A 119,057-nucleotide genomic window follows, 5' to 3' on the forward strand; every position below is an offset into this window, starting at 1 on the left:
TTAGTAAATCCTTTCCACAGATTGCTGTGTCTTCACAGAATCACAGACTGGTTTGGGTTAGGAGGAACCTTAAAGACAATCATTTGAGCTAACAGAGATGTGGGTTTTGGATGTGCTGAGCACCCACAGCTCCTGCTGATGTCAAGTGAAATGTCACAAATGTTGCAAAAGCTCCATTAAAAATTAATTCACTGTCATCTCCAGTTTCCTGGCACTGGTGCGTTCCCAAATGGGCTTTATTTCAAGTCCTTTGTGCAGGCTGGGCTGGCTGATCAATGAGGCACAGGCAAGGGAAGCAGCTTGTCACTGTGTGCCACCCATTTCCCCTCCCCTGCTGCACTCACGGGCAGGTGACAGGAGAGCTGCTCCAGTGCAGAGGTGACCTCCTGTGTCTGCCCCTCCTGCACACCCTCCTGTGCTGCTCTGTGGAATCCTGAAGTGCAAAGGGGTATAAACCCCCAAAATCTCACCCTCAGCTAATTTCAAAGCCTATTTACACAACTGGATACACAAGGATTAAGAAGTGCATTGCAGGGCAGGTTTGCTTAGTTTGGTCCTTACACAGTTCAGTGCAACCGTCAGAATAAATGACTTCTTCAGAGGAGAGAGGGAAAAAACACATTTGGTTAATCAGCTCAGTATTAATCAGCAGTTCCCAGAGATTAAATATGCACTGCACAAACCAGCAACCCAGGAGAGGCCTTTTTATGTTAACAATTCACTTGCAAAGAATAAGATTTGAGTAAAATTCCTGCTTGTGTTCTTCAGCACAGAAACCTGAGTTCCCACGGCACCTGTAGCTCACCTGTGCCTCTTACTGTTGAATTGCTGTTATTATTCATAGAATCACAGAACGAGTAGACTGCCTGTGCTGCAGCATCTTGGGGCCTGTTCTGCCCAAACTGCCACCCAAACTGCCACCCAAACTGCCCCAAACTGCCCCAAACTGCCCCAAGCTGCCCCAAACTGCCCCAAACTGCCACCCTGGGTCTTGCCTTCTGTGACCCTCACCCCAGACTCACCTCAGCTGCTGCCACCTGGCTGAGTGGCTGCAATCACCTTGTTCCTGAACATAATTGCCAATTTTATCACGAGTGGCAGGGACGCTGGGAACAGAAGTGCTGAGATTTCACTGATCTGAGCTTTCTTGCCTCGTGTTTAATGTTGCTGCCTGTCACCTAAAACAACAGCACAGCCATGCTGCTTTTGTTGGAATCTCTAGTTCTTTTCCATAGAAGGTAAAAAATTCCGTTCCTGGGGAGATTTCTGCTCCCCTTTTGTTTAGAAACCATGGGTTTAGGAGCTGGGGGAAGAAAGGGCTGCCAGCAGTGTCATTCCTGAGGGAGGAGGAGGTTTTTCAAAGGGAATGGCATTTGCCTGGTGACAGGATACAAAAAGGCAGGGAGAGAATCCATGGTCTGTTCCCTCTTCTGCCAAATGACTTTCACCGGACCATGGACAAGTATTTGCTTGGGACACATTTTTAAGGAAATCAAGTGTCTGAAGAGTTACAGACGTGCACAAGAGCATTTAGACACCTGTCTCCTGCTAGTTTTTATTTGGATTCCTGTATGTTTTTTGGAAACCCATCAGGGTTTCAGTCTCCTGTATGATGCCGGCATGTTTCAAGTCTAAATAGGTTTTGAGAGCTCTGAATTTTTCAAAGGTTGCAAATGTCTCCCATTCAAAACCAGATTTTCAGTGATGAGGGAAGGTGTTGAAAGCAAAATGCTTTGAATGCTGAGGCTCAGGAGTGTGGAGTGCTTTTAAACCCAGTCTCAGGAGTCTGATTTTCAGAGGAGCTAAGTGTCTACACTTTTGATTTCTAGTAAGACTGTGAATGCTCTGCACTTTTGAAATCCAGCCCTCTCAATGCCTCCTGCCCCGGCGCCTTGCTCTGTGCGAAGGGAAGCAGCTCTGAGCCCTGGGCTGCGCGGTTTTGCTTACAAAGCTCTGTTGTACCGATGCTTGCAGCGAGAAGGTTTTCAACCCGTTCATCAGGAATGAACGGCCAGGAGAAGCAGCCGGAGCTGTGCAGGGCTCAGACAGGAGCCGGGGCCGCAGCTGTGGCCATGGGGGTCCCGTCCCCTCTGCGGGGACAGCGCGGGTCAGCAGAGCTGACTGGCCAGGCATTGTCTGCGCTGCTCTGCCTGCTTGGGGGGAGGAGGAGGAGGAGAGAGGGGTGCTGGAGAGGCCGGAGCTGGAGTAAATCAGCATTTGGGGCTTGCTGAGGGTTTTTAAAGCCGTGGCTCCCCTTGGCTCTGGCTGCAGGTACGACACAGACACGCTGATGGCAGCGCTCCTGCTCCCCCTGCTCCTGGCGTCCCTCGCCCACGGCCACCAGGTGCCCTGGACATACCAAGGTAAACACGGCGCTGCTGCTGCTGCTGCAGAGGCTCCCCTCCCTGCCGTGCTGCTAGAGAGAGAGCTGAGCAGCTGATTTATTCCACTTTATTGATGCCTCCGTGTCTGGAAAGTGATTCTCCTCAATGTCACTTCCTTTTACTCCTTTGTGTGGTTAGGACACATTGTCAGGGTTGGCAGCACAACGAGGTTCAGACAATGGGGGAAATCTTTAGAGTGTGTTAGAAGAAAAGCTGCCCTTTGGATGATCCTGCAAGGAAAAGCTTTAAATACTGCCCGCTTCTTATTTTATTGTCATATCCCAGGCAGTACGGAGCACTAAGAAGTACTTACTTAGGTATTTATAAATGTTTTTTGTGAATTTTTTTCCAAATTTCATTTGTATCAGCGGGTTGCAAGAGCTCACTGAAGTAAATGTTAATCCTTTTACGATCTTCAGTGAGCTAAGTTAAAACAAAGGATATTGTTGAAGAGATGCGATATTGCAATCGCTCTCTCCCTAGTTAAAAATAGCTAATTGCTGTCAGTTCCTGATCCCAAGCTGAGCCTTCCTGCCTACTGCCTTGATCCTATTCACTGCACCGGTTAAGAAGCCAATTCACACCTCTGGCAGTTGGGCCCCGGTTAAATCCCGTTTAAATCCCCATTTCCGTGTAAACATCGCTCCTCTTTCCCGGGGGTTCAGCCTCCAGCACTCACTGAGCCCTGCGGCCATGCAGGTTTCTTACTTTGCAGCACAGTTGTCCTGCAGACACAATAATGTGTATTTTCACTCTGGGGAACGAAAAGCGACCTTTTATGGCTGCAGCTCCTGGCGTCTCGGCAATTAGACTGGCATTTCCTGCTGGCAGATGAGAGTGCTGTGATCCCGACTGGCAGCTCATCCCTGCCACCTGCCTTGCCTCCCCTCCAGGAGAAGGAGAGCTGGACGAGGAGCACTGGGCACAGCACTTCCCAGGCTGCGCTGGCAAGCAGCAATCCCCGATTGACATCCAGAGGAGGAAGGTGAGGTACAACCCCCTGCTGCAGCTGGAGCTCAGCGGGTACGACGGGCCCTTGCAGGGCCAGCTCAGGATGACCAACAACGGCCACTCGGGTAAGGCTCAGGGCTGGAACACAGCTTTGGGTTCAGCTCTGCAAATGCATTCACAGACAATGCCCTTTATTGATCTCAACTTTGCCATCTTGCTTCGTTCTGCTCTCTCAGGTTTCCTCAATCACCCAGGAAAGCTCTCCAGAAATACAAAAATAAACCAGGCAAATAAAAAAGGCGGAGAGGTTTCTGCAAGGTATTTTCTCTGTTGGACATGAAAAGGGGATAAAATGCAGCTGGAGAATTCCAGATTGACCCTTTCTTTTAATGTGCTGCAAGACAACAGGACTGCAGCAGTCAGAGGCATTTGGGGCTCACTGACGCCTCTGCATTCAGAAAAATGCATCTTTGGGCCTGTGCATTAATCAGAAGTGACAGGAATGGAAACCTTTGCATCCCAGGTTTGGTTGGATGTAGGTCACCCAGTACAACACAGGGGGATCCCTCCCTCACAGCCAGAGGCTTGGTATTTTGGGGCTCAGGAAAAGAAACTGAAGCACAGCACACGTTAAAGGCCCAGCCTTTGGCTGCACAGTTTCAGGACAATGCTTATAATTCTTATAATTTAGGAGATCCCAGATTCCCCAGCTGCAATCTGTAATTCATTGCCTAAATAATTCATCAGCTGCTACTGTTGGGATAAAGCCTTTGGACTACAGATGAGCAATGAGAGAATTTTCTGATGGCTGCAGAGGAGAGAGGCTGAGTGGTTTTGGGAAGGTGTTGGGAACAAAAAGCTGTCAGCTCTGCAGTCCTGCACAGCTGCTCTTTCTTCCTGCCCGCAACAAAGAGAGGAATACGGCGTGAGGGCAGGGCAGTGGAGTGATGAGACAAAGTGCCAGCAGAGGAAGACCCTTGTGATTGTGTTCCTGAAAACTCTGACTCCTTTTGTGCGGCCCACACAAACTCAGCGCCCAGCCCGGAGCTCTCTGTCAGCACTGCTGCCCTGCCTGCCTGGACATTAATTCTTGCAGGTTTAGCTTTTCTGACTGCGTGTGTGTATTTGTCCATTCTTTTGTTAACTTCCCAACAATGATTTTCTGATGTGGGGCAGTTTCCTAAAGCACAGACAAACGACTGTCCCTATTCACAGCTCCTGTGAGTCAGGCTGGGTTTTTCTACTGGCTTCAGTGGGATGGGACAGGACAGCAGAATCTCTCAGGGAAAGCACTCAGCAGATCCGAAAGGGACAGGAGAGGGATTTATCAGCAGGACTCTCCTTACAGGCTCTCAGAGCCAAACCTCAAATGTCTCACCCAGGAAACCAGGTTCATTTTTTCTGTAGGTGTGTTAGCACCAGGCTAAATCCCACCTGAAAGTGTCTGCTTGCTGTGGTGTGAGCCCCTCACACCGAGAGCCTTGGGTTAACAAAGCCTTTTGTATTTGCACCTTTCTTTTGTTTTAAAGAGGGTTGGCCCTCCAGCTGGCAGCGAGGACGACCACAGCTCTGAAAAATTAAAATGTCATCCAAGAGTGCAGCTTCCTCCAGGAGCAGATTTATCCAGGACCCCAAGTGTGCCCCTCATTAACTGATCTCAGGGCAGAGCTGGGCTGCTGTGGTGCTGTCCCTGCAGGGCAGGGATGGACAGAGGCCGCTCTGCAGAGCAGCAGTGCTGGGGAGGGCTCAGCTGCACTCACCCTGCACAGCCCCAGCCCATTCTCCACCTGGCAGAGCCGGGGCAAACAGGGGCGAGGCGCTGCCAGCTCAGAGCAGCCACATTCGCCACTCACACTGCACGTGGGGGAGAAGTAGGAGCAAACCAGGCTACTCCCTTCCTTGTGCTCGCAGCAAATATTTGCCTGGAATATCTTAGAGGGGCCTTAGGCTCGTGACAAACTCACAGCACAATTCCCTGGCTGTGCTTTGTAGAAAGTAGAAGCCCTGGTGAGGCACTTGAAGTAAATAACCCTCATTATGGAAGGCAGTCAGCAGGGAACTTATGAAAAAGGTAGATTATTTTATCCCTCCCACTCTAGAGCCTTTGGGATAGTAAAAGGAAACATGCTTTCATCTTGTCTGTCTATAAACAGTTCGCAAACAAAAGAAACTCCTCAGAAACCCAAACTATGACTAATTAATAATATGTTGTGCTGCATTTTGCAAGGATAGCTGCTAGCTTTTATAACATGCTGGGGGCTTTCATTTAGATGAGGCAATTCTCCACTTTCACTCCTAGATTTGTTAACATAATCTAGGATTTCTGGCAGAGAATTAGCAGGAAGACAAAGGCAAGGAGAAGAAAAGAGGTTTGTGTCCACGAATCCTTCAGCAATGAGGCAGCCTTTCCAAACCTGCAGGCCGTTCCCAGGATGGCTGAGCCTCGCTGGGGGTTGTGGTAACGCGTGTGGCCAGTCACCGTGTTGGTTCCTGTGCCCCTTTTGTGCCTTGGAGAGGAAGAGGTTAACAGACCTGTGCCAGGTGTGCTGTGCTGGGTCAGAGCTGAGCGCTAAAGCTGTCATTAGTGCCCCAAGCCAAACAGAGCTGCTGGGGGCAGGCAGGGCTGGGCACTGCCCCGTGCTGCTTGTGCCTGCTGTGCTGTGCCAGCCCGAGCCCAGCAAAGGTTTGAGTTTTAAACGTCGCTGTTTTCCCTCCCTCGCCGGGCCCTGGCTGTGCCCGCTCCTTGCGGGAGGTGCCACCGGCACCGCAGGAACCGCTCCGGGGATGGGCACGGCCGCTGGGGCTGCTGCCTCCAATCCTGTCCTTTCCCAGTTCAGATCGATTTGCCACCCACCATGAAGATCTCCGGAGGGCTGCCGGGGCCCTACACAGCCGTCCAGATGCACCTGCACTGGGGCGGGCTGGACCTGGAGAGCAGCGGCTCGGAGCACACCATCGACGGCATGCGCTACTTCGCCGAGGTCGGTGGGCGCGGGGCTGCGGGCTCTGGGCACACCCTGGGCTGCATCCCACAGAGCCTGCAGGGAGCAATGCAGGGCCTAGGGGGGAGCCAGGGCCCCCACAGGCTGGTGCAGTGGCTGAGCCCGACGGACCTGGTGCAGAAGGCTCCGAGAAAAGCCGTGGCAGGAGCACTCGTGCCCTTCAGAGGTGGAGCTGCTCCCCCACGGTCACCACAAATCTGTCAAACCAAAGGTCCTTTGGCCCGGTGTGAGGCACAAACAGCACGAATTGGGGTGGTGGCTGTCCCTTCAGTCTGTCCCTCTAAACGCCCAACAGCCATTCGTCACTTCTTGCTAAATGACCCCATCTCTCTTGGCAGCTGCACATTGTCCACTACAACTCTGCAAACTACTCGAGCTTTGAAGAAGCCAAAGACAAGCCCCAGGGGCTGGCTGTGCTGGCCTTCCTGTACGTGGTAGGTGTGACCCAGGCTGGGGGCAGGGGGCTGAGCTAAAACCTCCCTCGGGCACCGGGCACCGGGCCAGGTTTGTACAGCTGTGCCAAGAAATGGGGTCTGGCACCGCTGTAGGAGGCTGTGCTGCTTCCCCTGGGCTTCACACACCACCAGCCAATGCCACTTGGGAGCCCCAGAAAACTGCCCCATAAGTAGAAATCTATCTATCCATCTATCTATCTATCTATCTATCTATCTATCCATCTATCTATCTATCTATCCCATATATAAGAATATCAGGTGTGGCACCTGGGGTTTCCCTGCTGTGCCTCCAAGCCTTGCTCTGCTTCGCCAGTGGGAACATTTGATTCAGTGTGGATTTAAAAGCAGTAAAAAAGAATCCTGTTCACCATTCTACCCAAGCTGTACAAACCTGACCATGCCTTGCATCGTCCAGCCCATCAGGAGATCTGTGGTGGTCTTTGTTCTCTTTGTCTCCCAGTTGATGAATTAGCCCCCCAGAACTGATTAGCAGTGAGGAGGACAGGCAGGTGACACCTTTTGATCGAGTGTTTGTGCTGTGTTTAGGATGGGCACTTTGAGAACACCTACTACAGCGAGTTCATCTTCAAACTGGCGAGGATCAGGTTTGCAGGTGAGGCCTGGGGATGCCATTCCCTGACATCCTCACAGCCTGTGGGGACACACTGGCTCTGGGAATAGATATTTTCCTGCTGCTGTGCGGGGAGAGCATCCTCAGCCCTGCACAGCTCCAGCCAGCCCAGCCCAGGGCTGTGGGAGGTGCTCAGGGCAGCAATAAATGCACTACTGGGCAGCAATAAATGCACTCCTGGAGGTCTGTGCAGCACCAAATATCTGCTCCCTGCAGCCTGCACACCCCCTGATGCCTCCTGGGAGCACCCCCAGGGAGTGGCAGAGCGCTGAGAGGAGCTGCCCAGCACCCCCAGCACCCAGACATCTCTGACTGAGCCACCACAGACCCACAAAGGCCCTTCATGCCTCTCCATCTCCTCCCAGTCCCACCAAAGCTCTGATCAGCTCTGGGCACAGGGATTGCCACCCCCAGCTCCAAGAGCACTTTCACCTGTCTCTTCCCTCCCCATTAACTCCTGATATTATCTCTGCTTCCTTGGAGGTCAATCAACCACGCTCAGCTCTCTGGACGTCCAAGCCATGCTGCCAGAAAACCTCTCCCACTTCTACAGGTACCAGGGCTCCCTGACCACGCCGCCGTGCTCCGAGAGCGTCATCTGGACCATCTTCCACTCCCCCATTGTCCTGTCACACACACAGGTCAGTGCTGCCTCTCACCAGCTGCTCTTCCCTTGGAACATTTCCCTTCCTCTCCCCCAGGGGAGGGAACAGGGGAAGAACTCATAGGGCTTCTCTCACACAGAGCTTTTGGGATGGATTCCTGAGCGACTGGAGTTACAGGTGGCTGTGAGTGCATCACAGCAGGGTCAGGCTGTGTGGCAGGTGACCCCAGGTCTGGTGACTGATAACGAAACTCTCTGCTCAGTGGAGCTCTGCCACCCTGAAGCATTATAGAAAGGAAGAGACCAGTGAGAATTAACAAGGCAAAAACTACTGCTAGAGAGTCCCCCTTGAAAAAAACCCCAGACAAAAAAAGGGCCATTCATAACATTAAAATAATTACAGAATAATTGGCAGATTTTAGAGGATATTTCAGGGTTTTTCCTTGTCTAGACTTACGCTGAGAGTTATGCTTTCACGTTAATAAATAATGAAGAAGCATCAGAAACATTTTCTTCTAGGAGAAGAACAAGATTAAACTGAAACCACAGTAGTGAGGGTTCTTTGAAAAAGAAATACTCTTTGGCAGGGGCAGGCTGGGAGGCGCTTGTGAGAAAGGTACAGAACAGCAGCAGAATCTCCATCCGTGCACAACCCCCAGGCAAAATGCCTTTGTGGTGCCTTAGCTGCTCAGAGCCCTCGGTTCTGTCCCTTCCCCTCGCTGCTGCTCAGCAAGAGACCCCAGGATTCCTGTCTGACCAGTTACTCAGTCCAACCCCGAGCTGCAGGATGTGAACTGCAGCTCGGGGCAGAGCTGCTGTCCCTGTGCCCTCTGCCATGTCCCTGTGCCCTCTGCCATGTCCCTGTCCCATTCTGCACTGCAGTTCTGGGCAGAGCTGCTGTCCCTGTGCCCTCTGTGCTGTCCCCGTCCCTGTGTGCTGTCCCTGTGTGCTGTCCCTGTCCCTGTGTGCTGTCCCTGTGTGCTGTCCCTGTGTGCTGTCCCTGTCCCTGTGTGCTGTCCCCATGCCTGTGTGCTGTCCCTGTGTGCTGTCCCTGTGTGCTGTCCCTGTCCCTGTGTGCTGTCCCCATGCCTGTGTGCTGTCCCTGTGTGCTGTCCCTGTGTGCTGTCCCTGTCCCTGTGTGCTGTCCCCATGCCTGTGTGCTGTCCCTGTGTGCTGTCCCCATCCCTGTGATTTGTCCCTGTCCCAGATCCAGCTCCTGGAGAACACTCTGCTGGACTGGCACAACCGCACTCTGCGCAACGACTACCGGCACGTGCAGCCGCTGCAGGGCCGCGTGGTGGAGGCCTCCTTCCCAGCCCACCGTGCCCAGGGTGAGGCCGGGGACCCCGCACACCTGGGGCACAAACACCCTGGGGAAGGTGTGAAACTGTGAATCCTTTTGGGTGGGCTGGAATCCCCTGTCCGGGAGCAGCAGTGTCCCTGCTCAGGTGGAGGTGTCCCCTGTCCTTGTTTGGGAAGTGTGCCAGCCCTGCCTTTGGAGGGTCACACAGCTCCAGGGTGGCTGGTGCTGCCTGCATCACCTCAGGACCCGCGGCTCAGGTGTGTCTGGTGCCTGGACCGTGTGGGAACAGCCCTGGCTGGGCAGCCAGGCACCACACAGAGGGGAGGAGCTGCACCTTAAAGCACAGCTTTTGCTCAGACTAGAAAATGTAGCTTGTGTAGGTTGCAGCCTTCTGTAAATTCGGCTGTCTGATTGCTCCAGCACAGTGTCATCCAGAGGAATTCACCCTCAGGCTGGATCAGATCCAGGTGCAGCTGCAGGACATGAAGACAGAGCTGCTGAATGGACTGAGCCACACAGGTGAGAAACAGAGGTTGAGTCCAGCTCCCCTGGTGAGCACGGACAGCCCATGCCCTGCTGACCTTGGTGGCCCAAACCATTGACAGGTTTGGTACTGACACACTCCGAATTTGGTCCCATACCTGGGCCTGCTGATGGGAATCCCTCACCATCATCAAGGCCAGCCCTACGCCAGCCACTCCACAGCAGCTGCAGCTCTCTCCTGCCACATGGCAGCACACTTTTACAGACAGTGAGAAATTTCAGCACAGTTCCCCCAGGATAAATAAACATCACCTCTATTTTATACAACATGAGAAAGGAGGAGGAAGGAGGGAAAAACATGATTTTCCCAAACATTTGAGTGGGGGAGCTCAGCTCAGCTTTTCATCATTTAAACCCCTTTCCCTGCTGGCACGACACACAGCAGTAGCTGGCAGCTCAGACTACACAGCCCTGCCAGTTCTGTGGGTGTTATTCTCCAGAATCTGGGCTTATTTACAGGAAATGTAACTGCTGGCTTTTATGGTTATTTCAGGTACGAAATCCAGCACCTTTCCAGCTTTCTACTTCCCCGCGGAAAACATTGAGAGCTTTGTGGAGGTTCATCCCCTGCGTGCTGTGTCTCTCCAAGCCTTCACCCTGTGCTTCTGGAGCAGAGCCGAGGCCGCGGGCAGCCAGACCATCCTGTCCTACTCCACTGGGGAGAGCGACCACGAGCTGGGGGTGACCGTGGGCTCAGAGCTGGGGCTGTGGATCGGGGGGCGCTTCCTCAGTTTCCCCCTGCAGCACGAGGCACGGGGCTGGCTGCACCACTGCGTCACCTGGGCCTCCCACGAGGGAACCGCCAGCCTCTGGCTCAACGGAGCCGCTGGCAAAGCGGAGAGCGTCCAGAAGGGGTACGAGAGCCGGGCCGGGGGCACGCTGGTGCTGGGCAAGGACAGGGACGCCCTGCTTGGGACGTTCTCCAACGGCTTTGTGGGCTGGATGGCCCAGCTGAACCTGTGGAGCAGAGTGCTCAGCGCCGCCGAGGTTCGGGCGCTGGCGCTGTGCAGAGCGGGGCAGCTCCAGGGGGACGTCGTAGCCTGGGGACAAACCCCCATGGCCCTGCTGGGGGGCGTGATCCTGCAGCCTGACACCAGCTGCCACTGAGCACGGCCTCTGTTCCTCCTCGAGGCGTCCAGGGAATCCGAACTGTTTGTTGGGAAATCTGAGAAGAACTGAGATTGCTTGCTTGCTTCTCCTCCTGCTTTGTGCAGGGTCACTCCTGGTGCTCCAGGGTGTTTTCCCAAGAGACCAAAACCTCCATCAGTGAGATAAAAGCAATGAACTGCAGAATCTGGCACAGTCCAGCACCCCGGGTTGTTACATCCCTCTCAGGGGGTTGATTTAGATCCCCATACACAGTTTTTCTTTTTCATGCCAAAGAGCTGCTCTCTGGTCAAAGCAGCTGCTTTCTCAAATAAAATTTCTCCCCCACCCCTCACCCAGTCTCAGTTTGTCACCTGCTTGTCCCTCCCTCTGTTTGTCACCACCAGCTCACCATCTCTTCCCTCGCAGCTGTATCCCGTGGGATGAGAGGCTGGGACAGGTCCTGGGACAGGTCCTGTGCAATCCCTGGGCCTTGGCCACTGGCACAACTTTGCCTTTTCTGTGCTGGATGTGGAGGCAGAGCATAGACACAGCTCCTTTTTCAACACTTACACATCACAACCTTGAGCGCAGGAATATTGTATATATAAACTAATTCTCTAAGGTTAAAGTAAATCACGTGAAGGATTCTCCGTCTACTACACAAAATCCATGTCAAGCTGTTCAACAATTCTGCTTTTTTTCAAAACAGAAGGCAGCACAGTGATATACCAAATTGAATTTAATTTCCCCTTGCTGGGCCCTCAAACACACGAGGGACAGTTCCTCAGAGGAGCTTTGTGTGCTCCTTGCCCGGACTGCCCCACACCCAGCCCCAGGGCTGGCTTGTGACCCCGGGATGTGTCACCAGGACTCCAGGGACACACATCACCTCGTGCCATCGGCTCCTTGTCACAGAGCTGAGCTGGCTGAGGACATTTCCCTTTCCTTGGAACAAGAGGAGGACTTGGCAGCATGAGGTTTGCAGTTGGATTTGATCTTAAATGTCTTTTCCAGCCTTAACAGCTCCGTGGTTGTCAGACCAGCAGCGAAGGAGGAATCCCTGTATTTGTTTTCCTGCTGAACAGTCTGTCAGGCCAAACACAGCTGGGTCACATCTCACTGCTGGACAGCGCTTTCTTCTCTTCCTGCTTGCCCAGGGGATAGGAATTCTGTAGCTCTTTGCTTTCCTGAATCTCCACTTTGTTCCTCTTGGCCATGATCCTGTTGATTTCCATGAAGGTTTTATTCTTGGTCTCAGGAACAACAAAGAAGATGTAAAGCATGGTGGTGACGCAGATGCCACAGAAGATGAGGAAGCAGTAGGGCCCCAGCCCAGCCTAGGACAGCGACAGGAGAGAGCAGGGGTCAGGTTCCAGGTGGGAGTTCCCTGCTCTGGACGTGCTGCGCACTGCACCAACTCAAAGTTGGGGTGGTTTTAGATTCTGTCTTCTCAAATCACCACCACAGGTTAATTGGACACTTACTGGGAAGGGAGGGTGAGGGTCTGCTCCAAAACTCAAACTGAACTCTGCAGCTGCCTTAGCACAGGTTAAAGTCAGGGACTGCAGCACTTTGTGGGTCACTGCTGCTGGGGGCACATTGACCCAGGCACCCAGATTTCAGAAGTTAAATTGTCCCCCTGAGGCACATCCTGCAGTGGAAGGTGGGGAATTTCCCATCTTTTCCAAGCTCCTGAGCTCAGGATGAGACCTGGCAATCAAACTGCTCTCTTTCAAAGCCTGTGCAACAGCCAGGTGTGATGAGAAAATGCTGAGGGACATCAGTCTCCTGCCCTTATCACAATCCCACACACGGGTTTGGAGAACCAACAAGTGCATTTGGAGCTCCTCAAAGCCTCCATGTAAGAGCACAGGGGTGAAGAGGCCGATGTCCAGCCCAGGTTTTGCCCTGTGGTGAGGTTCTTACCTCCATGTAGAGGAACACCAGCCCCACGGTGAAGTTGCTCAGCCAGTGCACAGAGCCCCCCACCATGAACGCCGCGGGTCGGGACGACTGCAGGAACATCTCCGTGATCATCACGGCGGGAATGGGACCTGCAAGGCAGCCACAGCTGAGGAAATCCCAAAGGCTGAGGAAATCCCTCGCTCTGGATTCCTAACCAGACCGCTCATTTCAGTGGCAGACTGGTTCCTAACCACCAGCGCTTAGAAGCACCAGTAAATCAAGCGAGGGTTGAATTTAAATAAAAAACGGGGCAGTTAAATGACTTGCACAGGGCGTGGCCACACAGAGCTGAAATTCAGCCTCCCTGGCTGAGCTCCACAAAGGTTTTGGTTGGAAATTGAACACAACCCCTGGCTTTACCCAGCCTGTGGGGGAGGCTGTGGGCACTTACTGGGTCCGATGGCGTGTCCAATGATGTAGGCAATGACGCTGACTATGCTCAGGTAGGACATCCAGGAGACAGTGTTCTGCAAGGATTGGATCACAGGTCAGATGTGCTTCCTGTCTGACATCACCAGCACACTCAAGGCACCGCTCACATGTAAAGGCAGTGTCACCCTTCAGAGCCAGACACGTCCATAATTAGGCACAGAAACCACAGCTGGGTATGATCCTGCTGCCAAAGGGATGCAGCAGGGACTGTGAACACCACGTCCTGCAAGGAGCATTCCGGATCACAGCTTTTCCTGCTTTTCTTTAAGGTAAATGTGCAAGTACAGAGACCTTTCATGCTGTCCCCTCCTCCCCAGGGTGTAGAAGCATCCTCAAGATATTCCGAAGGCCTGTTCTCTGTAAAGTGCAGAAATCACGGGTGGGACCACCTGAGCCATTCATACGCACCTGGAGATTGAGGGCCAGCGTTAAGATTGCACAGGAGGCAGAGCAGAGCACAAAGCCAGCCAGGAGAAGGATCCTCCTCCCCAGGGATTCCACAATGAAAACCTGGAGGAGACAGGAGAGGGGGAGACACTCAGCAATTGTTCTTGTCCAAGGGACACCACAGGGCATCTGTCACGGAAAGCATCTCCCAGCGTGTGCAAATAACGCCCGAGTGGGAGGGGTTTGGGGTGAGATGATCTTTAAGGCCCCTTCCAACCCAAACCATTCTGTGACCGTAGGATTCCATGAGCACAACCTAATTTAAGCAGGGGGAGGGGAGACTGGGCAAGTCGGAACTCAGAGAGCCCCAGCACAAACTCACAGCAAGCAAAGTCATGACGACATTGATGGCACCTATGGACACGGTGACGTACTGGATGCTGCTGCTGGCCACCCCTGCTGACTCGAAGATTCTGTCTGCGTAGTAGAAGACCTGCAGCAGAAGCACAGCTGTGTTAGTACGAGGCAGAGCGTGGGAATCCCCTTTTGGCTGCTTTAAATCCTGGCGCTGGTGCGCAGAAGCCTGAGGATGGAATTTGTCCGCTTCTGGAGACGCCGGTGCTCGGGTCTGGGCGCAAGCACTTTACTCTAGAAACATTCCAGTTATCATTAACAGGGCAGCCGATCCTGTACCTTGTCCATGGATTTGGTTCTGGCCAGGGCTGAGCCACCCCCGTGTGACACTGGGCGTGTCCTGGGTGAAGGGCACTGCCACCTTTCCCTCCTGCGTCAGCATCGCCCCCTCTCAAGTTCCACCCCGTGTTTGTGTCCCCAGCCTTCCCCACTCACCCCATTGACCCCCGAGAGCTGCTGGCCTGCCATCATGACGATGATGGAGATGAGCTGCCACCTCAGGCCCTTGAAGGTGAACAGGCTGAGCACGGAGAACTGCCCCTCCTCCTTCTCTGACTGGTCCTCCTGGTACATCTCCTGGATCTCATCATCCACGTCCTCCCGGCCCCGCAGCCTCTGCAGAGCTGGAGGGGAGAGCACGGGGAGTTGTGAGCCCCAGGTTCACAGAGCTGTCCTGGTCTGGAGCAGGACAGAGCAATGTGTGACCCCGGTGCTGCCGCGGTGGGCGCCTGGGGACGCACACACGCAGGGAAAGGAGCAGTGCTCCGAGAATTCCACCCAGCAGCAGCACAGCCAGGGAGAATTTCACACTCCTGTGCTGCCAGCCGTGTCCCACAGCCAGACCCAGCCCAGCCCACCTCCCCTCCCACCACAGGGTGGGACTGTACCTCTCCGTGCCTGCTCTTCGTTGCCCTTTTGGATGAGCAGGTATCTGGGGCTCTCGGGGAAAAAGGGCAGTGTCAGGAGCTGAAGCAGGGAGGGGATCCCGGTGAGCCCCAGCAGCACAGGCCACCCTGCAGCAAGGACACAAGGCAGCAGCTGAGAGAAATCCTCCCCCTGTGGAGATCTGCCCCCGTGGAGAGGGGCTGAGCCAGAGCTTTACCTTCAGCATTCCCGAGGATGCTGTTGAGACCAAGGATCTGAGCTGCAAGGATGCCAATGGTGATGAAGAGCTGTGGGACCACCCCAATGGCTCCTCTCAGGTTTTTGGGGGACATTTCTCCAAGGAACATGGGAACCACGTTGGAAGCCAGACCTGGAAGTTAAGAGGAGGGTGTTAGACATGCAGCACAACCTCCAGAGAGCTGCTGATTCCCATGGGGAACAAAGGAGACTCCTGCTGAACCTCAGGATGCACGGAAACGTCACTCTCAAACCCTTCTGCTTTGAGTGTCTGGATTATCAGCTGCTGGGCAGAAAAGCGTTTTTGGAGTCTGACAGGAGTAGCAGGAGCCTGCCTTGCCTACAGAGCCAGCAGATGATCTGGGGGTGTCTTGGTTTGAGTGTTCAGTGTTCACCCTCCTAAAAGCAGCTTTCTCCCAGCAGGCTCTGCCAGGAGCAGAACAAGACATGAAGAAAAACGGTGCTGCTTCAGGCTTGGAAACAAACTCCAAGTGTAAGAGAGGAACTTTTGCTTCCTCTAAAACAAGAAGGGAAATCAGTACCCAAACACGCTGATGTGAAAGTGGAAGGAAATGATTTTGTGTTGGCTTTTAAAGATTCCCTGCTCAGTAACGCTGTGCTGAGAGCTTTGCTGCTCTGGGATGTCTTGCAGGTGCCTTGCTGGAATTGGTGTTTATGCTCTAATAAGGACACCAGGGACACGGGTTATTTTTAGGAACATTCCAGGGCTGCCCACAGTGACCCCAGCGAGCTGCCAGCTCCTGTGCTTACGCTGTAAATCCTGGCAGCTCCCAAACTCCTGGAATCAAATGACCACAGGGACTCTTATCTGACATTTCTGGAGTCCCTGGGCTTCGGGAGCCAGTGTTACAAAGGTGATCAGGCTGATACTGAAAGCTAAAAGTCCTAAAAAGCTCAGAAATTAGTGCCCCCAGTGCCAGAGGGTGACACTGGGATCCTCCCAGATCTGCCCAGGCACAACACCCACAGTTCAGGCCACATCAGCCTGAGAAGGACAAGCCAGGGCAGCCAGGCTGGATTTGGGTTCTGGTTATAAATAACTGCCAAGAGGGATCACATTTAACAAGACCCTTAGCATTTATTCCAAGCTCCAGTGCTGAGAGCAGCTGCCAGGTTTAAGGGAGTCGAAAGCCAAAATAGAATCATTGCACTAAAAAAGTAAAATAAAATAAAATAAAAATGGAGACCAAGAAACTGGCTTGGGAGAGCAACTTGACTGTACATGCAGCAATTACAATTGGTGAGCTAAGGCAGGAAATTTGTCTTTACAACCTCTCCCAGCTCATTAACAAACCTTGGAGTGTGCCAGTCTCACCAGCCCAAAGCCAATTAATTGAGCCTAAATGCTCTTAGGACCCTTACAGACCTGGCTGTGCTCGGGGTACCCAGCATGGTTCTGTTTGTCCCCTGTTCCTGCAGCTCCAATGAAGCCACTTACACCAGGAACACACAGATACCCTTGGCTTCCCTCTCTCTCTGCAGGAAATCCTGTGGCTCTGAGCCCTTTGCTCTCGCTTTCAACATTTCTTTTCTCCTGCAGGAAGAACAGTCAGTTCCAGGACTGGATTATTGGGTCTGGCAATGCTTTTGATGGATTATTCTGGTTATGTTAGAAAGGAAAGAAGTAGCCTGTCTGCTTGAAGTTGTCTGGGAAAACAGATTATCCTCAGCAGGTTCTCTGGAGGTGGGAGCTGCAGCACCCAGCAGATGTTTATTGCTGCATTTACAGATACACATCTCCTCCCTACAGCTTAAATTCCAGTCCCAGGGCCATTATCTCCCGAAGATCTTTAGTGCTTCTGCACCAGGCCAAAGCACAGCCTTGTCATGCAGATCCTAGAGCGTCGCTACCCATGGAAGCATGTGCTGGGAGAATAAAACCCCTTTACACAGCCAAAGAAGTATTTATTGCTCTGCCTTTACCATCCACTTACCAGCAAATATTCCCATGACAACACGGGAAAGGATGATTACTTCAAAGGTTTTTGCCAGCTCGGAGGTTCCCATAAGGATTGCAGCAGCGATGGAGAAGAGGTTATTTATCAGCAAAGTGCCTTTTCTGCAAAGTAACAGGAAAAGAGGGAGATTCAGCTGGGCAATTTGAAGTTGCAGAGAGATCCCCTCTGTGTCATGCTGGCCAAAACTGAAATGAACCATCATGCCAAACACCGATCAAGGAGAAAATGGCAATTGCCACATTTTTCCTGCAGGCAGTGAAGGCTTCCAGAAAGAAGCGAAGATTCTCGGGAAACCTGAGCAGCAGAGGCTGATGTGAGATTCCAGGACTTTGCTCACTGCTCTGCCTGGCTCAGCGCCCAGCCCACAGCCCGTGCCAGAAGCACAGAAATTCCTCCACGCTGGGCACACGGGGCACTGCCTGAGCCCAGCAGCTCTCCCTCACCCACCTGCCTGAGCCTCAAGGTGTGGGGGCAATTTCGGGCTGCTGGAGGGCTGGGCAAGGTGGAGTCACCATGAGATAAACCTGATCTGCTCCCGAGGCCAGGGCAGGACCTCAGATACGGCTCTCACTCACCGGCCACAGTTGTTGACCATTGGCCACACCATGAGTGAGCCAAAGAAGCCACCCAGAGGGAACATGGACACAGTGAGGGACCAGAGCAGCGTCTGGAAGCCTCCATCCATGGGCGCTCCTGTCCTGTCCAGGTAGGTTCTGTTGTAAAAGTCTTGCATGTACTGGAAAGAGGCACAAAGCAGATTCAGCACAGCGAGTGCAATTTTCATGCTGTAAAGGTTAGATAACAACGAAGGCCATAAAGCTCTGCCATAAAATAAGTGTCCCGATAAAAAACCCCAGCGGGGGAGCTGGGAAATGAATGCCAGAGAGGGATGGAGCAGCCTGGGGTGGGGAACTGTTCCTGCAGCTTGTCCCGCCCGTTAGGATGTGCCTGGTTCCCCGAAGGGAGGCACCCCAGAGCTCATCTGTCCCGGGCACAAAGACAGGACAAGCCCGTGCCCACAGACACCCACAAAAATTTAATTTCATTTAATTTACATCGTGTTACATTTGCCTTGCTCTGCTCTAACCCCGCTCCCAGGCTCGGGCCGCTCACCGGGGCAGGAGAGTTGATCACGGACACGTTGTAGCCGTACTGGAAGGAAGATCCAAAGGCAGAAATCAGAGCTACCAGGGCCAGGGGAAGTGTCATTTTCTGCAGAGGGAGAGAGAAAAAAACACAAACACCACCTTGGAAGTGGGTCTGACTTTTAGGCATTAATAATATCCAGTAAAAACAAAGCAATACCCAAAGTCTTGCTTTCTGTGTTTTCCCCTTCATTTTGCTGCATATAAAAGCCCAATGGGTTGTTTCCATTACAACTCATTTTGTTCTGCTTGATATGCCCACAGTCATTAGAGTAATTCGCTCTGCTTTGCTGGTATTGATGAATCATTTGGATGATTAACTTTTTTTTTTTTTCCAAGTAATCATTCTTAAAACACCACCCTGCAGGGTAAAAGTTGTATGTAATTATTCTTCTCCAATGTGCAAATTGGGCAGTGGAATAACACAGGATATTGGCACAGGAGAGCTTTAAAAAGAAAAAGTGATTTTTGCATCACCTGACAAAATCTCTTTCCTGTTCCTTTTGTCCTCCTCTGCATTTTGGGCTAGAGCTATTTATGTATATAACTGATTGCCATGAAGCCAGTTAGAACTTTTCCAAGCAGCCCATGGAGGGTTTGGTTGAGGGCTACAGGAGCTGCACTTTGCACTGGAACAGAGGAGGGGAATTGCCATCTGGAGAGGGACCAACACCCTGTTGTGGGCACACATTCCCCAGCCCCAGGAACAACCAGAACAAGTGGCTTTTCAGGCTGTGTTGACAGAGCTGGGTTGTTGGGGTTTTGTTTGGCTGGGTTTTACAGCTCGCTAATGCATCTCACTGCTGCTACATCAATAAAGTAATTTTTCATTTTCATCTTGTTTGCTGCCACCGTCACCAGCCTTAATGGCTGTAATGTCTGCGAGGTTTTCCGTCCCAGCACTCAGCTCAGGTCCCACATGAGGGCTCTGTCGTTTCCCTCACTGAACATTTGTCCAAATAGCTGCTGGTGCTTCTTTCCATGCCTCGCAATCTCTGGCAGCTCAGCTCCAGGGGTCTGTGGAGTTTAAGGTGTTACAGGAGATCGAAATTCAAGTGGATCTCAGCCTAAGGATCAGGAGGAAGCTGAGGCTTCCAGGTCTGTTTTCTAGGAGGAGACTGCTGACATTCCCTCATTGGCGATGGAAAGCAGCTGCCTTGCTCTCATTAACCAAATCCCTGGAGCTCAAAAGAGGCACTGGTGTTAATTATTGACATCCAGCACTTTCAGAAAACCTCTGGCACTCCCCGGCAGTGCGTTGTGCAAGATTCCCCAAACACTGCTGTGGAAGGCAGCCCAGTTCAGAACATAAATCAGCCTAAAACTGGTTAGAAAGTGGGAAAGAAAACTCACAGAAGGGAAAAGTCACACAGGAAGGGGAAAGTCACGCAGAAGTTACAGGGTGGGAAAGCTGCAGACAATCACGAGACTCAGAGCAACACTGGGCTGCAGACAGACACAAACTGGGCTCGAGAACAGAAAACTCGCAGGTCTTTTCCTCTTTTTGCAGGCACCCACAGATCCCCAGGGCTTATTCTGTGTCCCTGTGGGAGACTCAAGCTGGAAGCAGGCAGCCAATAAACTCACCCCCTTGGCACCTTCGCTGCCCTCGGAGCTCTCCCGCTTCTCTCCTTTCAGCTTCATGTTGGGGTGGGAATCACAGACGCCGAGCACAATTCCAGTCAAGGCAGCCTGGGGGATGGAGGTGCCCTGCGCAGAGAGACCCCTTCTGTGACCCTCCAAGCACATGCAGTCGATGGCAGGCTCTGCCAGCCGGGGGAGGCACCGTGCCTCATCACCGCCTTCCTCTGCCTGCCTCTCCCATGGCTGCAGTTTAATTTTCTCCCAGCTCTGTTGCCAGTGCTGGGTGTTCTTTCAGCAGATGCTGCCTCAGGCAGAGGCGCTGCCCAGTGACAGGGTCACAGGCTCATCTCTCCACCCAGAAGGGGCAGACCTTTCAAGCACCAAAGCTGGCACAATGAGCCAGCTTCCCCCTGACTTGTGTGCAGGGGCAAGGAGAGAGCACGGAGCTGCGGGCCCTGGGCAGCTGCGGGTGCTACAGCTGGAGATGTTGCCCAGCAGCAGCAGGGAACAGGGGAGCAGCCCTGGCAAAGAACAGAGGGGGCTTGCCCTGTGCCCCAGCAGTGGGCTGAACCCCTGCAGCCTGCGGGGCTCTGCCCCGGGCCCAAAGGCTGCTCGGGCTCCTACCTGGCAGGGAGCAGCTGGCTCAGGCTCTCCTCAGTGCCCAGGGCTCATCCTCCCCGTGCGCTGCCACAGCGTCACTCCAAAGCACTTGAGTTGCTGTCCCTCTCCATGCAGGAGCTGCTCCACGTGCTGCTGGCTCTCTATTAACCTCCTCCGTTACGGGGCCGCTTTAAGAGCCCAGGACCTGGTTAATCATCCACCGCAAGCGCAGAGTTTATCGGACAAACGCAAAGTTCACAGGCATCCCCGGCAGCCAGAGGAACAAGAACCAAACCTCCTGTTTATTGGTCTGTCTATTTTTATCAGCCAGCTCAGAAAAAAAGGCATCTCTTGGGCAACGCCTCTTTTCCATGTGTCCTGCACGCGTTCCCTGGCTGGTTGCAGCATCGCCTCCTCCACGTGGAAGCAGCGTGCCTCCGAGCAGGAGGAAGAACAGAGCCCTGCTGCTCTCAGTGTGGTGGAATTTAGTCCCCAGATTCCTTGGCATTTCTCTTTTATTGCCTTTGTTTTCAGTGAGCAGCCTGAAGGACGCTGGTCCCGGGATCTCGGTGGGGATCAGCTCCCGTGCCCCAGTTTGTGTAGCTGTGAGTGAGCCCAGCACTCCTGTTCTCCTCACCTTTACAGATCTCAAACCAAGAGGGAAAATTCTGCCCCAGAGCTGGGGAAACTGTAAAGAGGACAAATTTCCATCGTGGAATTCCAGTCCTTTAAAAGCACCCTCTGGGAGCTCTTGGCAGGATGACAGCTGCTCAGACACTGTAAATACAGGGAAGGAGAATTCTCTGTCATGGTCTTTAAACCCTGCTCCTGAGCTTGAAGAAATAATCTTGAAACATACAGGAGTCAAACAGAGCACGTATGTTTGTCATCAAACCCCTCATCAGAGTAAACATTTGCTTACGGCAGCAGAACAGTTTGAATATTTTCCAAACACAGCAAAAATTTGGTAACAACATTTCCAAGGCCGTAATTGGCTCGGGGATGATCTTGGAAGAGAGGCTGGTGAAGGGAGACAGGACAGGAAATCAACTTGGATTTTCAAAGCCGTTGCAAGGGTGTGACATCTTCAGCAGCTGGGATGCTGTTGGACTTGGGCAAAGGACAGAGCCAGGAACGAGCAGAGCTGATTTTACAGGCATTTTACAAGCACATTTTCCATTTCAGCTGCAGCACATTCCAAGGTTTTACATCTGCTCTTCACCCCAGAGACTTTAACTCTGCTCTGTGTCTCCTCTGCCCTCACCCAGCTCATGGTAAGAGCTCCTCTGCACGTGAGCAGGGATTTATTTACCCTCAACCGAGTGATCTATGCTCAAGGTTGGGCCCTGTGAAACCCTGATATCTTTGGGGGGGGGCAGAATATTAAGAGGGCAAACTTAGTTTCCAGGACTCTAAATCTGCTGGAGAACGTCAGTGGTAAGCTCTTGAAGGGGATGTTTGAGCAGGAGCTGGCACCCATATATATATATATATATATATAATATTTTTATATATAAATACTATATTTTATATATTTATAGTAAGATAGATATTCTGTGGGATGTCTGAGATGTCCCACAGAACATATCCACGAGTGAAACCTTCTCACCTGCATTTTGGGAAGGAATTGTGTTCAGGCAAGGCAAATGTAATATTCTGGGCCCCTGAACTACAACTGGACTTTAGGTGAAATGAGGATTTAAGAAATAAATGATCTGCCTGAAAATAAGTCTTAGAAGGACCCTTATCAGCTGTACACATGGTTTCTGCTGAAACAAGGACAGGGAGCTCTGGCCCTCTGATCCCCACGAGAGGAGAGGGCTGGATCCATGGATCCACAGGGGCTCTGCAGGAGCAGCAGCAGAGCTGGGGCTCTGGCGCCAAGAGCCAGGCGAGATCCTGGGTTTGCTGCACAAATGCAACGCTGGGCAGCGTCCTGGTAAAGAAAAGGAACTTTATTTCCTAAAAGTTGGAGAAAATACTTAAAAAACAAGCAAGTGAGGAGCTGTGAATACGGGAAAACATCATCTCCAAATGGCACCGAGCCCCATCCCCTCTGCAGTGTGATCCGACAGACAAGGCACAGGGGCTGGGAGCCAGGCACTGCTCCCTGCGGGAACCCGGGCACAGGGCACACCCCGATATCCCTGCGGGAACCCGGGCACAGGGCACACCCCGATATCCCTGCGGGAACCCGGGCACATCCCGATATCCCTGCGGGAACCTGGGCACATCCCGATATCCCTGCGGGAACCCGGGCACATCCCGATATCCCTGAGGGAACCCGGGCACAGGGCACATCCCGATATCCCTGAGGGAACCCGGGCACAGGGCACACCCCGATATCCCTGCGGGAACCCGGGCACACCCCGATATCCCTGAGGGAACCTGGGCACATCCCGATATCCCTGCGGGAACCTGGGCACATCCCGATATCCCTGCGGGAACCCGGGCACATCCCGATATCCCTGCGGGAACCCGGGCACATCCCGATATCCCTGAGGGAACCCGGGCACATCCCGATATCCCTGAGGGAACCCGGGCACAGGGCACACCCCGATATCCCTGCGGGAACCCGGGCACATCCCGATATCCCTGCGGGAACCCGGGCACATCCCGATATCCCTGCGGGAACCCGGGCACATCCCGATACCTCTGAGGGAACCCGGGCACAGGGCACACCCCGATATCCCTGAGGGAACCCGGGCACACCCCAATATCCCTGCGGGAACCCGGGCACATCCCGATATCCCTGAGGGAACCCGGGCACATCCCGATATCCCTGCAGGAACCCGGGCACATCCCGATATCCCTGAGGGAACCCGGGCACAGGGCACACCCCGATATCCCTGCAGGAACCCGGGCACATCCCGATATCCCTGCGGGAACCCGGGCACATCCCGATATCCCTGCGGGAGCCCCCAGGGCTCTGATTCCCCCGGGAGAACCCCCACCACAAACCCCGGAGGGAGGAACCGTCCATCAGCAGCACAAAATGAACATCGCTGTCCCTGCTCCAGGACAGGAGCCCGCTGCAGTCATCCAGAGCCGGAGCGTCCTTCCAGCAGCTCCTGGAGCTTTCCTGTCCCCGCAGCTCGGGCACCTCCGCACGCCTTGGCCGCGCCAGGCAGAGAGGAAAGAGCCCGGACGAGTTCTCGGGTTTGCAGGGGAGGGTGAGGGGAAGGAGGGGAGATAAAAACCGGAGTACAGCTGAAGGGATTGTTCCAGAGGATCCTGACACAGCCGAGCACCAGAGGAGTGTGAGTGAGCGGCGGGACCTCTCCAGGGCTCAGCATCTCCAGCGCTGCTTCCCCGGGCTGCAGCTCCCTCTGTGGGACTGTGCCACCACCCCTGACCTGCGGGGACAGGTGACAGTCACTGCAGGGCTGTGCCACCATCCTGTAACTGCAGGGACAGGTGACACTCACACTGCAGGGCTGTGCCACCACCCCTGACCTGCAGGGACGGGTGACAGTCACACTGCAGGGCTGTGCCACCACCCCTGACCTGCAGGAACACAATCCCACTCCTGGAGCTGGAGATGTAACCCTGGCACGTTCCCCCAAAAACATTTCTCAGATCTCTCTAATGGAAAAAGTCAAACTGAGACCATGGAATCTGTTTTGATTCTTTTTGGTGTTGTTTTCTCTGCTGTTTCATTTTCCCTTAAGCCAAGTTGGTGACAATTTTATTTTCTCTCTTCAGGGCTGGCTCCAAAACAATTGAACACGGCATGATACTAAGTCTCATAAAATTTAAAATTTTCTATCCTACCTTTCTGTAAGAAGTTTAACACAGCTCCTCTTTCCAAGCCTCGTGGGACTCACAAGAGGTTGAGTTATCAAGGTTGCTATTTAGCTTTCAGAAGTTTTAAAAAGCCTTTTGAAAGGAGGAAAAAACCTCTTGAAGTCGTCTATGGCACAGATAAGATGCTTCCATCCGCCTTTCAAAGTCTCCAGGGAAGCTGAAGAGCAGAGATTCAGCAGCCCCATGGACTCCCCGTGTTTACACAGCACATTAGGGGTTAAATACACCAATATAATTATAGAGTGGATGCAAGGCTTCAGCAAAGAACAGGGCTGACCTCTGCCCACAGCCCCCTCGGGCTCTGTGCCACGGAACTGTGCTGCCTGCTCCGAGAGGGCTGAATGAGCCAAAAGAGCAGCTCTGCAACAGCTGGGGCCCTGGAGCAGCTGCCCTCCCTTCCTCCCCAGACAGCTCACGAGGCTCCTGTTCCCTTTTGCAAAAACCTCTTCTACAAATTAAAAACGGCAACTGATGGCAAATAAAAGCTCCAGGTTTTGTTTTTATGGGCTGTGTGGTCTGGGCGAGGGAGAAGCAGGTGTCAGGAGAGAGGTGTGCCCAGAGCCCTGCCAACCCAACAGCCTGCCTGCTTTCCCGGACTCGGAACATTTATCTGAGCAGCCAGGACAGCTCTCTGGCTTTCACCTCCTTCAGCTGCACCCTGGCACAAAGAGCTACACCAACGTCTGCCTCACAGACAGAAACCCAGGCAGCCCCAGGTGCTCTGCCGTGGATTGACACCCCCATAAATCCTGCAGCTCGTGGGGTCGAGCTCCAGGGAGCGAGGGGCTCACACAGCCACACCAATGCAAGGACATCAGTGCCCAGCCTCGCACCTGGAATTTAGAGCTTCTGTCCAAGTTTTGCTCCCAGATGCTTTCTAGGCAAGCTTTGGTGAATCAGCTCCCCTCTGCTCCCTTCTGTTTTCCCTTGTGGGGAAAACCTGGGGCACCAAGCGTCTGATCCGTGCAGTACTGACAAAATGTGTGTGCACATGCATTTGACATTAAAAACAGCCAATTCCTCTCCAGTTCTGGCTGGCATCCTGCTCCTGTGGGCCAGACAGCCCTGCAGGTCAGATCCTGCTTTCACAGGAGGAGCAGCTCAGGGGGAAGGGAGCAGAGCAGTTCTGCAAATGGTTTGGGAGCGTGATGGGGCTGTGGGGTCAGACAGGGCAGCAGCACAACCCCCCTGTCCCTGCTGTGTCCCTGCTCCCTGTCCCTGCTCCCTGTCCCAGCTCCTTGTCCCTGCTCCGTGTCCCTGTCCCTGTCCCAGCCTCCCCTCCCCTCCCGGCACGGGCAGGGCAGCAGGAAAGGCTCACTCCAGGATTTTACCATGAGAGAAGGAATCAGCAGCAGCCAGGGGCAGCTCAGGTGCTGGAGAGCAGCGGCTTTGTCTGCTCGCGGCCGGGCACATCCTTGTCCTTGTCCTTGTCCTTGTCCTTGTCCTTGTCCTTGTCCTTGTCCTTGTCCTTGTGGGGCTGTGGGTGCTGCCAGGAGCTGTGGGATCCGTGCCTGGGCCAGCCCAGCTGGCCGCAGTGGCCGCAGCAGAGGAGGGAGAGCAGCCTCTCCCGGACCAGCCGTGTGCACAGCACGAACATGATGCAGTTGGCCCCTCCTTGGAACGTGTTCCCGATTCCCTGCAAAGGCACGGGGGGAATCACCCACGGGAATCACCCCAGAGAAGAGCAAACACCGCGTCGGACCAGCTGCAGCACTGAGTCACCGACTTTGGGAACCAGAAATTCAGAAAAATGGGTTTTTTTTCCCCAAAGAGCAGCCGGAAGCAGAGCGGGCGTCGGGCCGGAGGCAGCCCCGGCACTCCCGGCGGAGCCCTTCTCCCTTCAGCCGCTGCCCCGGCCCGTCCCTGCCGCCTTCCTCCGCGGCCGCTAGATGCTGCTGGAGCGGCTCTGCTGCATTGCTGCCGCGGCATCCCGGGCAGCGCTCAGCCGAGGGCAGCAGGCGTTCGTGCAGCGCTGCAGCCCGCCCAGGAACGCGACACCGGGAGCGCCAAACCTCACCCCCCGGCTGCATTTCCTGCAAGCACTCACGTGCAGGACAACCAGGACGGGGTTCTGCACGGCGGGGGAGTTGCAGAGGGTCAGCACGAAGCGCACCGTGCTCCAGACACGCAGGAAGATGAAGATGACGGGGATGAGGATCAGCTTCTTGTCCGCCACGCTGGAGCGGGGCCGCAGGGCCGGGGCTGCCGGGAGGATGGGCCGGTACTCGGAGAGAGCAGCGTGCTGGGGAGAGGGACAGACACACGGACATCAGCACAGACACACGGACATCAGCACTGCCCAAAGGAGAGAGGGGCAGACACACGGACATCAGCACAGACACACGGACATCAGCACAGACACACGGACATCAGCACTGCCCAAAGGAGGGACAGACACACGGACATCAGCACAGACACACGGACATCAGCACTGCCCAAAGGAGAGAGGGACAGACACACGGACATCAGCACAGACACACGGACATCAGCACAGACACACGGACATCAGCACTGCCCAAAGGAGAGAGGGACAGACACACGGACATCAGCACAGACATACGGACATCAGCACTGCCCAAAGGAGAGAGGGACACACGGACATCAGCACTGCCCAAAGGAGAGAGGGACAGACACACGGACATCAGCACAGACACACGGACATCAGCACTGCCCAAAGGAGAGAGGGACAGACGGACATCAGCACAGACACACGGACATCAGCACAGACACACGGACATCAGCACTGCCCAAAGGAGAGAGGGACAGACACACGGACATCAGCACAGACACACGGACATCAGCACTGCCCAAAGGAGAGAGGGACAGACACACGGACATCAGCACAGACACACGGACATCAGCACTGCCCAAAGGAGAGAGGGACAGACACACGGACATCAGCACAGACACACGGACATCAGCACTGCCCAAAGGAGAGAGGGACACACGGACATCAGCACAGACACACGGACATCAGCACTGCCCGGACCCGGGACAGCCCCGGGCTCTCTCTGGAGCGAAGGGAGCCCCGTGTCCTGCAGGAGCAGCCCCGGGCACCCTCGGCATTCCTGCCGGGACACTGCAGGGGCTCCGTGCGCTGCCCTGAGCCTGAACCCCGAGCGGAGCACAGGAACAGCTGCCCTCAGCTCCCAGGAGTGGGGAGGGACAGCAGCGAGCCCAGGAATCCTGGCAGAGGCAGAGGCAGGCCGGGAGAGGCTTCCAGGAGTCACGCTGCTATCTCTGACCAGGCTGGGACAGCGTGTCCTGCCTGCTGCACGCAGGTGATGCTGACAGGCACCAGCAAACCTTCCCTGCCCCTTCCCTGCCCCTTCCCTTCCCTGCCCCTTCCCTTCCCTTCCCTTCCCTTCCCTTCCCTTCCCTTCCCTTCCCTTCCCTTCCCTTCCCTTCCCGTCCCTTCCCTTCCCGTCCCTTCCATTCCCTGCCCTTCTCTCTCTGGGCTGCTGAAAATTGCCTCATTCTTCCAATCACCTGCAGGATCCTGCCCTGACCGAGTTCTGTTCATCCCCACCACCGCCACAGCTACACCACAAGCAGAGAAATTTCCAGAAGGACAAATTTCCATCTACCCACACGTGGGGCTTTTTCCCCTAACACAACTCAGAGAGGAAAGAAACCTCTGGATGCAGCTCCTTCTGCCACCCTCATCTGGATTTGTCTGTTGTTCAAATGCTGTGCTGGATGCCTGGGTCCTGTGTTCACAAGGAACAGCAACAGCTGAGGCTCTGAATTCCAGCCCCTGCTGGGACAGGGAGTCTCCTGTGAGGAGGCTTCAGTGCCTGGACTCCCAAATGGAGCTTTGAGCTGCCAGCACAAAATAACATTCCCAAACACAAACTGTCGTTGGAGACGCTCAAAGGACTGAGGTTTGAGAACTCCAATCTCGGCACAAGGGGAACTGCAGAAAACTGATTAAAGCTGAATTTGTCCTTCACATTCCGTTTCAGTTCTCACTGTAGCGTTTCCCTCGTGAGCCTCCCACAACCCCTGCTCGTTTTCCAAGGGCTTTTACATTCTGCCTGTGCTGTCACCATGTGCTGGTGCTGCTGGATCAGGGCTCTGCTCCTCCCCGGGGTGGGGACATTTCAGTGCCCCCACATTTCTCCTGGCTGTGCAGCTGCTGAGCAGGGAGAGAAAGGCAGAGCAGGGATGGAATCGCCCAGCAAGGTACTCACCGCTCTGTTGATGTGCTTCCTGATGAGGACGTAGAGCACTGGCAGGGTCACGTAGGCCAGGATCTCCCAGACCTTGCCCGTCAGCAGCATCCACAGCAGCCGATCCTCAGCGTCCAGGTTCACCCAGCACCAGCCCACAGAAACGTTGGAGGCGTCGTAGCCGATCTTCTTCAGGGCCACAGCGGCCACCGTGATGGCCAGGGGGACACCCCAGCTGAGGGCAGAGAGCCAGGGTGAGCCAAGAGTCCTCAGCCGAGCCCCCCACACCCCAGACAGGCTCCCAGGGCTTATCCAGAGCAGCAGCACCAGCGAGGGGAGGTGGCCAGCAGGTCCTGAAGGAACCAGGGCTGCAAATCCCCTCCTGGGTCCCCAGCAGCGCTGCACCCTGAGCTGACCTGCACAGGGCAGCAGGACACATCCCTGCCCTCCTCCTGTTCCCCCATGGCCACAGCGAGGCTGAGGATTTGCCAGGGCTTTGTGAAATGTGACTTTCCTGCAGGACCCAGCCGGCTGATCCCGAGCTTTGGGAGCGCAAGCAGCCGAGTCCCACCTGATTCCAAAGTGAAACACAAAGAAATCCACAGCTCCATTCTGTCAGTGGTTTGTTTGCTAGCTTTGCTTTTGAGTGGAGGTGTAGTCAGTATTTTGGGAGCCAAAATATAATTTCTGAAGAACAAAGAGCCAGGGAAAAGCACTGGTAGTAACAGCAAAAAGCCAAGAAAGCAAAGAGGAGCCACATTCACTGAACTGGGGCCCGTGACTTTGGCTTCTCCCTTGACAGCAGAAGCAAACACAGGGAAGCATTTAGGAGAAAAATAACTGTGGTGACACACTCGAATGAAGTCACTCAGCAGCTTGGGCTGCCCACAAGAAACCATGAGGAAGAACAGAAAAATCCCACCAGCCCAAAGAGAAATGACACCAGAACGTGTCACCTGCCCCGGCCGCCGCGGGGAGAGGGACGGGCTCAGGCTGAGCCTCCAGCACCACCCTCCTGTCACCCAGGTGCAGGGAAAACAAATCCCTGACTGTCCTGCTCTCCCAAGTCCTGCACTGACAGCCTGGAGCCGCTGCAGGGAGCAGGGAAAGGATCTTGCCCCCAAAACTCAGGGACGCCAGACTAGGCAGGCAAACAGCAGCCGCCTTGACCGGATTGTCTGAAATTCCATAGTTCAACCGTAGAATCAGAGATAATTCCATGATACCAGATTTCAAAAATACCCCATTTCCTACTCCTAGGAAAAAAAGAAACAAATAAAAACATCTACTCAAAAAAGAAACAAATGAAAATTTAAGGCTATAAGAAAATTAGAGTCAACTCTTCATCCCGTTGGGAACATTTTGTTTCAGGGCTCAGCTCGGAACAGGCAGTGCTAATCCAAGCCAGGGCTGTTATTTAAGGACAGTTGTGCTGCAGGAAGCCCTCCCCAGTCTGTTATCAGAGCAGACTTCTAAAAACATCCCAAACGTCACCAGCACCATGAAAGGTTCCCCACAACTCAGGAGTCGTTTCGGTAAAACCGGGGATTTTCTCAGAAAACAACTGCAAACGCAAAGACTTTCCATTCTCAGCACTCGTGAAGAACCGAGCACTGAGGTAAAGAATTCAAGAGAAATGGCACTTCCTTAGAGGGACCTTTTAAAGGCACACGGGCACCAAGGAAAAGGAGGTGAATTTAGAAACTAATTTGCCTAAATAATGATCTCATCATCGAGCTGAAACCAAAAGAGAAGGAAGATAAAACCAGGTCAAATTACGGTGTGTGGATGCAAGACAGGACAGCTGAGTACAGACACAGAGAGGCCAGGGGAGGAAAGGACTCACCACTAAGAAAGGGACTCAAAAACCTTCAGGAGATAACTGGTGAAAGGAGGAATAGAACTGCTGTGTAACAGGCAGCTAATTTTCACTGGAATAGCATGCTGGGATCAGATGGATATTCACCACGAACACCAGGCAAAAGGATTACCAACAAAGTGAGACTAGGAAGGGCCGAGGAAGGAATCAGACATTTCTGTGAACTCCAGCTCCATTTCAGCAGGCTGGGAAGGAGAACTGAGACTGGTGATTCAGTTCTTGAGAGCTCCAAAGTGACAGATTGAGGAGAGCTGCCAAATGTCAGAGCTTTTACTGAACTGGGAGAATGGAGGAACTGAAGAGTCAGGACTCCTCAGCCCAGGTGTGTGTAAGGACTGGAATGAAAAGGATCCAAGATAACAGAGAAGCAGAAATACTCCTCTGAGCCCCAGGGAGCAATTCTGTAGGCTGGGCCTCTCCAAAGCACTCTTGGATGCAAACAGTGTGGGAGAGAAGGGAAGATGGCTCCTCCTTCCTGTGAAAAGGCTGGAAATCCAACCTGTAAGACAGACACAACAGGACTTATTCCTCCAGTACAGCTCCTGGTAAGCGATGAATAAAAAATCATCCAACCCAGCAGAAGTTTGCAGAGTCACACAGAACAAGGCGAGGTGAGGAGCCTCCAGCTCCAGCAGCGTTCAGCTCAGCTTCCCTGGTTCTCTGGGGTCACATTTCTCAATAAGCAGTTTGATTTCTGCTGCACTGCTGCTTTTCCCCCCGGAGGCTCTCGCAAGGCGATGTGCTGTCACCTGCCTGCACAGGTCAGACCAGGAGCCATCCTGCCAGCAGCCCTGCAGGCACCTCCTTCTGGGGACAGGGTTTTACTGTGTAAGGAGGGGAAATCCTGGATATCCCAGGCAGCCCCAGGAAGGAGCTCTGAGCACACCTTGGAACCAGAACTCCAAATCTGCCCAGTCCAGCCCTGCAGGAAGCAGCCCATGAAGGAGCGGGGTGAACAGAGCAGCAGTGCACGAAAGGACTGTGCGCACTCCATGGACATGAAATACCTGCATGGCTACAAATGTGTGCATATATGTACACATAAACATATATTCTGATATATAGGCACGTGTGTGCTGTGGATTTTTTTAAAGTAAGGATATTTATGGTTATAATGATCTGCACAGCCTGATCAGGAAATGAAAAGCCTTTCAAATGCTGTCAGCAATTGGTACCAAAAGCCAAGCAGGAAACAATCCCAAGGTGGGCTCTGTCTGTCTCGTCCATTCCTCACCCCAAGTTTGGATCAACTTCTCTCACAACAAAGGTGATGTTTTCCAAGCAGATGACACCTGACACTTGGAAATTCAGGAGCAGTGAGGCAGCCTGGTCATTCACACGCTGCATGCCAGAACTCACATTTTACAGCTACGTAAGTGTTTCCAAAGCTGACTGCAGGCTTGTTTTCAAAGCTTCTCTGAGCTCAACAGGTTTAAAACCAAAGCAGAGGCTGCAACTCTCCAGCCTGGAATTGGTGGATGTGTTACCACAGGAATCCCTGTGGCACAAACCTGTCTGGCGGGTTTGAGCCACTGGGACATCCTGATTTCCCACAGGAAAATTCCAGGTTCTGACTCCCAACCTGTGTTTAGTCAGCTCCATCTCCAAGCATTGTGTCCAGAGTTTCATTTCTCAGGTGACTACAAAAGTCAGGGAAGTAAAACAGGATGATGTGTCACGAGGGGATGGGCACAGAGCACGCCCTCACTTATTTTCTCTGGCTTTTCAGACAGATCATAAAGCAGAAGCAGCTTTAAACACTGGCTCTGCACAGAACAGGAGGCATTTACAGAGCAGAACCCGATCACGGGGGCTCAGCAGCCTTTAAAAAGAGCAAATGGTGCTGATCACTACCAAGGACTGAAGATGGCATTTCACTTTTACTGTAAAGAACCGAAAAAAATTGAACAAATCCACTCAGAAGCAGCTCAGTTTGAGCATCTCTCCCTCTGTGTTGTGGGGCTAGAGCAATCTCCCAGGATTTTTACAGTTTTTAGAGTGCACACACTGCAGCCAGAGCAGTTTCAGCGGCTCTGCTCTCTCCACACTTGGTAGCTGACAAGGCTGAGGAGCATTAAACCAGCTGGAGAAACTGAAGCACAGACAAAAGCCTCACAAGCAATTAGCAGACGGGAAAAATACAAATGGACCAGATTTGCCTGAGCTCTTTGATGTGCCTGATGGAGCCAGAATGCCCACGAAGGAGTCAGACTTGTTTTTCATATCCATTAAGCAACATGTGGCTCTTTACCAGCATCCTGTCCTCACCACAGCTCTCAGAGTGCAACTCTCTATTTACTCCAGATGAAATAACATAAATGCTCCTCCAGAGCATGTCCTCTCAGCTTCAGCAGCACCATGGGGTGCCCAGGGCCGTGGGCAGTGCCCTCAGCCCCTCACACAGCCCCTGTGGAAGCAGCAATTCCAGCAGGCAGGGCGGGAGCTGGAGTTCCTCCCTGGTTCTCTCTCAGTCCCAAAGCCTCTCTCCGGCCCATCCTCACCTGGGCGCAGCTCTGCTGCAATCCTCTGCCAAACGATGCTGTCTGAAACTAAAAGCTGACAAATATTTGACTAAGAAACCAAAGAAAATCCTCTACTTGTCCTGAGGGCTTTTTTCCCTCCTTTTAAACCAGATCACTCCTCTCATAATTTATTGCAAAAGCTTGGCAACACGGGGCACTGAAGGATCACTGTTTTGCTCAGCGTGGACGTAGCACATGATTCCACAAGCTCCAATTACATAATGAAAGCTTTTACTAAACATGATGTGGAAAACCAGTGCCCTAAATAGCAGAAACTGAGACATAAAGCTACACTGTGCTCTGGTTTGTCTTGCTTTCAATCAAACACGCCAAAACAACCTTCAGAGTGCTTCTCTAGCAGTTTGCTGACCCGTGGACAGCGTTCTCCTACGAGTATGGAATTACAGCAACCTGCCTGGGCAGGGGGAAGCTGGGGACCCGTGGAAACACATCCCAGACACGGCAGCTTGGGCAGCAGCAGGCAGCACACACACCGGGTTTGTTGCATTGCTTCTGGAGCATCAGAGCAGAGCGGAGGGAAAGCAGAAGCCAGGACTCTCAGTCGTTAGAACTCACCAGAGATTTTTCTAAGTGACCTTGAACAAAAAAGCTTTGACTTCTCCACGTCTCCAACCCTTCACTTGGGAAGGGAAAGGGGGAGCAAGCAGGTTAGTTAAAAGACAGCAAAATCCCTGTTTGAAAGGAATTAGAGGGGAAGAAGAGAAGAGCACAGAGACTCAAGTGGCACCCGAGGCTCCATCAGGAGCGGAGTGCAGTGCAGGGCCGGGGGTCCCGGGGGTCCCGGGGGTCCCGGGGGTCCCGGCAGCTCACAGCACCCACCTCACGGCGTGGAAGCTCCAGAGCAAGCCCGAGCCCGCGGGCGAGCCCCTGACGATGGTCAGGTACAGGTAGAGGGCGATGGCCATGGTCCAGAAGAAGGAGCTGGTGTTGGCGAAGGTGGACAGGGCGCCCTGCAGGACGCAGTCCCACGAGGTGCGCTGGAAGTCCCGCAGCACCCCGTAGAAGTAGGACAGGGCCGAGAGCAGGTCTGCCAGGGACAGGTGGAGCAGCAGCTGCCGCGGCCGCGTCCGCAGCTCCGGCCAGCGCGCGTGGGAGCCCAGCAGCAGCGCGGAGCCCAGGCAGGACAGCGCGCACGACACCAGCACCGCGCCGCGCTCCGCACCCCACAGCCGCGTGGGGGGCAGCGGGGGGGCTGCGGCCATGGCCCGGGACAGCGGGGGACAGAGGGGGACAGAGGGGGACAGAGAGGGGACAGAGTGGGGACAGAGTGGGGACAGAGTGGGGACAGAGAGGGGAGAGAGAGGGACAGAGAGGGACAGAGAGGGGACAGCGGGGACAGAGTGGGGACAGAGAGGGGACAGCGGGGACAGAGTGGGACAGAGTGGGAAGAGAGAGGGGACAGAGAGGGGAGAGAGAGGGCAGAGAGAGGGGACAGAGAGGGGACAGCGAGGGGACAGAGAGGGGACAGAGAGGGGACAGCAGGGACAGAGAGGGGACAGCGGGGAGAGAGTGGGGACAGTGAGGAGAGAGGGGGACAGCGATATAGAGCGAGGGGAGAGCGCGGGGACAGCGAGGGACAGAGGAGAGGAGCGAGGGGACAGCGCGATGCAGCGCCGCGGGACGGGCGCGCTGTCCGCAGTGACCGCACCGCCGTGTCCGGAGTGTCCGCACGGCAGTGACCGGCCCGCTGTGTCCCTGTGTCCGTCCCGCCGTGTGCGGAGCCCGGGCTCGGCCGCGGAGGCTCCGCAGCAGCCGCAGGAGCAGCCCCGGGAGCGGCGGGGCCCGGCCCGCCCCCGCTGTCATGTGAGAGCGGCCCGGCCCCGACAGCAGCGAGCCGCGGGACGGGATCGGGACAGGGACCGGGACGGGGACGGGGACCGGGACAGGGACGGGACGGGACGGGATAGGAATCGGGATCGGAACCGGGATCGGGACTGGGACAGGGATCGGGAGCCGCTTCCGCCGGGGCGCACGGAGCGAACCCAACCGCGGCCCCGCAGCACAGAAAATTCTTGTCTTTTTTCTCCTTTCAATCAAAAATCCCGCCCCGGCCGCCGAGAGCAGCGTGACAGCAGGGAGCGAGACAGGAATACACGCCCGGGTCGGTGTCGGCTCCTTTCCTTCGCTCTCCACACCTCCTTCCCCAAGGACAGCGCACGGCTCAGCTCCCCTGCCGAGCCAGAGCCACCGGGATTATACACACGTTTGTACACACACAGGTTTGTACACACACACGTTTGTACACACACACGTTTATACACACATTTATACACGCACATTTATACAGCAGTCGCTTCCTTTGAAACAAGATCTTCTTTCAACGTACCGTAATTACCCCTCAGTTAACTTCGGTCAAGCAGCTTTACGTTTCTAGGAATTTATTTTGGAGCGCGATGCCTTCTGCGTGTTCTTTATAGAAAAAGGAAGCTGCAGCAACTTGCATTTCCCCCCCGCACACAACCTGACACCAAGAGCTTTTTTAACTTTTTCATTGCTGCAGGCTTTCTTTAGCTACCGTCTGACCCCTCAAAAAACCCAAGAGACAAAGCTTTGTCAAGGCTGCGCTCCCACTTGCTGCTCTCACACATTCCTGGCTTCCTCCCTGTGCCCTGGCTCCCCTTTTCCCCACTTTTATAGCACCAGCCCCACCTCTCTCAGACATCCAAACACCCTGCCTGGCAAGTACTGCTTTTATTTTGGGTGAGGATGTGGCTCCATAACACAGCTTAATTAAATCTTGCCAGATAGAGAACCGAGATAAATCCAGAACTTGCATTTCCACTAACTTGGGGCTGTGATTCAGATATCCCATTCTCAATTCAGAAAAAAAAAAAAACCCCAAAAAACCGGCTTGTCAGGTCATCATAAATTGTTGAAATAAAAACCAGAGGCACGGATTTTTGCCTTAACAATCACAAATAAGGCAGGCAGAGGATTTTCTGCCGGCTCTCTCCCTGTTTTCTAAAACAGGAGCGAGCGAAGTTTGCACACAGAAGGCACCACTAAACAGCAGGGGCATCCTCAGAGTTTGTGCTTCAAAACTGAGCGACAAAAGGCTCATAAATAATTCTTACTACAGTTTCCCATCACCTCCCATTTTCTCGGCGCCTCCACGTGTGAGACATTCAGCATCTCTGTGGCGTTCCTGTCACCTGGCGTTGTCACCTCCTCACTGCAGGGCAGGAGCAGCTGTCTCTGCCTCAACACACGTTCCTCCTCCAGCCCCAAGGAATCTGCAGTTGCCCAGAGAACAGAAATACTTGGAAGCTGCCCAAAGACACATCTCACTTCAAAGGCAGCATTGTCTGTAGCTCAGGAATGAAAATCTAAGGAAGTGGCTTGTCATGTAGCAACGCACACAATGAAAATTCTCCTTTCAGAATTTCACCTTCAGACGCTTTTTACAGCATAGGGAGATAAAGCAACGTGGTATTTGGTGAAAAGACACAGAAAATCTTTTTTAATGACTGGAATTCACCCCACCAACTGCTAAAAGAACTTTCTGACACACAGGCTGCACTCTGCATCTTACAAAGCACTGGGTGAGCTGTAACTACATAAATTTACCTCCACTGTGAGACAGAATGTACTGATATAACCTTTTAATTTTAATTTTTTTTAATGGCTTCAACAAGGGGGTTTTACTTTGCCTTTGCAGCTGGGTAGGAGGCTGGGCTGAGGCACAGTTCTCCGTTAACTGGGAACCTGGTCATATGCCTTGGGGCTTTTTAGTGATGATCGGGAGCTGAGACCCCAGAGCACCTCTGCACGGCACAGACAGCGCCCTCACAGCGCCTGCTGCTCCCCTGGGTTCGGTGCCACATCGCTGGGGCACTTTGATCAGAGATGAACACGCTCCGTGGGGCAGCACACGAGCAGAAGTTCTGCTCTGGCTCTGTTCACTCCCCTGAAACGCTCCAAGCCCAGCTCTGGGCTGGCTGGGGAGGAGAGCCTGGGCTGCTCTGGAGCATTCAGCCAGTGTCACAGCCCAGCTCGGGCACAGACGTGTGAGGAAGGAAAACCTCTGCACCTTTAGAGGGGTTTTCCATCAAACTGAATGGTTTCTCATATCCCAGCTGCCTTCAGCACTCTCGCTTTAAGGCCACAGGTGGAATGACAACTCTGACTCGCAGTGTCCCCGGCACAGCCACTGTCCCCAGCACAGCCACTGTCCCCAGACACTGTCCCCAGCACAGCCAGCGTCCCCAGCACAGCCACTGTCCCCAGACACTGTCCCCAGCACAGACACTGTCCCCAGCACAGCCACTGTCCCCAGCATAGCCAGTGTCCCCAGTCAGTGTCCCCAGTCAGTGTCCCCAGCACAGCCAGTGTCCCCAGCACAGTCAGTGTTCCCAGTGTCCCCGGCACAGACACTGTCCCCAGCACAGCCACTGTCCCCAGCACAGCCACTGTCCCCAGACACTGTCCGCGGCACAGCTGGTGTCCCCAGCACAGTCAGTGTCCCCAGTCAGTGTCCCCAGTGTCCCCAGTCAGTGTCCCCAGTCAGTGTCCCCAGTGTCCCAGCACAGCCTCACACCCACAAGAGGTCACTGCCGGCCCAGGCTCCAGGGTGGCTCTCCCTGTCCCCGTCCCCGTCCCCGCTGTCCTGCTCTAACCAGCTCCTCTGCAGGAGGAGCCTCTGACAGCACCAAAGGGACCTTGGTCACCTTTTTCTGTGCCTGCCACGCCCACAGCTCAGACTTTCAGGCAGGAGCCTGAAGAAGTTGAGTCCAGTTCCATAGAACCCGTTAAAAAAAGAGTTAAAAAGCAGCTGAGTACTGCAGTAACCAGAGCCCTTTAATGTTCGAGATCTCAAACCACCGTGCAGCTAATTCCACGCCAGGAAGCCAGAACAATTGCTTCTTACACTCATCAGCTTCTCAGGGCTGAGGACAATTAAAACACACAATTAAAACCCACATCCTGGAGGAACGCAGGATGAAATTCATCCTGCACAGCCACGCACGGGGCACAGCGATGGTGCGAGACCCCAGGCAGGAGAGAACGGCCCCGAGACACAGACCTGACCCTGGAACTGCAGCACAGCTTGGAGGAAAAGCCGGCCAGGAGCTTCAGCAGCACCTGAGCTCTTCGTTTCCAGGAGATTGGGAGCGTTTTTCTGTCATCACCTGATCCTGGGCTCAGGGCCTGGGCTGGAAGCAAAGCCAGGGCAGCGTGGCTGGGGAAGGCTCCGGGGAGCTGGGGACCCTCCTGCTTGTCCTTTGTGGCTTTTTCGAGCATGTGACAAAAACAAAAATCTACATTTCTTGTACTCCTGGCACAGATGAAGGACCTAATCCCTGGCTTCGTTAACCCCTTCTCTTCCACTTTGGAGAGGCGCTAATAGCGAGAGACACCCAGGGCTGCTCAGAAAGTTCCAGAACGATCACTCAGAGCCTCCAGAACCATCCCTCAGCAGCTGTCCCCCCCAGACACCTTTCTCCAAGGAGATTCAGGAGAGTCAAGTGAAAAGCCCCCAAGGAAATGCATTCCCTACATCCACCACGGAAAAGGAGCAGCAGGGGAGGTTAGAGGGGCAGACATCCCATCCACCCCGAATTCCAGCAGCTCCGCTCCGCTCCAGGAGCCACGAGTGGCACACAGCAAGAGCCAGCCTGGGGCAGGGCCACCCTCATGTCACCGCAGCAACTGAAAATGAGGGAATTAAAGCTGGTTTTGGTTAATTCCACGTCCTCTGGACACACTAACTGAAAATAAATGGGATGAAAGCCGATTTTAATTTATTCCCAGTCCTCTGGAAACCTCCTTGAAGCAGACCAAGGCAAGAGGCAGCTCCTGGAGTAACAAACCCTCAGCTGTTGGCATGCTCGGGGTGGGGATGGAGGAAAGCCTGGAAATGCTGCTGGGTGGGGACTGAGCCCCTCCTGCCCCTTCCCCAGGGAGCCCAGAGCAGGGTTTGCACCCACACCGCCTCAGCAAGCCCAGGGGGTTTTCTTCCAGCAGACAGAGCTGCTCAGTCATTTTAAACAGTTCCATTAGATAAGAAAGTGTCGTCAGGCTGCAGAGATGGCACAAGGATTCCAGCCAGCAGCTCTCCAAATAAAATAAAAAATGCCAGCAATGAGAGGGGTTTTTTGCAGGCAGAATGTAATTAGTGACACTGCTGGAATCAAGCCAGCGGCAATCAATGGATTGAAAGATGCTCCAAGTGTTGTGACAGTTATTAATTTCAAATTTAAATTAGGGGATTAATATGGGATATTCCCTCATGCTGCGGCCGCGTGGGGAAAAATAAAGACATTAATATTGTACATTCCATAATGAGACCGAGCATGCCACCAACTAATATCAGAAATTACACTTAAGGCCTGATCACAGGATCTGCCAGGTCAGGCTCCAGCACGGAGGGAGGGGTGGCAGGTTGGGAGGGGCTCTGGAAAGGGCAATTACACAGAAAGCAGCGAGGCTGCCTCTGCCCTGACCTCCGGGAATCGCTCAGTGATGCTCTTCTAATATTCTCATTACCTGTAACAGCAAGGTGTGGGCTGCACCTCTTACATTTAGTAGGTGGAAAAAAGGCCAAATTGCAGGGGTTTGGGGTGTTGTTTTACTGCAGACCGTGCAGGGGAAGGGCTGCCACGGGCTGTGCTTCACGGCGTGTGATCAGGAGAGCCTCGAGCTGCAAAAAAGCCACGGCGCACGTCAGCTTCCCCAGAGCCCGCTCCAGCGGCTCCACGGCAGCGACTCGGGACAGAAAAGCGCAAAGCAGCGAGAGAACAACTCTGCCCCAGGGAAAGGGCAGGGCAGAGCCCCGCAGAGGCACTCGGGGAGGACACAGGAAGAACAGAACTTGCAGCAGCGCGTTCCTCTTCTCCTCTCGGACATCGGGCACCCCGGGGCGCTCCGGCTCCGGCTCCTGTGAGACCCCCGGCAGCGCCCCAGCCCGGGCAGGGCGTCGGGCAGGCCCAACAATGTGCAGCACTTCTAGGGCAGTATACTTGCTGATTGCTTCCTTGACTACTGCTCACAACAACCAGCTAAGACACTGCCAAAGAAACACTCACAGCTGGCATCGCAGCGGGGACGCGGCGCTGAAATCCTCCTCTCTCCTCATCCACACACACTCGGGGGACAAACACGGACCCTGAGGCAGCTGCAGCAGTCCTGAAGAAAAAGCTTTCAAGGGAGAAGAGGCTCAAACTCATAAATCCACAGTTATCCCGTCCCTTACCCCAAATCTTGCTTAGGGCCTGTAAAAATGACCAACATTAACCAGATGAACACAGCTGACTCGTCTGTAATCCGTATTTATCCCAAGCATCCCACGCCACCGCTCAGGCAAGACAGTGGAGCAGTAAAGTGTTTCCAAATGCTGAACAGCTCAAGATACAAAGCTGTTCCAACTGTTGTTGTGTTCACTGCACTGCACAGGGGGCACAGAGGCTGGGCAGAACGAGAATTCCCTGGGAACGCAAGGGAGAAAGGCACCGACACTCACCTGTGCCGAAACTTCGCTGTTACGCACTGCGACAGCCCGGGGTGCACAAGGTCTGGGTTTATCCAGCGTTCCTGCAGCCCTGGACACACAAGGACACGTGGGAAGACAGCCCTCAGGACAAAGGAACTTGTTCCCCACAGCCTGAGGAGCAGGTGATGGATCGCCCGAGGGCCTCTTGTGCAACACCTGAGTGCAAAGGTGGAGCCCAGGAGGGGCCCCGGCTTCCATCAGCCTCTGGCTCCTCTCAGGGATCCACTGAGCACCACACCTGGGGATTCTCAGACATCTGAGCCCCCAGCCCCCTCCCAATACACCGAGCTTCAAATTCCAAAAGCTCCAGAACCTGGTTTGTGTTTAGATAGCAAGATGGAGCGAGCTGAGACTCTCAGTTCTTCGTTGCTCTCACCCTGCTTCGCTCACAGTGAAATTGTATTTCCTCTCCCAAGCTCCCAGAGCCCTGCCATCCTGCAGGGAAAGGGGTGAGCACTTCAGGCTGGAATATCAAACCCCAAACCCCCGGCTCTCCCCAAGTGCCCAGCATGGTCAGTGGCTGGGAGCAGGTGTTTTTACAGAAGACACACAGCGATTAAAGACGAAACTGTTGGGTCTCTTCCAGAATCACAGCAAGTTCAGTGGCTCCTCTCGCACAGGGTGGCCGTGAAGGAGGTGGGGACATCACAGGGGGCACACAAGGGTGGCACAGCGTGCTGTGAGTGCCCATCCCACCAGCCAGGGCACAACAAGGGCTCCATCCCCTGCAGACTGCACCCATTCATTAAAAAAACACTTCTGGACTGTGACCTGTTCACCCCGAGGAAAAAAAGCAAACAATTCTAAAAGACCAGAACCGAGAGCTGAGAGCAGCAGCCACCTGCCTGTGCTGCAGACTGTCCCACTCTGCAAGGAGCTGATTTGCCACATTTATTCATCATCCCTCCAACATTCCCACCAGGATCAGGACAAAGCAGACTGTCTCAAAGGCAATTAACAGGTCAGGGACGAGCACAGCCATGGGAGAGCAAAACAATCTGGCACAGAAGAGGAAGATCCTGCTTCATCTCTCATCCTCCTCGGGGGACAGACCAGGCTGCACAACTGCTGGTTTGGGAACTGTAGAACTTTCCTTTGAGCCTCTGGAAACAAAGCATGACAGGGCGAGGGAGAGATGTTTTGGGGAACTTCTTTGCAGCAAGATAACGACCCTGCTTTTAATTTTTCCAATCATTTTAGCTCCCCTCTGCTGCTTGCTACCTCTAAGAATCCCAAGTGCTTTAGGAAAGGGGAAAACAAATAAATCCACAAGCACAACCTAAAGAGGTGCCACTCAAAGTTTCCATGGGCACATCCAGTTGAATTTTCCATTTAAGGGCTCCAATTGCCCCCAAATGGTGATTTTCTCCTTGGACAAAAGGTAACACATGACCTGTTTCACTTCTCATTGAGTGCTGGGGTGCGGAACCTGGAGAGGGGAGCCCCAGCAACTCACCCCTGTCTGCTGGGGTGGCTGCATGCCAGCTCCTGCTAATTCTCACTGTAGGGGTGACAGAGCAGCAGGAAAAAGCTGTTTGGTGGATCACGTAACAGTGAATTAGCCAGTGAACACACCATCACCATAAAACAACAAGCTGAGGGGTGTGGAGGGTGGAAAAACTCTCCTGTTACAGAAATTCTACATTCCAAGAAAGGTAAAAGGTCCTGTCAGGTAAGATCTGCAGCAATCACTTTGTCAGCACAGAAAAATGTGATAGCACAAGCCTCATTTAACCAAGCACATTTGTTTCAGTTCGTTCCCCGCATTGTGTCTTCCTCCTGCTGTCAGCATTGGAGTTTTACACTCTGACCAGCCCAGCCACAGCCCCTGAGCTGGGAGCTGAAGCATTGCACAGTTTCACTCAAGATATGAGCAATTCCCACTGAAAACCAGATGTAAACAGATCCTCTGCCTCTGGAAGCTTCAAATATTTCCTGTTGTAAGGCAAAACGAAGGTGAATTTTCATCTGTGAAATGTCTGGGTGAAACCCAGCAACAGGAGAAAGTTTGAGTGGAAAAGACCAAGCCACAGTTTTCACACCTCAGAAAGACAGGTTGAAATCAACTCCTTCCACTGCCTGTCTAAACCAGGCTGACTTCAAAACCGCCCCAGGATGCTCGGTGTCTTTCATTCAGGCTGTTCCAATCAAGCCTTTCTAGTTCTGAGCCGTGGAATTAGGGGATGTCTGAAGTGAGTCCCTTACTCTCCCCAGGGTGAACTGCCATCCCAGAGAAAAATCAGCCTGAACCTAAACGATTCCAAGATTCCAGTCCAAACCACTTTGGTGGTGGCAGAATGAGAACAAATCCCTTCCTTCTCCCCAGGGACATCAACGTTTCCCCTTCAGGCAGGGGGAGAAGGGCCTTGCTTCTCCAAGTACACCCAGCTCCCCTGACCTTCAACCCTACAGACAGCCGTCCCTTTTAAAGCTAAAATTTGATAAATACACACTTGATAAACTCTGCCTTTGGCCTGACACAACTCCTGCAACATGAGGATCCTGAGTTTGGGGTTAGTGTCCCCAGAGGTGCCCAGGTTAGTGCTGTGTTATCCCACAAATCATCCAGGAAATGGTTCTGGGCTTGGACTCCTGGCAATGCTCATCAAGCCCTGTTATTGTTGTATTCTTCTCCTCCAAGCTCCCCATAGCATCCTAATTCCCCAAACACAGCTTAACAACTCCTGCTTGCCTTTCTTTAATTAATCACATGGCAGAAATGTCCCTTAAGAGATGAACTGATGCTCCCTAGAGAGGAGAGAGATTTACCAGGGCCCTCCAGGGCTGTGGCAGGAGCGGATCCAGCTGGCAGCAGCCCCTGAGATCCATCTGGAGGCACAGGTGAGCCCATGGTCCTGTTCCCAGGTGATCTCCTGGTCCCAGGTGATCCCACACTCCTGTTCCCAGGTGATCTCCTGCTGTTCCCAGGGCTGATCCGAGGCAGGGAGGAGGAGCAGAGGCTCCTGGAGCTCAGAGCTCTTGGGCCAGTTCCACCCTCTGATGGGCTGGGACTCCTCCCAGCACTGCCACCCCTCCCTGGCCGGGCTGGGGAAATGGGACAACACCTTTGCCCCGAGCAGCAGGTGGCTGAGAACAAAGCAGAACTGAGAGGAGCACGGGCAGAACGAGCTGCTTTCTGTAAAACAGCAAAATGGGCAAAATTCACCCCAAAACCACAGGGCAAGGGTCCTGTGAGAGAGGCCAGCGGTCCTGCCGGTGGCACAGCTGCATGCCAAGCCCAGCTGGTGGTCAGTGGTCATTCAGCTCGGGGGGACGCTGGGCTCCCTGCTCTCAGTGAGAACATTGCAGGGCAGCACTGCAATATTCCAGACGAGGAGAGTCCTGCACCTCAGCTGCTCCCCTGTGGCGGTACAACACCTATCACATCACCAAGGGGAAGATCCCAGCTCCATTTTCAGTGGCATGCAATTCTTTTAACTCCAATTCCTCTTACCAAAGCCTCCTCTGGTGCACTGGGTGAAGGATTCTTTATCCAGGGCTGCTCCAGGCAGGCTGAGTGTAGGTTGAACGCCTGGTCACTTCTCCTACAATGTGTTCAAAGGAAAACAAAAAGAAATATATAAAACTGAAGGCTTGAATTCGTTCCCCTCTCTCCTATAAGCCCCTTCAGCTGAGTCTGTGTTTGGAAACAAAACAATGGCTCATGTGTTATTAACTTCTCTCCATTTGCATCAAGAAATGATCTGTACCAGTTACTGGGAGATTACTGGTGGTTTACCTTCGAAACACAAGGAAACACAGGCTCGCCTATCGAGCTGCCTGCTTTTGGAAACTCCAAAACAGCCCGGACGCACACAGCTAATGAAACATCCCACTGAACAGATGAGAGGCAGGCTGCTTACAACGAATGCATCTGATATCAGAGATACAGAGCCAGGGTGGGCCTGTCTTCAGAATAAAGGCAAAGCAGAGCTTTCCTCCCCGTGTGAGCCCTTGGGCAGCGTTACTGACCCTTTCCATCCCGGACGGAACACTGGGCCGGGTAAGAGCCCTGCAAACAGGAGGGAGAGGAGTTTGTGCCAGGAGAGGGGAGCAGCTGCCAGCTCCTCACTAAGAATTGAGCACTCAGCTTCATGTTCCCCGTGTAAAGGCCTGACATGACAATGCATCACCGAGAGCCCAACTCCATCAATCCAGGTGCCTCCTCTCACACAGCTCCTCGGGGTCCCCCAGAGCTCCCAGGCTGAGCTCAGGAGCTCCAGAGTGTTCAGTGCGAGCACACAGCTGCTCTTTGGGGGCTATCCCTTTCTGGGGCCCCCAAATCCTGACCAGCATCCCCAAATCCTGACCAGCATCCCCAAATCCGGACCTGCATCCCCAAATCCTGACCAGCATCCCCAAATCCGGACCTGCATCCCCAAATCCAGACCAGCATCCCCAAATCCTGACCAGCATCCCCAAATCTGGACCCGCATCCCCAAATCCGGACCAGCATCCCCAAATCCTGACCAGCATCCCCAAATCCGGACCCGCATCCCCAAATCCAGCGTGCACTTTCCTATGAGGGCTCGAAGGAAAGGGGGAAGAGGAAAGAATGGAGAAGGAAACCTCCTTTACCCCGACATGACAGACCGGCAGGGGCAGCTCCCGTCACGTTCTACGGCAAAGCACGGCCAGGCTCTGCCAGCAGCTGCAGGGAGCGCAGGGCACGCAGAAACATCGGTGCGCGGGCGGGCAGAGAGCGAGCAGCGCTCACCTGGGCACAGGGAGGGCAGGGAGCGGGCAGGGAGCGAGCAGGGCTCACCTGGGCACAGGGAGGGCAGGGAGCGGGCAGGGAGCGAGCAGAGCTCACCTGGGCACAGGGAGGGCAGGGAGCGGGCAGGGAGCGAGCAGGGCTCACCTGGGCACAGGGAGGGCAGGGAGCGGGCAGGGAGCGAGCAGGGCTCACCTGGGACAGAGCTCACCTGGGGCAGAGCTCACCTGGGACAGAGCTCACCTGGGACAGAGCTCACCTGGGGCAGAGCTCACCTGGGACAGAGCTCACCTGGGCACGGAGCGGGCAGGGAGCGGGCAGGGAGCGGGCAGGGAGCGAGCAGCGCTCACCTGGGCACCGGGCAGGCTCCGCGCTCGGCTCCTCTGCGGGGCTCTGCCGGGGTCCGGGGCGGCCGCAGAGCCCGGAGCCGGAGCCCCTGCCCGGACAGAGGCGGGCCCAGGCCAGAACAAGCCCAGACAAGCCCCGGAAGGCTCTTCCTGAGCCGGAGACAGCGCCAGCCCCGGGGTGTCACCGCGCGGGGAGGGGGACAGGAGACGGGGGACAGCGGGACAGGGGGACAGCGGGGACAGCGGGACGGGGGACAGGGGGACGGGGGACAGCGGGGACAGGGGGACAGCGGGGACAGCGGGACGGGGGACAGGGGGACGGGGGACAGCGGGGACAGGGGGACGGGGGACAGGGGGACGGGGGACAGCGGGACGGGGGACAGCGGGGACAGGGAGACAGCGGGACAGGGGGACGGGGGACAGCGGGGACAGGGGGACAGGGGACGGGGGGACAGCGGGACAGGGGGACAGGGTACAGGGGGACAGCGGGACAGCCCCGCACGCACCGGACACGGGCAGGGACACGGACACGGACACGGACACGGAAAGGGCTCCGGCCACAGCACGGGATTGCTGCCACAGCTCCGGGGCCAGGGGAGCTCGGACGCCCTGGAGTGCCCCACACCGTGCCAGGGCTGAATCCAACCTGTTTCACTGAGAAGGGGCACATGAGGAGGGGGAATGCGAGACTCCGGCAAAGGGATGGATGTCACCCACAGCTCTGCAGCCCCCTCGGAGGCTCCCGGACGCATCTCCTGGCCTCCTCCCAGCCGCTGCAGAGACATCCCCAGCTGGCAGGCACCAGGGTGACGGGGCACGGCTGGGACATATGGGGAGGCTCTGCCTGGGAGTGGAGGCAAAGGGCTTTGGTCGATCAGTTTAAGGGAACTCGGCTTTTTGCTGCTTTTTTCCCTCCGCCAAGCCCAGCAGACTGCAGGTATTTTTATTTGGTTCCATGCTCACATCTGCAGAACCAACAGAGCTTCCACGGAGAAAAGGGGTCAGGTTCAGTGCCTCACACGCAGAGGGCAGGGAGGGAGGTGTGAGCAGCAGCGCTGCACCCGGGGATGGTGCAAGGCCAGCAGAAAACTGCCACTGCTCACCTGCCCACACCTCCTCCCCTGCCAGTGCTGCTCCTTGATTCTCCTTGAAACCACAGCCATGGAAAGAAACGCTTCTCCTAATCCACCCTTCTCCAAACTCCCTGCCCGTTCCTGCCTGGGGAAAAGCAGCTGGAGGCCACTGAGGTGGCACTGCACACAGGCAGCGTCAGGAGCAGAACTGTGAGGCTCTGCTGCATCCAGGGGCTCCTGCAAACTCTGCTCCTCCAATGCCAAAGCATCACTCACTGGCACCACAAGAAGCTGCACCCCAGGTAACATCAGCAAGCATCCCCTTCTCCTCCTCAGTGCTTTTTCTGTAGTTAAGGAGTTGTGATAACAGGTTCACTTTGAAACACCGAGTTTAAAAGCCCTACCACCCTCCCTTGCAACTCTCCCAGAGCGAGGTGCCAAACTCTGCTCCGTTGTGCTCTGGCCAAGGGGTCCAGCCTGGATGCCCACCCTTGTGAGCACCCCTGTGCCCCTGGCAGCCCATGGCCAGCGGCACTGCACCTGCCCAGATGTGGCACCAGAGACCAGGGGATCTTCTTCCACCCCTGGGTGTCACTTTGGGTGTGATTCCCCCAAGAGGGGCAGAACAGATCAGCTGCCAGGGTGGCCTGCAGGCTGCAGCCTTCATCTGCAGCAACAGGGAATTAATTGGTTAATTGGGGCCAGAAAGGGCCAGTGCCCAGGGAAGAGCTTTAACCCCCAGTAGATAAAATGCACAAACAGCCCCTCACCTCACTCCTGCCCTGCAGGACAGGCAGGGCACCCTGCACATGCTGCCACAGCGAGCCAAGGATCACCTGCACTGAGCTTCTCCTGCATCCTGGCTGCCAGCACTGCTGCTCCACAATGCGCTGCCTCTGTCCCTCTGTCCCTCTGTCCCTCTGTCCCTCTGCCCCCACAGCGCTGGGGAGCCTGGCTGAGGTGGCTGCAGGGCTGCTGCAGTGGTGGCTTCTCACCCAAGTTCACTTCCCCTCCTGGAGCTGCTCCCTCGCCCTGGCAGGTCCCTGAGCCCCTGGGGACACACAACACGCATCCTGTCCTCCCTGCATGAGGGACACCCAGGGAAAGGACATCCAGGGAGAGGAAGGACATCCAGGGAGAGGAAGGACATCCACCACGGACATGAGCCGACAGGCTTGGCCAACTCAATCACTAAATGGTTGCAGGGGAAGCAGCACAGGCCAGGCTTGGCTGTCACAGCACTTGCAGCAGCATCTTTGCGTCCTGGGCGTCCATGGTCCCCCCTCCCCTTCCCCTGCAATGTTCTTTTTGCTGAGGAGTTCTCCGACAGGGTTTTGCTGCAGTGCATCACCGAGCGGGTGACTTGCCAGCAAAGCCGAGCGTTCCCCGCTCTCCCCCGGTGCTCGGTGACCGGACACCGAGTGCCCAGCGCCGGGCAGTGCCAGGCCCCGGGGAGGAGCAGCTCGGCTTTGCCCCAGGCTGCTGCTCCGTGCCCCCCTCCTGTGCCACAGCCCCTCTGCCCCGAGCGGCCTCCAGGACATCTCCTGGTGTCCAGCCCCGGCTCTGGCTCCCCAGCACTGCTCCAACCCACAGCCCAGGCTGCTCCCAAGCCTTCCGTGTGGGTATCTCCTGCCCTTCGCCTCCAGCACCTTCACCTGAGGCCCTGTTTGCCCACAGCAGCTCAGGAAATGCTCTCGGAGGCACAGCAGCGCTGCCAAAGCCCTGCACAAACCCTGCGAGGGACACGGGCGACGTGACACCTTCTGCCATGGCAGTGCCCCTGCACTGGCACAGGAGAAGAGAAGAGAAGAGAAGAGAAGAGAAGAGAAGAGAAGAGAAGAGAAGAGAAGAGAAGAGAAGAGAAGAGAAGAGAAGAGAAGAGAAGAGAAGAGAAGAGAAGAGAAGAGAAGAGAAGAGAAGAGAAGAGAAGAGAAGAGAAGAGGAGAAGAGAGAAGTTTTTCACTGTGTAAAGGCACACTCCGCTGTCCCCTGGGAGAAGGGGGTTTGGGCAAACACTCCAGAGCCTGGGAGCACCTGAGGGGTGTCCTCAGCCCCCAGGCTCCTCCCTGCTCTGCCCAGTCTGACCTTCAGCGTGGAAAGGGGCTCTCCACAGCAGTCCCCTCTGTCTGATCAGATGGTGCCCAACCCGCCCAGCCGTTCTGAGCTACAGGGCTGGCAAAGGGCTTGTGAGTGATGCTCAGTGACAATCCACCAGTATTTCAAAACCAAGAATGTCACCAGCAACTCAAGGTCAACAGACAGTTCAAGGCCATTTCACTCCTTTCTTGAACAAGCTCTTGTCTGTGAGCTTTCTAGGGCAGGGACCTTATTTTTTTTCCACAGGATTCAACACAACTTCTGCTGCTGAACCAGTGAAAGGCATCTTCGATAAGCACATCCCTCAGTGAATTTTCCTATTTCAGACAGGAGCAGAGTACTTCCAATTCATCCCAGGAAAGCCCCTAAAATGTGCTAAGTTTGCCCTCTGTTTACAAATGTGCAAAGTTATTTGCAGCAGAATATTGACGCATATGAAAGCTCATTTAGATTTGCCAGATTTTCGTTCTCCCTCACTCGGCAGCAGGGGCTGTCCCTTCTCAAAAGCTCAGTTGTCTGGGAAGCAGGGGAAAGGCACAAGGGCAGCCGGATGGCAGCCCCACTGCAGCTCAGCTCTCCTGGCATAATTAGAAATTCTGGAGGCTGAGCTGGAAAAATTACATCTTAAGGACATTTATACCCAGGCACAGAGGTAGGAGAAGGAAACATTAAGATTCCCAGCACACGGGAATTCGTGTGTTCACGTGTCAGACAGGGATCGGCAAAAAGCAATTTACAGCAGCTGTGAGGGTTTTTTATTCATTGGTGCATCACAGCAGAGGTCTGAGCCAGGAAACCCCCCAGCCCCTGCACTCCTGATCGCTCCCATTCTGCAGGGAAAAGCCAACTGGAAGAACCTGCAGAGGTTTTGCAAGAAGCAGCCTCTGTCCTTGCCCCAAGCTGAGAGCTCCAGCCCTGCAGGGAAGTGGGCAAAGCTGCTGCACATCAATCAGGAAGGAAAAGAGCAACTTCCCAACCCCTGGCATTGCCAGTGACCCTCCTCTGGGCTCCAGGAGCAATTCCTAAATCCTGCTTCCTACCAAAGACCCTTCCCCACAGCACCTCTGTGTTTCTTCACTCATGATAACACCAGAGCTCTTGGAAGAAAGAAACTTGGAGCACGTGGCTTTGCTGCAGTGCTGCTCAATACCCACAGAGCCTGCCGTAAATCGAGGGAGGGAATGAGGAGCACAAATTAGCCTGGAAAGGAGCTCCCTCCCTGCAGCCAGCACAGCCTGCTGCTGCACGGCTCTGCCTCTGCCTGAGCAGCACCAAGGAGTTAAACAAAAACACCCAGATATTTCATGGCTCTCTGCCCTTTGCAGTGGGGCATCGGGCACAGGACCTGTGACCTTCTCCAAAAATACGCGCTGTCACTTGACTCAGTGCTTGAGAAACATTTCTACAGCAGCCCCTGGAAACAGAACTGAAAAGTCAAGTAGCAACAAGCAAACCACAAGTTAAGTCCCACTCCTTAAACGTGTTGAAGCAGAGTGAGGCTCTGGTAGCAGTGCATTTCCGATGCATCTCTCTGTGCAAGCTCATCAGCACTGGGAATAAACCTCTGTACATTTCATAAAGATACTCCTTTCTCAAGACACTTCACTCTTATTAAAATAAAAGACTCCAGCAGGAGCGAATACCCCAGGCAGCCCAAAATGCTAAAAGTCACTCTAAAATTCACTGTGGCAGCCAGGAGAACATCACTGTTTTCCAGATCAGAGACTGGCATTAAAGGACGAGATCAGCTGAAATACGGCCTCTCGTCAGGCACAGCACGGTCGTGGCACTGAATTCTGCACTCAGGCTGTGCAGGACCTGCCTGAGGTTGTGTTCACTGAGCCTGGGGACCTGTCATGGGCACAGCACAGGAGTTTGAGGTGGCACTGGAGGAGCTGTGGGTTCCTGTTTAGGTTCAATGTGTGCTGAGGGCACTTTTCCTGGTGTGCAAAGCGCTGCTGGGGCTGTAAGAGGAGGAATAGCATGAAGGGCATCCCCCTGCCCTTTGCACTGTGCTGTTGTTTTGTCTTTGGGGACTCTCCCTGCCGCTGCCCAGCACTGAGGGGAGCAGCCTTTGCCATGAGTGTCCCTGCAGCAGCAGGGCACTGGCACACATCACCTCATCGATTCCCGGGCCACAGACACTTCAGTGCAGGCCTTCTGTCTGAAACCCACTTTGGTTTGTCTTTGCTTTGTCTCCTCCTCCCCTACGATTCCTATTTTCCCTCTGCTGGCCAGTCGTCACTCCAGCTCTGTGGGGACACACGAGGGGAGCCCTCCCGAGAGGCTCCCTGCCCACTCCTGGGGAGCAGAGCTCCAGGAATGCGGCAGCGTCCCCACTTGTTCCTCCTCTGGGGAGTCTGTTCTGTTCACTTTTACTGCAGCTCTGTGCCTTTCCCTTAAGGCAGAGGCTGATATTTGTTTATATCAGAACCCCTCCACAACACCCAGGTGTAGGAGCACCCCGGTGCATTCGCTGTCCCTCGGTGATTTACACCAAGGCCACTCTTAACTCAGTTGCTTTTACTTTGTTCCTGTTGTACCACAGAGAGTTCTCCACGAATGCCACAAACTAATGCACGAGTACTGGACAAATGAATTTGAGTCTCCTCGCTCATTAAGATGATGATGTAAGGAACAGAAGTAGCAGGGTGTGAATTTGCTGCATAAAATCTGCATTAAATCACAGAAAATTCAAGGTTTTGGCCTTTCATCTGACTCCCCTTGTGCCTCCGTGACTTGGGGCCGGAGAGATTTCTGAAGGAAGATGTGAAAGTTTCAGTGAATGTGGAGGAGGCGCTGGAATTTCAGTGAATGTGAGGGTGCCAAGGGCTTGTCTCTGCCATCAGCTGGCACTGTGTGACCTTGAGAGATCACGCTGGAGTCCCGGCTCCTCCTGCCGAGGATAACGCTCACCTTTCCTACAGAGTGACTTTTCTTAGTCCTTGTGCGAGCTCAGGAGAAAAGCCCACCCCAATTACAGATCTAATCAGTGTAAACATGCGCTGCTACTCTCAAACAGAGCGGCAGACACTGGTAATTGCCTCAGCCTCAGCGGGGACCAGAACACCCTTCCTGGTGTCAGGAGACATCACCAAAGCAGCGAAGTCAAATATTTAGTCATTTCAGATGCTGCTAATGTCATCCAGCATCGGCTGCAGAGGCTCTGGGATGTGCTGTGAGCACTGACTGCTGAGCAGCCTCCCCCAGACACGGAATATCAAACCCAGATCTGCAGGGATTTCAGCACAGCTGACTTCACTGCTATTGCAACAGAATTGATAATTGCTCAAACTGCATTTTTCCCCTTGCCCCATAGAGTTCCCAAGGCTCTGGAACTGCTAAGGAGCCACATTTCAATTAATAGATGTTTTTACACTAGGAAAATGCAAGTTGCTAGCAGATCTTTATGACAAAGTGATTTTTTTTTTTTTTTTTTTTAACTTTACAGTTAAAATAAACCAACCGGTCCTTGCGCCATTAATAAATCAGACTGCACACGCCTCCAGAAAACGCAAGTTAAACTTCTGCAGCAAGAGGCCGTGCTGACACATTGCCGTGCAATTTTAACTTTTGATGCCCGTGGAAAGGCAGCAACGCCCGGAGGCGGTGTGCCCGCTTTCCTGGGGCTCACCCAGCGAATCGCGGGCTCGGCGGGCACAAGGACACGCTCCTCCGGCAGGAGCCTGCGAGCTCCGAGCGCGGACACTTCAAGGCACGGTTATTTTTAACCCCTGGCTTGGAAAGGCGAACGCTTTGTGTCGGCGCAGCCCCGGGCGCAGGAGCCTCGGGATGGGAACCCCGGCCGAGCTGCTGCTCTGCGGATCCCGGGCAGCTCCGCATCTTAAAGCGGCAGCGCCGCATCCCCCCGCGCCCCCCGCCCGGGAGGGACCGGGAGGGACCCGGGGACAGCGGGGACACGGGCGGGGCAGCGCCGGCACCGCGGGGCGGCTGCGGGGACTCCCCGGCCCCCAGCGCTGCAGCGGCGGCTCCCGCAAAGCTCCGCAGCCGGCACGGGGCTCGGACTGCAGCACAACTGCACCAGCAGGAAAATCCCAGCACCTGCCTGCGAGCCGCCAGCACAGCAAAAACACGGCTCCTCGCCGCTCCTTCTGCTGCGTGTCCTTCTGACCCTTGGCAGGGGTTTTTCCCCGTTATTATATATATATTTAATTTGGTTTTGTCGGCTTGGTTTTTTTTTTTAAAAAAAAAAGGCAGAATGGGGGGGGAAAAAAAAAAAAAAAAAAAAAAAGCCTCCACTGATTCAGCTTCCCTCATGCCGGTCCCAAGGAGAATTTAAAAGGCAGAAAGAAAACGAACTGAATGAAGTTTAATTAGCAAGCACACAGCAGAAGTTGCACTTTTTAAGCTTTTATCGTCATAAAAGACAGCCCTGCAGGAGGAAGGACTGCAGCCTCTTTAAAATCCCTCCCCTCCTAAAAGAGCATGCAAAGGAAAGAGCTTCCATTAAACCGGCTCGGGAAACCTTCTCTCTCTCCCGGGCTGTCTCCTCTTACCCCAAATCCACTGAGAGGAGCTCTGCTTTCCCGGGGATGCAGCGTTGTGTGGAGCAGCAAAAGTTGCAGCCGCGTCTCCGGGAGGGAGGCAGGAGCTGGCAGCAGCGGTGTCACACGGGTCCTCGCTCTGAAGTGATGCCGGGAGAGCCCGGAGCTGCTCAGACGGGCGAGGGAAAGAAACGGGGGAGGGGGAGTTAAAAAGTCTTAAATCCCTGACACTGCAAGAACCCTGCTCCTACAGGGTGGGGTGTGAAACGCCGGCTCCCCGTGCCGCCGGGATTCCCGGCAAGGTGGGGACGCGGGCGTTGGATTCTGCCGGGTTTGCTCACCTGGCGATGTTGCTCTTCCAAGAGCAAAAACGAAAAGCAAACCCGGCATCTGCAGAAGCCTCTCAAAGGCACTCTGCTCCCACCTGGGCTGGTCTCAGTTTGGGGAGCAGTCTGGAACTGATTCAGGAGTCAGCAGCATCTTTCTTCTCCGGTGTGGGATGCAGGGAATGCGCTCTTTAATTGTGCCAGTGAGGACAGGGGGTGGCAGAAGGAACGGGGGAAAGTCTCATCCCCCACGGCGCTGCCAAGAGGTCTTAGCCACATCAAGAATTCAGACAGAAGCTGCAAGTATAAATAATAAATTTGAAAAAAAAATAATAAAACAAGCACCCCAAACACAAAGCTCACACATCCCCCATGCACGTGACATTGTTCCCTGATACACAAAACAGTGCAACACCTCACCCAAAGACCTGTCACTAACTTCAGCTAAACCACATGGTTTTAAACCAGCTCAGGCCTAGAAACGCTTTCTGCCCTGTGTAATTGAATTCCTGCCCCTCACTGGTGTGACAAAATGCACAGTTCACCCCCAGCCATTCCGCTGATTGAGGCCCTGGGAGGCTGCAGGCAGTGATGCTGTGCAGACCCTGCATTCCGTGGGGGTCCAGCCCATTTCCACGGCAGTGCACAGAGACCACAGCAAGAGAAGTGTCCAGAGAAGACACTTGACTCTAATCCCGGAATTACTGAGCACAGGGATTCCTGGTTCTCTTGTTCTGGTCTTCAGTGAGACTGAGGCACAGGACACCACTTTAAGCTCAAGGTTATTGAAGGACATTTCCAGGTGCACAGAGCATTTAAAATATCTGGGCAAGAGCTCTGCAATGTGCTGGCTCTGGAACCAACAGTTGCAAAGGGGTAATTTTGAAACACGTTAATTTTTCATCTACACACTCCGATGCATCACAGCAAAACACCGAGTGTACCTCAGGGTCAATCTCAATTTATTACTGCCCTTCACAGCCCCCCGAAAGCTTTCAGACAAGCTTTTCATATCTGCTGATTATCTGCATCTGAGACAGTCCTGGTGCTACCTGGAGCCTTTGTCTTCCCTTTCACCATCATTGCTTTTCCATTTGGAGATCAGTTTTTTGACTGGACCCCTTACAGCCATCAGCTGCACAACCCAAAGCACAGGATGCCCGGAGAGATGGAGATTCAGGTCTGCACCCAGCACTGCACTCATCCCCCTCTGCAGAGCTCTGCATCAGTTTTCACTTCCTTAGACCTGTTGCTTTAGGTGACTAATAATCCTGGTTTTACATCCCCCAGAAAAGCACAGAGACACAAACTCAGCATTGTGTTTAGAGTTCCTTGTGCCCCGCAACCAGCACTGCACTGCTGCAGCTCCTGCATGGCAGAGTGAGCATTCACTGCAGGGCGTTCCCAGCCCACCCCACCAAACCAGCAGCCAGGAGAGGCTCCCCTGAATGGCAAAAACATGCCACTGAAATTTTACCTATCTTTGCCAAGGCTTAGGAAACACTGACTTAATGAAGAGTTTCACAGCAGTTCAAGGCCACGGAGTCCACAAACCAGAACTGCAGAGTGCATCTGCAGCAGGCAGCATGAGGAGCAGCACCAGTGCAGAGCTGATCTGCAGCAGGCAGCATGAGGAGCAGCACCAGTGCAGAGGGTTAACCTGCAGCAAGCAGCATGAGGAGCAGCACCAGTGCAGAGCCTGGCAGCCCCAGTGCCCGGGCTGTGTGCAGGGTGCCAGGAATGCACCGCACACCACGCACCATCCCAAACTCTGCACCAATTCCCTGCTGCACCACAGTCCATTTATAGTAACATGCTCATGCATTTTGGTGCATTTCACTTTGCTACAGGGGAATGAGGATGCTGCAAGGAAGGATTTTGGTTTTAAGCTTTATCAGTGAGTCTGATCTTAACAGGACACAGAGATAAGAGCAGAGGGACATCCTCTCAACTTTGCCTTCCCATTCAGCTGTCAGATGCCCAGAGAAAACCTCTGACTTCTCACAGCTGCATTTGTGCTCTGAGTGCAGCAGCCTGGCTGATCAGCTCTGACATGCAGTGCAGCCCTGCCCTGCTGCAGTGTTGGTCAGGAAAGTGATAACCAGCACAACAATGCCCAGTTCAAATTATGAAGTTCAAAGGCTCAGTGTGTCATCCTTCATCAATCAATATTTATCTAAGACACAGCAACTATTAAATTCCAACCAGGTACATTTGGGGAAACCCCAGGTAACGATGACAGCAGTTCCTACGGGCCTGTCTTGTGTCTTCTCCTATGTTACAAGCCAAGAAAAGTGATTTCTGTCAAAAGCTGTCCGTGCCAGCCAGGCAGCAACGCCAGGTACCCACCTTGGGCTCATTTCTGGAGGAAATGAACAGACCGTGGTACAGACCCAAAGCTGCTGAAGCTCAGTCTGGACCACACCGAGAGCAGTATGTGCCAGAGAACCAACCAGGATGGGTTTTCTTCACCCCACAGGCAGAGGAGGCAGCCCCTTCACCCGTGAGCTACCTGTGCTCCCTGAGCAGAGATTTCAGCCCATCTCTGTGTATTTATGTCTCAGCAATGGGAATCGGTCATTGCTCTATGGTTGTTTTTTCTCAGCCAGGACAGGTACAAGTCATCCCTTCGGCTGATGCACCAGGAGCCCTCAGGAGGCACGGGAATGTCTCTGGCTCAGCAGAGCTGCCTGACGAGCTCTGCCCCCATGCACAAGAGGAGCCCCATGTCTTCCCCATTTTACAATGAACAAACAGCATGCTTAGCCCATAACCTGCATTTTCATCCTCATTTAGTCCAAGAGTGAGGGAGAGACAGAAGGCAGCTTGTCCCAGTGCAGGAATACCTGGGGAAGACGCCAGCACTCAATCTTTAATCTGCTGACCGATGAGAGCATCACTTCCTCAGAACAAAAGGCAGAATGCAGGCACAGCTTGATTGATCAGTCCTGTTTGATTGGAGCGGAGCTGGTGGTGAAGATGAGCTCTCCTCCTCCCCACCCCCCTTTCCCCCTGCCCCTGCTGCTCCGGAGTTTCCAGCTGGGCGCTGCAGGGTGCATGAGTGCAGCCCCAGTGCAGCAGGGCTCCCCTGCTCCCGGGGACGGGGCTTTGCCGTGGGCACCAAGCCGTGCTTTAGTCCCCCGAGAGGCTGGGGAAGCAGCAGACAGGGGCTGGAAGCAGCCAGCAGTGCCATCCTCACAGCACGGCACAGGTGCTCACTCCTCACTCCAGCTGCACGCCGGTGGCGTCCCCTGGACAAGGTTTTTGTCATTTAAGACACAGTCTAGTGAGGAAAGCCAACAAACAATAGAAAGAGAAGCTGTTAAGAGGCAGCATTACTCTAATACTCTCTCACCTTGGAGTGTCTCAGCTGTAGTTTGATGCTAAGCTCTTTAGGAGCTGAGCTGGCCAGGCAGAACACCGCAGCAGGGGCCTGGGGGATGCTGCTCCTGTGTGGATCAACTTTCCAGCCTCTAAACGTGGTTTGGATGCACAGAGGTGGCATTGGTTAATCCCAAGCAGCCAGAGTATTTAAATCTAACTTCTTAAACTGGACTGGAGATTTCTCTCTGCCGCTGACCAGCTGCACGCTCCAGAACTCATTCAGCAGGTAAGTCCTTCACCTGCCCCAGCAGCCAGAACAAAGCTCCTCTCTCTTATTCTGCCCCACTCCAGTTCAGGAACTGCTGTTATCATTTCTGCAGTCTGGTTTTCGAGAAGCCACAAGACAGTAATTTTATTTTCTAAGGACCCCAGCTGCTGTACAGCTGTTCTTTATTGCTTCACAGCAGAAGTTTAACAGCCTTACTCAAAGCCATGTGAACTTGATAGCCCAGAACTCAAGAGCTTTCCTGGAAGCTCATGCACCAGCATCACCCCTGACCCAGCCCCAGCAGCTCTGCAGCAGCAGCAGCAGCACACAGGGCTCCCAGCTCATGGAACAACACAGGAGAAGCAAGGAGTTGAGGCACCCCAGAAATGACTCTGGCATTTCCAGCCACAGCTACAGCTTATTGGCAGTGAACACCTTTGCAGAGGCTGATCAATTTGGCAGGTACCAGGCAAGGTTCCTCTAAGGTTACCTCCCCAAATCATGCTCTTCTGAAGCTCACTTTGCCTCTTCAGGGCAGTGCAAACCCCACCCCAGCTCAGTGTCACCTCTCCACACCCTGAGTCTGGTCTGTAGCTGCAACACCAACGGGCAACAAAGCCCCACTGCAGCAAACTCACTGTTCTACATGGATTTCCCCACTCCTAAACAAAGAGCCCCTTGCTGTGGTGCAGATTTCCACTGCAATGCCAAAACTCAGCCTCTGCCCGGGTTTACAGAGGCTCTGAACCGATCAGCTGCTCTCTCCAGCTTAATGCTCCCTCCTCTGAAACACCACCTTTAAACACCACCCAGAACAGCTCTTTTTCCTGTAGAGCTTTTTATTTGCTTGTAGAACATCTGTCTCCTCAATGTCCCTTTCCTTTTATTCCTCTATTGCCATCACATGTCTCATCTGTCACACTGGACCTTTTCCCCTTAAAGGCACACGCAGCTGAGGAAGTCTGAAAAGGCTTTGACAAAAGCACATTCTGATCCAAACCACCATCCTCACAAAATCTTACTTGCCCCAAATTATGAGACGTTAGAGCTCCTTAATGAAACAGCTCAGATATTTTTAACGTGGTCAAAAAACCTATTTTATCTTCTGACCTTCAGCTCAGAAATAGCTGCACTATTTTTTTTCCAGTTTTCCAAAAAAATGACTGCATAAAGCAAACCACCCCTACAATTGCAGCCTCAATATTTAAAGTTTGGCATCACAGAACTAGCTGAAAACACGGTCTCTCAAGAGAAGATGTTAAACAACTGCTACTACTCCCAGCTTCCAGCTCTGTCTATAATAATAACAAGCTTAAGTGACCAGGGCCTCAGCTGTTCATCTCATTCCGTGTGCCAGGAATACGCTGCAGGGAGATCTGCTCTTCAATGGTTTCTGCTAAAGTGGGTGGCAAAGCCCCTTTTTCCTCCAGAGCAGAGCACAGATTACAGCAGGGCACCGCCAGGCGCCTCCTCTCCCAGCCTGCTGCACCCAAACGGGCCCAGGGCAGCTTCTGAGAGCTGAGCTTTGCCACCAGGGCACTCAGGGGTTAAACACGGAGCAGTGGGACAAACCCTGCTGCCCCAGCTGCTGCCAAAGGGTGCGGTGTCCTGGGTGTCCTGGGGGCACAAAGGGTGGGGAAGGGAGGTCTCCAGATCTGGAGTGGTGAAGGGAGGTCTCCAGATCTGGAGTGGTGAAGGGAGGTTCCCAGATCTGGAGTGGTGAAAGAAGGTCTCCAGATCTGGAGTGGTGAAGGGAGGTCTCCAGATCTGGAGTGGTGAAGGGAGGTCTCCAGATCTGGAGTGGTGAAGGGAGGTTCCCAGATCCGGAGTGGCAAAGGGAGGTCTCCAGATCTGGAGTGGCAAAGGGAGGTCTCCAGATCTGGAGTGGCAAAGGGAGGTCTCCAGATCTGGAGTGGTGAAGGGAGGTCTCCAGATCTGGAGTGGTGAAGGGAGGTCTCTAGATCTGGAGTGGCAAAGGGAGGTCTCCAGATCTGAAGTGGCAAAGGGAGGTCTCCAGATCTGGAGTGGTGAAGGGAGGTCTCCAGATCTGGAGTGGTGAAGGGAGGTTCCCAGATCTGGGCTGTCTGCCCAGCTGGCCCCTCCAGATGAGTTTTTTTCCCCCTGACCCAGTTTGGTTTGTCCAGTTCCACCCTTCGGGCTGTGCCTGTGAGGAATCCTGGGTATCACCCTCGCAGCCCAAAGCTGCATCAGCAGCACGGGTGGGATCACAGCAGCGTGCAGCGGGGCTGGCTGCAGATCAGGATCCAGATCCAGATCCAGATCCAGATCCAGATCCCTGCTCCTGCAGCCCAGCCCTGGGGCTCACAGGGGTCACTGCACCCGTGCTGCAGAATCGAGGAATCGCCCTGTAGATAAAATTCAAAGTTACGTCGTAGAAGCACAGAATGGTCTGGGTTGGGAATGACCTTAAAGATCAGCGGGCTCCCACCCCTGCCGTGGGCAGCCCAGATTGCTCTCTCTGTGTCTGTATCTCAAATCAAGGCTTGCCTTGGGTGTCATTTCCTATCTCAGGGACCGGCCTGAGCACAAAGCTGCCCCAGCTCTGTGCCTGGTTCTGCCAAGCTGCCTCAGTTTCCCCACCTGCAAAGCACTGGTGGTCAAGGGTATCTACTTGGATGAAATAATTGAGACCCTGGAGTGAAGAAGACAGCGGGAACGGCGAGTATCACCACTCTGGGATGCAAGTACAACACTGCAGATCTGCGTTACAGCTCCTTGCTGCTGCCACACACATCTGCAGACACCCTGCTCCTCTCCTGCCTGCCTCTCATCACTCCTGCCTTCACGAAAATTGATGTGCCTCGAAGCACTGTCAGGCTGGTCTGAGACGCCCCCCAGGAGGTTCACAAGGCAATTCCTTTGTTTAGGGAACACAGGACTGGAGCTGCGGATGCACACGTGTGGTTAGCAGGGGGATGCCAGAGTCATTTCAGGACACAGAGTAATGCAAGGGCTGCAGACAAATATACCCACACATACAGGTGTAAATTTAGAGCAGCCAGTCAGCCGGGGAGAGCAGATACTTTTTCTTTTGGCGTGAATCACAGACTCAAGGCATGGTTGGGGTTGGAGGGATGATGAAAGCTCATCTTGTTCCAGCCCCCTGCCCTCGGCCGGGTCGATCGTGCCACATCACACCGGGCCTTGGAGGCTACCAAAGCCGTGCTTTCGGTGAAGGTTTTGCTGCCATGGTGCATCCCGAACATTTCCAGCCCGAAGAGGCGAGAGGAGAACGCCGCACAGCCCCACGCCCGCGGACACGGCGGATGCAGCGCCCGGGCGCGCAGAGGGGGCGAGCGCGGGCTCCCGGCGCATTCCCAGCGCGGCGCTGGCCGGGGTCCGGGCGGGATCCGCGTCCCCCCGGGGGGATTCTGTGTCCCCGCGTCCCCCCGGGGGGATTCTGTGTCCCCGCGTCCCCCCGGGGGGATTCTGTGTCCCCGCGTCCCCCCGGGGGGATTCTGTGTCCCCGCGTCCCCCCGGGGGGGATTCTGTGTCCCCGCGTCCCCCCGGGGGGATTCTGTGTCCCCGCGTCCCCCCGGGGGGATTCTGTGTCCCCGCGTCCCCCCGGGGGGATTCTGTGTCCCCGCGTCCCCAGCGTCCCCTCGGCCCTGCGGATTTTTTTCCTCCCTCCCGAGCGCCGGCGCCAGGCGCGAGCCGCCGCCAACCACAGAGTCCGGGCGAGGCGGGGCGGGCGCGCGGCGGGCGGGGCGCTGTGTCGGGCCCGCCGCCGCCGGCGCGGTGCGGTGGGCGGGAGGTGAGCGGGGGGCGGCGGGGCCGGGAGGGGTCAGTGCGGATCGGGAGGGGTCAGTCCGTATCGGGAGGGTCAGCCGGGGCCGGGAGGGGTCAGTGCGGATCGGGAGGGGTCAGCCGGGGCCGGGAGGGGTCAGTCCGTATCGGGAGGGGTCAGCCGGGGCCGGGAGGGGTCAGTCCGTATCGGGAGGGTCAGCCGGGGCCGGGAGGGGTCAGTCCGGCCCGGGGCTCAGCCCGGCACCGCGCTCCGGCCTCCCCGCTCCCGCACGGCGTGTGCGGCCGGGGCTCCGCGGGAGGGATGCGGCACGGAGGGGCGATGCTCCCGGCCCGGCCCCGCTGCCCCCTCAGCCCGCCGTGTCCGCGGCCGCCGCAGCCCGGCCCGGCCTTCCCGGGGCCGGGGGAGCTCCAGCGCCGGGGCCGGGTCCCTCTCGGTGCTCGGGGGCTGCGACAGCCGCTGTCCCACGGGGCTCGTCCCCGTCACAGTGAGCTCGTCCCCGTCGCCGTGAGCTCATCCCCCGGATTCCGTGCGCCGCCCCCGCACTGGGGTGGTTTCCTCACGGTCCCCCTGTCCTGCTTTCCCAGGGTTTGGGGGACGGCTGCTGTCACGATGCTGGGGCCAGAACACACGGAGTGAGGCTGAGTCAGAGCCAGAAGGGCCAAACACGAACTGATGCACCTCTCAGCTTGCTTTTAATGTGAGTCTCCTCATTAAGCGTAGGACTTTTCCAGAAGCTGATGGTGAGGTCATTCCTGCCCTGATGTTTGCAAATACAGAAGACCAGTAGGGTTTCCCCAGCTCTCAGGGATTCTCAGAGCCGTTTCCTTCATGTGTTACCTGTACTGCATTTATCACAGAATCATAGAATATCCTCAGCTGGGAGGGACCCACAAGGATCACCAAAGTCCGGCTCTTTTGGCTGTGCATCTGGTAATTATTTTGCAGTGGGGATACGGTGGTAACAAAAAATACCTTTTGCATTTTTTCCATGAAGACCGGAAATGAGCTCTTGTCAAACAGGAGCTCCAGCAGCTGTGCAAGGGGATGCACGGCCTGACTGCTGGGCCAAGCTCTTCCATGTTTCGTGTGGATCAGGCCCAGGAGTCTTTTCCTGAAGCCTGACTGAGTAACTTTATCCTGGCTGGTCGTGGGATTTTTGGAGTATTATTTTTTAATGCGGGCAGTGGTGATTAGCTGATACGAAAGCAGTAAATAAACAATGCCGGGTTTGCTGGGCTTATTCTGTGCAGTGCAGCTCAATATTTTGCAATTGGGAGGGTTGTGAAACTGGCTTTCTGCTGGTTTGGGAAGACACGTGACTGTGGCAGAATCTGCCCTGAAGTTCCCTGGCTAATTCCCTCTTTTCCGTGGGTCTGGAGCAGCATGGCCCACCCGGACCCTTCCCACTGCTCGCTGGGTGCCTGCTCCCCGCAGGGGCTGCCAGGGTGCAGCAGGCAGGGTGTCAGTGCCTCTGCTTCCTGGAACAAAGGTTGCTCAAGAAGTGTAAATACCCTTTACTGCACTGAGAAACTTTGTCATGTGTGCATTATAACTCCACAGCAGGGGAAGGGCATTTATTCTGCAGGCAAAACCTCAGCAGTGCCCCTTTGCAGCTGCCAGTGCTGCTGGCTGGATTCCTTCAGTGAGTCCATGGAGTTCAAACAGCGAGGGAAGAAGGGAGGGAGGGGAGACAGCCACGCCAGAGGGCTGGAGTTAAACTTGCAGTCTGCATTACACCTTGTTGTAGCTGTCTGGGAGCAGGAATTACCACTCATGCCTGTGTTTTACCTGCTCACAAACAGCAGCCAAAGGCTTCAGCGCAGCTAGTGGGGCAGGACGGTGAGCGGGGGTGTGCTGGGACATCGCTGGGTCACTGCTGGCTCAGGCACATTTTGTTTTTCTCTGTTGTAATTGGGTCTTTCCTGCTGTTTTCCAGGAAGGGAGCAGCCTGCCTTATCTGTCCTGCACGCCTGGCCACTGATCAGAGACACCCAGTCACAGGAGGAGCGACATCGGCACTGGGAGAGGCTGTGCAGGAGAGAAATCCCCAGCTACTTTTGTCACCGTGGTCTCTAAAGCTCCTGTGTTCCGGGTGAGTCTGCTGGAGGGAGAAACACAAGATTTCCACAGACCAGTTGAAGCTACAGGCAGGGAGAGATATCCAGATGTTCCTTGGAACTATTTAGTTATCATAATTTATTAACCAGAGCTCAAAGTTTATAAAGAACTAAATAACGCTCTGTGCTGTGCTGTGCTGTGAAGGCTCTGGTCCAACTAAACGCAGCTTCAGAAAATGAAATGAAGGGAAGGAGATGTCCAGTGTGAGAGCTGCTGAAATGATGCCTGATGTAATGAGAGCAGCACAGTGGTTTAGTCACCCATGCAGGAGTGACTAAACCTCTCTTCAGTGACATTACATCTCTTGAGATGCAAAGTCATTGCTGTGCGTCTCAGTGTGGGTGCCAAATGTGTCTTTTCTCTTAAAAACAACTTTGTTTTGTATAAATAAGTGTGAGCGGAGGGACTTTTTGGCCTGGCTGCAGTGCTTTGGGTGGGCACTGGGTGGAGAAGGCCAGGACAGGACCTGCTGTTGAGCGGAGGAGGTTGCAGGAGGCAGAACACAAACCCAGGTTATCATCTGGCCACAGACACAGGCACCATGAGGCAGCATCTAGTCTGGCTCACATCAGTCTGTGGACTGAAATTCTTCCCCAGAGTTGTTTTATCACACCAGTCTCCCAGTAGAACCCAGTTCAGTGGTGGTGCACAGGCGCCCTTATGTGAAAGAAGAAGAGCCTGGGAGTGCCAGTGGTCGTGTTTGTCCCTGAGCTGCTCTGACAATATTGACATGAAGCCATGCCAAGGCAGCCCAGCACTGTTTGAGCAAAGTCCCAACCAGGACGTTGGAAGCAGGATTCAGTGTGCAGGCACGTGTGCTCAGTGTGCAGGCACGTGTGCTCCTTTGTGGCCCGCTCTGAGGTTTGGATAAAAGTGGGTTTCAGTTTCCCTGTGACACCCCCTCCGCTGTGGGAACAGCGCATGAGCTGCCCAAAGACCTTCAGCACACACTGCCTTCCACTTGTGGTGTGCAGAAGGAGGCTGCAGGCTTGTCAAGAGCCCAAATTACTGCCTTGCTTCAGACCAGGGAGGGGAGGAGAGGCTGTTGGGTGGAGGATCCAGGCAGAAGCCCCTGGCCCTTCTGGGGAAAGCAGGTACCTTGTGCTGTGTTTTTCAGTGCCGCAGCGTGGATTGATCTGGGTTTTTATTCCTGACTCTAGTGTTCCTGGCTCTGCCTCTCCTCCCCACGATGCTGGGAAGGGTGCTGTGCACGGTGTTGTTCGTGGGAGCCCTCCCATCCCCAGCTGGAGCATCCCAGGGCCACATCTCTGTGATCTTGCTGGGAGCCACAGGTGATTTGGCCAAGAAGTATTTGTGGCAGGGTCTGTTCCAGCTCTACATGGACCAAGTGAGCAGTGGCCACAGCTTCACATTCCACGGGGCCGCCCTGGCGGCACTGGAGCCGGGGCAGAGGCTGATGTTCGACGTGCTGAAGAGGCTGTCCTGTCCCCCCGGCGAGGCTCCCGACAGGTGTGCTGTGCTCAAAGACCAGTTCCTGAAGCTGAGCCAGTACCACCAGCTAAAGACTGCCGAAAACTACACGGCTCTGAACAGAGAGATCGAGACCCTGCTTGGGCAGGAGGGGCTGCGGGAGGCCGGGAGGATCTTCTACTTCTCGGTGCCGCCGTTTGCCTACACGGAGATCGCGCGGCACATCAACAGCAGCTGCCGGCCCCCCGCCGGAGCCTGGCTGCGCGTGGTGCTGGAGAAGCCCTTTGGCCACGACCTGGACTCGGCCCAGCAGCTGGCTGCACAGCTGGCAGGCTTCTTCAGGGAGGAGGAGATGTACCGGGTGGACCATTACCTGGGCAAGCAGGTGAGCAGTGCGCAGCCCCGGCCAGCCTGAGGGGCTCAGTGCCTGCGAGACCCGTGATGGTCAGTTCCATGTCTGCTGAGAGCATTGTTCCCCTCCCAAATCCATGCAGAGCCTCCTGCAATCCTGTCCTGTTTTTCTGTCCTGTGCTGCTGTCCATCCTCTGGGAGAGCAGAGGAAATGTGCAGACCAAAGCAGGGCTTGCTCCTGTTGGGGTGATGAGGGTCCCTCCTGCAGGGCTGGGCTCTGTGCCTGGAGCAGAGATGCAGAGCTCCTCTGGCCTCCTCCCCAAGGTCAGGGCTTTGGTTTCGCTGAGTAAGCGGCACCTGTCCTCTCACAGCTCCACATCTCATTACACACAGGCCTCTCTGCTCTGCCCTGGCTTCTGGAAGCACTCCTTCATTTGATATGATACGGAGCTGATGGGATGTCATTTCTGTGGGATGCTTAGGGGAAGGTTTCTTCCTGCCCTGTGCTGCACTCCGGGCTGGAAGGATTGTCTGCTGCAGGTACAGCTCAGGATGTGGAGCTGCACTGTCCCAGGGGGAATGTGTTCAAGGACACGCCATCCTTGTTCCTCTGGAATGTGAGACTTTAAAACAGCCTGTTCCAGCCATGGCAGTGTGGCCGGGTTTTACTCAGAAGCTGCGTGTCCAGCTGCAAGGAGAGCATCTCCACTAAGAGGGGGGATTTCTTGTGTTTTGTTTGAGGGGTTTGTCTCCCCCAAAGAGCAGATGGCTTTAGTGGTGTAAGCCCCTGAACTGATGTATTTCAGCACTTTGGAGCCTTACCTTAGTCCCAGGATGGTCTGACTCAGCCCTTTGTCCTCTGACAGATATAAATGGAGTTCTCTGCAGTTTGTAGTTCAGCCTTTTCACACGAAACCTCAAAATGCCTCGGAAAGACCTTTAATGTCTGCTCTGGACAGTCACTGGGGACCCTGCTGTGCATCACTGCAGGCTCCTGCTGCTTTCCTCTTCTCTGACCCACTCTGCTCTGCTGCCTGTCTGCTGGATGGGGCAGTGAGGCAGAGGCACTGTGGGAGTCTGCTGAGTTTTTATTGGGTCTTTCAACTTCTCCCCTCACAGGCTGTGGCCCATATCCTGCCTTTTCGGGATCAGAACCGACAGTTTCTGGACCCGATTTGGAACCGACATCACGTGGAGAGAGTGGAGGTTGTCTTGAAGGAGACTGTGGATGCTAAAGGTTGGTGAGGCGAGTGTGCAGAGTGCAGGGTGAGTGAGTGAGAACTCCTTAATGGTGGGGAGGTGGCCCTTGAGGTGGTGCTGGTACAGAAATAAAAAAGGAACAGGTGAATGGTGTGTTGCTCCCTGGAAGCAGAGAGGGGCTGTCCTACGCTGAGACTGGCTCACTTCCAGGTAGCGTCGCTGCCTCTAAGAAGAAATTCCATTTGCCATTCATCTGGGAGCAGGGGCAGAGCCCCCACCTTTTCTGCTGCAGAGCTCTGGGGGCACTGCTGACCCTTCTATCCCAGTTGTTGGTAAACAGCTCTAGATTTGGAATTGATGCAGGCTTCAGCTCAGCGCAGCAATGTGTTGTTGTAACAACGGCCCTTTTGTGTTGCTGTCCTGTCAGACGCCAGGCTCGCCCCGAGGGTGCCTTTGTGCCGTTCTTTGGGAGGTGCTCCTGCATCTCCTGCGTCTCCTGCCTGGATGTTTCTGGTCCCTGGGTCAGTCTGGGTTTGTCTGCCTGTTCCTTTCCCCGCCTCTGTGTCGTAGGAAGAGCACTGCAGAGGGACGGTCCCAGCCCAGGGTGGCAGCGTGGGTCTCCTGCTGAAGGACAGGCTGCACTGCCTCCCTGCAATGCTGCAGCATCCCCTCTGCAGTGCTCAGCACAAAGCTCCCGGGCTGGGCTGCGCCCGCAGCACTTCTGGGCACGCCAGGTGCCCTGGCTTCTGCACCATCGGGATTGCTTCCCCACTCCCTTTGTCTCCCTCCCTCTGCCACCACAGACTCAGTTAATGCAATTTTATCAAACTTGGAGTGCTGATCTTTGGTTTGGCAGCCCAGGGCTCACCCTGAGCCTGTTTGTGGGAGAGGGGTGCGCTGCAGAGATTTAGGGAGAGCAGCGTTGTCTGTGCACAGCCCCGGCTGCTCCTGTGCCCTCCCCTCCCTGAACAACTTTGTCATTTGTCATTTGATGGCTTTTCTCCCCTGTGCAGCTTCAGCTGGCAGCCTGGCTCCCAGCAAGTCTGCAGCATTGATTCCATTACTGAATGTGCCTTTGGATTAGAGCGGGGGAGATAAATTATCAGTCAGTAGGGGCAGCCTGTGGTCGTGCTGCAGCCTGCTGCTGTGACACAGCCTAGAGTTGCTGCACAAGTGCCCTGTCCTTCTCCCACTGCATGTCCTGTTCCCACCTGCATGAGAAGCCAGGCAGGGAATGGGAAGCGTGGCTCTGTGCATGAAACTGTCTCCCAAGGGCGTGGCTCAGCCAGAGCCTTCTGAGGACGGGAAAACCATCTAGTCCTGCCACAAGCAGTGACAACTTTCACTAGGACAGGTTGCCCAAAGCTCTGTCCAACCAGACCTTGAACACATCCCGTGACAGGACACCCACAGCTTCCCTGAGCTTGATTGCTTCAGGTTAATTGCAGGGTGGGGAGGAGAGGAGCTCGGAGCTTTGCTGTCCCTGGCACCCAGGTTAAGATGCAGACAAGGGAACCGTGTCACCTGAGCAGCATTTTGCCTCCTCGCTGTGCCCAGGCCGCACCAGCTTCTACGAGGAGTACGGGGTCATCCGGGACGTGCTGCAGAACCACCTCACCGAGGCCCTCATGTTCCTCATCATGGAGCTCCCTGCCAACGTCAGCAGTGCCCAGGAGGTGGTGCAGCACAAGCTGCAGGCGTTCCAGGCCCTCTGGGGCCTGGAGAGGAGCAGTGCCGTGCTGGGGCAGTACCAGGCCTACAACAGCCAGGTGCAGGAGGAGCTGCAGGAGGCACGGGGCTACGTCAGCACCACACCAACCTTTGCAGGTGAGAGTTGGGGCTGGGCCCTGGCGAGGGGAGCAGTCAGAGCTGGGGAGAGCAGGAGATGTGAGGCCTTGCATGCAGTACAGCTCCATGGCTCTGGAGCTCACTGCTCCAGGGATGTGTCCAGGCATTACTGACATGGACAAGGTAATGCTGTTGTTGTGTCAGTTAACCAAAGATCCAGGGAATGGGGAGTGTAGAAGCTGAGACCCGTCATTACAGAATCTCTGCATTGTTTTTAGAAGTGGCCTGTAAACTCCTTTGCCTTTTCATAAAGTGGAGTTGCTCTCTGCGGCTGGGGGTAAAGCTTTGTTCTCTGTGATGGGTGAACCACGTCTCTAGGCATGCTGGGAGCATGGAGGGTATTGTCTAAATGATGTTCATGCTCAGAAAGTGGTTTCCTGCAGGATGAAAGGAGGTTGAACAAGTGAGATAGCTGGGAGGGAGCACAGCAGGGGAGCTGGAGAGAGTGAGAATCATAGGATGGCCTGGGTGGGAAGGGACCGTGAAGATCATGGAGGTCTGGGTGGGCAGTGAAGTCATGGAAGGGCTGAAGGTGGAGCTAGAGACACAGTGGCTCCCAGAGGAGCCGAGGAGGCTGATGAGGACAGGTGGAACGTGCAGCTGAGTTTGCGGTGGTGTGTGCCGTTGCAGGGGTGCTGATCCACAGCGGCAGCCTGCGCTGGGACGGCGTTCCCTTCCTCCTCACCTCCGGGAAGGCTCTGGATGAGCGTGTGGGCTACGCCCGGGTCCTCTTCAGGAACAGGGCCTACTGCCCCCAGAGCAGCACGCTGAGGGACGCGGGGCACAGCCAGTGTAAACCCAAGCAGATCATCTTCTACTTCGGGCACGGCGCGCTCCGCGCCCCCGCGGTGCTGGTGAGCAGGAACCTCTTCCAGCCTGTCATGCCCAAAGACAGCTGGAAGGAAGCGGAGGCTCGCTCAGATCTGCACATCTTCGGACAGCCACTGTCGGATTTCTACACGTACATCCCCGTGAAAGAGAGAGAAGCGTATTCTGTCCTCATCTCCAACATCTACCACGGCAGGAAGGATTTCTTCATCACCACGGAGAGCCTGCTGGCCTCCTGGGCTTTCTGGACGCCGCTGCTGGACAGCACGTCCCGCCGGCCGCCGCGCCTGTACCCCGGGGGCGTGGAGAACCAGCACCTGCTGGACTTTGAGATGGTGGCTGGGGGAGTGGCGTTCACCCTGGCAGAGCCGGCAGAGCTGCTGAGCCCCGGCGGGCAGACGCCGAGCGACTTCAGGGCAGTCCAGTCCAAGTTTCGGCAGAGTCCCCTGGTCTCGGGGTGGGCCGAGGAGCTGATCTCGCAGCTGGCGTCGCACGTGGAGCAGGCGGCAGTGAGCAGCGTGGCTCGCTCGGGGCAGTTCCACCTGGCCGTGTCGGGCGGCTCCAGCCCCGCGGGGCTGTTCCAGCGCCTGGCCAGGCACCACTTCGGCTTCCCCTGGCAGCGCACCCACGTGTGGCTGGTGGACGAGCGCTGCGTGCCCCTGACCGACGGCGAGTCCAACTTCCAGGGGCTGCACAGGCACCTCCTGCAGCACGTCAGGCTGCCCTACTTCAACATCCACCCCATGCCCGTGCACCTCAACCGGCGCCTGTGCGTGGAGGAGGACGGCGGCGCCGAGCTCTACGCCAAGGACATCGTGGCCCTGGTGGCCAACGCCAGCTTTGACCTGGTGCTGCTGGGGGTGGGCGCGGACGGGCACACGGCCTCGCTCTTCCCCGGCTCCGAGAACGGCCTGGAAGGGGCTGCCACCGTGGTGCTGACCGAGAGCCCCGTCAAGCCTCACCAGAGGATGAGCCTCAGCCTGCCCCTCATCAACAGGGCCAGGCAGGTGTTTGTGCTGGTTCTGGGCAAGGGCAAGCACGACATCACCACCCTGCTCAGCAGAGTGGGCCACGAGCCCAAGAAGTGGCCGATTTCGGGTGTCAACCCCAGCTCTGGCCAGCTGGTCTGGTACGTGGATTATGAGGCTCTGCTGGGGTGATGCCTCCCCGGTGGCCCTCCTCCCTCCAGCCTGGATTTTCCTGCAATGCCCACGCTCCTGTGTTGCCAGCAGCAGCTCCGTCCAGCCTCTGGGAGATCCGTGGCCTGCAGCACCTCTGCCATTTGAGCCTGGAGAGAGCTGGGCTCAGTGTGTGGGGCTCGGGAGGAGCCAGGAGCCCAGTGCAGCGTTTCTGGCTCTGCTCTGGGTTCTGACTGAGACTTTGGACAAAGTCTTCACCTTGAAGTGCCTCAGTTTTCTTGTCAGGCCTTTGTGCTTACTGGCATGTAACTACCTCACAGGCGCTACTCGTGACCTGTTAAATCAACTGCCTGCCAAATGCTTTTAAATTTTATGTAATTCTCAGGCTGAAAGACAATAGTAACCCATTCATCCCCTGCCCTGCTTGGTCTGGCTGGGCCAGAGGTGTTGTCTCAGGGATGTGCTGGTGGTGTGCACATGGATGTGGAACCTTGTCCCTGCAGCCCATCCTGGTGTGAGCCGGGCTCCCCTGGGAGCACAGACACTCTCTGGCTCTGGGGCAGGTGGCCCCTGAATGCTGGCGCTGATCTGTGAGCTCCCTGCAGCCCTGAGCCTCTGCAAAGTGCCCAGCAGCAGGGGCTGAGCCTGCCAGCAGAAATTGGCTGCACTCCTTAGGGGATGGCTGATAGCAGGGGAGGGGAAGGAAGGCAAACTGCTTTTGGGGCTGTTAAAATGATGGGGACAGGGTGAGGAGGGTGGCAGCTCACAGAGCTGCTGTTCGCCAGCAGTGCCGTGGTTACTGAGGGAAAAGCTTGGTGCTCAGAGGAACTGTTGGGTTTGGCTAGCAAAGAAATCTCTTCTTTTTAAACAAAAATGTCCACGTTAACTTCATTCCAGTTCTTTAGTGTTTGGTGTGAGGGAACAAGTTTTAATGACAATCTGACCTTCGAGAGAGTAACTCTACTGTTATGAATTACAGAGATTATTCCTGTTTTACAGGTGACGGTGGCATTGGAGTTTTCTTAGTTTTGCACCTCTTGAAATAAACACTGAGAGGTTTATTTGCACTTTTAAATAAAGTGGTTTGGTTTTGTTTTGTTTTTCCCAGGAAGCTACTGTTCTTTGCAGCTGAAAATAGGGTTTATTTGTGAAGTCCATGGATTTTATTAAAATCCATTAAAAGTTTCCACATTTTCCTTGGTGAATGGAGATATCTGGGTTGTTTGGGGGATTTTTCAGAAGTGTATTTTTTTTCACACAGACAATTCCTCTTAAACTCTTTAATACTTAGAATTTGCTAAATGAAAACCAAATATTTTTGAATACAGAAAATTTATGACTGGAAAGAGAGACTGGATGGAAGGAAGGGTTAAATGAGCAACAAATCCAATGAGGAGGAATGGTAGCAATCCACTGGGCTGTAGGCCAAGGAAGCAGGGCTATTTTTATTTTGTGAAAGTTATTAATAGAAGGTGTGCACCTTCTTGAGAGCTTGTATTAACCTTTCTTTGCAAAGGCAGCTCCATGGAGTAAGTTCTTACAGTCTGTTTCTCCCAAGAGTGATTATTGATATAATTTTTTTTTTTTTTTAATGTCAAGTGCATTCCTACAATTCAATGGTATATGTTTTACAGAAAACTAACACTGGAAATAACTCATTTTTCACTTCAAGTTTTATAAATGAAATTGTAAAATCTTTTTTTTTTTTCCATGAGTAAAGTTTTGTGATTCTTTTCATGTCGTTTAATGAATGAAGAATTATATTTATAAAAAATAAATAGTTTTTTTAACAAGAAGTATCTTTTAATTTCTTCCAGAGATGGCTGGTCTTTCCCTGTCCTCCTGCTGAGTGAAGTTTTAGGGTTTTAGCTGTGCAAAGTGGGCAGTGTCGCTGCAGCATTAAATGTTCACTGGGGTTTTGGGGTTTTTTTTGTGTCTCATCCAGACGAGGGCAGGACTTTTCACGGCAAGGAGCGGCCCAGGCCCTTTTAAGGTGAGGAGGTGGACTCAGCCCGTGCTGTGCTGGGTGCTGCTCCCCCAGACCCCGCCACATTCTCCCTGATTTTCCTCCCTTGCTGTGGCATCTCCTGGCGCACGAACAGCCCGGGCTGCTGCTGGAGCCTGTGCACGGACACGGCCGGCTCGGTTCTTAAAGCAGGTGCCGGCACTTTTCTCATGCTTTGCTTTTCTCAGGTGGGTGAGAGCTTCCCCTGGGGAGTGTCCAGCGCACGGAGCTGCCCTCGCTGCAGCGCTGCGCTTGCAGGCGGCATCGCTCGCTGCAGGTGCCTCTCCTCGGCTCCTCTGCAGCCCGGAGCCGCTCTGGAGACAGCAGAGGGTGCTGCTGGCCCGTGCTGCTGGGAGCTGCTTTCCGCAGCGCGGTCCGGCCGGAGCAGCCTCTCCGGAGCAGCCCGGCCCAGCCCAGCTGTGTGTGACAGTGGCACAGCTGTGTGTGACAGTGGCACAGCTGTGTGTGACAGTGGCACAGCTGGGTGTGACAGTGGCACATCTGTGTGTGACAGTGGCACAGCTGGGTGTGACAGTGGCACAGCTGTGTGTGACACCGGCACATCTGTGTGTGACAGTGGCACAGCTGTGTGTGACAGTGGCACAGCTGGGTGTGACACCGGCACATCTGTGTGTGACAGTGGCACAGCTGGGTGTGACACCGGCACATCTGTGTGTGACCCCAGCTGTGTGTGCCCCCAGCTGTGTGTGACCCCATCTGTGTGTGCCCCCAGCTGTGTGTGCCCCCAGCCCAGCTGTGTGTGCCCCCAGCTTGTGTGTGACCCCAGCTGTGTGTGCCCCCAGCTGTGTGTGACCCCAGCCCATCTGTGTGTGACCCCAGCTGTGTGTGCCCCCAGCCCAGCTGTGCCTGACCAGGGCAGGGCTGAGCGGGAGTTCCCGGGCACAGCCAGCTCCTGCCCGCTGCTCTCCCGGGAGCTGCTCCACAGCCGCTGCTCCTGTATCGTCCTCTTTGCCATTGTCCGTTCGTGGCCATCCATCCAAAAGGCGAGGGGCTCATTTCTCTGCTGTCCCGGTGCTGAGCTCCCCACAGGCGCAGCTGGCACCAGCAGTGTTGGGTGTGCCCCACATCTGCGGGACTCTGCCAGCCAGGAATTCACTGTGACTCCCAGGGGAGCTCCCCTCACAAAGGGGGAATCACGTACAGGTACCTCAGAGGTGACTCGGCAGCCAGCTGGGGTTGTAAGTGTTGCTCTAAAAGGAACAGGGGGGAAATTCTGCATCCAAGTGCTCCCGTTACATCTATCCCATCCTTTAAGGCATCTTCACATCCAGCACCCTGTGCTGAGACAGAAAGGCAAAGGAGCCGTGGGAGGAGACATCACAGCAAGACTCTGCTCTCCAGGTGCATGTAAAGGAAAATACCTGGATTCTACTTTTTTATTTTTATTTTTTTCTAAAGGGTTTAATTTCATTCAGCAGCCCCATTTGCTTGCGTTGCAGGGTGTGAAGTGCTGCGTTGGCTGTGCTGACATCTCAGCTCTCAAGAAGGGACCAAAATGAAGGTGACTTCTTCTCTTTCCTGCTAAGTGCCCCTGGGGGATGCTTCTTTTTTCTCAATCCGTTCTCTCAGTCCCTTTCCCACCCCATCTTCCAGCTAAGGAGGGTTTGTTGATTGTCCTCTGGGCAGGCTTGGCAGCGTTTCTCCGTGGTGAGGCTGCTGCTTTCACAGCCTCTGTCCTGCAGCACACTGCCTTACTTTGGCTCTGTGGCTGCCCATTACAGGCGCTCATTGTTCGCTGTCTCTCGCATTGTCTCCCTGGCTCCCCACGGGCACAGCAGCACATGTTTCCGGGCAGTGGCTGCTCCCTCCCTGCCCTGCTCTCCCCAGGGCACAGGAGCTCCCGGCTTTCTGCCTGCCCGTCCCTGCACAGCGCCTCCGGACGCAAGGCAATGGGATCCCCTTGGCTGCTGCAGGCCGGCAGCCTCCTGCTGCAAAGGCAGGGCCAGTCAGGCAGAAAACACATCCACAAAGTCTGGTCCGGCCTCAGAGTCCGTGCTGGGAGCCCAAAGGATTTAAATATTTAACTTAAAAGGGCCGCAGTTGTCAGAAGGTGGGTGCTCATCCCTGTCCAGACCCCAGAGCTAACCCTCAGTGCTGAATGCTGACCACAAGAAAGCAGGCATGCCAAGTCATTCCTCCTCCCACCTTCCTTTTAATGGTCTGGGCATAAATCCACAAGGATGGGAGCTGGAAAAGGCTCTGCTGATCCGGGTTCCCTCCCCAGTCCGTTCTCCAAAAAGGCTCAGAGGGAGCCCGAGGCAGGCCGCGGACACCGGCCCCTGTCTGTCACCCCCCTCTGCCTCTGTTTGGGCTGCTGTTTGAGACGCAGACAGAGCTCAAAGAAAGTGATTGAAGATCAGCAATTCCTGCTTCTGGAGGAAGCAAGAAAGTCAAATATTAAGGAAATAAAAGCAGACAAGATTCCATGGGAGCTGTGATCTCATCTGGCGAGAAGCCACCACAAAGCTGAGAAGTTCTGCTTCAGCACTTGTCACGTCTGGTTTCCTCCAGCTTCCCTGCTGCTCCTACAGCTCCTCCACCCCGCTTCTCCCTGAAACTGGGGGAAAGTAACTTAAATATGAGCAGGACCAGGTCAAAGCCGAGTGGGTTTGAAAAAGCCACGCAAATATGTATCTAATTGACATAAACCCTCCTATTTTTATTCTGGAGGGTGTGAAAGAACCTATTTGTGCTGTATCTACAATCTCCCCGGTGTTTCTGGTCAACTAGAGTAATAAATTTATTCTGATGTGAATGTGTTTTTTTAAAGGACCACAGTGGCTGGCACAGAGCAACTATTCCCCACAGACACCAAAATATGCTCAACAAATTAGTGCCTGAGTCCTGCAAGGACATGAGGGCACTTGAATTTACTGTGCTCCTTTTCACGCGTGCCTCAAGACCATCAGTGATGAGAAATGTCAAGACCCACGCTAATGTCCAATCCCCAAAGACAGTAACTCAGCAGCATGCAGGGGCACTGGTTCCACACTGACTCAGAGGGGAGGCTGCCACCCCCTGAACCACCCACACCACTTCCTGCAGCTCCTAGGTGGTCCTTGGAGGTATCCCATGCAATATGGCTTGCTGAATTTATGACAATCCACGGGTTTATAGCTTGAGCAACAAGTCTTTTTGTCTGGAAACACTGAAAAATGAATCATCTCAAAGGGACACTACCGGGTCAGATTTGTCCTAAGGGTTGTTTTTGAATGAGGAGTGAAATGAACAGAATTGTACTTCCCTGGTTTATTTCAGTAAACACATGAGCCTTTAAAAAGCAACCAGACATTCCCAGGAGTGGTTGAAACAAATCACATAATCAGGCTGGAAAAGGAAAAGACCTCTGAGATCATCGAGTCCATCCTGTGACATAACACCAGCACAAAGTGCCACGGCCGGGCATTCCCTCCACACCTCCGGGCACGGAGACTCCGTCACCTCCCGGGCAGCCCCTTCCAGCGTCTGGTCCCCTTTTCTGTGAGGAAACGCGGAACGCGGTGTGGATGTGCGGACGCGGAGGATGCGCCCATCACCGAGTGCCCGCACCGTGCGCGGAGATCGCCGGCGCCACGCCCGGGACTCGCCGCTATTTTTAGCCGTTCCTGGAGCGAGCGCGGCAGAACGGCACTAAAGCAGCCAGATCTCACACAGAAACGGTGCCGGCTGCCGGGCGGGGATGGGCACGGGGATCGCCGCTCCGGGGCTGCGGCTGCGCCCGAGATGCGCGACCCGCGGCGGCGGCAGCGACACGGCCCCGCTCCTGTCCCTGCCCAGCCCCGCTCCTGTCCCTGCCCAGCCGCGCTGCTCCCCGTGCCCGACCCCGCTCCTGTCCCTGCCCAGCCCCGCTCCTGTCCCTGCCCAGCCCCGCTGCTCCCCGTGCCCGGCCCCGCTCCTTGCCCGGCTCCTCTCCCTGCCCGGCCCCGCTGCTCCCCGGCCCCGCTCTCTGCCCGGCTCCCCTCCGCTCCCCGGCCCCGCTCCGCCGCTTCCCCTCCAGTCCGTCTGTCTGCCCGGCCCCGCTCCGCTCCGCTCCGCTCCCGGCCCCGCTCCGCTCCCGGCCCCGCCCGCCGCCGGCGCTGTCCGGGCGGAGCGGCCGCGCCCCGGGCCGTGCCGTGCCGTGCCGTGCCGTGCCGGGGGCGGAGCGGGGCCGCGCCGGGCGCTATTTGGGCCATGTGATGCCGGCCCGGCCCCGCTGGGCGCGCCGGGAGCAGCGGGCGCGGGGCTCGGCCTGCCCGGGCACGGAGCGGAGCGGGGCCATGGTCCGGAGGGCAGCCCGGGCACGGTAGGAGCCGGCGGGGCCGGGCAGGGAGCGGGGCCGGGCACGGATGCGGGGCGGCTCTGCGGCCTCTCGGTGCCCCGGAGCGGGGCCGGGCCGGGCAGGGCCCGCGGGCGGTGCCAGCCGCAGCAGGGCCGGGCCGGGGCGAGGCCGAGCGCCGGCTGCAGCCGCTCCCGGAGCCCGGCCCGGCGCTGGCAGCGGGGCCGCAGCCCGGCCGGACTGACGGGCGCCGGGCTCCGGGAGCGCCCCGAGGGTCCCGGCGGGCCGGGGCTCCGCAGCCGCGCAGGGGATGCTGCCGAGCCCCGCTGGCGGCTCCGGAGAGCGGACACCGACTGTCGGTGCGGGTCGCTCCGGCTCCTCAGGGCAGCGGGGCTGTTCGTTCGGGGTCTGTGCTTACCCCGCCGGGCTCCGGGCTCTGAGGAGCGCACCTTACAAGGTCTGGCTGCTGTGTGTCTGATATAAACCTCTGCGGATACAACGGGGGTTTACATAATCCTCTATGGGAAGGACCTGGACTGGTGTTCTCAGGTCAGCGTTGCTGTGGTCTCCTCTGGCTCGTGCCGTGTTTTGTCCTCGTTCCCTGGCTGAGCGGGCAGCCGGGCTGCCGGGTGGCCATGCCTGATTCAAAACCTGTGAATTGTCGGAGCCATGGCTCAAGATAAGGAAGTTTACAAAATGATTGTAAAAATGGGAGTTGCTCCCTGGAGAATGATCGCCTCTTTTTTTTTTTTTTTCCCCCATGATACTGATGCAGGATGGCTCAATGAACCTTTTGTCCCAGGAGTAGTCTGTGTCTTTCCCACCCCTCTAGCGCCTGATTTCTACACCAGATGCAGCGTGGCAAAGCTCAGTAGCTCAGCCTGGCTGGTGTGAGTTGGCTGCTGCATCGCCAGCACCAAACGGGAGCCTCCAGAGCCCTGCAGTACGAGAGGTCTGGCTATGGGATGGTCAGAGCGGCTCTCCCCTGCGAGGAAGGATATTTCCGTGGTGAGTTCATCAGGGAGCAGCCGGGAATGCCGTGCTGCTGTTCACAAGGGGAACGGCAGTGCCGGGCAGCACCCAAGTGGAGGAGCATCTTCTCTTCCCTGAGCTTCCAGGGCGAGCTGGCCCTGCCCAGGCTCTCAGGGCTGCTGCTGATGGATGCATAAAGCAGCAATTTACCCTTCTCCCCCCTTAAAGGCAGGGATGAGCTGCAGCGAGTTCCTCAGGGGATACTGGGCTGTTGCAGGGCATCAGCAGCAGCCTTCGCAGCCTCTCTGCTCTGCTCTGGGGTTACTGAAGAGCTCTGTAACGTGCTTTGGAGCTTGTTTGTAAACTCCTGCTGGACACTTCTGAGACGTGGGCTTGTGTTCCAGGAGCTGGCCAACTGATCCCTGCTGCGTTTGTGTGCAGCCACTCTGCTGCTGGATGTGGGGAACGGCCCCTGCCTGTTGCTCTCCTGTGTCTGGGTTGGTTTTTATCCCTGGGCCCTATTTCCTTTCCTCAGAAAAAGTGCAAGCAGTCTGCAAGGACTGCTTGTCTTGTGAGGGCTAATTATGAATTCATTAAGTTCCTGGAATTTAAAATCTGTAGCTAATGAGGCAGTGAGGACGCTGTGCCAGGGATTGTGACTGAGTGCAGGCAGTGCTGACAGATAATACTCCAAGTCACAGTGTAGTTTTTGAATGGCATGGAGTGTGCTCTGTGGCTCTCTGAGCTTCGTGTCCTGGTCAGACTTTGTGGCTGGTGCCTCTGCATGCACTGGAATTGGCCTCTGAGAGCCCAAAGCAAGTGGTGGTTGTAACTCTGGACTTGAGTGCATTTGTGCTTCCTGAGCCTGGAGTCATCCTGGGCTGGTGTTGACAGGGGGTGAGGATTAACTGGGGCTGGCAGGGAGCAGCGATGAGATGGTTTCAGCTGGGCTGAGCTGATCTTCATGTCCTGTGGCAGGAGCCTTGTGCATTAAGCAGCCGAGGAACAGCTGACCACCCCTGCCTGAACTGTGAGTTTCCCAAACCCGGTGTGTGTGGCTGGCTGTGGAGCTGCTGCCCTCCTGCTCCTTTGTGTTTCCAGGTGTGTGGTGCAGCTCGTACCCACAGCTCACCTTGCCCAGTCACGGGGCAGACACCAGCTGCTTCCAGACACAGCTGTGTGATGCCTGCAGAATAAAAGTGAGTAAGTGTCTGGTGCCAGACTGCCCTCACTGGGTTCCTTTGCTGGTGGCCTTTGCAGAATGAGCTCATGTCAAGGTGTTGACTCACTTCCAGTCACTGCACTGCTCTGGAAAGCAAAGCAATCTTCCCTTGAGTTCCTCCATGTGAGTGACTGCTAGAGCTGCCTCTGCTTCCATTAATAATTGCTGGGGGAAGAGTGCACTTGTCCTTAACAAAGATGAGGTATGTGCTACAGGTAATGGCCAAATACTCTCTGCTGAGTGTGAGAAAATACAGCTAAAAAATAATAATTTCCAAGCACATGGTGGGGAAATGTGCCACTCTTAACTGTTTTCCCAGGGACTACTAAAACATCCATTCCCTTTTAACTCTGTACTGCTCTGCCCTTAATGGTAATGCTTTGGAAACTCCTGGGATAAAGTAATTGGTCTGTGGCATTGGTCAGAAGATTCTCTTGCAGACTAAGTGGTTTTTACAGCAAAAAGAAAAATCCTCATTCTGGGTGTTAATTGAGTACAGGAACTGCTTTTATCTGTAGCTCTGGGGTGATGTGAGCTGCCTGAACTCTGGAGTGTTTAAAGGAAAGGGATTCAGAAAAGATTTCTGCAGTTAGATTGTTCTGGAGTGAGCTGGCTGCTGTGCGGAGGCGAAGGCAGCGGCGAGGCACCGACAGCTGCAGCACGAGGTGTCCTGCTCTCCGTGGAGCCAGGCCAGGCTGTGCCAGCCCGAGGGGCTGCCTGCGTGCTGCAGCTGCCCCTCAGAGCCTTTCTTGGGCAGAGGAGAGGGCAGGAGCGTGTCCCTGAGCTCTGGCCTGCAGCAGGGAGCGTGAGCAGGCGTGGGTGCTGCTGTGTGGGTGCTGGTGCTGCCTCAGCGCCGCTGGGGACGGCTTTGTCACACGCTGTCCGGGCTTTCCAGGCCAGCTGGTGCCTGTGGCAGCCTGGCAGCGTTTGTGTGCCCAGGGAGATGGTTTGGAGGGTGCTGAGCCTTCCTCGACATCTGCCACGAGTGTGTCCCTGCTTCCCTCGCTCCCCGGGCGCTGGGGCGTTCCCAAAGGCAGAGAATGCAGTTAATGCTTTGCTGTCTGGTAGCTGAGGCTGGGATGGGTGCTAATACCAGGTTTTATTTAATGTGGCTCATTCTGGCAGTGGGGTGGAAAAGGGGAAATGTCTCCTTACCTGTGCACAGTGTTCCATTCACGTGGGAGATGCCTCGTCATCCTCCCTCCGGGTTTTATGTGTTGTACTCCAGCAGCACTGAAGGTCAGTTTCAGAGGTTTTTGGATTAGCTTCTTATTCAATAGAGAAACAGCCACATGTCTTTGCCTTAGCTCTTTTCCTTAATGCTGCAGAGTCTTGCCCACTGACATTTCCTTGTCTCACGGCTTTGGGAGTTTTTTCTGTTCTAGAACATGGGAAGACAGACAGCAAGCTGAAGCAGTGCTGCTGCTGTCTAACGGTAAAACTTGCCCTGGGAGGAGAAAGTGGCACATTTCTTTGTTCTCCTACAAAGCTTTCCCTTTAGGAAAAAGCTTTTTGCTTAAACAAACAAACAAAAAGACCCCAACAACCACCACCATCTGCCGGATACCGAAGTGAGAGCACTTGAGAGCTCTGGGGCAGGAGGTGGTAATGTCTGAATGGAGTTACCAAACATGGGCTTTTTCTTTTAGCCTGGAAGGGGAATTTGATGAAGCTTCTAAGTCAGAGCAGCTGTGTCGATGTTAGCTTCAAACTGCTTTCTTTGGAGAGCTGGTATGTTATCAACTCAGGAATCTGTCCTGAGGAGATCCCAGATGGGGCCTTGACACCATAAATGTACAAAGGCACTCAGTTGCACAAAAACTGCAGAAACAACTTAGTTCTGAAGAACGTGAGCCACAGATGGTGAACAGCCAAGAAAAGCAAGCAAGGGGTAAGGCCAAGCCGTTCCCTACATGAGAAGGCTGCATCGGTCTCAGATGTTTAAAAATTCTTGGTTTAAACTTCTACAAACTTCACTCTGCATAAATTCTGGTTTGAATGGCCTCTTGTAAATTAAAATCCACTTAATGCAGAGATGTGCAAAATGCCTGCATCCTAACTGTGGTCTTTGGAGGTTTGTGGTAGGCCCTGCAGTTTGCCAAGTGTGGCTCTTGCTTACATGCCCAAATTCCCTGCTGGCTCAGTGCTGCAGGGAGAGCAGCATTGCTGCCCAGGGAGAAGAGATTTGTGGCTCCTGAAATGCTCCATACAGCAGCCTGTGCTCCTCCTGCTGAGCTGTGGGGACAGTGTGTGTGAGCAGTGCCCAGGGCTGTGCTGTCAGTGTGTGTGAGCAGTGCACAGAGCTGTCAGTGTGTGTGAGCAGTGCCCAGGGCTGTGCTGTCAGTGTGTGTGAGCAGTGCCCAGGGCTGTGCTGTGCTGTCAGTGTGTGTGAGCAGTGCCCAGGGCTGTGCTGTGCTGTCAGTGTGTGAGCAGTGCCCAGGGCTGTGCTGTCAGTGTGTGTGAGCAGTGCACAGAGCTGTCAGTGTGTGTGAGCAGTGCACAGAGCTGTGCTGTGCTGTCAGTGTGTGTGAGCAGTGCCCAGGGCTGTGCTGTGCTGTCAGTGTGTGTGAGCAGTGCCCAGGGCTGTGCTGTCAGTGTGTGTGAGCAGTGCCCAGGGCTGTGCTGTGCTGTCAGTGTGTGAGCAGTGCCCAGGGCTGTGCTGTCAGTGTGTGTGAGCAGTGCCCTGGGCTGTCAGTGTGTGTGAGCAGTGCCCAGGACTGTGCTGTGCTGTCAGTGTGTGTGAGCAGTGCCCAGAGCTGTCAGTGTGTGTGAGCAGTGCACAGAGCTGTCAGTGTGTGTGAGCAGTGCCCAGGGCTGTGCTGTGCTGTCAGTGTGTGTGAGCAGTGCACAGGGCTGTGCTGTGCTGTCAGTGTGTGTGAGCAGTGCTCAGGGCTGTCAGTGTGTGTGAGCAGTGCCCAGGGCTGTGCTGTGCTGTCAGTGTGTGTGAGCAGTGCACAGAGCTGTCAGTGTGTGTGAGCAGTGCCCAGGGCTGTGCTGTGCTGTCAGTGTGTGTGAGCAGTGCCCAGGGCTGTGCTGTGCTGTCAGTGTGTGTGAGCAGTGCCCAGGGCTGTGCTGTCAGTGTGTGTGAGCAGTGCCCAGGGCTGTGCTGTGCTGTCAGTGTGTGTGAGCAGTGCCCAGGGCTGTGCTGTCAGTGTGTGTGAGCAGTGCACAGGGCTGTGCTGTGCTGTCAGTGTGTGTGAGCAGTGCCCAGGGCTGTGCTGTGCTGTCAGTGTGTGTGAGCAGTGCCCAGGGCTGTCAGTGTGTGTGAGCAGTGCACAGAGCTGTGCTGTGCTGTCAGTGTGTGTGAGCAGTGCCCAGGGCTGTCAGTGTGTGTGAGCAGTGCCCAGGGCTGTGCTGTGCCGTGCTGTCAGTGTGTGTGAGCAGTGCCCAGGGCTGTGCTGTCAGTGTGTGTGAGCAGTGCACAGGGCTGTGCTGTGCTGTCAGTGTGTGTGAGCAGTGCCCAGGGCTGTGCTGTGCTGTCAGTGTGTGTGAGCAGTGCCCAGGGCTGTCAGTGTGTGTGAGCAGTGCACAGAGCTGTGCTGTGCTGTCAGTGTGTGTGAGCAGTGCCCAGGGCTGTCAGTGTGTGTGAGCAGTGCCCAGGGCTGTGCTGTGCCGTGCTGTCAGTGTGTGTGAGCAGTGCCCAGGGCTGTGCTGTGCTGTCAGTGTGTGTGAGCAGTGCACAGAGCTGTGCCATGCTGTCAGTGTGTGTGAGCAGTGCCCAGGGCTGTGCTGTGCTGTCAGTGTGTGTGAGCAGTGCCCAGGGCTGTGCTGTGCCGTGCTGTCAGTGTGTGTGAGCAGTGCCCAGGGCTGTGCTGTGCCGTGCTGTCAGTGTGTGTGAGCAGTGCCCAGGGCTGTGCCATGCTGTCAGCAGCTCTGCATGGAGAGTCAGTTCCCCCATGCCATTCAGTCACCCCGTGCCATTTTAGGCTGAACCGGCCGTGTTGTTGCATGTGGACGGTGAGGGAGGGGATGCTTTGTTCCACACTAGTCCCAGGGCTGTCATCCATCTGGGAACTGAAGATTGAAGAGGTGCCCACATAAAGAAACACTCAAACTGTGTGACCAGTGATGAGAGGTGAGCTGGGCTGGGAGGGTTTGTGTCTGAGTCCCAGTTCCTGTAAACTCGAACAGCTGCACCGTAAACCTGCTGACCCTTGTGCTGAGAAGAGGTGGTGGGGCTGTGTGAATCCAGAAAGTACCTGGCTTGATGCCTGTGGGCAGGAAACGGAGCTGCTTGGACTTTCTGTTGCAGGTTGTGCGATAGGCGCGGGCTGCTGCGGGCTGTGCTGTCACCCTCTGGGGGTTCTGAGCGCGGGGCTGCCTTGCCTGGTGTCCCCAGGGTGTCACCGCTCGTGTCCTGGGGCCGTGCACGTGGCACACGGTGCACTTCAGCTGGAACAGGTCGGAGCTGGGGCTGGGAGTGACTCAAACTCAGGAAGGTTTGGTCTTTGGTGCGCCGGGGCACTGCTGTCCCCGGTGTCACCTCACAGAGACTCCGGGGTGCTGTGCTGGGTCTGGCAGCGAGATCAGAGGGGCACCTGTGTGTGGTGGGAGCCCCAGAGCTGGCTCTGGTGTCGGGTCAGGGACGTGCAGCTCCCCGACCTTGGCAGCACAGCTTAGGCTGGGACCAGAGGGGCAGGGGCTGCGCCCAGGAGATTGCTGCAGGGTCAGGAAGGTGCCACGCCGGCCTGCCAAGGTGCAGCTGCTGCTGTGCAGAACTTAAAAAGGGGCAGCTGATCTGCTGTGAGCTTGGGTGGTGCTGGAAGTTTGGGGAGTGGAGGCAGAACAGCACCGTAATGAGCTGCTGGGTTTCCAAACCGAGCTGTGAGTTTGACTTGCTGAAGGCTGAGATGGGGGGAAGAAGAAAGGGCAAGCAGTGTTACAATTTTTAATGTATCAATGACTGAGGTCCATCCTGGGACCTGGATGCTGTCACTTCTTGATAGCTGCCTCAGTTAATTGATCTTCAGACGATCCACTCAAGGACCAACAAGCTGATAAATAATTGCATTTTTTTACCTGTGTCAAGGAGCAGCTTTGGAGGGAATGGAGAGCTTTCCTGGCCCGTTCACCCAGCTGCATCCTCCCTGTTTCACTGACTCTGGCAGTCAGTGTGGCTGGACTGGGGCTCTGCTCCTCTGGCCAGCAGTGCCAGCTGGCTGCGCCTGTTCCCTCTGTGAGATTGTTCAAGGGGCAGGTCCTGTGTGCCCACAGTGCCCACACGGTCCAAATCTGCGCTTCTGGCATGAGTAACTATCAGGTGAAATCCGAGGCTTTATCTGGGTAATCTGATAGAGCCTGGTGTGACACGGAACTGGATTTGCAAGAGGCGCGGCTTTGTGTGTCAGCACTTCCAGCGGGAGGGGAGCAGCGGGTGAGATTGCCTGGAAAGAGCAGTGCCCACATCTGCAGGGAGGCTGGGGTTGTGCAACTGCCCTCTCCAGAGCTGGGCGCTCAGGGGGAGCTTGCCAGGTGTGCCGTGGCACTCCAGGATGGCAGAGAGCTCCAGTGAGCGCTGCCAGACCGAGATTGTTCGCTCTGGACGCAAAGCTGTGCTGCTGGGTGCGCTGGGATGCACGCTTGGTGTTCGTATTTCTTCTGTCAGGGTTTCTGCTGTGCTTTCTGCGGAAGGGAATTTGGCTGTGGCTCATGAGTGCCTCCCCTCCGTGCCCCTTGCTGGTGCTCCCTGCCAGGCAGAGCAGCTCAGCCTCCCACTGGGGCACAGAACCCGTGGGTTAAACAGAATTAACACTGGCTGCACTTGGCAGCAGCCCCTGACTAAGCTGAGCCGGATGGGCTTTAGGCCAGAGGTGTGGCAAGACTTTGGGGATGCACCTAGGAACAAGCAAGAGCAAAATGAGGTGTATGCCTTATCCTCTGCTGCACCGTGCTTTCTGAAATAAACACAGCAACACTTTTCTGTTCAAATGGAGAAGAATTGCAGGTTTTGGTAAGAAATCAGAAAAATCAGAATTGAATGGCTCTTGGAGCTTTGGTGGAGGAGATTTCCTGGTGCAGGTGGGCACTGGAGAGCAATGTGTGTATATTAGGACAGAGGACACATCCCCCTGTGTATTTAGGACAGGAGAAAGGGGTTTAAGCTTCCCCCACTCAGGTGGAGAGGAAGGCATTACAACCAGCACTTGTTCAGAGGCATGTGCTCTTATGTTATTTGGATTAGGCTGTGCTCAGACTTGGCAGAAACGCCAACCGATCCTCAGTCTAGACTGGTTTTGAAAGAATCCTTGGCCTCGTGGGAATCTCCATTTCAAGGTGCAGAAAGCACAGAGCAGGCACAGCAGTGATTGTATTGGCATCACAGCCTTCTCCACAGGAAAATGTTCAATACGCTCTTAAATCTTGTTTTGGCACACCTAAGAGGGCCCCAGGACGGGTCTGTCACAGAAGCGGTGTGTGACCCGGGCTGGCAGTGCCGCAGGGGTGTCAGTGGAAGTCCTGGGGCCCAGGGGGACAGAGCAGATGGCCCAGCGGGTGGCAGCAGGGACAGGGTGGCTTTGCAGGTCCCTCAGTGGAACCCTTCTTGCCTGCAAGTCTGACAGAAGAGCTGGGCAGTGCAATTCTCTGTGCCGAGATGGATTTCTGCAGGGGGAGCAGCTCCGTGGAAAGATCTGTGTGGTGCAGCTTTGCCCAGTCTGGGCTGGTGTTACTGGGGGGGTCAGTTCATGCCCTCCCTGGGTGTCAGCAGCAGCAGTGTCATGAACTGCAGGGATAAAACCGCACGGTGAGCTGAGTCTGCTGGGGGGCTTTGGTGGAGGAAAGGGCTGGATGTGGTGGCTGTGTGACCTTCCAGACACTGGATGTTCCGGTTTACATCCCTCCCGTGTTTGGGGGGCTGTGGAGCACTGGGGGTGGGTGGCAGTGGCTCTCGCACTGCTTTCAAACTGCGTGCACACAGCAAACCTTGGCCAAGCCATCCAGCCTCGTGGACAGGAGGAGCAGGGACTTCAGCAGCAGCCAAGGAACAGCTGAGCGTGCTTTGAGACCGAGCAGCCTCGGAAAAGACAGAAGCCTCCACACTGGAGACAGCAGCCAGCAGGACTGCCTTATCTCTACTGTTCTTGATCTCTAACTTTGAAAACGCAGCTTCTCCCTTTTGCTTGTTCCTGAGGATATTGAGTGCATCTTGCTTAAGAGCAGATCTTTTGACAGTTTCTACAAGGCTTCTTCATCTCTATTTCTTAACTTCTATTAATTTGTTTCAAACCTGGCTTTCTAACTGGAAACTTTCCATTGATGTCATGGGAGCTTTCCGTGGCCGACATCAAATAGCTGGGTTCACCAGGAATTAAGTGACTCTACAAATGTTTATGTTAAACACTTACTTGGAAGGCATGTTGACTTATGAGGACCTGTGATGGCTGTGGTATGTAGGGAGGATAGGTTGGCTGTACAGCTTTTGTCTTGCCTTTGAACTCTGGAAGTGCTGGCAGCTGTTTGGTGCTTAGATAAGGGCTCGGGAGTGCAGCTCACGAGCGTCTTCCATCCCTGACTCTGCACTGCTGCTCCTCTCCTACGCTGGAGAGGATTCTCAGTGGAAAGGACCCAGATGGCAAAGTCTGGATAGTCACAGCAGAGAGCTGCTGGCGTAATTACAGGTGTGGAATTCTGTTGTTTTGGAGGGGAAACCCACAGTTTAGTCTGCTGAGAAGCCTGAGGGAGGGAAGGAAGGACAGGCATGTTCTGTAGACCCTGCTTACTCAGGCTTCTGTGGTGGTGCCAGAGCGTTGGGAAGGTGGAAACAGAAGGGATGAAAACCATCTGAGCATTCTCTGTCACCACCAAAGAGAGCCCAGGCGCTGAGCAGTGGCTGTGCCGTTCCTCCCTGCAGGAGCTGGGGCATTGAGGTGCAGCTGAGCCTTGGCACCCTGGCGGAGGGGAGGGGACACCTTTAAATGTCACTCAATTGACACAGTTCAGGCTTGTGAAGCTGCTGCTTAGGAGTGAATTTCTGATGTGTCCCAGTAAGACTGAGGGGCAAATTTCACCCCTTGCCACTTGAACCAGTATTGCAGCCACTTGGACAGTGCTGCAGTGCATGTCTTGGTCACTTCTTTTGGCAAAAACACTTGTTCTGAATTCCCACAACTGCTATTTCCAGGAAAAAGTTGCCCTGGGGTATCTGGCCACCTTACAGTGCAGATGTCCTCTGAAAGCAGCGTGTGCATTCCTGCAGCCACAGTTTGTACAATGTGCTTTTATCCTCTTCATTTTGGTGCGCTCTGCACTCAGATATGATTTGTCTCGTTGAGCTTTTACAGGGATAAAATTTCAAGCAGACAAGCTAAAAAGGCTTCTTAGAATTGCTGCTTTGTGAAGCCTTTTGGCGGATGATTTGAGAAGCCAGCCAAAGCTTTCGGGTCACCCTGCCCATCTCGAACCACCACAGCAATTTCCAGGGACCCTTTCAGGTGAAGGTGAAAGCAAACCATTGCATCACGCTGAGGCTGCTTGCTCCTGCCAGCTCCTGTGAGATGTGCAGTGTCTCTCCCTAATTATGGGATGTCCTGGCTCAATTACAGCTAAACACAGAGTCCAACCATGTCATTAAACTTTTTTGGCTAATGACAAGTCAGGAGTCCAGCACCATCCCGGCGTGCTCTGCCCTGGGGAGCTGCTGTGTTCCAGTAAAGCTGGCAGTGTCAGCTGTCTCTTGTGCAATCTGTCTGCCAGGAATATCCTCCTAGTTCAGCGTTTCAGGGCTGCTGGGCCATCCCTCCTTGCTGGTGTGTGTCCTGGACGTGTCCTGGAGGGCTGAGCCTGCCGCTGGAGCGCTTTGCTGGGTGTTGACAAACGTCCCACTGGCACCGGTCTGTTCCATGTTTATCCAGCTCTTTGCTTGGGTTTGTGCTCCCATAGCCGATGTTGGAGTTTCGCAGCTCCTGAGAGGTGGCAGGTGGGCAGCGCATCTTCCTGGAGCGGGCAGCGGGCTGGGTCAGGCAGAGTGCACCGTGCTGGCTCCGGGCTGCCCGATGCTTCCGAACGCCTTCAGGGTCACATGGAGCAGCTCTGCACGCTCCTGCTCTCCAGGGCAGGGCTGGGGATCCGTGCTGCACTTCTCCACGGCAGCAGATGATGCTGAGTGCAGGCTCTGCAGAGAGCAGCCTGTCCCGGGCCGAGGGGAAATGTCAGCGCCGTTCTCTGCTGCCTGCAGTGCCCGGGCATGCTGGGGGGTTCTGCCATGGGGTGATGCCCCCTCTCTGCTGTGGGGATCCCTAGGGAGCTCTGGAGCCTTGGGGAGGGAAGGAGGAGTTGAAGCAGGGACGTTGTGGGTTAGCAAGCCGAGGATCTGGGTGACCCTGGTACTGCAACCTTGGGTTTGTCTGGGCTCTTCACCTCAGCTGGCTGCTGCAGCAATTGCAGAAGAGAAATTGCATCTTCTGGCCATGCTGTTGGATTGGGAAAGGGTTTTTCCACAGCTTTTGTTATGTTTAAGGGTGGTTGTTGTTCCCAGATTAAACTTGAATAGAAAACATAAGGCTGCTGCCAGCTTTCTGTCACAAACACCTTTTATCTTGAAATCATCTCTTCCAAGCAGATGCTGCTTTCATTTCTTCTACTTTTTTTTTTTTTTTTCCCTACAAGACTAAAATTAACAGCCCTTTGATGAAGGGAAGAAACTGTATTTCAAAGCAAAGTACCTAGTTAACTTTGATAATAAAACTGCTGGTTTTATCTTGGAGGTAATTCCGTGTTCCTTGGAAACGAATCTGAGAGTTGGAAGCTCCTGAAGCCTGCCTGCTGTGAGCGAACACGCAGATCCTCCTTCCCTGGGAGCACCAGAGGCTTCTTGTGGGGTGGGAGGTGTGGGTGGAGCTGGGCTGCAGGTGGGACAGGCGGTGGCAGCCGCTGGTGCCAGGGCAGGGTCTGTGCAGGCTGTTCTCCTCCTGGCTGGAGCTGCCCGAGGGTGCCAGGCTCGCCCAGCTCCAGGAGGGGCCGAGGGGAACACGGCCCTTGGCGCACCTCAGCGGGGCAGTGCAGCGATCTGTGTCCTCCAGGCAGGCTGAGCCGTTCCTCCCAGCCCACCCTGCCCTCCGCAGCCTCCCTGCCTTCAAAGGCTGCTTCTGAGCACGAGGTTCGTGTGAGCATCCAGCTTGGGGCTTTCATCTCTTCCACTTGAAAAGAGGAGCTCTGTTCCTCCGTGCTTCCCAGAGGGGGTGTGGGGGCTGTTTCCAAGGGAGAGGCTGAAGCCTGCCCTCAGAGGGAGCACAGCTGATGTACCAGGTGACCTCGGGGAATGGAGAATTCCTAAACTGAGGCCGTGGCTGGCTTGGCCAGTGGCCAGGGCGTGGAAGAAAAGATGATGCTGTCATCATCCAGCACGTTACAAGAACTGTCTGAGGCAGCAGAGGCACATCTGCTGTGCAGGTCATGGTCCAAGCTCTGAGAGGAGGGCTGGGGAAAGAAATACCTGCTGGAGCTCCCAGACTCACCGAGGGACCCCATGGAAGGGGGTTCTGCCTGTGGGCAGGTGCTGGAGGCCCTGGAGGGTCCAACAGGCTCTGGGTTCTTGCTCTGAGGAGCCTGACACGAGCTGTGATGAGCCCCTGCTTTGGATGCATTGCATTGTTTTCTGAAAACATCCTTTTGTGAAGTGAACAGGACGGTTTCCTAAACAGTATGAAAAAGTCACTTCCTCAGTGACTCAGCTGTCTCCTCTCGTGAGGCTTTTGTCTTCAGTGGTGACACCCTCAGACTCCACAGACCTCAGGACAGGAAGGACCTGAATCTGTATTTTAAAGTGTGAAAAACCCACTGGGATCTTTGTGCACAAGGATGCAACTTCAGTCTGTTTTTTCAACTCCGAGGAAGCTCAGGATGAGGAGATCTGGGTAAATATCGTAGAGGAATGCTGAGTTTTGCCATGTGTCAAGGTAAGACAATAAGGCACTGAGCTGAATTCGTGTTTGTGCTGCTTAATTTGCTGTGTGGTATGAAGGTACTAACAGCTGGGACAAGAGTTGAATTCACTTGTTTAGGATTTATTTAACACAAAATTCAGCCTGAGACTGGAATGACCTGAGCAGGGAGGGAGGTGCAGAACCCCAGGTATGAGAAGTTTTGCCGCCATGGAGCTTGGCAGGCTTTGGAACAGGCTGCCCAGAGGCTGCCCAGTCTCTGGTTTTGCAGGAGTGAACTGGAGAGAGAAGATCAGATTGGAGTGCCAGGGAGGCAGGGATGGAGCACAGCTTCAGTTCTGCAGCACGAGGCCCTGATTTTGCTGAGTGTGCTGCTCTGTTCTGAACCAGAACAGCATCCAGCTCCCAGGGCTGTGAGGATCTGCTGGGAGGGAGCAGAGACTGTTACAATGGACCAAGGATTGTTTGTTTCTGGTCCATGGCCCAGATTTCAACGTTGCTTTTCCTGTAGCGATGAGCAGTACCAGACACTTGCACAACTTCCCCTCTGGCAGAGATGTATTTGATGTAAATACATGTGCTGAAGCTTCAGACACAATAAACGTATTTGAGGGTAACAGGCTGAGTAATCTGGTGCTTGGCAGCTGCTCTGTTGTGGGGATTTTTGCTTTACTGTTAGCAGTGCTTGTGACATCCTTAAATGAAAAAAGGAAGAGGCAGCAACTTGAACAACTTTAACATTAAAATAGCTCCAGCTACAAGTGCTTTACCTGGGAGAAGGAATCCTGCTGGGTCTGTGTCTCCTGACACAGGACATTGTATTTATTGCCTTTGGGGGCAGGGGTTGCAATCCTCACCGTCCGCTGTGGACATTTCCATTTTCTGCTGGAGAAAGTCTCCTTGCTCTGCCCTGCTGTCACCTGGGGAGGGGACAGAGGGGGAGTTCTGGGAGGTGGCTGCTCAGAACATGGATTTCCTTTAGTGCAGCTGCTGCTGGCGAGAAACCACAGTGATTCATGAGCTGTTCTTAGGGGAAAGCAGTGCCTTGTTATCAGAAATTTTGTCCTGATGGCTTGGTGGTGGTGTTGGCCAGTCTCACAGCCACGGCCAAAAAAGTGCTTTTGATATAGGAATGGAAACTCTGGGCAGAGGTAAAACATCAAACTTCATTCTTTCCACCCACTGCTCCCCTCATTATCAGACAAAATTAATTAATCCAGATACTTAGGGGTGAGGGATGGACAGTAGGCAGTATGGGCTGCAGATTAAGTGGGGAAATAACAAAAAGCAGGGAGCTCTTGTGCAAGAGGGTGGCTTATTCTGGATTTCGTGGGCTTCTTTAATGCAAATAGTTGTGAGCATAAACATTTACTGTTTAAAATTCATGGTGGCTTAATTGTGGAGGAAATGCCTCTCTAAATGCAGCCTATCAAATGGCTCAGTGCTGGAGGGAACAGCACCAGGCAAGCGTGGTTGGACCAGGCCTTTCAAATGCTGCTTGGCTGTAAAACTGGGGGTTGTGTTTGCAGTGTGCCAAGCCTTGATTTCAGCCTTAAAGGGCTGTGAGGCTTCTTCTGGAAGCAGTGCTTGTTCACATGCAGTGTCTCAATGGGCAGGCACAAAGGTGTAGGGAAGGTGAACCTCTGGAGATGTGAACATCTACCTGTGACCTTTCTTCCTGCTACTCGTGTGATTTATTTCTGATGGCACCTAGTCTGCGAGCAGGTTACAGCAGCCGGAGCTGTGACGAGTCCGTGCCTTTTGCACCGTGTGCAGGTGCTGGCTCTGCTCGGGCTGAGCTGTTCTGCTGTCTCCTCCAAAAGGATTCTCTGGAGCGCAGCTCCGTGGCACAAAGCTGAGCTCGACACCGGCATCAGTGTCCCCCACCCTGACCTGTCCCCAGCTCCTGCACCGACAGCAGGGGCTGCCTGCGGTGCCCTGGGTGTGCTGCTAACCTGGGAGCCCCAGGTGGGTGCCGGGACTGCAAGGTGACCTGGCTGACACCTGAGCGGTGCCAGGCTCTTTTGTGGCACCCGGCGTGGTTCAGGTGCCAGGCTGTACCTGGAACCCATCAGGTCGCTCCTGGGGTCACAGCTGCCTGTGAGTACTTGCTCCAGCATGGGCTGCAGAGCTGCTTCTGGAAAGCAGCGCTTCAGCAGCTGGCTGCAGGCAGATATCCTGGAGCAGCAGGAAGTGGAGAGGAGCGAAGGAGAGGGGTGTAAGGGAGGTCAGTGCTGCAGCTGCAAGTGTGGGGCACGGGAAGGGACCGTGGCTGAATTTCTCAGCGCTGAGCTGTCCCCTCAGTGTGGGATGGCGAGGCCAGGCTCCGTCCTGGTGCTGCCAGAAGAGCTTCACTGGCTGGGTTCTGCTGTTCCCCATGTCCGTGCCCTCCCACAGCCCCTGGCCGGCGTAGCAGCGCTCCTCGTGCCACATCGTGCTGCTCTGGCTGTGGAAGAGTTCTGGGACGAGTGTGGGAGAGCTCTGCAGCGTTAGGGATGTGTGTTCAGAGCCGATTCCTCTGGTACAAGTGACGTGCTGAAAGAAGAGCACGTTGCTGGAGTGTTTTTAGCACCTGTGCGCTCACAGTGAATGAGCTGTTCCCAGGCAGCCTCTTGTCCCGGCCTGTGCAAAGGGCACAGACTGTGAGTAAGTGTGGGAAGGAAATGGACACACCAGGGCAGGGTGAGCAGTGACTGTGCTGCTGCTATTGCAGAGCTCTGGACTCAGCAGCAGTAATTGTTGAACCTGCAGAGCTCCCTGCTGCTGCTGCTGTCCTCAGAACACCCAGCACAAAACTCCTGCAAGGTCGCTTTGGAAGGGAGACAAAAGAGCTGCTTGGGAGCCCTGGCCTGAGTGGGCTGTCCAGAGGAAGCTGGACCAGCAGTGCCTCATGCCAAGAACGTCATTGTTGCAGACAAATGACTGCAATGTACCTGTGAGCAATGTTAGTCTTGATTTGTGCGTGGCCTTTAACGTGCAGTTGACATTCAGAAGTTACCTTACGCAGAGCTGGAAAGAGCCCGATGACCTTTGAAACATCCACTGAACTTCCTCTGTGAGGAAAACCAGCCCGAGTTCACTTGTTTCAGTTAAAGAAATGCCTTTTCTGCAACCAAAGTTGCTGTTTGTGACCTGCCTTCAGGGGGAGAGAAGATCTCTGGCACAAGCTTCTGGAACTCCTTCTGAGTTGCTTCCATCATCAAAAATATTTTGCAAAGTAAACTCTCTCCTGTTGCCTAGAATTATTTTCTGCCAGATTATGCAGCAGTGTAGTTAATAGGAACTGGCTGGGTAGGTGGACAGTGGAAATTTGTTTAAGCTGGTGTCTGGCAAGTGGCTTGGTTGAGGATGGGTGGTGATTATTCAGGTTTTCATTTACTCAGATGAGCTGCTCTGAGTAACCTCAGTGCTCTGTTTTGGAGGAGCAGGCGCTGGAGGGATGGGGTGAGAGGGCACGCTGCCTTCAGCACTGCCAAAACAGCCAGAAAACTTCACCAGGAGCTGCCTGGATCATCCCAAGGTGAGGAAGGAGCGAGCTGTGTTCACACAGACGAGCTGATTCTCGGTGGTTGTGGGTCCTGTCAGATCCCTGACCCATCTCGAGCTCTGTGACTGGCCTCTTGCTCTGCTGGAGGAGGATTTTCCTTTCTGCTCTTTGCCGGGACACGTGCCACCTTGCCGCCTTCCCGAGTCCTCTTGCCCAGCCTCTGGTGACCTGTGACTGCAGTTTCACTTTCTGCGGAGGCCACGCAGCCCTGCCAGCAGCTGAACCTGCTGAGCCCCGCTGCTGCTGCTCCTCAGCAGCTGGGGCTGAGCGAGTTTCCCCTGTGGCCACCTCCTGCACGTGTGAGGCTGCCAAAGCCATTGCTGGGCAGCCAGGGTTGCTGCCCGGTCCCGGTCCCGGTCCCAGCGGAGTTGCAGCACTCTGAAACTGGCTGTGAGCGTGGTGTTGGGGCAGCTGCTCTGTCATCCCTGCTGGCACAGCCCTGGGCAGCTCCAGCAGCACAGGTGAGCTTGCTTTTCACCTGCGTTTGCTCGGTGTTCAGTGCCTGGGGAGGCTGCTGAGGAGAATGCTGCTGGGGTGATTGCAGCAGCAGCGTGGGGCAGGGTGTGACAGCCGGGGTGTGACAGACAGCCCTCGTGGGGCCAGGTGTGACAGCCAGGGTGTGACAACCAGTGTGTGACAGCCTGCATGGGGCTGGGTGTGACAGCCGGGGTGTGACAGCCTGCATGGGGCTGGGTGTGACAGCCGGGGTGTGACAGACAGCCCTCGTGGGGCCAGGTGTGACAGACAGCCACCATGGGCCAGGGTGTGACAGACAGTGTGTGACAGCCACCTCAGGCCAGGTGTCCCAGGCCAGGCTCTGTGGCAGGCACACTCACACACTCACACTCACACAGTGCAGGTCTCCCCCTGTGTTTCTGGTGCCCAGAATTAGCACCATGGGAATGAGGTGTCCTGGCTCTTTGGGGCTGCAGTTTGGGTGCTGTTCCCTCTTCACCCTGAGATGTGCTGTGGCATTGCTGATCCACCTTGGCCTTTAGCTCGGTTACACAGAATGTCCCTGTCATCAGGGGACTGCTCCCAGCCCCACCAGGGGAGGAGATCCCTGGTGTGGAAGCAGTTCTAGGGAAGGGAAGGATTGTGAAGGGTCTTTGTGGGGTTCCTGACCAGCTGTGCTCATTTCCACCTGCCAGCAGAATGGGACTGGTGTGGTTCCTTTGGATACTGGCCTGCAGGGTGAACATTCAGCCCAACAGAGTTAACCACGTTTTCCTTATGCTTTTCTAGTGAAATCATGGAAATATGAGCAAAACTACGGTGGGTTTTTTAGCCTCATTCACTGCTACTGTCTGTGATCCTTTAGTTCAGCCTCTAAAGCTGTAAGCAAGTCCATGACCATGTGCAGTATATATAATTTCCTTTTCTTCTCCTGAGGTGTGTTCCAGGCTGGAAATCTCTAGGGCAGGGCTGTGATTCATTGTCTGCAGAGCACCCAGAGCCTGGGCGTTTAAAGGTTTGGCCTCTTACCTGTAGAAGTACACCTAATGAATATTATGGGAAGGAGATAAAGCCCCAGTAAACTGACTTGAATAAATAAAGTAAAACTGGATCAGGAATCGAGGAGTTTAGGACCCTCCATGTGTTCTGTTGGTGCTGCAGAGGTGTTCTGTGGGTGCAGAGCAAGGGAGCGTCTGCCAGGGCCCAGGAGTTTCTGAACAGCCAAGAGAAGCTGGACACCAGCTCTGCTCTGCCACTTGCAGTGCCTGACTCGCAGAGCTGTGCTCTCCCATTCACCAGCAGGGCTTTGCCTTCCATTGAAGTGTCTTTGCTGTCTCCTGCCTTCATCTGTTCGCAGCAGTTGTTCTGGAACCTGGCATTTCCTTCTGGTACGGCAGAGTGATGCTTGCTCTGTGGAAGGGAGGTTAATTCTCACTGAAAACAGCAGTGAACACTTTTCTCTGAGACGCCCTTGGAGTTTCATTCCCCAGTTTTTAAGCCTAGAAGTTTAACAATAGACCTGAAAATAGCCTGGGAGCAGGAGTGAGCATCACAGGATGAGCTCTGTTGGTAGAGCAGAGCTGCAGCAAGCCTGAGCTGTTGATAAGATAGATAAAAGCACTTTCAGTGTTTACATTTGTACTTAAACCTGTAGCAGTTCAAAGGTTCTGAAGCTGCTCATTCCCCAGCATATCTTTTCATTTCTGGCTGGCTGTGTCTCGCATCAAGCTGCCCAGGGCATTAATCCATTAATTCAACGGGATAAGCCTTTCTGTCTCTCTTCTGCTGCGGGAAAGTGCCTCCATTGTCTTGTGCACGAAGAGGCTTTTCCTTTTAGGAACGGGCATCCTTGTGTTCCTGGCTGCAGGGCAAGGTGCCACTCTGCAGTTCTGACCGGGCTGGTGCCAGGAGCAGCAGGAATCACTGCCTTGCCCTATACGGAGAGCATTGCACTCAAATCTCGCCATGGCTGCTGGGTTCCTGACCTGCTCTCACTCCCACCGACCCCTTTGTTTCAGTGATTTTCCTCTCTTTACCCCTCGGTCTTTATCTCTTTATCCTGGCCCATCTTTGACGTTCTGGTAGCGGTCTGCCTGGGAGAGCCCCGCAGTGGGAGCGGTGGAGTGTTCGTGCTCAGGAGCCTGGGGCAGAGCTGGCACTGGGGCTGGGCTTCAGGAGCCCCTGCTGCCCTTCTCTGGGGCGATTCCCTCTCCGCAGCAGCCGCCTCGCAGAAATACGGCGAAGCTTATGTTGGCAGAAGGCGAAAAGCCGCAATGAACAAGGCATTGTTTTGCTAATGAGGAGCACAGTTGCGTTCCCTTACTTCTCCTGGGTATTTTGTGCTTCAAAGAGCTCTGCACCAGCGCTCCCGCAGCCTGCCGTGTTTTGGTTCTTGTTTCCTGTGCCGCGTTCTCACATGTTCTCACAGGGAATCTCTGCCTCTCTTCCCTCTGCCGATGTTTTGTTCCCTTATCCTAATCAAAATTCCAACAGCTGAATTTGCCTACGGACTTCCACGCGTGCCTTGCCAGCCGCTCGTTGGCAGCCCCCGGTGCCCCCTGTCCCCGGTGCCCCGTGCCCCTGTCCCCGTGCCCCTGTCCCCGTGCGTTCCCCGGTGCCCTCTGCAGAGCCCCACACGTTGTGTCCAGCAGCCTGCTGGGTTTTACCCCAGCCCGAGCCCAGAGCTCACGCTGCAGCTTTTGGGACATTTCTGCTTCGGGCCAGTGCGAAGGTGCCTCTCCCCCTCCCGGCTCGTGTCTGTTCTGGTTGTTCTCGGGGTGCCTTGCTCGGGGTGCTGCCGTTCCCTGGTTTGCAGGGCCGGGGGCTGCGTCCTGGGGGGCTGCAGCGAGCGCCGAGCGCTGTGTGCCGGAGCTGGAGCGCTGGCACACGGCGCCTGCCCTCCCTCCGCTGGTTTTGCTGCTCCTCCCTTGTCCTCAGCTGGTGACCAGCTGGCTCGCACGGGCCGGGATTTGTTGGGATGCTGTGGATGGGATTTGTTTCGCTTCCAGGATGTGGTGGTCGTCTGAGCAGCTGATAACGTGACTGGGCCTGTTTGAATGGCATCTTCTGCCTCAGTGCCCAACATCTGAGGTGTCTGAACAGTCTGAAATAGCTGTACTGCTGCCTGAGCTTTGGGATGTGACTTTTAAAGAATCTCGGGCATTTTCCTCTCCATCCATAGTTTTAAAAAGTGGGTAAGAAAAGAAAAAGTGATCTTGTCTCTTGCTACTTAAGAATTGGGATTTAGCTCTTTCTTCCAATGGCATACCTTGGACTAGTAGTCCTGTAGGGAAGCTGGTGAATTGACCCCTAACCCAGAGCATACGTGAACCTTCCCCCTTCACCTTCTAGCTGAAGCCTTGCTGATGTCCAGTAATCTTATTTTTAAACCAGATCTGATTCATGCTCTGTTTCCTATGCCAGATGAGGTCCTTGGTTGTGAGTAAGTGTTGTGACTGTAGCTGGCAGGAGCGCTGCATGATTGCCTCACTTCAGGAAATGTTAAAATAACACTTTTTTTTTTTTTTTTTCTTAGAAAGCTCATTTGCACCCCTCCCACTTCTAATTCTCCTAATAGCTGCCCCCAGTTTGGCAGCTGTGTGACAGAGGGCTGTTTGTGTTGCTGAGTGAGAGCAGAGACACTTCAGTGGATGCGGTGCTGGAGGAGAGGTGCACAGAGTGAGCAAATATCTCTGGCCAAGCTGGCTTAAACCTTTCAGAGGTTTCTCTGCAATCTGGAAGGAAAACTGCTAAACTGTGAGAAGGATCTCGCTCCTCCCCCTGGACTCTGCCACTGAAATCAGGGTGTTTTTTTTCCTCCTGGAGAAGAGAAGCTGCCCCAACCGAGGCTGCTCACTTGAGACAAGCCAGGCAGCAGGTTTATCTTGGTTTATCTTGGTTTATCTGCTCCTTGGCTGCAGGGGTTCAGAAGGACCAGGAGCTGCTGGAATGAGTGTCCTCCAGGGCTGGACACAGCAGCTTCTCTCTGCTGGTTTGGACTTGCAGTCAGGCCTCCGAGGTACTCAGCAAAGCTCAGGTTGAAGAGAATTTCGTCCTCAGCAGTGGCCAGCTGAGCTGTGCAGCCCTTCCTCGCTGCTGGGAAGGAAGCACACGCGGTGGGGACGAACAGCTGAATGCCGCTCCTGCGAGTGTGCCTGAACGTGCTAATGTTTAACTCGTCTCTTGTTTTCCTTTCCATCCATTAGGCAATACTGAGCGCTGCACATCCTGACAAAGTCTCCTGGCAACGTTCTCTGCGGGGCTGGATGACAGCAGAAGCTGCCGGGTGAATCGATGAGCCTGTGAAGAGGCGAAACCAGGGCGCACGATGGGTCAGAAGGTCACGGGTGGGATAAAGACCGTGGACATGAGGGACCCCGTGTACAGGCCGCTGAAACAGGAGCTCCAAGGCCTGGACTACAGCAAGCCCACCCGGCTGGACCTGCTGCTGGACATGCCCCCGGTGTCCTACGAGGTGCAGCTGCTGCACTCGTGGAACAACGACGACCGCTCGCTGAACGTGTTCGTGAAGGAGGACGACAAGCTGATGTTCCACCGGCACCCGGTGGCCCAGAGCACGGACGCCATCAGGGGCAAGGTGGGCTACACGCGGGGGCTGCACGTGTGGCAGATCACCTGGGCCATGCGCCAGCGCGGCACCCACGCCGTGGTGGGGGTGGCCACGGCCGAGGCCCCCCTGCACTCGGTGGGGTACACCACGCTCGTGGGGAACAACCACGAGTCCTGGGGCTGGGACCTGGGGCGCAACAGACTCTACCACGACGGCAAGAACCAGCCCAGCAAAACCTACCCCGCCTTCCTGGAGCCCGACGAGACTTTCATCGTGCCCGACTCCTTCCTGGTGGTTCTGGACATGGACGACGGGACGCTGAGCTTCATCGTGGACGGGCAGTACATGGGGGTTGCCTTTCGAGGACTCAAAGGGAAAAAGCTCTACCCGGTGGTGAGCGCCGTGTGGGGCCACTGTGAAATTCGGATGTGCTACTTGAACGGCCTGGACCGTGAGTATGGCTCTGCGCTGGCCCTGGCAGCCTGGCGCCTGCCCTGGCCGGGCCGTCCTGGGGAGGGCTTTCCTCCCTCTGGAGAGGTGCCAGCAGCAGGATTGCTGGGTGCAGCTCTGAATCCTCCCTGGCAAAGGCTCGGGGTCTGTCTGACCCGTGCTGTCTCCAGGGCACTGTGCAGGGAGCGGGCAGGGCTTGGGGAGGGGCTTTGGTGGGAGAAGGGGGTGCCAGTTGTCCAGCTTGAGATGGGAAACCTTGTACTGCTACCAAAAGAGCAGCAGGAACGTTCTTCTGACAGTGGCATTGCTGGCACTGGAATCCTGGTGTTTCCTTACAGAGAACAGCCTCTGGGACAATCCCCCTCCTTAAATGGATAATGAAGGGATGTTTAAACTCCCCTGCAGGCCAGAATAGGGGCAGGTTTTCCCGTCTAAGAAAATGGGGATGTTTTTCATCTTTCAGAAGAGCAGCTCACTTCCCTGCCTCTCTCAGAGCAGGGTGTGCTCCTTTCTAGCGAGGGGCTGGATGCTGCAGGCAGCCCGGCTTGCATGCCAGGCCTTTTACTAACAGGCACATCGATCTCTAGCTAAGCTTAGTAATAAATTTGGCCGTCCAAATGTGCTAAAGTCTGTTATCTCTCACAGTCAGAAGTTCCCATAGGCCCAGACTGTGACTCAGTCCTCTGGGTAGGGTGGAGGAGAGAGGTGAAGGAAGTGGATTAAAATCTGGATTTATGTTGCTAGTGAAATAAATTTGGCAGAATTGGTATGAAGAGTAGTTTCCCCTGCATTCCAGAAGAGTGTCTGCCCAAGGGCTGCAGCACACTGGGCTCTTGTGCTGGCCCAGCACTGGTGAACTCTGAGTACAACAAAGCTGCCACCAGGCACCAGGAAAACTGAGCTCTCAGAACGACCAGGAGAGCCTTGCAAAGGGGCAGCAGCAAAATCAGCAAGTGCTTTGAGAAATGCTCTTCAGCTCCGCGAGACCAAGCAGAGAGCTCTTGGCAGAGCGTTTTCTCACCCAAAGAAAACCCAGCCCTTTGTGCCACAGCAGCTTAAAGAATGTCAGCAGCTCCAGGAACCAGGTTTTGCGGGAGGGTCGAAGCCAAAACCTGCAGCTCCACTCGAAGCCAGCAAGTCTGTGGAGCTGCTGGCACAGAGCTGCCCTTAGCAAGGAAAGGGCCACCTCCAGGGCTGGATTTGCTGCAGAGCGCTCTCAGCTGAGGAGTGAATCGTGGGCGCCGGGCCAGCGTGACGGGATGCTGTTTTGGCACAGACAGAAAGAAGGTGTCTGGCTCTGAGCGCTTCTGAGCGCTCAATAGCAGCACTGTCCAGCGATTGTGGTGCCTGTGAATGGAAGGAGGTCAGATGTGTGTGTGCTTTCCCTTCTGCTCTCCTGGCAGGCCGGGTTATCGCGGCAAACCAGCTGAGGACAAACCTTGGTCCCGCTCCTTTTAAGGCCTCTGAAGTGAGGTGTGTTTGTTCTGGGGCTGTCTGGGGGCTCTGAAGGTCAGGCCCCTGTCCCCGGGGGTGCTGGCGGGGCAGTGCCTCTGTCCCAGCCCTCTGAGCAGAGCAGGCAGAACTGGGGCAGGCTTTGGCTGCGCCCGCTCCGTGCCCCAGTGCTTGAAGAATAAGCTCCCCGGGGAAGTGCCAGAGGAGCGCTGCCAGGGAAGGGGCTCTTTGGCAGTGCCACGGGCAGAGCACAGAGGTGCGGGCTGTCCTGGGGAAGGGGCAGCACGGGCCTGAACCGGGTCAGACAGGGCTGGGTGCAGCCTCGTGGCACAGGGTGCGTGCAGAATCTGGGGCCCGGGAAGCTGTGCCGACAGCCGGATGGATTTGGCACGTAGCAGCGGAAGCTGGAGCTGCAGGCATCTGCCAAAGGTACTGAAAACTGCAGCTCTCAGCCAAACTCAGCCCTCTGTGGGTGCCTCTAGGTGTCTGTGTTCAGGGTGAGGGAACTTGGCAGCGTGCAGGCAGAGCCCTCGGGCAGTAGGAGGATGTCCAGATTCCTGCTGTGGGATGTCTGTCAGCCTCTCTGGGGGCAGGATGAACCCCTCAGGCCTGAGCAGAGGCTGTGAGGAGCTGGAGTGCCGCTGGGATGTTTTAGCTCTGGCTTTGACCTCGGTCCCCTCCGTGTTGTGAGCGACTCCTCAGCAGCCAAGGGCCCCGTGTGCCGTTCCTGAAAAACTTGTATGATCTTCCTCAGGGTTTTAAGTACAGGATGCAGAAAAAGATAGCCAAAGGCTCGTGTCCTTCCTGGCTTGTGACACAGGAGGGGCTCCTCTGGTGGGAGGTGGCACAGAGCAGACAGTGACGAGAAGCTCTGACAGATGGCTCTGTTTTCCATGGGAACTGTGCAGTATAAATGGAGGGGGTGACAGCTGTTGGCCCCCCAGATGAGATAAATCATGCTGCTTTCTGGGCACCCAGGCCACATGGTGCTCTGTAGGCTTTTACTTCAGTGGCTCTTACAAAAGTTCTGGGACACTGCAGGGAGAGGCATGATGAGCTGGAAGATGTGTTCTGACTGGAATGAATGGAATTGCAGAGGAGGAACTCCCAGCTGGTATTCTAGGATTGTTTCATTCACACATGTATGGCTCAAATAACCTACAGAAACCTCCTGCTCTGCAGGTTATTTGGTGACCTGGGACTGCTGAATGGCTCAGATCCTGCAGACCTGCCAGGCATTCATTCACTTTTCCTTCTGTGTTTCCTGGGGGTTTTAGCAGCAGTGGATGTGTCCCTTTGGGCTGGGCTGTTGTGTTTCAGGGGTTTAGCAGCAGTGGATGTGTCCCTTTGGGCTGGGCTGTTGTGTTTCAGGGGTTTAGCAGCAGTGGATGTGTCCCTGTGGGCTGGGCTGTTGTGTTTTGGGGGGTTTAGCAGCACTGGATGTGTCCCTTTGGGCTGGGCTGTTGTGTTTCAGGGGGATTTTAGCAGCAGTGGATGTGTCCCTTTGGGCTGGGCTGTTGTGTTTCAGGGGTTTAGCAGCACTGGATGTGTCCCTTTGGGCTGGGCTGTTGTGTTTTGGGGGGTTTAGCAGCAGTGGATGTGTCCCTTTGGGCTGGGCTGTTGTGTTTCAGGGGTTTAGCAGCCGTGGATGTGTCCCTTTGGGCTGGGCTGTTGTGTTTCAGGGGTTTAGCAGCCGTGGATGTGTCCCTTTGGGCTGGGCTGTTGTGTTTTGGGGGGATTTTAGCAGCAGTGGATGTGTCCCTTTGGGCTGGGCTGTTGTGTTTCGGGGGTTTAGCAGCACTGGATGTGTCCCTTTGGGCTGGGCTGTTGTGTTTCAGGGGTTTAGCAGCAGTGGATGTGTCCCTTTGGGCTGGGCTGTTAACGTCTCGGGTTTCTCTCCCCAGCTGAACCACTGCCTCTGATGGACTTGTGCCGGCGAGCGGTGCGGCTGGCCCTGGGCAAGGACAGACTGACTGAGATCCCCACCCTGCCCCTGCCAGCCTCCCTCAAGAGTTACCTGCTCTACCAATGACCCTCGTGCTGCGGGACAGAGGAACCAGGCGAGGATGGAGCTGACCCGGGAGCCCGGTGCCATCCCCACTGCTGGAGCTCCTGGCCAGAGCACTCCTGCCACTGCTTCACTCCCTGTGCCCTTCCTGGCCAGCTCTGAGTCAATCCTTGCCTCACAGCCGAGTGCTTTGTTCCTTGGAAGTCACTTTCCCGGCACACTTACGAAAGGAACATTTACAGAGGCTCTGCTCCTCCTGAGGAGAGGCTGCGCTGCCTCCCCTGGGCTCAGGGGCCTGCAGGGAATCATTATTCTGTGCCACCTAAAGAGAAGGATGACAATAAGAGAATAATAATAAGAAGAAAAGACTAAAAGTAAGAATAGAAACATAATTTGGGGAAGGAGGAGGAGGCATTAGGAATAGAAATGTTAAGAGCAGGTCCTAAGAATGGAAAGGCTCAGAGTGGCCAGCAGAGCTGGAAGGAGTCTGGAATACCATAAAGAATCAATTGATGAGTTTTTTAAAAACCAAAAAATAAGAAGTACAAACCCTGAAACACCAAAACCAAGAGCCCTTCCAGCAGGACGCCTCTTAATTTGGAGACGGTGTTTGTGTTGCTGGTGCCTGTGCTGGGACCTCTCACCTTGCTCCGTTGCTGTTCCACAGGCTGTGATTTCTGCTTTCTCCTTTATCACCACCGCTCCTCCTGCCCCATCCTCTGCTCTGCCCCTCCTCGAGGCTTTGGCTGGGCTGATTTTGCAGTGTCTCCACCAGCCTGTGCCCGGGGGTGCCCTGGTGTGGGCACGGGGGTGGGACCGTGAGCTTTGTCACACGGCTGCAGCTCCCGTCCCCTGAGCTCTGCCCCGCGCTCAGCCTTTAGAGAAACGTTCGTGTTCCTCTAACGGCTCTGCTGGGGAGTTCTCTTCTGGGTAAGCCGCTTCAATTCATCCAAAGCGGGCTGAGCTCTGTCCCAGAGCGGTTCAGTCTCAGGGGACTGCCGCAGGAGGGGCTCTGCGTGCCCGCGGCAGTGGCACAGGGCGCTGCACAGGTGCCAGCGCAGGTGTGCCCGGGAGGGGATTGCTGCACGGGGAGCTTGGCAGGGCTAAACAGAGGCCAGGGGTGATCTTCAGGCACAGCAAGAAGAAACTGAACCCCTCCAGAGCTGGGGAGCAGGAGGGAACTGCAATAAACAGGATGAATGATGCAGCAAAATCAGCGCGTCCCAAATCGATCCTCAGTAGCCAGGCAAAGAGGATGACACTCCTTTGTCAGCAGGAGCTGCTCTCTTGACCTCTCCACAGGTTACTATGCTGCCTTTCTGGGGTTATTTTGCACATTTCTTTGTGGTTTTTTTCCTTGAAAAATGTTTGTGTGATTGGTTTTTTGGTTTGGTTTTTTTTTTTTTGTTGTTTTTTTTTGTTGTTGTTGTTTTTGCTTTTGAGTTATCCCTTCAGTTTTGTGTAGGTACAAATGAGTTTAGTTTTTGAAAATGTTAATATATATATTTGTGGTGTATGTATAAGAACATGTTTTAAACAGCTGCTGTAGGGTACCTTTTTGAAAATAAACTACTTGCATAGTATATTTTTTAAAGCACAGAGTTGGTGCCAAGACCGGGTGGGGTGTGATGTGCCCCTTTTTTATTCTAATATTATATGAGGCTTTTTTCAGCGTAGGGGTTTGTACTGGTTTCTGTTCCAGGGTGGGACACAAAATTCAGTGTGTGTGGAGCCCTGCTTGGTTGCCTTCAATTGAACCAGTGTCTTCCAGAACTGCAGGGAAGGAGCTGTGTTCTCCCTTCTAATGCTCTTTGTGCTCCCTCATTTCCATCTCTCCTCACTTCACCAGGACATTACTTTGTACAGTTTAAAATTCTTTCTATTTTATGACTGTAGATAATACTCAGTAACCTAATAAACTTTATTAAATATTACTTGGTGATGGGTTTTATTTGCATGAAAGGATCAGATTTCCTGGTGCTTTGTTTCTGCACGAGCAGTGAGTTTATTCCCAGGGCGCCTGCCCAGCCAGGCAGAGCCAGGGCTGCCACGGCCTTACCTCTGCTGGGAGGAGTAACAGTTTACAGCTGGCATCTCCAAGGTGTGTGCAGATGGAGGGCAGGCTGCAGCGGGGGCTGCAGGGGCTGAGCTGGGGGACCTGAGCCTGGGCAGCTGCCACCAGTGCCCCAGAGATGGAGCTGGGTTTAATCTGTGCTGGGACAGCCTGGGTTGGATGGAGCTTAGTCTGTGCTGGGATAACCCTGGGTTGGATGGAGCTGAGTCTGTGCTGGGATAACCCTGGGTTGGATGGAGCTGAGTCTGTGCTGGGATAACCCTGGGTTCCTGGTGGAAGTTGGTTTACAGCTGATTTCACAGCTGTTTGCTGGCTGTGCCTTCTCCCCAACCTGGGCAGGGCAGAGATGCTCCCGGTGTGTGTCAGTGCTGAGGTTCAGCCTCTCCCGGTGTGATGATGCTTTTGTCAGTGATGATGAAGGCTCTGAGTCCTCCTCCTGTCCCACACCTCTCTGCCTGCCCTGCAGCCAGCAATGTGTGTGAGGGAGCCAAATCTTTTCATCAGTTCACACACACACACTGCAACACGTGAGGCTCAGCTGCAGCCTGAGACCTGCCTAAGGAGGGTGGTGGGAGGGAGGGCTCAAAAAAAGGCAGGCGCTTTCTTGCCTCTTGTCTCTAGTCAGGACAAGATCTTTTTAAATTTTTGGATGTCTCTTACATGTGGAAAACCACATGATGAAGGCGAGGGTTTGTAGATCCTGAGCTTCAATGTCCAGCATGTTGAGCAATGACAGTTCTGGTGTGTTCTGTGTGTGCTCTGGTGTGCTCTGTGTGCTCTGTGTGTGCTCTGGTGTGCTCTGTGTGTGCTCTGGTGTGTTCTGTGCGTGCTCTGGTGTGTTCTGTATGTTCTGTGTGTGCTCTGTGTGTGCTCTGGTGTGTTCTGTGTGTGCTCTGGTGTGTTCTGTGTGCTCTGTGTGTGCTCTGGTGTGCTCTGGTGTGTTCTGTGTGTGCTCTGGTGTGTTCTGTATGTTCTGTGTGTGCTCTGGTGTGTTCTGTGTGCTCTGGTGTGCTCTGTGTGTGCTCTGGTGTGTTCTGTGTGTGCTCTGGTGTGTTCTGTATGTTCTGTGTGTGCTCTGTGTGTGCTCTGGTGTGCTCTGTATGCTCTGTGTGTGTTCTGTGTGTGTTCCAGTGTGCTCTGTGTGTGCTCAGGCAGAGAGCACTGCAGTGACTCCCTGCCTTTGTGCCTGTTGCTGTCCCCTTCCCTCGCAGCCCAGGCTGGGAGTGTGGCTGGAGGGTGCCGGAGCTGGGGCGGGTGCAGAAAGCTCAGGAATTAGTTCATGCTCAGCTCCAGACACCCAAACAGGCTCGTGTTCCAGCTGCATGGAATATTTGAAACAAATGACCTGCTCGGGGCTGGGAGCCTGCAGTGTTTATGTACAGTGCCATGGCAACAGGGGAGGAAGTCATGAGCTGGGCTTGGACCTGGTGGAATCAACAAATGATATCACAGATTCGCAAGCGCCCATAAATCCGTGGTGCTCTGCTCCCCGGCTGCCCCTGCCTCCTCCAGCCCTGGCACATCTCTGCCTCCGTGGGCAGCAGGAAAAGCTGCGAGTTCTGCTCGTGTCAGGAGTGCCTTGACAGCCACCCCTGCTGCCCTGCCAGCCTCTGCTGCTGCTGACTCATCAGCACATGGAGCTGCTCCTGGGTTTTGGGGGCTCCTGTTCCTGACAGCCGGCCTGGCACACAGCCTGGCACCCTGGGCTCCGCACGGGCACTGCAGGGGCTTTTCCCTCTTCCTGTGAGCTGGGGCTTTGTGAATGATTTGTGTCTAGAAAAGGGGGGAAGTGTTCAGAGGAGGAGTTGAGTGGCTGATAAGGAAATTTGCCATCCCTCTCTGGCAGCTGTGAATTCCTCTGCAAAGGGAAGCCTGTCCTGGGTGCTCCTGCCCAGACCTGTGCCCGTGATCCTCATCAACGCTGTGACAATGGCAGGACACGAAAACCTGGCGGGGGAAGACAATTGCCAATTCCCTCCTTTGTCTGCAGGACTGGGAATTTGCTTCTGAGCTCAAGCAAGTTCCCTGTTGGAGCCCAGCCACCAGTACCTGTGGAGTCCTTTGCCAGCATCAAGGCAGTTTTCCCTTTCCCTGGGCCTGGGATGTGGGAACTCGAAGGAACGTGCGTCATACTCTTCAGAACTTCTTTTGGCAGTCGCACCTTTCCTCCTGCATAAGGTAAGGCAATTATGAAAAACAGTTCCTAGCACACTGCCCCTCTTCTCTCCCACACGCTTCCCGTGCAGAGCTAATGCTGCTGATCTCAGGCCAAAGTTGCATTTGACTGGAGAAGGAAACACAATGATTTATTTAGTAAAGTTTATTAAAGTTAAAACCCTAACCCGAAGCACAGCCTTTCTTGGCTTACAAAACTCCGGTGAAAGGAACAAAACTCATTCAATGCTTGCACAAAACACACTGAAGCACCGACGCTGCCTTTGCACGTTTTCATTCTGAACTGTTGCAGGCTTGTCTGCCCTTCAGACACAAAACTATTTGAAGCAGCTGCCAGATGTTTTGTCTGCCTGATGTTTTACAGTTTGCTGTTCCCAGCCCGTGCTGGGGCTGCCCTGTGCATTCTGTTCCTGTGGCACCCCGGGGCTGCTTTCCCACCCTGCACCCTGACCTGGGGCAGGTGCAAATGCAGGGGTGTCACTGCCAGGCTGGGTGTCACCGACACTGTGCCAGGGATGTCACTGCCATGTCACCCACGCTGTGCCATCCGAACCAGGGGTGTCACTGCCATGTCACCCATGCTGTGCCATCTGAACCAGGAGTGTCACTGCCAGGCTGGGTGTCACCGACACTGTGCCATCCGAACCAGGGGTGTCACTGCCATGTCACCCATGCTGTGCCATCTGAACCAGGAGTGTCACTGCCAGGCTGGGTGTCACCGACACTGTGCCAGGGATGTCACTGCCATGTCACCCACGCTGTGCCATCCGAACCAGGGGTGTCACTGCCATGTCACCCACGCTGTGCCATCTGAACCAGGGGTGTCACTGCCAGGCTGGGTGTCACCGACACTGTGCCATCCGAACCAGGGGTGTCACTGCCATGTCACCCATGCTGTGCCATCTGAACCAGGAGTGTCACTGCCAGGCTGGGTGTCACCGACACTGTGCCAGGGATGTCACTGCCATGTCACCCACGCTGTGCCATCCGAACCAGGGGTGTCACTGCCATGTCACCCACGCTGTGCCATCTGAACCAGGGGTGTCACTGCCAGGCTGGGTGTCACCGACACTGTGCCAGGGGTGTCACTGCCATGTCACCCACGCTGTGCCATCCGAACCAGGGGTGTCACTGCCAGGCTGGGTGTCACCTCTGCTGTGCCATCTGAACCAGGGGTGTCACTGCCATGTCACCCATGCTGTGCCAGGGGTGTCACTGCCAGGCTGGGTGTCACCCACGCTGTGCCATCTGAACCAGGAGTGTCACTGCCATGTCACCCATGCTGTGCCAGGGGTGTCACTGCCATGTCACCCACGCTGTGCCAGGGGTGTCACTGCCATGTCACCCACGCTGTGTGTCCTGCTGGGAGCAGCACGGAGCAGCCATGCTCCTCTGCTCACAAGGTTGTGACAGCCAAGGTGATTTGCAGTCTCGTGCAATAAAAGCACTCACGGCCTGAAGTGAGCCCTTGATGAGCAGCCACAGCTCAGCCCCTGGGACTGGAACTTGGCTGAGTTATAAATCAAACCTCCCCCCATCAGAGGGATGATAAATTCTCAAATACAACCAAGTGGGGCAAAGACTTTGTGTTTTTTCTGAACTGTGACAAACCTGACTCGATCAGAAGAGAGATGCCTGCTGAACAGGGAATACCTTGGGATTCCCTTCCTGTTCCCTGGCCTTGACACGCTGCTTGTGTAGAATTTGTTAACTGGGAGCAGTCCCAGTTCCATCCTGTTTGGAGGCACCTCCTCGGCTTTCTGTGCTCCTGGAAAGCCAAATCCTGAACTCGTGGGACATCCTGGGCCAGATCCTCATCAGATGGGTTTAGCCTGCCATTCTTTGCTCAGACTCTCATCTTTTAATAATCTGAGGACTCCAAGGGAGGCTCTGCTGTGCGGAGGTGCTGGGTGGGACGTGGGCCAGGAGGAGCCACTTTTGGGTGACCCAGCAGAGAGCACCTGGTTTGTCCTGAGGAGTCCCTGTAGTGCCTGCTCTTACCAGAGCCTGTTGTTGTTCCCTCACCATCTCTTACTGAGCCATTGTTTAGGAGAATCTATCAAAATTTCAGTCTAAAGCCTGCACAAGCAAGCAGGTACATGGACAGGCTAAAAACACCTGCCTAAACTGGAATCTGGCAGGACACAGGTGCTGATTTTTTAAAATTTTTTTGCCTTTTATGAAAAAATACTGAAGATCCCCCACAAGCAAACAGGTCTGAACTCTTTGTTCTCCCACTTTTCTCAAAACAGGACCTTTGAGAGTGCAGAACTTTCTGGAAGCTGCAGGTAAAGTGCCATCCACCAAAGCAGTAACTTCATTTCCTGCCGCAGGCTGGATGTTTTCCTTGGAAGAGAACCACCTAATATTGATAAGGTCTGTTTCTACTTAGTTTGAGGTCCAGCAGAGGGACTTGAGGAGTACCAGCTGTTGCTCCTAAATATGATCTGTATTTTTCAAGCTGTCTAGACACCTGGGTGGGTTGCACACATTAGCAGCAAAGGTAGTTAATCATGTCAAACCTTCTCTTTCTCTAAAGGTTTGCTTTGTTTAATGAGCTTTGTGGAAACCCAGGGGAGCACAGGGAATCAAGCAGACAAGGGAGGAAATGTGATCTCTGAGGCTGACACTTGGACATTTTTCATCCTGACCTGGTAGAGAGAGTGCAGAGATGTCAGGATTTGTGTTTGCTGACACCACTGACACAGCAAACCCTCCCAGCAGCGAGCTCCGGGTGCTTCGTGTGCTCTTTGTGGGATGGTGTTCGATGAAAACCGACCGAAACCGTGCTGCACAATGGCAAGTTACAGCAGTGAAAGTTAGATTTGCAGAATGCCAGGAATGAAATGTACAACTGGTTGTAAAGGAAAACCTAGAAGAGCGACCACTCCAGGTCCTTGTGATGCATCCTACCTGGACAAATACGAGCGTTTTCAGTTAATGCTCTCACAGATGGCAGCTGCCTGTTCCAAAGTGAAGTGCTGTGTGATAAGATCCTTTTTAGTAGGAAGGAGGTGATGCTTCATATTCAATCTGACTGGTTTATTTGCATTCTAAAAACTAGAGAACCCTGGAGCTGGAAAGGGCAAGAGGCAGGTCAGGAACCCACCTGAGAAGCTGCATCCCACAGCTCAGACACTGGAGATGGGCTTGCAGATCCTGGATCTGGATCTTGGAGGATTCCTGACACTCACAGCACAGACTTGTGGCACACGGGCTTCAGGTCTGGGTTTTCTTGTGTTTGTGTTTGCTAACTGTGTTTTGAACTTCGTAATCAAGACTAACCATGGCCTTCTCTAGAATAAACTTGTTTTCCTCTCTCAGGTTGCCTGGCACTGGCACTGATCACAAGAACTCTTCAGTAAGCACAAGGGGTGTATCTTTCTCTACAAACAGCAAAGGCAAATAAAATAATATTGTGGTCAAACAGGTGGGGTGTTTGCAACCTAAACATGAGAATCCCAAGACAAGCCATGATTCATTTCCCAGTAAGTTTAACTTGCAGTTTAGAAGAACTGAGCACCAGCATTAAACATTTTCTCCCCAGATGGGTGTTAAACAGCGTCTTCAGGAGGGGATCGACACTGAAGGAGCAGATCTAACTCTGGAAGGAGCCAGGATGCAAAAAGATTGGTCAGGAAAAGCCTTTGACGTGTGAATCTTTTACCAGATGCCTTTGGCAAAGGTTCAGAATCCTAACGGGGAAGGGGAGGGAAGGTTTGGCCCTGGGGCTGGTGGAGCGCTCTGAGCTGTTGGATGCAGCTCTGTGGTATGGGCTGGGGCTGAGCCTGCAGCACCGAGGGGATTTCCTCTGGGTGTTTTCCCAGCGCTCAGTGGCTCCAAACGGTGCCACAAGTTGTGTGAGAGAAGCTGCACGCTGCAGACTCCGCTGCTTCGAAGTTCTCCCAGAGATCTTCCTTGCCAAATTCTCCCGGAGAGGGATTGAGTAATCAGAGCAGGCTGCATGTGAAAACACGCCCGTGGACGTCCAGGCGTGCAGGGGATTGCCAGAGTGGACAGACTGTCCTGCCCGGGCCTGCCAGAAAAGTTGTGTTTTGTCCAGCGGAAAAGAAAACATCCTTTTCTCTTTGTCTGTGCAGACTCTGATCTCATCAGCAGAGTCTCTCACTAGCACAGGTTTGGCCGCTGGAGTCAGGACCACGGTCCCCGGAGCTGAGCCTGGCAGCACCAAAGCTCAGCTGTGCCCCACGGAAAGTGCCCGGTGGAAACTTTCCTCCTTTAACATCCAGGGCAGAGCAGGAATTTCTGGAGCTGAGAGGTTCCTGCCCCAGCTGTTACAGCTCACTGGGAACGTGCACATACATCTAAAAGGAGGCTTTTACATGTGCAGCGTTCAGGTGGCGGAGGCTCCAGCGACGGCAGGGAGCGTGCGAGGAGGAGGAGGCAGAGCGCTCCCCTGGAATTCACAGCCCCTGGTGCCGGGGGCTCTTTGCACTAAAAACAAAGCGCACAGAGAAGGAACATTTAGTGCCTAGCACGTTTATTGGATTTTAGACACAGGCACTTTGCACCAGGCTCTGTGTGAGCCCTGGATCACAGCTGGAAATGAGACCTCTGCCCCAGGTGTGCCACCAACAAGCAGCTTTATTTCCAGACTGTTCCACACAGCTGGAAAGGCTGAGATTCTACGAGAAACACCTCAATACAATGACACTGAGATTTTAGGAGGAGCACCTCAATACAGTGACACTGAGATTTTATGAGAAGCACCTCAATACAGTGACATTTTTGCTGTCTCTTGCTTTAAGCCCTCGTCCTAATCTAGCATTGACCTTTTGTTGCACTCTTTACTGTCTCCATTAGATTAAAATGACAATTAAAAAATCCAAGATTTCCTTGGATTAAATGTTAAAATGGGACTACCAAGTGTAATTGGTAGTTCCATTAGGTATGTCCCATTCATTTAGGGTCTGCCCAAATTGCTACATGAGAAAACCCCACATTAGGCACTAGTGAGGTAAAATTGGAGATCTGAGCACTCCTGAGCATTGTCTGCAGGAAAACAGAGCAGCTCACAGTGCCAAGGAGGAGCTGCCCCTCCCCAGCCCCACTTTCCAACCAGTTATGTTTGGAAACTCCTTTGCTGTGGGGACGTGCTTAAAGTAATCAAACAAAGGTGGGAGGAGAAGTAGGAGAAGGAAACACTCTCCTGAAGCCAGATTATTTGGGGGGTTACTGGGGAAGTTGTTTTGTTCAGTTTTCTGAGAAAACATCCCTGTGGCCAAGGCAAACAAAGATGCTGCTCTAGGTCTGGTTACCTTCGGTCTCCTTGGGCCCCACGTCGACTCCCAGATTATTTTTATGGACTGTTTAATCCAGGGCTTTATTTCCCCTGTAGATAAATGGTATTTTAGATTCCAGGACAGCTTCAGATGCTAATACCAGCTGTCTAGACAAAGAGTGGCCCATGAGCATGATCGTAAATAAAAACAATCTTGGGGCTTTGGGGTTTTTTTCCCTTCCTTCTCTTGTGCAGCGAACCTGAGGGAGCCTGGCATGGAGCTGGCTGTGTGAGGACAGGCTCTGCTCAGCTCTCACCTCCCCTGCCTCCTTTTGGGTGGCATTGAGTGGCTGGGGCCATGCCAGGGGGTGCTTGGTGCCTCAGAAATGTGAATATTTCTGGGTGAGGAGCCGGGGGATGGAGCTCACAGCTCACAGCTCCTTTCACAGAGCAGCACTGAACACGTTTCTGTGCCTCTCTGGCTTTCACTGCGCGCATCTCCAGCTGGATCTTCCTGGGGGAAGGAGAAGTTTCTTGCAGCTTCTGTTTGTTGCAGCTGTGCAGAGCTGTGCAGCACCGCCCTGGACTGTTCTCCTTTGCACAGATGCTCTTATTACATCTCCTTTTCTGAAGCTCTTAGAGAAAGCATTAATCCTCACTCCAAGCACGGACTGATCTTTTCCTGGAGGCAGAGCTGATGCTGAAGTGCCCCACGGGCTGAGGGAGCAGATCAGGGAAACAAAAAAAGAAAAGAAAGAAAATCATAAAGCTTCAAAAGTTCTTGGTGGGTAGATTGTCTCTTGACAAATAAAGGTGCAGGTATGTAATCCTTAAAATTTTCATGTTCTCTTTTAAACACTGGAAGAATCATGCTCATACAATCATATTGAATATGGATATTATTTTGAAAGAAGGAAAATGATAGAGTTAGATGGACCCTGACCAAAAAAAGAAACCAAAACTTTCATTTGGCGGGAAATGTCAACATCTCAACGTTTTTCCAATCGTGTCATTTTTAAGAAATCCCCAGATTCCTGCTCCCAGCCAGCGTTTCTGGCCAGCAGCGTCAGACACAAAGCCAAGACCCAGCAGAAAGAGTCTCTTTGAAGAGTGTACACACACTGTTTATAAAGCCTGCTCTCTGTTTTCACTTGACTCTTCTAGAGGATGTACAGCTTCCTCAGGCTCCCACTTCCACGGGTGCTCCAGGGCTGGGGTGCTCCAGCTGGCTGGAGCCAAGGCACCAGCAATCAGCCGTGCCGAGAGGTTCCCTCCCAGCAGCACTTTGGGGAGCAAAATGTTTTCATTTTCTGTGCACCACCGCCTCTGCAGGGTCCCTTCTTCGGCGTTACAGCCTCGAGGAATTTGTAAAACAACCAAATCCGTAACCTTTATAAAACACCCGCTCGTTCTGTGCAGGAGGCTGCAAGGGAGGAGGTGCAGCCCTTGCTTGAGATCTGATGAAGGAAAATGCAAGTGCAGCCTGGCAGGGAGGATCCAGCTGCATCCTGCAGGGTGTCCAGGCTGATCCCTCCCTCTCAGGGTGCCCAGGCTGATCCCTCCCTCTCAGGGTGTCCAGGCTGATCCCTCCCTGTCAGGGTGCCCAGGCTGATCCCTCCCTCTCAGGATGTCCAGGCTGATCCCTCCCTGTCAGGGCACCCAGGCTGATCCCTCTCCCTCTCAGGGTGTCCAGGCTGATCCCTCCCTCTCAGGGTGCCCAGGCTGATCCCTGTCAGGGTACCCAGGCTGATCCCTCCCTGTCAGGGTGTCCAGGCTGATCCCTCCCTCTCAGGGTGTCCAGGCTGATCCCTCTCCCTGTCAGGGTGTCCAGGCTGATCCCTCCCTCTCAGGGTGTCCAGGCTGATCCCTCCCTCTCAGGGTGTCCAGGCTGATCCCTCTCACTGTCAGGGTGTCGAGGCTGATCCCTCCCTCTCAGGGTGTCCAGGCTGATCCCTCCCTCTCAGGGTGTCCAGGCTGATCCCTCTCCCTGTCAGGGTGTCCAGGCTGATCCCTCCCTCTCAGGGTGTCCAGGCTGATCCCTGTCAGGGTACCCAGGCTGATCCCTCCCTGTCAGGGTACCCAGGCTGATCCCTCCCTCTCAGGGTGCCCAGGCTGATCCCTCTCCCTGTCAGGGTGTCCAGGCTGATCCCTCTCCCTCTCAGGGTGTCCAGGCTGATCCCTGTCAGGGCACCCAGGCTGATCCCTCTCCCTCTCAGGGTGTCTAGGCTGATCCCTCTCCCTGTCAGGGTGTCCAGGCTGATCCCTCCCTCTCAGGGCACCCAGGCTGATCCCTCTCCCTCTCAGGGTGCCCAGGCTGATCCCTCCCTCTCAGGGTGCCCAGGCTGATCCCTCCCTCTCAGGGTGTCCAGGCTGATCCCTCTCCCTCTCAGGGTGTCCAGGCTGATCCCTCTCCCTCTCAGGATGTCCAGGCTGATCCCTCTCCCTCTCAGGGTGTCCAGGCTGATCCCTCTCTGTCAGGGTGTCCAGGCTGATCCCTCTCCCTCTCAGGGTGCCCAGGCTGATCCCTCTCCCTCTCAGGGTGTCCAGGCTGATCCCTCTCCCTGTCAGGAGCCCCGAGCTGTGTGCTCTGGAGGCCAGGCTGTGATGCACCCAGAGGAATGGGCACTGCTCACAGGCTCTGCCAGCAATATTTCGGTTCTTTGGAACCCACGGCACAGCCACAGCCCGTCCCCTCGGCCAGAGCGCTGCAGTGTGGATGGATGGGGGTGCACGGGGACAGAGGCCAAGGACGGGCTGGGGTGGGGCAGAAAAACAACCACAGGTGCCAAGGGCAGCTGAGGTGCCCTCGAGTGTCTCAGGTGAGCAGCTCTCCCCACGGGGGCAGGAGAATGGGGCACACCTGCCTGGGCACCGGGGGAGGAAGGGATTTACCCTTCACAGGGGCTCAGGAGTTAGGACCTGCCAGCAAAGAGTGTGTGGAAATTCTGCCTGGAAGAGTCAGAAAGGTACTTTTCAAGTTTTATGGGAACTAAAATCACAAAAAGGGGGCAAAGAAAGGAAAGGGGCTATTCATTTTTTTTTTTCTACTTTACTATTTCTGATTATTTTAAAACTTGGTTCTAATTAGGTGATGCAAATTCTTCAGATGAACTCTGGGTCTGAGGGGGAATATAAGGTTTTATGGAGCCTGGAGCGAGGCTGTGTGTTTTGTACCTTGTCTCCTAGCAGCAAAAACCACATGGATGTGAGAGGCTGTTTTATGATCCGCCAGGGCTGTTGTTGGACAGGCTGCAGTGAGCTGAGTTATTCCAACCACGTTGGGTTGCTGTTCCCTCCCTCTCTCTTTCTCTCTTTTTTCCCTCTCTTCCCCTTATTTTTTTTTCCCCTCCCTTTTCCTTTTTTTGTTAATTTTTCACGGGCAAGGGGTGAGAGGGGTGGATGCTTTTACCACCCTCGTGCCAGAGCTCTCTCCCTGGCCTCGGTGTCAGCAGCACCTCTCACCCCCTCCCAAGCCCTTTTCCCTGGCTGGCTGGGATTCCACCAGGCCTTTCTAAAGAAGGCAGTGAACTGTGCTGGTTACTCTTTCAGTTGCTCCTCTCCTTAGTGTTTTCAAGGAGAAAAAAAAAACAAACGAAAGACAAAACAACCCAGCCCAAAGAACAACAGCTCCGTGTTCCTGCAGCTTCCGCCGGGTGGGTGGGTTTGGAGGTGGCAGGGTCAGTGAGCCGGGCTCACGGTGCCCCTGCCATGCCCATGGCACAGCTCAGGGCTGGGCAGCCCCAGGGCACGCACAGGGGCTCAGTTCCACCCCGGCCTGGGACGATGTCTTGGTGCTTTGACCACCCCGGCTGATGCTGCTCTTGCTTCCCCCACTCCTTCCACCCTGGCTGCGATTCTCCCTGTCGGTCTGGTGGCTTTGCAGAAATAACCAACACCCTCCCACCTCCCCGGCGTTCTCCCACTCCAGGTCAGTCCTGGACAGACCTGTTCATGGCTCTTTGGTTTTTTTAAAAAAAAGGTTTTAACTGCTGCTCCCAGAGAGAGACTCCATGTCTACATCAGAGCACCACAGCAGCTCTGTTACATTCACCTGCACTTCCTTTATGTTGCCTTTTCTCTCTTATTTTCTGCTTGTGAGGGCCATGCAGCAGAACCAAACACTGACAGTCAGGCGTTTAACACGAGTTCTGCCGGAGCACTCAGGGCAAGGGCAGTGTGGAATTGTTCCCCCTGGTTCTGGAAATGGCCCTGTGAAGGGTTTTCAGCTCCCCTGAGGTTCAGCCCAAGGAAAAGTGAAAGCACTGTTTGTGTTAGCATGGGTTTGAGAGGCCCTTGGGTCACGATGGTCTAACTCAGCGTGGTGTTCTCCATGAATCCTGGAGCAGGAAGAAATCACAAATTAACTCTGTGCCTTCCTGCCCTTCAGAGAGAGAAACTGCATTGTCCCTGTCCTGCTGGAAGTGGAAACAGGCTGCTCATGGAAAGAAAAGTCTGTTCCAAATGAAAATATCTGGCTGAGCACAGTCTCACCCAGCCCAGGCTGGGATTTGCAGAGGTTATCTGAACCTCCTGAGCTCTTGTCTGCATTCTGCCAAGGCCAGCAGCAAGCTCTGATTCGGTGGGAGGTTATCCCCAGGCAGGGCTGGGGTCTTGGCTGTGGGGACGGCTGATTGCGGTGACAGCTTGTGTCACAATCGCTAAACCCAAGGCCAAACTGCATCAACCTCCACCAAATGCACGTGGTCCAGAGAAGCCCATGACAGCCCTGGACACGAAGGATTTGAAGGTGAGGATGCCTGTCTTTAGACTGAGTTTTTGCCTTAGCTCCTTGGGTGATTTTGGGCCAGGAAAAACATTTCCTTCTGCTTCTTTTACATTTTTTCAGGACCTGTACCTGTCTTGAGTGTTAGGGGTCAGCTGTGCCCCAGGCAGTGAAATCCACTGGTGCTTCTTGCACCGTGGCTCCTTGGCTTCCCTTTCCTTCCTGGTGGCTGGAACGGGCCAGGATCTGTTACCCACTGACACAGGAAATGTCTGGGGTGGTTATTTTCCCTGTACAGCCAATTTGCCCTGTGTGAGACACGCCAGCCAGAGCAGGAGGTTTGCAGAAGACCCCGAGCCCAAGGGCTTTGATGTGACTGTGATGGTTCGTGATTGAACACGGGGAGCACGACCCAAGGCTCTGCCTGGGAATGCAATGCTGCTCCTGTTCACCCTGGTGTAAAGCCCTTGGTTCCTTCCTGGGGATTACAGAACTATAACTGGCTCCTTTTTAGTACAATAATTCACCAGGGAAGTGAGCTGAGTGATGGGGACAACCAGCAATCTGCATTTGCTCCTCTCTGCCCGCTTAAGGTCACTGGGTGTACGGATGATTCCTGCTCAGAGCTGGTGGCCAAATGCCACCCAAGCTAAGCATCAGAGGAGAAAAATCGGCTTTGCTTAGAAAGAGAAGGACAAGCATGGAAAATCCCCCTAATTATTGTGAATTGCAGCCAAAACCACTTGAAAGCAGAATAGTTCATGCTCGTTAAGTAGACTCCGTAGGTTGAAAATGTCACATTTAATGGACAAATCACTTCCTTAAGGTCACACAGACAAACTGGTATGAGGTACCACACATGGCCCCAGCAAGAGGGGCTGTCAGGGCTGCTGGAAGGAAGCTGGATGTGCAGGAACCTCAGTGGAGCTGTGCTGTCCTGGGAGTCCTGTTATTTCTTACCCGCTGCTCTGGTTCCAAGAAGTGGCAGAAATCAGGAATGTTTTATGCCCACCTATCCCCAGGTCTGAGAGGGGCACGAGGTGTGGTGTGAGAGCAAACCCTGCCCGGGCTGGAGCATTGGCTGTGGCACCAGGGGACACGAGGGTCCCATCCCCAGGCCAGGGGCTGCCTGTGCTCAGCACACAAAGGTTTTTCTGAAGGGAGCTAATCCAGCACGGATTGCTACCACAAGTGGATTGATCCAGTCCCTCAGATGGGCTCATCTCAGCCTTTCTGGAGTAATTAATCCTGCAGTAATTCATCTCAACCTCTCTAGAATAATTAATCCTGGTCCACTCTTCCTGCTGCTCTTCGCTCTTGCTTTTGTTCCTCTTTGAGTCCCATCCCAGCTTCACACTCCTCCTCCCTGGCAGACCCTGCTCTGCCCTCCTCTCCCGTGCTGCCGGGGGACATCACATCCCCCTGGGCGCCCTGCCCTGGCTGTGCCTCAGGCTGGACCCAGCCCCGCTGCCACACGGCTCTGGAGGAGCTGGAACTCATCAGGAGCACACCACAATTAAATAAAAGACAGGGAGCGCCCCTTGCGAGGCCCCGAGCTGCACAGAGAATCCCTGCTGTAAAATATCAGCGCTTCCACCCCCGGGCACTGCACATCTTTTCACTGAGACTCTTACTGCTGCCCTCTCTGTACCTCCAGCAGGAAAAAAAAAGAGTTTTCCACCTACAGGGAAAGAGCTAATACGGTTTATTAAGCTTGTCAGTATTGTAGATAAGTTGTTTATGTCCTGCCTTTAGTTCCACTTTCCTGCAGACTTGCCCAGCCTCTCCAAGCTGTTGTGGATTAGTGGCTGTGCTCTGATCTCAGGCGACCCGTGAGCAGTTGTTAGCCATGTGTGTACATGCTGGCCCATCTTCCACACTCCACTTACTCAGCAGTGGCCAAAATGTGCCATGCAGCTGCTCTGCTTCGCTTTCTGCTCTGCCCGCTCCCAATTTCTTTCCTGTAGTAGACACAATTGTATTAATTTGTTTTGTTTTGTTTGTTTAGCCAGTTACAGAGGGGCAATGTGAAGAAGCACGATTTAATATAAAGATATTTACTAAATATACACATTTCATGCCTGGCTCTATCCATCCTCCTTGTTTCTGGAGCATTCCCTAGCACAGGACATTCCCAGCTTTTAGAGAGATGCCTTCTCATCGCTCCGCACCACAACAAAGCACATGAGTTTGTGTTTGCTCCCTCTGAAACACGCTTCTTTCATTCACCTGCACCACAAAGGGAAGTGAGAACGATTGTGTGGAGTAAAACAAGACAGAGGAGAGATCGCTGGGCACGGTGTGGGGAATTATTTCTTTTTCTCTTCTGCCAAAAATGTTTCATTTGGGTGGAAAGGGGAATATCACTTCCGTGTCAAAGCTCTTGGCCACCTACAAAGGCAGAGCCCAAAGGCACCTTTGGTTTTGTTATAGAAATGTCTTTAAGTCCTCCTGGTGCCTCAGAACAGAGGGCCGAAGGGAGCAATGTTTTTTGACATGTTTCCTTCACCTCCAGTCCAAAGCACGCCTTTTCCTTTAGTGATGTCACGGGTCTCCTGTTTCGAGGGGAGAGCACCGTTCCTGAGCACCAGCACCCCCCGGGCTCTGCTCTCGGGGGCTGTGGGGATGAGCAGGCACCGAGCCGGGGAGCTCCCAGCCGAGCTTGTCTCGCACATCTGAGCTCCAGACAGAGCAACCACAAGCAGGGCGCTGGCAGCTGCGGCAGGAAGGGGAACATCTGGCCTTTGGCTTCCCCCGAGCACATCTGGGCTCGGGCTGTTCTCCTCTCCCTCCCTCTCTGTCAGCACTGCTCCTGCTTTCGGGGCACACAGCTCACACCTCGGGGTGCCACGGACACAGCCCCAGCCCCTCTGCCCTTTGGAGAGGGCTGAAAAACGGGGAGCTGCTTCCGGAATTCATTTCTGTGCGCTCCCCAAACCGAGCACACAGAACGCTTCCACTCACACGACGCATCTTGGGCAATTAGGAATTTGCTGGGCAGGATGTCACCTAGCCAAATTAGTCTCTTTGTCTGCATTTTTTTTTTTTTTTTGGTTTCTCTTCCTGGCCGATGGAGCTGTGGTTTGTTTACTTGTTACTTTTTCCCCCCGCTAAGGAAAAGTGTTTGAAGCACAGGATCCTGTAGAGGGAATGAAGTGCAGGAAACACCTTAGGAACGGGATGAGCTGAG

General features: G+C 54.6%; 5 protein-coding genes across 11 annotated transcripts; 3 read left to right on the top strand and 2 right to left on the bottom strand.

The window, feature by feature from the left end:
• Positions 1-2,279: 2,279 nt before the first annotated feature.
• Positions 2,280-11,220, top strand: CA6 (carbonic anhydrase 6). Its single transcript, XM_040084883.1, has 9 exons — positions 2,280-2,363; positions 3,278-3,460; positions 6,168-6,316; positions 6,676-6,771; positions 7,339-7,405; positions 7,907-8,064; positions 9,235-9,358; positions 9,751-9,849; positions 10,361-11,220. Exons 1-9 carry the CDS (start codon positions 2,291-2,293, stop codon positions 10,978-10,980), a joined length of 1,569 nt encoding a protein of 522 aa, XP_039940817.1. The 5' UTR covers positions 2,280-2,290; the 3' UTR covers positions 10,981-11,220.
• A 468-nt stretch (positions 11,221-11,688) lies between these two features.
• LOC120762276 (solute carrier family 2, facilitated glucose transporter member 5-like) lies at positions 11,689-22,027 on the bottom strand. 2 transcript variants are annotated; one of them, XM_040084518.2, is made up of 13 exons: positions 20,615-22,027; positions 19,994-20,116; positions 18,375-18,473; positions 17,837-17,997; positions 17,238-17,362; positions 15,263-15,415; positions 15,048-15,173; positions 14,596-14,783; positions 14,129-14,239; positions 13,768-13,869; positions 13,319-13,394; positions 12,889-13,016; positions 11,689-12,299 (listed from the first exon to the last, which is right to left on the bottom strand). In XM_040084518.2, exons 2-13 carry the CDS (start codon positions 20,048-20,050, stop codon positions 12,072-12,074), a joined length of 1,554 nt encoding a protein of 517 aa, XP_039940452.1. In that variant the 5' UTR covers positions 20,051-20,116; positions 20,615-22,027; the 3' UTR covers positions 11,689-12,071. The 2 variants fall into 2 exon arrangements, with proteins under 2 accessions (XP_039940452.1, XP_039940451.1); XM_040084517.2 differs by lacking the exon at positions 20,615-22,027 and having other exon boundaries at positions 19,994-20,382.
• Positions 22,028-22,527: 500 nt separating this feature from the next.
• Positions 22,528-34,729, bottom strand: GPR157 (G protein-coupled receptor 157). 2 transcript variants are annotated; one of them, XR_009208468.1, is made up of 6 exons: positions 33,811-34,729; positions 28,591-28,804; positions 26,445-26,639; positions 25,729-26,033; positions 23,450-23,946; positions 22,528-22,814 (listed from the first exon to the last, which is right to left on the bottom strand). XR_009208468.1 is itself a non-coding variant. In XM_040084341.2 (5 exons), exons 1-4 carry the CDS (start codon positions 34,191-34,193, stop codon positions 25,764-25,766), a joined length of 1,062 nt encoding a protein of 353 aa, XP_039940275.1. In that variant the 5' UTR covers positions 34,194-34,729; the 3' UTR covers positions 22,528-23,946; positions 25,729-25,763. The 2 variants fall into 2 exon arrangements, 1 of the variants encoding a protein (XP_039940275.1); XM_040084341.2 differs by having other exon boundaries at positions 22,528-23,946.
• Positions 34,730-60,877: 26,148 nt separating this feature from the next.
• Positions 60,878-71,614, top strand: H6PD (hexose-6-phosphate dehydrogenase/glucose 1-dehydrogenase). The gene is made up of 7 exons (XM_040084755.2): positions 60,878-60,909; positions 61,488-61,600; positions 62,840-62,995; positions 64,182-64,837; positions 65,923-66,040; positions 67,561-67,830; positions 68,482-71,614. Exons 4-7 carry the CDS (start codon positions 64,211-64,213, stop codon positions 69,837-69,839), a joined length of 2,373 nt encoding a protein of 790 aa, XP_039940689.1. The 5' UTR covers positions 60,878-60,909; positions 61,488-61,600; positions 62,840-62,995; positions 64,182-64,210; the 3' UTR covers positions 69,840-71,614.
• Positions 71,615-76,033: 4,419 nt separating this feature from the next.
• On the top strand, positions 76,034-103,587 carry SPSB1 (splA/ryanodine receptor domain and SOCS box containing 1). 5 transcript variants are annotated; one of them, XM_040084668.1, is made up of 4 exons: positions 76,034-76,126; positions 76,875-77,107; positions 97,379-98,194; positions 101,550-103,587. In XM_040084668.1, exons 3-4 carry the CDS (start codon positions 97,501-97,503, stop codon positions 101,675-101,677), a joined length of 822 nt encoding a protein of 273 aa, XP_039940602.1. In that variant the 5' UTR covers positions 76,034-76,126; positions 76,875-77,107; positions 97,379-97,500; the 3' UTR covers positions 101,678-103,587. The 5 variants fall into 5 exon arrangements, with proteins under 5 accessions (XP_039940602.1, XP_039940601.1, XP_039940605.1 ...); XM_040084667.2 differs by lacking the exon at positions 76,875-77,107 and having other exon boundaries at positions 76,043-76,126; XM_040084671.2 differs by lacking the exons at positions 76,034-76,126; positions 76,875-77,107 and adding an exon at positions 76,468-76,648.
• Positions 103,588-119,057: the final 15,470 nt, after the last annotated feature.

The sequence above is a fragment of the Hirundo rustica genome, chromosome 22, assembly GCF_015227805.2.
Source record: "Hirundo rustica isolate bHirRus1 chromosome 22, bHirRus1.pri.v3, whole genome shotgun sequence".
Classification (NCBI taxonomy): domain Eukaryota; kingdom Metazoa; phylum Chordata; class Aves; order Passeriformes; family Hirundinidae; genus Hirundo; species Hirundo rustica.

What these genes read in the sequence shown, in the direction of transcription:
- CA6 (XM_040084883.1), top strand. Translation starts at nt 2,291, where the DNA reads ATGGCAGCGCTCCTGCTCCCCCTGCTCCTGGCGTCCCTCGCCCACGGC. An exon ending in GGTGCCCTGGACATACCAAG is followed by an intron (nt 2,364 to 3,277) that starts GTAAACACGGCG and finishes CCTCCCCTCCAG; the next exon opens with GAGAAGGAGAGCTGGACGAG. An exon ending in GGCGAGGATCAGGTTTGCAG is followed by an intron (nt 7,406 to 7,906) that starts GTGAGGCCTGGG and finishes GCTTCCTTGGAG; the next exon opens with GTCAATCAACCACGCTCAGC.
- LOC120762276 (XM_040084517.2), bottom strand. Translation starts at nt 20,155, where the DNA reads ATGTGCTTGGAGGGTCACAGAAGGGGTCTCTCTGCGCAGGGCACCTCC. An exon ending in ATGGTCAACAACTGTGGCCG is followed by an intron (nt 17,363 to 17,836) that starts GTGAGTGAGAGC and finishes GTTACTTTGCAG; the next exon opens with AAAAGGCACTTTGCTGATAA. An exon ending in CGAAGAGCAGGCACGGAGAG is followed by an intron (nt 14,784 to 15,047) that starts GTACAGTCCCAC and finishes TCTCCCCTCCAG; the next exon opens with CTCTGCAGAGGCTGCGGGGC.
- GPR157 (XM_040084341.2), bottom strand. Translation starts at nt 34,193, where the DNA reads ATGGCCGCAGCCCCCCCGCTGCCCCCCACGCGGCTGTGGGGTGCGGAG. An exon ending in TGGAGCTTCCACGCCGTGAG is followed by an intron (nt 28,805 to 33,810) that starts GTGGGTGCTGTG and finishes CTCTGCCCTCAG; the next exon opens with CTGGGGTGTCCCCCTGGCCA. An exon ending in GGAAGCACATCAACAGAGCG is followed by an intron (nt 26,640 to 28,590) that starts GTGAGTACCTTG and finishes CCCTCTCCCCAG; the next exon opens with CACGCTGCTCTCTCCGAGTA.
- H6PD (XM_040084755.2), top strand. Translation starts at nt 64,211, where the DNA reads ATGCTGGGAAGGGTGCTGTGCACGGTGTTGTTCGTGGGAGCCCTCCCA. An exon ending in ACCATTACCTGGGCAAGCAG is followed by an intron (nt 64,838 to 65,922) that starts GTGAGCAGTGCG and finishes CTCCCCTCACAG; the next exon opens with GCTGTGGCCCATATCCTGCC. An exon ending in CACCACACCAACCTTTGCAG is followed by an intron (nt 67,831 to 68,481) that starts GTGAGAGTTGGG and finishes GTGCCGTTGCAG; the next exon opens with GGGTGCTGATCCACAGCGGC.
- SPSB1 (XM_040084668.1), top strand. Translation starts at nt 97,501, where the DNA reads ATGGGTCAGAAGGTCACGGGTGGGATAAAGACCGTGGACATGAGGGAC. An exon ending in CTACTTGAACGGCCTGGACC is followed by an intron (nt 98,195 to 101,549) that starts GTGAGTATGGCT and finishes TTCTCTCCCCAG; the next exon opens with CTGAACCACTGCCTCTGATG.